This window comes from Peromyscus californicus, unplaced genomic scaffold (genome assembly GCF_007827085.1).
Source record: "Peromyscus californicus insignis strain IS unplaced genomic scaffold, ASM782708v3 Scaffold_9__1_contigs__length_137607984, whole genome shotgun sequence".
Lineage (NCBI taxonomy): Eukaryota > Metazoa > Chordata > Mammalia > Rodentia > Cricetidae > Peromyscus > Peromyscus californicus.
In genome coordinates this window covers 121,623,114-121,767,292 of record NW_026294617.1, presented here as the reverse complement: position 1 = coordinate 121,767,292, position 144,179 = coordinate 121,623,114, and positions in this window count along the sequence as shown.

Below are 144,179 nucleotides of genomic sequence, written 5' to 3'. Positions count from 1 at the left end.
AGAAAGAAAAAGGGGGCAGATATGAAGAGGAGAGGAGAGGAGAAGAGAGAAGAGGAGAGGAGAGGAGAGGAGAGGAGAGGAGAGGAGAGGAGAGGAGAGGAGAGGAGAGGAGAGGAGGAGAGGAGAGGAGGAGAGGAGAGAGATCTGCCACCTGTTTTTTGAGGGGCTAGATGCTCCCTGGTTGAAGAGCCATCTTGGTGTCATTAAAGTCTTAACAGAATTTTTATTTTTGTTTGGTTTATTTGTTTGTTTTGGTTTGTTTGAGACAGTATCTTTTTATACAGCCCTGGCTGCTCTGGAACTCACTCTGAAGACCAGGCTGGCCTCAAACTCAGAGAGATCCACCTGCCCCTGTCTCCTGAGGTCTGGGATTAAAGGTGTGTGCTTGGATTTTGCCAAAAATAAATCAAGCTCTAGTTCCAAGCATGGGTCATGAGCAGCTGTCCAAAGGATTCTAGATGCCCTTTCTTAGGAAGGTCAAGTTGGCTGTACCTATTAGGGGGGCAGAGGGCCCATCCCAGACACTTTAGAGCCAAGGATATTGTAAAGCAGGTACTCCACATTTTCAATACATGCCCCAGTGAATACGAATGATGGGCATTTCATCAGCTGCCCCAGCAGTGCAGAGTGATAACGGACTAGTTTACAAAAGGTACTTACAATAATAGAAATTCTTGACTTGGAATCTGAAGGCTTAAGGCTGAGACTTGGGTGCTTTTACTTAGCTATGTGTGTCTTCTTCACAACCCAGTGATGAAGGGCATAAGGGAAAGATCTTGACAATACTCTGAGGCTGTGAGCAGTTTAGTTTGTGATTGTTGTCTAGCAAGGTCTAGCCATGCCCTTGTCTAGATTCACGTGAATTCCATGTGAGTAACCAGAGTCTATGGCTTGGTGGGTCCATGTACAACTCACTAAGTGATGTGGATTCTTACCCAGATTACTGTTTTGAAGAGCTAAAATGTCCATGGACAGTTTCCCTGGGTGGAAATGAGCAATTCCCTCTTCTAAAAGATTGGTTATCTGTTTGATCACCTATTATGAGAAATCCAGTCTGCTTAAAGGGTAGAGGAATTTATTAGGAAGGAAGACTCACTACAGAAGAGGAGATTTATCATAGAGTCCTGGAAGGCCGAGACACAGGCCCACACTGTTCTTCCACCTGAGTCTGTCCCAGCATCCAAGCCCACGAGGGAGAGAAGAGAGAGGCTGTGTGTCTCAGGTCTTAAGGGTAGCCCCGAGGCCACACCCCAGGGGCAGGTACTTCAAGGTCAACAATAGAACAGATATCCATTACAGTAACCTAGACCCCCAACTCTTTTAATCACCTAGACACCCACCTCCTGCCTAGGGTGTTGCTGAAGGTCTTCTCCCATGGGTGCCGCATAAGCATCACTTCTCTTCAGGGGCCTTGCTAGCCTCGGTTTCCTAAGCCTGACCTCCTGATTTGCCTGCATCTGGTAGCTGAAGGCGCTGTCTCAGTCTCCCGACGACGTGGGCAGGACGTGGGCAGGATGCTTCTCATTCCTGCTTTTCAGAGTCTTTGTTCTTCCCACTTGAGGGGACTCTGCTTTGGGCCAGGTTGTTTTCTGCTGAAAATGTCTTTGAAGACATTCCAGCCAGAGGCCTGTCTATGAGCCTTAAAACTTCCTAAGTGTACTTTTGATGTCCTGGGCACTCCACTCACTGTGGCTGCTAGTCTTCCCTGTTTTACTGGATGGTCTCTTTGAAGATCCCACAATCACACATTACATTGTTCTGAGACTAAAGCTGCTTCTTTCCCTTTGGGACATGACCTCTGAGTGTTGATAGACTCAGTTGCCTCTGGATACTTGGCTATGAGCGATGCTGGATTGATTTTTCCTATGCTACCCTCTCTACTGGACCCAACAACTTCCTAGTCTAGGGGTGTGTGTGTAAGAGAGAGACAGAGACACAGAGAGACTTTGTCTTCTCAAGACAGCTCTTTCCTGTGACCGCTTGTGCCCAAGGGCCAGTCTTAAGTCTCCAGGTTCTCTAAGAAAACTCACTTTGGTCTTAGACCCAACTGTCCAAATCATCATCATCGGGTCTTCCATCTTGATGCCCTTGGTTTCTGCTGCACATTGGGGCTTATGATTCTTCATCTCAGGGCTTCAGTGGACCAGTTGCCACCTAGCTCCTGGGCTGGTCTGCTGACTGTCTCCAGTTCTCAGCCTTGGAGCTGTGAGGCAAGAGCTTCCAGACAAGATGCAGTTAGAAAGCCCCAGCTCCTCTAAGAACCATGAACCTCTTTTCTCTTTGGCTGTTCAGAATAGCACCCTTCCCCTTGCAGCTGTGTGAGAAGAAGCCAAATGCCCATTCTTAATGTGTGACGACTGAGGCTCACTGCGCTCTGCTGTTATCTCAGCAGGAGAGCAATTTGCAACCATTTAAAACGCTTTCCCTCCTCCCTTTCCCTCTGTGTGTGCTTCTACACACACCAGTCCATATCTATTAGTGCAGATGGTGACAAACTAACTCGCCATTGAAAGGGCTCAGAGCAGAGGGGGAAATGGGTTTTTGGCCTCGTTCTGGCCTTATAAACAAGAAAGCTTGAATGATTTTAGGTTCCTGATTCTTGCCTCAAAAGAGCACAGTTTGCTTCTTCCAAACACAAGAGGTTGTAAATTGGTAATTCATCTCAACCAAAGGCCACATGATGAGCAATTGTAGAAGTATTTCTTTTTCTTGTTGTGCAAAAGAAGAACCAGACATCTGAGTGTGGGTTCCAGCTGGAATTCGTCTTTCACCATTTGCAGCCCAAAGGCGCTGTCTCGGCCAACCCTGGGCTCTGTAGCTCCTCCTGCCTTTTCACCTGCAGGGCGGTCACAGGGTAAGAGGCTTCTGCATTGCCGTGAGTTCCCCTCCCACCCCAGGAAAAAAATCTGCTCTAATCAAAACACTTTACTATATTCCTTATTGTCAGCTAATCCTGCCCGAACTCATTAAATAACAGTGTGTGTGGTATTTGCTGTCAGTGAAATTATCAAAGGCATTTCTCAGTTGGGGCACGAGCCAACTAAAACAATAATGAGGGAATGTCACCATCAGTCTTGACCAGGTGACCCTGCCCATTCTAGATTACCTCTTAATTTCAGCACAAGGGTCATCCCTCGAATTCTTACAGTAAGTCACTGCTCACCACTCACATGCAAAAGATGTGACCTATTAGAAAACTCACTGTATTCATTGCAGTTAATGAGATGTGGAAAGCTCTGTAATGTGATTTGCTGGGCCATATGCTGGAAAGGGATACTGCTGATTCCATTCCTCCGTATTTAATTTAGGCAGTGTGCAATACCTTCTTCATATGGCTACTTATATAATAAAAATTAACTCTGGATATAAAAAAACACACCATTGTGGGGTTTATGACTTGGAGTGCTTCAGTTTCATGTCTTGCATGGAAACATCTGTAAGTAATGTGTGTGGGTCTAATTTTAAATCCCGCCAAATATTTTCCATTTAACATTTGGTTTAGCTGACAAACTTGTGGAGGGGACTTGCAGAGCTGTCTGTAACAGATCTGTACAGTGTTCCCAAGACCATAGACGTGTTTGTTGTGCGTGTGTGTTTTTAAACGATAACTGTAATTCAAAACTTGCTTTTTAAAACCTTTTACATATCAGTGCATACAAAATGTAGCTGTTTGGACCTCTTAATGATCCTGTTGCAATTAATCTGTCGCCCCTAAAAGTAGTCATATTCGTTTTAAGTTTTGCTTTAACTTGTGTGGTAGGAAAACATCGGAAGGCTGGAGAATTGGTTGTGGGTATGGAAGACCCTGCAGGACAAGGTGGTAGGAGCCAATGCTGGTGGACACCAGTGCAGGAACAGACAGGGGGACAGACCAAGTCCGTCCCCCCACCCTCCTCGGGGTGGTGGTGGTGGTGGTCTCCAGTAATCTACACTGCATTTCCTTACTTGAAAAAAGCAAGTTCTCACTAATTCTCAACAGGAGCCAGGCCCTCCCATCTATCCACGGATCTGAGCTATAGAACTGGCAAAAGTCAACCCCTCCTTTGTCTGCTGGTAGGGTTACCCAATGAAATAGAGAGGGCCCAAAATGTGAATTTCAGATAAACCACAAATACTTTTAGTACAAATTCATCCCAGCCAGGCAGTATTTGGGACACACTTATATTAAAACTCGAGTGTGGCAGTAATCTGGAATCCACACACCACCGGGTGTCCTGTATTCAGTTGCTAAGTGAATACAGGGCCAGCCCTTCCACACCCGGGTCAGCAGGTTTGCTGACTGCATGCTACGGATGGCCTGAACCCGCAGGAGGGTGGGCAGAAGCCGTTAATGGCTCCCTGGGGATGGGGTGGTCCCTGGGAGCTCCACTATGCAGTTAATACGGTTAATAAACACACTCCTCCTGGGGCTCCAAGGAATGCTGACTCAGCATCCGGGCAGAGGGGATACAGGACCCCAGAAACATAATTAAACTGTTTCCACGACTGACTCGAAAATAAAAGTGGGGTGGAGGGTGGGGCGAGAAATTGGAGGGGGGAAGTAAAACAACAAATGGCGAGGTGTGCGTGAAACCTCAGGGAAACTGTCGGTTTTGCTTCAAGGGAATTGAATTGTGAAACTTCCAAGTTGCGAAATTTCACTCGGCTGATGCCTGTGAGAACTGAAGTTTGTTTTAATTGTCAATTAAAGCTGGGATCTAAGGAGCCTTAGGGCGGTGCTGGCCCGAAGGGAACGCGGTGTGGGCCGGAAGGATGACAGTACCGGCCACTGGGGGTCAGGATAAGCTCGCAGAGTGGCCGGGCTGCGCGGTTGGGAGGGGAGCGGGGCTCTGCCCTGGGGAGGCAAGGCCTGGGAGCCAGCAAGGATGCGCCCTCAGCCTTCCAGGTTGCTGGAATGTCAGGTACTAAATGGCCTTTACCAGAGTGCAGTCGGCTTTGTGCAGATGACCAAGTCTGATAACAAAAGAAGTGTGGCCTTGTTGAAGATTTTATGTAATAGAAAAAGATTCGTTTGCTTTCACAAGGAGTCTTAAGACAGAAACAGCCAAGCCCTGGATTTTTGCCTTAGAACTTGTTTAAAGAGAGCTAGAGCAAGAGAGAGAGAGAGAGAGAGAGAGAGAGAGAGAGAGAGAGAGAGAGAGAGAGAGAGAGAGAGAGATTGAAGAAGGAACCATCCCCCTCCAAGCATCCCACCAAAGTTTAGATGTTTGGGAGCTGCTGTTGACTTCTTGTTAACCCGAGAATGCAGCCTCAGAGGAGATTCCCCCACCGAGGGATTAACCACACAGAACAGTTAGGGAATGTGAGGTCTTGAGAGACTTGAGATCAAGGAGTCTAAAATGTTTGTAAGAAAAAAAAATCCTCAGTGGCTTGGGAGCTTTACGAAGACACTTTAAAAAAGAATCAAAATTGCCCTTATTTAAGAGCTTTGGAGATCCAAATATAAGCCTCTTTTCTTCTGCCAAGAAGGCCACTTACTCCTTTGGTGTGCCTTTAATGCTTAAAGGAAATGCTGGGGTTCCAATTCGGTCCCCAAACAGAAGTCTTACAACCAACTTTGTAATTTTTTGCAAAGTCCACGTTTTTTCCCTTAGCGCCTCAGATTCCCGTTCTGTGTGGGGATGATATATTAAAGAGAGACCGAATGAATGACTTTCTCAGAAACTGCATGAGAAGCAGGCTTGGTGTCTTTCAAGTGGCTCCAATGCTTGGATGGCAGGGCTCCTTGGATTGAGGGTCATGTCAAAAGATTCTTTGATGACAGTCACTTGGTCTAGAGAAGATGCACCCTGAACGTTTCAATCATGTATTCAACCACCTTTACTGAGGACTCACTGCATCCTCGCAGGGTCGGTTATGGGGGCGTTCAGTGTCTGAAAACTGTCAGAGTCTAATGCGGAAGCCAAGGGTGGGAAGAGACACAGTGAGCTGCCCAGGAGCCTGACACAGTGTTCTAGAGAATGAGGAAATCATTCTTTTCTTTCTGAAAGGAGGAGAAGCCACAAGTTTATTTAATCTTTTCTAAGCAACTTATTTTTATTGCATTTTTAATTTCCTCTCTTGCATTACCATGACCCTTTTCACTGGCTTCCCACGCCTGGTGCTTAATTACTTATCATTAGCAATGTACACGGGGGCCTTGCTGCATATTATAAATGTGATCATTAGTACATGGAAAGACAAAGGCTTCTTTAAGACTGTCATTAGTTATTCTGTTTTCATGGAAATGTTCATTAGGAGAAACTACCCACCTGGTTAAATAATTATAATTAAGAATTGGTAATCTCCTTTGCATTTTTAACTTGGTCTTCCGTCTGTTTGCATGAGGCTAAACAAGCCTTATTTGGCTAGTACTCCATCGTCTTTCATTTTCTCAGGGGTTGTCAACAAATACAGACTGCATGTTTTAAACTGTAGGTGATGACTGATTTACAGCATGATGGATATAATTTTGGTAATCCAGTGGTTCATCTCTGAGCCTGTAGACCAGTCATGGAATGGTGAGTCAGAGCCCAGAGCCCAGGAGCTTCGCTTGGTTTTTTAGTCTCTGGAGTTTTGTCCAAGGCTGTATTTAACCGCCTCAGCCACAGGGGTGCTGGGCTGGGAGGCCACTGGCCATTACTCCATTGTGTGCCAAGAAAGACAAGTAGCAGTTGGATGGTGTGAATGCTTGAGTGTCAGTCTTTATGTGCTGTTGAATAGGGTGCCCACAGCAGCATGGTGGCTGTGTCCTTGCCGATGCCCAAGCAAATACAGTCTGGGCACGGCCTTCCAGTTGGTAGCAAGTGGCCAGGGGGCCATCCATGGACTAGGTGATAGAAATACAATGAAGGGAGCATGGTCACACTGTCACCCACTCCCCTCTGCCCGGACTGATCTGAACCAAACTGCTACCCTGGGCTGAGGAGAGTTGGCCAGCGATAAACCACAATTGTGGGAAATGCTGGGGCAGTGCATAAATATCATCTGTAAACAATTAGGCAGGCGCTGCTCATTCAGTGCCATTTTGAGAAGCTAAGGAAGTCTGCAATCAGTTATATCTCCAATTACCATAAAAATATATTAGCCATTCATTCATTTATTAATGATTCATCAGTTAACCACACATAATGAGCAAATAATTAGCAGTGCTGTACGGTTGCCAAAATTGAAAAAGTGTTGGCATTTTAAAGATGAAAGGTTGCATTTATGCAAAAGTCTGGTGATGATAAAGTTAATACGGAAGATCATTATAAAAGTGGCTGTCCTATATTGCAGGCTGAGGTACCACAAAACTTGCCTAATTGAAGTGAAATTAACATTCTCTCCAAGTCTGCTTGTTGCCACACACAAACTGCTGGGTCTCTCCCGGAGATCTCCCTTCCGTAAGGTGCACCATACAATACAAGTTAATAAAATGCCAGACAGCTAGACTGTGTTCTTTGTTTGCTTGGTTCAGGGCCTCGTGGAAAACAATAAATTGCATTCATGTCAGCTGAGGCCCATCCCTTTGCTAATTACTGTTTGGTGCTGAAATGACTTCTGTGAAATTGGGAGCGCGAGGAAACGGAGAGAGCCTTACAAGGGAGCTTTTCAGAGTTTTTGCAGTAAATGTGAGATAGGCCTCAGGCACACAGATGTTAAAACACTGAATTCCCCCACAGATTGCACTAATGGAAACCCTGTCAGGGTAAGTCAAATCCGGGTCTGTGGTCAAAATCTAATTAAGGTTTCTGTACTTAAAAAGAATATGAATGCCTGGGGGTGGCGATGAATGTATAAGAAACTCACTTGTTTGTAAAATTGTTCGCGTGAATAGTAAGTACCATGGGGCTGTTACCTGCGATGTAACACCTGCTTTCTCAGTTGTGTTCTGCTTTGCTGAATGCACGAGAAGGGTCGTCCCAGGGGTCAGTAAACCCTGCTCAGGCCAGAGTGGCCTCTGCCTTCGGGGTCTGGGACAAAGCATGGTTTGAGGTCACGGTGAAAATGGATCCTTAGATCCTTGCCCTGGAATCCCAAAGGATGCCTTGCCCTGCCACATGAAAACCACCCCAGATGATCCTGCCCCACTGCCTGGCGCCACTGAGGAAATAGTTCTTGGGGAGGGTGTGGGGCTGGCCCAGTCTTTCCTATTGGGCAAACAAAGGGTCGCCTGCTTGCAGCTCACCGGCCAGCCCGTTGGGCCGGCCGCCCGGAACAGCTGCAGTGTGCAGGCGAGGCCCTGCTTCTAATAGAGGAAATGAATTTATAATGCTGCCGTCTCTTCGTTTTCACCAAGCACAAATTTCCCCTTAAATACTTAAAAACAACACCCAGAGCTGGATATACCTTAAATTTCAAATAAATGAAATCTTAATCCAGTCTGTTGCTGAGGCTGAGTTGTTATTAAAGAAATAAATTTGAAACAGCAAGTGGTTTGAGAATTTTTGAATTTAATTATTTAAATCTACTTAGGGTAACTCTTGTGTGCTATTTCAGTTTCCCATGGAGAACATGAATTCTGGGAAAGGTGTCCCATGCAGGGCCTTGGAAATATTAACTTTCATGTACAACTGTGGTAGTGGCGGACGGCTCTGCCACCCTCCTGCGAGAAAAGTGAAAGGAAAAACTCTGAGACGTTTTTTTCCTTCATGACATTCAGTCAAGGAGTGTGAGTCATATTTTTCACAGAGAGAAAGCCAAGTCCTCTTTTCACCTTCCATCAGCTTCAGAGTCACTGTGTAAACGTCACTCATTTGAAGTTCTTCAGAGAGCAGGCGAACATGCAGCCAGTGAACCACGTGCGGACCAGAGAGGAAAGAGAAATTATTACTGCTACAATCCAAATGGTCAGCAACTTATTTCGTGTGTTCTCTGGCTTGGCAGGTGTCCGGGGCCTGATTTTTGACATTTGTGAAAATGGATTGATTGTCTGTTGTAAGGAGCAGGTTCAGGCCTGAGTTCCCTGGGCCTTTTTGGTGTCGTTCCAGGCCTGGGGCTAGCCTTATCTGGTGCTTGACCTTAGTTCTGACAGACAGCAGAGGAGACCTTCCATGTGTGATCAACCTAGCTTTCTATCGCTGCCTACATTGGGGTGTGTTTGGGGAGCACAGAGGAGACTACAGTATCAGGGCCCAGACTTGTGACAGACAATCTTCCTTCCAGCTCCCTGGGACTTTGCCATGGGGCCTGATAGGTTTCAGGATCTTGTCTAAGAGGGTTGCTTGGTCATCCACCTGCACTCTCCCTGGAGTGTAGTCTCACCCACACAACGAGATCCTGAGGCCTGAGTCAGAGAAATGATGAACATCTAATTTGTTTCTCTTTCATGCTGGCTATTTGATATTATAGCAGTCAGGACCTTGGAACTGCCAAACAGAACTTTCCCACACCCAACCCAGACTAGCAGGAGGATATTGACTTGGAGTGATTTCTAGATCCTGAATTCTATTGTTATTATTTTTTCTGCTCAATATAAAAATCGTCACGGAAGCCAAAAGTCTTTAAGGAAAAAGCAGGTCTTAGTGTGGGGCCCAACCTCAGCCTCAATCTTGTTTCTAATAAATGCAAAGCTCTTCAGAAATTGTGTAATTCTCAGTGTTCAGAGGATGAGTGAATGCTTTATCTTTCAGAAGAGCAGACATGAAGTTAGATTAGGGGTTTCCCCAGGAAGTGAGGCCCTTAGCCAGTGATGGCTCAGAGGTAACATCTGTAATAACGGCAGCATGGACTTGTAGCTGATTTGGAGGGTTTAATTCTTTTAAAAGTCTACATACATTTAGAAAACAGCTCCTCTTGCAGATGCCCTAGGACTCTGGGGAGGAAAAGTTGTGGTTACTGCTTTTGGGGGGTTCTTAGATTAGCTGAGGGAGTGGGCTCCCCAAAAGTATGAATCAAGCTTCATGTAGCCAAATTCTATGTAATTTCAATGCCTGGCATGTAGGAACCAATAACTGTTTGCTGAATGAGTGGATCTGTTGAAAAGGGAGTGCCATGCCTCCTGTCTATTGGGGTTGTTGTGAGTGATAGACACGAACATTTCTAACTTAGTTGGTGCCCCATGTGCTACACAAGCACACATTATTAGGTATCATGGGAACCAACAAGGGTCCCAGGCAGCTGGTTACACTGCTTTCCCTTTTTTTTAAAATTTTTTGATTTTTTATGAAGTTAGTGACATTTAGATTCTTTTGTTGGGCAGATGGTAGAATATCACACCTGTTGGAAAAGTAGGCATTTTGGGAAGGGACATTAGTTTGGGACTATTTATAATAAAGAAAACACACTGGCCTCTTAGTAATTATACACATGTTGTTTCGCCAAGAAGTAACCCAGCTGAGCACTCAACTCTTTGAAACAGAGCTTCAGAAATGAAAAGACCACCATCTCTTAATGTCCTGCTTTCTCTGTTCCTGTGCTCTCTGGACTGGCTTTAAATATATATTTTACATTTAAGTGTGTGTGTGTGTGTGTGTGTGTGTGTGTGTGTGTGTGTGTGTGATAGCTCACGTGTGGAACTGAGAGGACAAATGGCTGGAGGTGATCCTTTTCTTCTACCCTGTGGGTTCTGGGGATTGAATTTAGGCTGCTAAGCTTGGCTGCAAACAACCTCACCCACTAAACCCTGTCACGGACCCTGTCTTGGTTTGCTTTTGGCTTTGAGACAGGGTCTCACCAAGTTACCCTGTCTAGTCTGAAACTTGATATTTAGACCAAGCTGGCTTAGAATTTGCAGTGGATTGCTTTGCTTCTGCCTCCCTGGAGTTGGGAGTATTGGCATAAGCCACAGTGCCTGGTTTTCTAGATGGGCTTTTAATCTCCAACTTGTTCTCAGTCTTTTGTCTCGTCTCGTTTCTCTCTACTCTGTCCTTCTCATCTCCTTCTTCTCCCATCGCTCACTATCCTCCTCTTTCTTCTTCCCTGTCAAATTTCCATTTCTCAGGAAGCTCCTCCAACTACTTCAGGGCTTAACTCAGCCGTGTCTGCTGCGGTCTGGTCTCCCGAGGGGCTCCTGTACGGATCCCCAAACTTCCAGTTCTAGATCAGATGCCCTGCGGCCGTCAGGCTGACAGGCTCATGACCCTGCTAAGGCCATGTTGTTCCTGGGCCCTTTGCTCTTGTTAATCTCTCATGTAGAAGACTTCTTCCGCTGCACCTTTCTGAACTCTTTGTGTTTATTGATCATCCCCTCTTTGAAACCCATCTTTGCTTCCTTGATTTTCACTACATCTAAGCTCCTAATGCCCACAATTTAGGAACTCTTTCATTGTACTCTATAATTTAGTCTTAGCTTCCCATATAAGCCCTAAGCTTCTTACAGCTAAAAGAGGCTACAGTGCTTATTATGTACAGTGCTCTGTATTAAGGTGCATTGCATCATTATTCCACTTAATCTCCGTGACAACCCTAGGAGGTGGGCCTTTTTTTTTTTTTTTTTTTCCATTTCCATTCTACAGATAAGGAAGCTCAGGCCCTGAGAGCATGTCTGATTCACCCAAGGTCATTCAGCAACCGAAAGCCAATGCTGGCTTCGTCAGTACTTCCTGCTTTGAGCCACCCTAATCCCACTTTGGGAATGAAGGGCTTGCTCCTCCAGCTGCTGGCTGTGCTGTTGGCTGGCAGCTCATCCGTCAGTCCTCTCTGCTAATTGTCTTCTGCTGACCAAGGCCTCTTCACTTGATGCCATGCCTCCTTTGCTGGGACAGCTTGTCTCCACAAACTGGTGTTGCAGGGGTATGAGGATCTGTCCCCCTGACCCAGGCTCGGGGAAACTTCTCAGTCCAAACCAGGTTCAGAGCTCTTGGTGAGGATAGCTGAGGCCTTTACTCTGATTTCATCAGAGCTCAAGTTTCTCCCTCAGCCCCACCTGGATTCCTTCTTGTTTTCCTTTCTACAAGGAGCAGTCCCTCAGAGAACGCACTAATAACTTTCTTTTTCTTTCTTTCTTTCTTTCTTTTTTTTTTTTTTTTGGTTTTTCGAGACAGGGTTTCTCTGTGTAGCTTTGGAGCCTGTCCTGGATCTCGCTCTGTAGACCAGGTTGGCCTCGAACTCACAGAGATCCGCCTGGCTCTGCCTCCCGAGTGCTGGGATTAAAGGCGTGCGCCACCACCACCCGACCATAACTTTCTTGTACACAAATATCTGATTCAAAGTCTGCTGCTTCTCAGGGAAGCCAACCTAAAGAGTTGGAACAGGGGTAGTCTGAGAAAGGTGATATGAAGATGGAATCTGGAGGGGTCGTATCTGCTGGCCGAGAGTTATGAGGACCACACCTCTGGAGCGACATGGGACAGAGACAGATCAATGCCAAGCTGAAATGGTATGCTGGTTGGTGAATATATCCAGCATCTGGGAATAGGACAATAGTACTGATGGCTGTCACTAGGGGGGGGAGGGCATAAATGCTTTAGAAAAAGAGGTAATTAATTTAGCAACTAGTATGGAAACCAGAAGGCCTTATTGATTAAATAGAAAGCAAGTCTGACTTTTTATAATTCGGAGGCAGAAAAGTTAGACATTAGGAGAGTAGAGCCAGAGACATCTTCAGATTGACAGTGTTCCAGAGGAATTTGAGTGCTCAACCTAGGTGAGTGTACTGTTTTTGCCCATCCAGGTTCTGAGGGAGAAAGACCAGGACCTTGAGATATATTAGATGGAGGTATCTGAGTAAGTCTGGGGTCCCCACTGTCTTTGGACCTGCACAAGTTGGCCAGTCTTCTCGGCTAACTGCTAACATTATGCTATTTTTGCCTAAAGACAATGCAGAGGCCTCTGTCCCACAATGCAAAGGTGTCTCATATGTTTCTTCTCTAGGCAGCCAGACCAAAACCCACTTCTTGTTTTATCAGACTTAGAGGTCTTGGGTCCCAAAGGGAGAAAGCTTTTAGCAAGGGATGAAACAGAGTCCCGCTGGACTTGAAGCTATGGCAACTGGGAGGGCCCTTCGGATCCAAGGGCCAAGGGATCATTATCTTAGCAGCCATATTTGACCCCAACCAAGAAGAAATAGGGCTGCTTTTACCCACTCAGCAGGGCAGTCAGGCCTGTGTTCACCACCCATGTGAACACTTGGATATCTCTAGATAGTCTGTTTACCCAGGTTTGATGGTACATGGACAAGCACAGGAACCTTGTCTGAGAAGAGTTTCAGAAGCTCATCCTCTCAAAGATGAGGGCATTGGGTAAGAACAGGTCTACCAGGCAGGCCACCCAGACTAGAAGAGATTCTGGTTAAGGATGAAATTGTCATCAGAAGAGGAAATAGTGATCTCAATGGCAACCTTGAAACCAGGTGCAAATGTAGCTGACCCCAGCAGCAGTTAGGGGCTGTGTCTACAGGGCTTGAGTCAGTCAGACAGAGGTTGCTAGTTTTGGTGGCTTGTTGCCATTGTTTTCCAGGCTATCTGGCTATTTGGGAGCAAATAGCATTCCCATTCCTAGTCTACCAGGTAGGCTGTTGAGTGGCATTATCAATCAATGATCTCCCCACAACCTTTTCACATTGCTTGAGGAATATTATCCACTGCACATACCTTAAGCAGCTACTACATGGTACATTTTTTGTCTTTGGTATGGGAAATATGAAAACGATTAAGAGAAATAAGATGTTTCTCCTTGCTTTTAGGAGGGTCACAATTTGGTGGTGGAAAAAAAAAAAAGAAATTTAGCCAGACTGTTACTAAACGCAATGGTAGAAGTGGTGATAGAGAGGTCATAAAAGATGAGGTGATTGGGGAAGAAAGACAGGAGAGGACAGCTTTGGGGAATCAATGGCTGCTCAGTACCTCTGGTGATGCACAGGAGGTCTGGATGGAGGGGTATTCCAAGCAGAGCAAAGGTTTGGGTGACGAATCTCACAGGTGAGTGTTGCTGTAGCAGAGGTCAAGGCAAGGACAGGGTCACCAGTTTTATTCCATGGATGACATAGGACCATTGGCAGGGATGAGGTTGTCTGGTGTTCTCTACTTGTCTGCTTGCAGTGACAATTCCTCTTTCTCATGAAAGTTGAGCATCCTCTTACAACAGATGATACTTACAAAAAGCCACACCTGAAGGCTGATGTGATGGGCAGATGATGCATTTATACCAACCTAACACCTTAGTTGTGGCAGACACCAAGAAAAACTTGGGGCTGAAAAGATATGATTGAGGTTACTACTCCCTGTCCATAGATTCTTCTACACGGCCGATAATGCCTAGTTGGCTTTTTATGTATTGTTGAAAATTGACCATTTCCCCCAAATTACTTATGATAGTAATACCCAAAGTATTGATAGGGGAAACTGACAACTTCTCATATACCCAGAGCTCCAGAATACCAGCAGTTTGAGACAGTAATCCAGAAGGCCCTGTGTACTCATGATGCATGGAAAGGTCTCATTGGCTGGGATCACTTCACTGTATTCATTAAATTCTTGAATGATAAATCTGAAGATAGATAACCACACAAGACCATCCCATAATCAGAGCACAAAAATCAAGACGAAAGAAAGCATTGAATTCTAAGGTCATCATGCCTTGGGAGACAAGAAGAATGGTGAACTACTTTGCAACACTCTGGGAATAGAGCTTAAACTAAATTTCATGTACAATTCAACATTTGATGTAGATGAACTCAAATAAGAGATAGAGGCCACATTTGCCTTGTTGACTTTTTCCCCATTAACAACCATAGACAATGCACAATTGTGAGTTGCAATAGTTTATAATGGCTCCTACTATGATGGGAACCATAGTTGTTTATAGAAATGTGTTATTACTGAACCTTTCTGGTGGCAGCTGGATCATAGTTTAGTACTTGGTCTTCCATCATGTCCCATCTGGCCCTCATGGATGTTGCTTTAACTTAGTCCAAGATACCAACCTGTCCACTGCGTCAAGGGACTCTGGAGTGATGCTCTGCACCTGGAAGCTGACTTTGAAACTATTCATCCTAATTGAGAGATGTGGGCTATCCTTTAAAAGTCAGAGAAACACTGTGTGAGACAGCCAGGAAGGGGAGTGCTGCAAGCAAACATTTGGAACCATCTTTCTGTAAGAGGCTTTGGTGAGCAGAGCACCTGGGGTGAACTGGATGTGGGAAAAGCTTTAAAAGGTGTTTGCTTTAATCTGTAAAAACCACTGTGAAATTTAGTTCAGATGTTATACGGATCTGGGTGAAAACGGTCAGATTTCCACATAGATGGGCCAACTGAGAACGGATAATCCTCTAGAGATTGCCAGCTTTCCAACCATGCCTCCTCCTCATCCATCCAGCTGCTTCTCTCTTTCCTTCCCTCTCCTGAAAACCCCCTTTAATCTCTAAGAAGGTAGACTCTTTAAGTGCAGAAGACTTCCATTAAAGTTCAGGGGTTCTTGAGGGATTGTTCCGCACAGTAGAGGTCAAAGCACGGATGTCGACCGATGAGGTTTGTGAGCTGGACTGAAAAGGGATGGGAGTGACATCTGGTCCCCAAAGACACCAAGCACACCCTCTCAGTAGACGTGGTGACTACTCAAGAGAAGTGCTGGACTCAGGTGGACTTCTTGGCTCCAAATCTTGTAACGCCGGTTTCATCAGCTTTTTGAGTCATAGAAAAGAGGTAGAAATGTGAGGCTTGTGGACCCAGCTCCGTCACTCACTTTAGGATGTGGTTTTCCTTGTGGAAGCCTGGGGAATGAGGCAGTGATCTCTGAATTTCCTTTCAACTTCAAAATTTCATGAAGGAGAATCACACACGGCCACCTTGGATGGTTATATTGCTACTGTATGTTTTCTTTAAACAGAGTCTCAAATCCATTCAATATGAAGCAGATTAGTAATGAGAACCAGAAACTTGAGAGAGGCCACCCTCAGATTCTGGGAATTTACTGCCTTTCCCTGGGTGTTTGTGTTTACGTCTTCTGACTCCTAGGTGGGGGTCCCATTCTAGGGAAGTAACATTTATATGAATCCAAGTAGAGGAGAAATTTTATCCTTCATCTCCCCTTCCCAAACAATCTAGCTTAGTTCATCATCTTGTGTTGACATTACTTATGAATGCTAATTAACTCATAAATGCTAATTAATAACTCCATGTGCTTCTATTTACTGGCAAATATAGGCATCCAGGTGCAGTGTAGACCTGGTCTCAAGCTCAGTGTTTCTCTATCTCTGAGCTAAGAGAGTGGGTGAGTGACTCTGCTGTGCTATCAAAGTCACATTTAAAAAAATATGCATGGGAGTTACAACTAAATTCTCACAAAAGCATCATCTGCTGACTTTCCACTGAGAAAATAAACCAGGGCCAAATCCAGCCATATTAGTCGTTGTTTTCCAGAGAAGCTATGTCCATAAGTGGAGATGTATAGAAAGAGATATTGGCTCATGGGATTATTGCAAGTTCCGAAGCTGGTGTCTGTGAGGCAGAGCACAGGAAGACTGGGAGGTATTTCTGTTCTACACATCAAGGCCTGAGAACCAAGGGAGCTGGAGGTATTAGTTCCAGTCAGAGTGTGAAGAAGGTGTGTGGTAACTCAGTGCAGGAGAAGGTAAATACACCAGTTCAACTGTACAAAGGGAACTCACTCTTCCTCTATCCCTTCTGTCTAGTCAGGTTCTTGGGTGGATTGGATGTGCCCACCAGTTTGGCAAGGGTGATCTTAGTCTATCCATCCAAATACTGATCTTCTTTCGGAAAGAGCTTCACAGGGACCCAGAGAACAAATGTCTTCCCATTGCCATCCCTTAGGCAAGCTGATGCATAAAATTGATCATCGCATGAGCCAATAGCAAGATCAGATTGCATTTCAAATCTGTGGGACAAGGTTAAAATACAGAGGTGGGCGGAGAATCTGCTTCAACCTGACCTTGGTGTACACCAAGGTGTTTTCTCCTTGTCACAGAGTGGTACAGGAACCTCAAAAGTGTACCAAGGAGAGCCTGGTCAGGCTGGACCCGAAGAAAGCCAGTGGGGCCCTGAGGCACAGAAGACGCCAATACCTTGGCTGTCTTACAGGCAGAGCGGTGCTGACTGCCTCCTCCGGTAGACGGTCACCTGTATAAAGGCTGGAGGGCATCCTCGGCGAAGCCAGACCCTCCCTGGGATGGTGTTGACTTAAACTTGTGGTCTTTCTTGGGAAGCCCTGTGGGAGCTTTCATGTGGCTCCCGTGATTATGGAGGCTCGGATGCTTTCAGCAAATGAGATGCATCTTGGCCTTGAGTCTAATGATCACATTACTTGGGATTTGTCACACCAGGCTTTAGTGTGGAATTCTCCCACAGCAGGGTTATTTCTGTGTTATTGCCTATGACTGCTCTCTGTTGGAGGGTTTTGTAAACTGAGGGAGGAGTTCTATAGCTCAGGCAAGCTCACAGAGCTGGGAAGTGGTGGTGATGCTGGACTGGATCTCTGCCTCAGGTGCAGCTGTAGGCTGTGGACCAGTTCTGACCCTGGTGATCCTGCAGGCAGCGTTGCTCTAGGCCCGATCCCTGCCTTCCAGAGCTTCCTTCTCCAGCTTCAAGAGCTGGGTCCAGGGTCTTGATTCCTCTGCCAGCTGCAATTTGCTTCTGGGCCTTACCCTAACCTCCCTCCCCATCAGGCCTTTTGGAAGGGAAGCCCCCTCCCCCCAACAGGATTCTCCAGCCTTCTTCCTTCTCTCCTCTCAGGACCATTTCCACCCCTTACAAGTACTGTCCCTGGTTGTTTTTAAAGTCCCTGTTAAATAAACCCTGAGCAGAGTCCCTCAGGGAGAGAGCTGTGAGGAGAGCGTGCAGAGCCGAAGAAGGCGAATATTCATATCCTTGTATAAGATCCTGTCTGGGGAGCGGTGCAGACTATTGCTTTTGGGTGAGCCTTCTAGGTGTGGGGAGCTTTCCTTTGTAAAGAAAGAGAATCTTTATAAACCTTATTCTCTTTTCAAAGAGGCTTTATGGGTGGTGAGGATAAAGCTAGAGGCAGAAGAAAGAGTTGCTAACTGTATGTCAATCCACCTGCTTTTAAAGGTGGGCGTGGGAGGGGGAGATTTCCTCTGTGTCTCTCCCCAGGGATGCAAGGAACACATGGTTGCTTATGCCTCTGACACTGTTCTCTGGGACAGTCAGGCCCTGTTTTCCCTCCCTGGGTGGTGTCAGACAGAGACAGGGCCAGTGGCTGCGTCTGCCAGCCCCAAATACCGACAGCTGTGTAGTCCTGGGATAATTGCTCATATCTGTTTCTTCTCCCTTCCAGGTCTCGGAAAGTGTGCCAGGAATGGACGCTGTACAGTATGATGACCTGCAAATGCAGCCCTTCCATTTACATTTCAGAATTCAAGTCAGCCATGTCAGAGTTTGAACCAGGGCTGCAGAGGATAATGGGTCAGATGCAATTAACAGCCGGAGAGCTGCACGCTGCAATCTGACTTATTTATTTATTTATTTTTGCCCATCAGATTCCAAGAATGCTAGTGCTTAAAAGCAACCAAACAATCGCTCTATTGTACTGAAATAAAGCCCAGTTCATTCAAAAATCAATTGCACCACCAGGTGGAGCAGACTCTGGCCCCAGACAGATGGGCTTGACCCACCTCCTCCCCCAATGAAATCTTGTTAAATTAAAAACTTGATCCAGAAGTGGCACAAATAGGGAGCATGAATGGAATGGAGTCAGTTCCTCTCAGGCGGATTCTTCTCCCACTCTTTCCCTTCTTTAGAAAAGCATTCCCCATTCCGATTTCATCAGCATTGGCATCTCTGCAGACGCGCAACCTTCCACCCTTTAGTTCGGTGTGTCACTTCAATGCGACTGAAAGCTAAAGGGCGATGGTGGGCCAGTGCAGATGGTTTTGAAAAGCGTGGGCATCCACGCAGCCCTTTCCTTTAATTACTAGTCTTGCAAACTATGTGGTGCACTTGAAGTCCGTTGAGAAGCACAGCCACTCCATGTCAAATATCCACTTAATATTAAACAGGATGTGAGGGACACACTAGAGCATACAGGCCCTTCTCAAGTTTCACTGTCTGAAAATTTCAAAGCTGACCCAAGTCAACCCCCAAAATGTTTAACACCCTGGGCCCGAACACAAGAAACCCTGTGATGAGCAGACATTCAATTACACTTTTTATTTTTTAAAGTGAGAAACATTTTTGTAAAATAGAAGCTCTGGAAATGAATTGGCAGCTGCAGAAGCAGTGAGTAAGGGCCAAATTTTGTGAGGGAACTTTTACCCGAGTAACAGAACTCAGAAGAAAATGTGAACAGCAGATACCTTTGTTTCCCAGTCAAATGAACTGATTAAGAAATAAAACATCTTAACGTGTTTTTAAATGGAGAATTAATTATTTATATGATAAAAATTAAAGCAGGGCTATGTGAGTTCTGTTCTTGTGTGGGAGTTGTATGGAGGCAGAAAGAGTGATCCCATGGGTCCACGTCTTAAGTCACCAAACAAAACTGAAGATTAAGAATTCCAGTCATGGAGGCAGGGACTGCATTCAGGTTCTAGGTCATGTTGGCTGGTTTGATTCTCAAAGTTCACATGGTTATGATACAGCCTCGGGACAAAAGAAAACCACACTGGGTAGACTGGATGGTGACTGGGCAGCAGAAGAAACAGCTATTTTAATCCTGGCTCTTGGGAGGCAGAGGCAGGGGGATCTCTGTGAGTTTGAGGCCAGCCAAGACTACAAAGTGAGAGCTTGTTGAGGAGAGAGAGAGAGAGAGAGAGAGAGAGAGAGAGAGAGAGAGAGAGACAGACAGACAGACAGACAGACATAGAGCTGACCAGGAAAGATCTGCAGCAAGAAGTGAAGAAGCCATGCTGTTCTTTATCTTACTAACAGATGCGTTTGGATACAGGGAAACAAGGCAATCTCAGTTATTCCTTAGATCCAGAGGAAAAGAAGTGGGCATGTAACCTTTGACATCTCTGGCTCCAGCATCTCAATTTCAGCCCTTTGGCCCTGACCTCTTCACATTCCAACATCCTGAAGCCAGACTCTCCCAAGCTTATGCTGCAAATTATCTTGGTGTTGTGGCTAGACACTCTCCGGTTCAGGTGCGGTCTAGAGACCAGCCCCACCACTCATCCTCGACAAACCTCGGAAACTATGGGCTTCTGGGCCCCGTATTTACTAAGTTGGGTGGAGTGGAGCCAGGGTTCTGTCAGGATACTACTATTGAGAATCACTGCTCCAGGCTCTCCTTAGAGGCCACTGGACTAATTCTTTAACAGCTTCCCTTGGTGACAGTCATTTACTCAAATGTGGAAGTCTGAACACAAACCCCTCATTGAACAAAAAGTCCCTCAGCCACGTTAATTCATGTCTTCTAAACAGAGGGAAGGTTCTGTCCTTTAAGCCCAGTAGTACTTGAAATGTCATTTGGCAAGAGATGAGGGATGAAACAAAAGGGGGAGATTAATGGTGAGAGGGATCTGAGTCTTTGATAAAATAAAAATGGATTCATATCCAATGTCTCCTGAAGCATATGACATGTGGCAGCTCATGTGGGGGGTGTGCCTTATATAGAGAGAGGCCCTACTGCAGAGATGTGTGATGCTGGGGGACAGACTTCCCAGCCCAACCCAGAATCACGTGCTCTCGGGAGGGGTACCCCCTTTCTGTGTAGAGGCAGGCTTTCCAGAGACATGTGAGCAGACTATGTTGCCTGAGGGATTCATGTTTCTGAGTCCAGAGGTTGGCTTTGCAGGCTTAGACTTTGGGTTTTTTTTTTTCTTTAGCTTGGCCCGACAACCCATCATTTTCTGTGACTGTTTTGGGGCCCAGAGTTGATGGAGTGAAAAGTCACAATTCTCACTCAGTTTTAAGAGCCTCGAGGAAGACAGTGCTAGCCAGGAGAAATTGGGGTTGTGAGTTTCAGCTACAAGTTAGGAGTGTAGCATTCTTCTGAATCCTCTTTGAGTGTTTTAATTTCCATCAGGAAGATGCTAAGGCATACCTGTGGAGGAGGGAGAAGGAATGGAGGCAGATCATTGGCACTTGTGGTCTGTTACACTCAAACTTTAAAGTAACAGGTGCCCAGTAGAGTTCTGCATTCGATTCCTAGAATTCATTCAAAACTATAGCACTGGGAGATGACTTGGTTGATAAAATGCTTGCTGAGTAAGTAGTAAGACCTAAGTTCAAGTCCCCAGAACCCATATAAAAAAGTTTGGCTTTCTGGGATAGCTGGCCCTGCCCCTCGCTGGACTCTATGGCAAGACAGCTGGCCTGGACCCTCACTGGAGAGATGCGCCTTCCCCCCTTCGCTCCCCTACCCCAACATGGAAAGGACTGGGGTGGGGCGGCCCAGGTGGCCTCTATTGACCAGCTCAACTACCACCCAGGCCCACAGCCCGGCCTGGGGTCAGCCCACCCTAACATCTACCCATCTAGGACCTGCTGGAGCTAAGGAAGGGACTGGTCCTGTGGAACGATAGCCGCAGGACCACCATGACTGATATCCCAGAGGAGTTCTGGTAAGGATCCAGTGATGATGGTGTACAAGAAACCAGAGGCCTTGAACCAGAGCAGTGACTCACCGCAGTAACATTTACACGGAAAGCTGATGGGACAAAAGGGTGTCACTGTGTGACACACCAGGGCTCCCAACGCCACCAGGACGAATGAAGAGGTGTTGGGGAGGCGGGAAGGATGGAGGAGTGAAGGATTTTCGTTGTCATTGTTTTGTTTTTCTTCTTTTATTTTTCTTTTTGTTTGCTTACTTTGTTTTGATTTTTTAAAAATTTTTATTGGAGGGCCTCTGTAGGGGGGAGGGAAGATATGGAGGGGTTGGGAGGTGAGCAGATTGGGGTGCATAATGTGAAATTCCCAAAGATTCAATAAAGAAATTGTGTGAAATTAAAAGAAAAAGCTAGACTTTGTGGTGTACATCAGTTACCCCAGTGCTGGGGAAGCCAAGGCAGATGGATCCCTGGGTTTGCCTGGCCCTGGCAGGCTGCAGCCCAATGAGAGATCCTGTTTGGAAAAAGGTAAAGGATGCCTGAATAAAAACACCTGGTGTTGTCCTCTAGTATCTGTGTGCATCCTTGTACCCACATGAACACACACACACACACACACACACACACACACACACACACACACACACACACAGACACACACACACACACACACACACACACACACACACACAGAGACAGAAGACATTTATAAATGTGGCTTTTATTATGCTTACAGTAGCAACCCTTGCCTATGGAAAATGCTCCTTAATAAGAACTTTCCCAAACTCATGTCCTCTTTGAGATAAAAATTTCCACACTAAATTTCATCACCCTACTAGAATTTCCTCTGGAATGTTTGTGCTAAATTCCTCTCTCCCTAATGGAAGTGTACAACATGAAATCCAGCCCCGAGACTTTAGAACAAACACATGGGAATGCAGACACACACAGACTTGGAAGGGGCACTGGGCTGAGGAAGGCAGAGAAAACGAAAGGGAGAAAAGAGTTAAGATCCCAATAATTAAGAACTAAATTTACTTGGCTCCTTTGGTATTTGGAAGACTTGAGCAGCAGGACAGTGTATGACTTCATTATATGCCACGGGCAATCCCAGCAACTCGGGTTTGCTGAAGGAAGTTGTTGGGTTTTTTCTTTTGGTATTTCCTGACTTCATGTGCACAGTTGTGAACTTAATTAGCACACTCATGGTTCTGCACCCTTAGGGGAAAGGGGTAAATTTTGTAAAATGTAGATACAGAAAAAAAGCTTCTTTGCTTACTGTTCACAGCAGTCTCTCTCTCTCTCTCTCTCTCTCTCTCTCTCTCTCTCTCTCTCTCTCTCTCTCTCTCTCTCTCTCTGTCTCTCTCTCTCTGTCTCTCTGTGTCTCTCTCTCTCTCTTCCTCTCTTTAAGATTTATTTATTTTATATGTATGAATGTTTTGTTCACATGTCTGTGCACCATGTGCATGCCTGGTGCTCAAAGAGGCCAGAAGGGGGCACTAGATCTCCTGGAACTGGAGTTACGATGTGAGCTGCCATGTGGGTGCTGGGAACTGAACCCGGGTCCTCTGGAAGAACAGCAGATGCTCCTACCTGCTGAGCTATCTCCCCAGCTGCTCTCTTCTCTGTGTTGTTTTAGACTTCAGGGAAAACGAAAGCTACAAGCAGTTTTGCAGAGCCCAACCTTTAGGACCACTAAGGCACAATACCCAGGGATGCCTTTAAATCTCTGTTTTACCTTGTAGACCTTCTGACCTGCTTCTGTGTGAGCAAGGATGGCAGCAAATGGTAGCCCATTGATAGCATTGCATCTTACATGTTTTTTAAAACATTATATTGTTCTCATTTAGAAGTGGCTGGAATAATTCCTTTTGAATTAAACTCTGTAAAATTGATCAATATCATTTTCATGAAGCAAGTTTAAACCTATGAAGTTTCTTCTTTGTTCTTTTTATCTCCTACCCATCCTCTTGAAAAAAAAAATAGAGCCACAACTTTGGCGTGTAGCTTGAGTGTGAAGCTGTGATATGGAAAAGATGACATTTATAGATGGGTACATTTATATTTAATTCCGTGTGTGTGGTGTGTGTGTGTATGTGTGTGTGTATTTCTACTTCTGCTCATCAAAGATACAACATCATAATTAAGAGCATTTTCCTTTATCCAATGACGAGTGTTTTCAGTTCTCTTTAGTTGGAAATTTAATTACAGAGCTAATTAGGAACATAGTGGGTGTTGGGATGACAATGACTGTCTTTAACTGGAAAGTCTTACTACTTACAAAGCACGGAAGTTTTTAAATTATGGAACACTTAAATAATGGATTAATAAGTCTGTAAGTACAAGTGTATGAAGGAAGCAGTCACATACCCCTCAGTTGGCAAAGCCCTTAATGGGAGTTTCATCTCTTCAACTAAAGAATTACCCTTCTGCCTTTCCAGTGTGCTGGGGTAGCGGGGAGCATACTGAGGCCCCAGGGGATTCATGTGCTGAGCTCTAGGCCTTGAATTGCTGGGCTAGAGCTGGGGGCAGCAGGTGGGACAGCTGGACACTGTTTGGGAGGGATGCCATCCAAAGCTTGCCTTGATGCCTGGAGGAACTTCGCTGCTCACCTCTGGTACACCAAGTTGAAAAGCCCAGCCAGAGCTGCCTCTTCAGCCTCTGCTGTTCTCCACTGTGCCCTCTGCAGGGCACAACGGAACAGAGCAGCACTCAGAGGTAGCTCTTGCATATATTGGGTAGCCCTTTGGGTGAGCCCACCAGCCAGTGGTGGGCCTGGAGCAGAGTGAATTATCTCTCCCTTTTCTGTCTGGCCTGGGACATGAGGACTCAGGTGGCGCAGGAACTAGTAGCCAAATGCAGAACGGCCCCTGTGTTTTGAGATGATTCCTGATTTCTGTTTGATCTATTTAGTGGAACAATCATTTGTTCTTCCATCGAGTATCTGTATTCATGGGAGGGGCTACTGTATGCAAGATGCTCGTACAAAAGACAGGAATACCAAACACAACACACTAACACTTTGAATATAAATTATAGGAATTTGCTGGAGGATTGATTTTTGCAAATGCCTTAGAGAAATCCTAGGTTAGAATCTCATCTCCCTGGCTCCTTTCTTGGAAGGACCCATCTGGAAAGGGAAGGTCCCAGAAATGTAAGCTATTTTTTCTGGAAACTGCTCAAGGCAGGCCAAATCTGAAGGATACCTCTGAGGAAGTATTTCTCAGTTTTCCATGGTGACTTCAGGAGAAAGTCAGAGAGATAGCTGGGCTTCTGAAATTCACAGCGGGCAACTCCAAAACTCGATTTCAGTCACTTGCCTCCCTCAAAACCACTCTCCCCTCGGCCCCAAACCTGAACGCTTACTTGAAGTGTTGGTGTCCTGCTGCCCACAACATGGTCAAGGAAGACTTAAGGCCAGACAAAAAAGAAATGCAAGGGCAAAACCCGGGGTTCTGGCCAGACCCTAAACTGGGTGCTGGACCTCTCTCCCCACACCGTGCTCCCAACCAAAGCAAGCTGAAAACAGAAAGCAGTCAGCCTCCCCTTAAAGCAGAGTGACTCACTGAGGCGTTGGTGTCAGGCCCACCTCCTCGTTTGAGACAGGCTCTCACTGTGTAACCCTGGGTGATCTGGAACTTACTCTGTAGACCAGTCTGGCCTCAGAATCAGAGACCTGTCTGTCTCTGCTTCCCAAGTGCTGGCATTAAAGACACGCACCATCATGCCTGAAAGATTTTTTTAATTTAAATGATATCTATCTATCTATCTATCTATCTATCTATCTATCTATCTATCTATCATGTGTGTGTGTGTGTGTGTGTGTGTGTGTGTGTGTGTGTGTGTGTACGAGCACATCTATGGCGGTCAGAGGATACCTTGTAGAGTCTGTTCTCTCCTATGTGTGAGTTCCCAGGGTTGACTTCGAATTGTCAGACTTGCTGGCCTGTGCTTTTGGCCTCTGAGCCATCCAGAAGGCCCATACTCCAGAAGGTACTTTATAAAGAGTCTGGACCAACAGAAGGAAATGAATCAGACAAGTTTCACTCTTGAAAGTTACTTTCTCACCAAACTATCTAATCCAAGTTTCCTCCAAGCTTTTTCTTTGTTGTTTACAAAGCCCACAAATAGGGCTGGAACCAATGCTCAGAGGTGAGAGGTCAGGCATGGAGGTCAGGCATGGAGGTCAGGCTCCGAGCTTAGGCTCAGCGGTGGAGAGAACTTGCTGCTCTCGTAGAGGACACAGACTCGGTTCCCAGCACCCACAACTGCCTGCACTGCAGTTCCAAGACAGTCACTGCTCCCTTCTAACCCCTTCAGTACCTGCACACATGGAGTGCTTACAAGGACAAGCAAGCGTGTGCGCGTACACACACGCGCGCGCGCACACACACACACACACACACAATAATAAATAAATAATTTAAAAGCCCACACATATTGATAAAGGGCTTATGGTAGATGGGCAGGGGTGGCATGATTTTAGCTCAGGCCTTGCCCTCTATGAGATTCTAGCTCATGGGAGACATGGCATGTACACAAATTATTGTGTTATAATGACTGAGGATAGCATGTTCCATGTATGAGCCACTGATAACACAAGGCCTTTGCAAAACCAGTAGAGAGAAAGCTTGCTTTCTTCTGGGCTTCTTGGGAAAGGGCTTCATGAGATGGGAAAATGGGGCCATGCTGGGGCTCAGGTAAGGGAAGGACGGGCAGACAGAGCGAGGAAAGGACATTGGAGACAGGGTGCTGCGTTTACATTTGTGGGGTTATGACTTTTTGCCAAGAACTGTGCTAAGCACCTTGTAAATATCTACTGCATTTTTCACCAGGACCCATTGACAGAGGAACAATTATTTCTCCCAAGAAACGAAGCTTGGCAACCACTTACCTTATGCAGCACCGAGGGGGCATGAGTCACTATTCTGAGTGCTTTACATGCATGGGGTCTCTTAGTTGTCAATATGGAGAAGATACCACCACTATTATTCCCATAATAATTCCCATAGAGAGACACACAACCTGTCCCATGTACCCAGCCAGTGAGGGGCAGAGCTGGGGTTAGGACTTAGCACTGACCCTCAGGAGCCCTTCTTTTTTAAAATACACTTTTACTTGACATAGAATTTCACATGTGTATTGATCAAATCAGGGCACTAGCATGTCCCTCCCCTTTGTTCTGGGAGGCTTTGAGTTCTCGCCTGGTTCTTTATAAGATTTATAATCAACTGTTGTAAATTGCAGTTTCCCTACTGTGATGAAGAACACGGAGATCTATTTATATGTGTGTGCATGTGTTGTGTGTGTGTTTGTTGTGCACACAATTGCACATGAAGGCTGGAAGACAGTCTGTGGTGCTGTTTCCTGGTTGCCTCCCACCATGTCTTCTTTTCTTTCTTTTTTTTTTTTTTATTTTATGACAGGGTTTCTCTGTGTAGCCCACTCTCCACGGAAGGAGTGGCTCCTGTCCCGCCTGCCTTCCCCACCATGATGGACTGGAACCTCTCAGAAACCCTGAACCCAAACAAACCCTTCCCCTCCCATTTGTCTGTCAGGGATTTTGGTCACAACAATACAAAATGAAAAGGATGCCGTCAGAGATGATGGAATTCGGGCAAATCACCTCGGGAAATCTGTTGTGCGGAAGGGCTAGAAGTGGGTGTGTGGGCGAGTCTCCGGGCCTCTTCAGTGAGGAGCAATGCTATCTGTAGCATTTTGGTGGCTTCTAGACACTGAGCCACACTAAGAAGACGTGGCCAGACCAGGGGATGAGAGACCGTCAAGTCCTGATCACTTTCCCATCCTGTCAGAATGATTTTCTTGAGTCACTTTGTCTCAGAATCAATTGGATGGTGAAATATTCCAGTAGGAAACGTAAGAGTGGTGAGAGATGTCTTTAAATCTCGGGAAAGAAACCCACAGTTTCCACAGCAGTTTCCCATGTATTCCGTCACTGGATCCCACAGGTTCAGGTGGAAGAACAGGACATCTCTAAGGCACAGGATGGTGGGAGTACAGGCCCTGGCGCCTACTCTTGCTTTCCAGAGGCTCTGTCCTTATTTTGAAAGAGTTACTACCTTTGTGTGTGTGTGTGTGTGTGTGTGTGTGTGTGTGTGTGTGTGTGTGTGTTTGCCTTCATGTATGTCTGTGTATAAGGGCGGGCAGAAGGGAAAGCTGAATTCTCTGGAACCGGAGTCAGATGGTTGTGAATCTGTGTGGGTGTTGGGAGTCGAACCCGGGTCCTCTGTTGTCAGCTAGTGCCCTTAATCATTGGACATCTCTCCAGCCCAGCATGTCCTTACTTTTGACCAGAAGGACCTGGGTAATCATGGACTAGGAAAGGCAGAGCTCACACTCGCTAACAGGTGAGTCTTCCCAGGAGCAGGATGGCCAGCCTCCACCATGGGAAGCCAGAGAAGAGCAGAACAAGCAGGGGTTCAGAGCAGAAAGGCAGAATTGTGTTTATTTTAGCTATGAATGGCTGCTGGGTCCAGCTTTCTCCTGTGTTCACCCAAAGGTGGTGGTGGTGGGAACAGAAAGGAGAGACTAGCCTTGGGCTCTGGGCAAAAGGCAAAGAGACCATTACACAGTGCTCAGTAACTAGGAGAGGCTGAGCCAGCTCTTTGGGGACAAGCAGAGGCTGAGAAGAGAGTTAACTGGATGGGGTGAGATGGGCTGGGGCATTAAGCAAACGGATGGTGGTTTCTACATATTTCCTTTGAGAGAAACAGAAATGACCCCAAAGGTCATTCAGTCCATCCTCCTGCCTCTATATAAAACCTCTTAAAACATGGCTAAAAGAGAGCTGTTGTCCAGGTGTATGAAGAGCAGAAAAGCATTCAGAGGCTCAGTGACCTGCATGGACGAGAGACCACCACTTGTGGCCTAGCTGATATGCAAGGAGGAGGCTCTGCTAGGCTGTCTCTTGTGTCCTCAGGCCACCACCACCACCCCACAAGAAGTGCCTGGCTGAGTGGGGGTGGGCAGAGAAACTGAGACCAGATGCCTTGTCACCTGAGCCAAGGGCACCCTGGGGATTAACTCCAAAGTAGTTTCCTCCCCTTGGATAATTATTTTGTTGGAAATGAAACCTTTGGTGTTCCTTGGCCTCATTTTGACACCCGCCATCCCTCCTTTCCCTCGTAGGAGTCCTATAGTAACGTCATTAAAAGCCCTGGAAAATGTCAGCTGAAACCAAGGTTTCTGTTGGTTATAACCTATGAAAAATGTATTGGATTTAATATGTTTGGTTTGGGAAATCAGTTTTTGTCCACTATAACCAATTGTCTATAATAACCATGTCTGTTGTAAGTGGTGTGCCCTGTAATAACCCTCATATAAAGGGTAAAATGAAAGACAACCGTTTCAGATAGTAGCCGGAGCCATATCAATATAGATCACTGCCTACGTACATCAAATGATTGATGGCTATTTTTAAGGCTTTTTCAATTCAATGCCAGTGCCATCTAACGGCAGTAAAGCACAGAGTATTTGCTGATACCCTTCCTGATAAACCGTCTGGTCGCAAGAAAGAACAGTGTAAGAATTGAAAAGACACCAGGAGCCATTTCTTGAATTGAAATGATCCATTCCCAGTGTCCAGGCAGGAGGACAGGCCTCAGCGCTGAAGGTGGGGACTTGCTGGCTTACGGGGAAGGGGCTCTGGAAGGACACGCCCTCCTGGCCAGGGAAAGGCTGTTTTCTGCTGGGGAGGAGAATCAGGAGGTGCAACTTGGAAAGGAGAGGACACTCCTGCTGCCATCAGAAGCAGAGAGAGGGAATTTGACCTTTATGTGGTCGCAGACGCTCGCACAGTTGTGAGCCCTTAGCACTGGTTAATTCACTCACTCCTCAGATTAACCCCACAGAGGTGGCCACGCTCGTCAGTCCCCCGCCTTGTACAGAAGCCGAGGAACTTACCCACGACACACAGTGACAAGGCAGAGACTAAAACACACACTCTCAATCCGGACTGTCATCTTCGTGCTTATCCACTCTGGGGACCCAGACGTAGTCACGTAAGCGTGCCTTCTCGGCGTATGTATGGACAGTTGACAAGGCCTTTTGTAGCTGACATCTGCACCCACAAGCACCCCCTGGAAGCTTCTTCCTAGTCCCCCTTCACTCCTGTGGTTCTAGCTGCCCGCCCTTCCTTTCTCCAGGAATGTGTCCTCAAATATGTTCAACCAGGCTGTTCTTCTTTTCTCCCCGCCCCTCCCCCCAGCAGCCCACTTCTCTCAGCTTACTTGGTATTTGCTTTAAACATTTACTTCCATAATTATCATTTTTTTTGGTATTAATCCCTCAGTGTTGACAACAAACTTCTGGAGGCAGAGAACATTTGTCACGGCTACCCCCTCAGTGGCAGCCTAGGAATGGGCCAAGTGTACAGTAAGCTTCAAGGGTTGTTGAAGGACAAGGAGAATGGGGGAAAAAAAGCTGGCATGTTCTGTCCTTCTGGCCCTTTATCAGAGATGAGAAACATAATACATCCTTTCCTTAAAATATCCGTGTTTTGGTTAAGGAAACAAAATTCCGCCAGAGCCAGGACCCTCCATATGCAGCCCCTGACACTTGGAGAAGTCTTGCTTCTGATGCATGGGTACTCCCCGCTCGCACCCCATTAAACCTGCCAAGTGTTCTCCTGTCCTCTGCTTCCTCCCGAGGAGCAAGCATCAAAGGGGCTATCCCACTGTCTCTTCCGGATCCTCCTGATGCCTCCTTGCCTTGGGAACACATGCAGACGCTCACAGTTCAGCCCATGGGCCCCGTCTTTTCAGACGTCTTTTAATCTTTGGTAAATTGAACCAAGCGTGGAGAACTTGCAGGGGACAACAAGCTTCCCAGAGACTGCGGGGATGAAAACCATGTCCGCACAGTCCCTAGAAGTCCTCCAATGCGCTGCGAGCGGAGAAAGAGAACCCTTGATCCCGGCTATCAAAGGGTGCAGAAGGATCAAGAAGAATTAAAACTGATGGTGTGCCAGACACCACCTGCAACAGAAGGTCATTACTTCCCCTCGTTAAAACGGCCTCAGTTCTGGGGCCTGATCTGAAGCTTAATTGAAATGTTTCAAACAGTGGATTATAACGAAGATGAGACGTCTCCTGCCCATTTCGTGACCTCTGCTCAGAAAGGCAGATTGGTAATAAGGTAAAAAGAAAGAAAGAAAGAAAAAAAATATCTAAGCGATTGCCTGAAGACAGTCAAGGCCTCGTAAAGACAGAAGCTCCGCAGCTCTTGGTAAGGAGGGCTCTCCAGAGAGCAAATGGAACGGGGCGATCAGTGCGAAGGCTGGAGACCATGGCCTCGGAGTTCCAGCCACTCTCCTGGAATCCGCCTCTCTGCCGCCATTCTGTGACCTCTCTCTTTCCAGGCAGGAACAGAGGGGCACCAGGCATGGCATTTCCCCCCGGGGATCAGAATTGTTGGTTGTTCTAAACGACATTCTTGTGGTGCAGAGGGCTCATCGCCCCGGCATGCTTCTTTTGCAATCTTTCTATCTAACTTGAGTAACCATGTGTGACCCGCTTGATAGACGAGGCTGAGGAGGGCCTTCTGTAGCGGGTAGAGACTGCTCGAGGAGAGGAGTCTGGCAGGAGATAGCTCAACCCTGATGCTATCAATTTTTCTATATCCTGGAAAAAAAAAATCACAATGCTGCTACCATTATGCTTTTCACACGATAATAAATCGCAAGTCATATTCCCCCAGAGGTTTGAACGCCTTTGGGCTCTCTTCCCCTTTCTGGTACGATTATCTGCTCTGGCAATGAAGCCCATGGCTGAAGTCTTGTGATTATCTCAACCTCCAGCTGGTTCGTTGTGAAAATCTCCATTTGGGGGATGCTGTTGTAGCAGGTGATCTGAAAGCTTGGCAGAATTTTCCGCGTGGTACAGCCATTCCGGCTTTGGACGAACCTGTCCTAACCAGGTGCATGTTTGAGTCTCTTAAACGATTGTTCATTGTTGAGAACTTTCCACGGCCTTGCTGTGTAAAGTCTGTATAGCCCTGGAATCACAGGGGGACTTGGTCGAGAGGCAAAGTCTTGGGCAGTGGTGGGATGGCTCAGTGGGTGAAGCACTTGATGTAGGAGCATGAAGGTAAGAGTTCGGGTCCCTAGCATCCATCTCAAAGCTGACTGTGGTGGCAAGTGTAATAATCTCTGTAGTGGGGCTGGGGAGAGGCTGAGACAGGTGGACCCCTGCCGTTCATTGGCTAGCTAGTCTAGCCGGATTGCTATGATTCTACCAGAGACCCTGTCTTAAAAGGCAAGGTAGAAAGCAGCAGAGAAAGACATTGATATTGACCTCTGGCCTACACAGGCACACGCACATGCGCATATGCTCACATGTACCCTTCCCTCCAGCCTGTAGTTTAACAAGGCCCCCAAGTGATTTGTATGCACACTGAAGTTTCAGAAGGACTTTGGAGTCCTTGAGAAAGCCGCCCTGACTGGTGGGTTTGGAGAGTCATGTTAAGTCGCCCAACCACACAGCACCTTTTTAGGATTGGAGTCTACCCATGGCCTTATGAAGCAGGTCCAGAGGTATCCTTGCTTTTCTTGCATCTTTCGAATAAGAAAGGGTTAATAAGCCCTTCAACAGCTAGAGCTGTTTTGTAACCAAGGGTCAACATAAAAAGACAGCAGGCCCCACCCAGTGCCAGCCCCACCAGACCCTTTACCCCAGCCTATGGAGGGGCCTAGTAGTTTCTCCTGACTTTATTAAGTCTGTGTGGTGGCAAAGTTTGGTTGAACCTCACTTAATTTTCCAAATGAAACACTAGCTTGAATCACCTGTGTGTGACCGGCATGACTGTGATGGCACGTGATGGCATGATTGGATTCAGAATCTGCAATGATCAATTATTGTTTTAGGGCAGCACAGAGGGACAACCCCACTCCACCTGCTGGGCTTCCCACCTTATGATACCTTTGCACTAATCCTGGACTGGAAGGCTTGCCTGGGAGAGTCAATTCTCACTTCTGCATCTCGCTTTGACTGATTGCATTTTCTTCAAAGATTGCTCACCCTGCACTTTGCTTTCATTGTTGGCTGTTGCTGGAGTTTTTCTGCCTGGCCCACAGTCAGGACAAATCTCTCTCACCCACCAGTCCCACAGCCGTCAGACCTGACCAAGTAAACACAGAGACTTATATTGGTTACAAACTGTATGGCCGTGGCAGGCTTCTTGCTAACTGTTCTTACAGCTTAAATTAATCCATTTCTATTAATCTATACCTTGCCACGTGGCTTGTGGCTTACCGGTACTTTACATCTTCCTTGTCCTGATGGCGGCTGGCAGCGTCTCTCTCACTCAGCCTTCCACTTCCCCGCTCTATTCTCCTCCTTGTCCCGCCTACACTTCCTGCCTGGCCACTGCCAATCAGTGATTTATTCATTGACCAATCAGCAACACATTTGACATACAGACCATCCCACAGCAGTTGGCTACATTTCTCTAATCCACAGTTGTTCTTTTCCAACTTTCTCTCTCTGTTTTAGCCCATGCTACTTGGGGTTTTCCTCAACATGTTTAATCTTCTTTCCAAAATAATTTCATTGTCTTACTTTCCCATTCGTTTCATAACATAGGTATAACAACAACAACAACAACGACAACAACAACAACAGCAAAGACCTTTATTAAAAGGTCTACCAAGGCACTTGAGATGTGTCCTGACATGATTTTGTTCACTTCTGGAGAAATCCAATTTTCTTGACTCCCAAGACTCCAGAACTCATGGTTAGTGTTTGAGGGCATGTCCTCTCCTGAATCTTGCTGGGACCTTTACCAAGAGTTCATGATGTCCATTGGTCTTAGGTCTTGAATCAAAAGTCCTTACACGACCTCAGAAACAACTTTCATGAATCTACCAAGTGGCTCATTTTGCCTCCTGAAAGAAGGAGTGAAGACCACTTCTATAAATGTATGAAAATGGCAGAGTTTGCGTGTATGGGGAAGTGAGCCATCAAAACCTTGCTGCTATATCCCCATTGAGTTGAGAGCCCAAAGCCTATTACTGATCATGTTAATGCCACACTGCCCATCTTGACTCCTCTCCTGTCACACCTTCTGGTATCCTCAGTAGCCAGGTGCCTGCACATGGAGCTCTTTATAGTTGCCCCAGAACACCAGGCTGCTTCCTCCTCCTGTGGAAAAGCTCTCACCCTTTCCTGTACTACACAGCTTTCAAGATTCCCTGCCATGCTCACCTTTGAGTCACCTTCTCTGGTTTCTCAGGTGATGTTCTCCATCCTCACTCTGTATCTACTGGTCAATTACATCCTGTTGCTACAATTCCTTCCCAAGGGAAGACATAAGCAATATGTACCCCTTCTCCTAAGGTCCCAGGGACAACGTGAGGCGCAATTCCCTGAAGTTCACTCTGGGGGAACCAATGAGTTTATGTGGTTCTCATACAGAGCACAGTGAGGGGTTACTTCCAGCAGTGAGGGTGCTTCTTCAGCCAACAGAGCACATTTGGATAATCTTTATCAAGGAGGGTCGAGGCCTTCCCCTTAGCTGCATGTCTTCCAGGTCTCCATACTCTAGCACTTCCGCAAGACCACACGCAAATAAGGCTACAATAAACAACAAACAGGTAGAAGATGGCAGGTGGATACTCAGGCGGGGGTTTCATGGTCCTCCTTGCCTCTCCATGAGGGGGTATAAACAGTCAACAAGCTCAGCTGGCATGACTGTTTTGCAAGAAGGGGCAGCTGAAGTCCCCAAGACGGTGGCTGCTTGGCTTGGAGGACAGTTAGTCAAATCCTCTCATCCCTTTTTGCAGCCTTCGAGATATCTTTACGTGTGGTATGTATACCTGCCTTGTACACCTTTGAAATTTTATTTCTCCCTCTTATCAGCTAAACATGAGGTTTTGATATCAAATATGGTGACTAACTCAGATCAGTGTCTCCAGTGTCTGCCTCCCACAAATGCTTGCGGGACATCGAGTGCATGGCCTTCTACCCTAGAAGGGGGTTGGACTTTGTTCTTTGAAAGAATGCTTTGGGTAGCAACTTCTTGGTAGCAAGCAACAGAAGTGAACTTGGTTATGCAACAGGGAGAGAGTTGGTTGTAAGGGTTCCAGGGTGTCCCGGGAGGCACAGGGTAGGGAGGCAAGTAGGATCTAGGGCAGGAATAAAACTAAAAACCAAAAAAGGATCAAGAGCCATTGGAACCCGTTTCTGCTCCTATGCATCCGCCTGCCTCTCCCTTTATTCTTAATATCCGCCCCCTCCCTGCTTTCCCTTCTCCCTTTTTCCAGGGATTTCTTGCTTTTCCTTTCAGGTCACCTGAAGAAATCCTGTGTGGACAGGCACACTTAGAATCTGACACACATTTGAGGAGAGAATGTGGTTGGCCCATCTAGGGTCAAGTGTCAGCCTGTGGATTAATTTGTATCCAGAAAGAACAACAGAAATTTCCAGATAATGAAGCTAGTATAGACCCTCCCAAATGTGGGCACCATGATGACAAGACTGGAGAATAATTTAAATGCCAAACTGGAGAGGAATTTAAGTGGTTAAATTCTACACAATAAACTGTGACACTTCAACATAGAACAATGGATTTTATTAAAGGCTATTCATTTAAAATTAATTTCGATAGGCGTTTGGGGGTCTTTATGACTTTAATGTGGGTCCTTTGTGGGAGTCCTTAGGTCCTTGATAATTACCTCTTAATAGTTTTCTAGAGAAGTATGAAGTAATATGTCACATAAGACCTATATTGCTCAGTTATTTTATATGAAGTATGGCAACTGGGTGTCTGGTTTTCCAGGTTTTCTCCATGCTGCTTTCAGTGAATGACGCATAGTAAAGCCTCAGTCTAGTCAGATCGCTGGAGAGACTGGCTGTGATAGAAGAAAAAGCAGAGGCTAGATTGACTCCTTGAATTTCAATACATTCACAAAGAAAAAATGTGTGGCTATCAACAAATTACATTTTAATTTTCTTTCCAAATCTGTCTCTCTAAGGACTACCACAAAGTATACTCTGTTAAAAGGTGGCTTTTTCACTCAGTTTCTGGTCTCTGGGGGTTAGGGACTGAGGGCATGATAGCAGTGGCAGATGGGATTTCAGAAGAATGTGGCACAGATCTGAAAGTCCTTGGAGCCATGTTGGACAATCTCCCAACTATCGAAAATGTTGTTTTACACGTAGAGGGACGGTGAATAAAGTTAGCTGCAGCTGTCTATTGAGATGTACCCCTTAGAAGTCAGCTTCTCTATAGCTTGCCAGACGATGAATATGGATTTATGTATCTTCAATGTCTGTTATTTTAGATTTTTCTCAGTGGATGTTGGTACAGGCATTCAAATCCTATAGGTGTCTTATCACCATCACTTTAGTTTAACACGTATTTCTAGAATTATCTAATCAATGTCTGCCTCTCCTACTGGACTGTAAACTCCATGAAGAAAGGACTTGGTGGATCTAGGTTGCCATTGTGTTCTCAACACCCAGTTGAGAGCCAGGAGCTCAATGAGTATTTGTTGGATAAACAGATGAAAGCTTGAGTGAGGAGCTGGTCCATGATGGTGCACTGGGAATGGGCAGGGATGGTGGGCAGGAGCTGAGCACTGAGCACTGGAAATGATGTGGATTTTTTTGAGCCAGAAACCAGGCTTTGAGTCCTGCCTTTTCTACCAATTGACAACATATTTCTGATCATTTCACTACCTATTTTCAGTTCCCTTTCCTAACTTTTAAAAGGGAAAGAATACTTATTCCAAGAAGTAGTGAAGAATGAATGAGAGAAGATAAATAATAACTCATTTATACAAAATGCAAACTATTGAGCATGGTGACACACACCTGTAATCCTAGCACAGGGGAGTCTGAGATGGGAGGACTTGAGTCCCAGGTCAGCCTGAACTACTTAGCAAAACTCCATCTCAAATATCCTCCTTCCTTCCCTTTTCCCTTCTTACCCTCCCCCGTCGTGTGTGTGTGTGTGTGTGTGTGTGTGTGTGTGTGTGTGTGTGTGTGTGTGTGTGTGTGTGGTTGTTTCCTTCCCATTGGACATATCCACTGCTGTCTTGAGTCAAAGCAGCTATGGCCTGCATGGGATGCCCATGAGATTGAGCCTATTAACGTTCCGTCCGTCACTGAAGGACTGAGGAGGAGGGGAGGCTTAGGCCCCTCCTTTCTCTGAGAGCATTTGAGAGGTAAACAATGGACCCGGATTGGGACTCTGTAGCAGTTCCAAGTTCCACCAGGGAACTTCAGTTTGTACTTTCTCATGAGTCATCCATGCTGTGCTTAAGACTCTTCCTTGGCCCAGATGCCCATAAGTTTCCCAGGGGGTGTGGGGGTGATGCCACTGCCTTTGAGTCATCACGCTCCCAAAGTAACCTCAGTAAACTCTGGTTCACCAAGCTGGATCGAGACGGGATCCTTTCTTTCATCTGTGTCTTCTCTATGTGAGTCGAGTAGTGAACTCAGGGAAAACCATGTAACGTAGATCTATTCTATATGCTATATATTTATATGTGTTATGTACATATATGCCTAAAATGCACATAGAACACATGTCATGTAGGGCCGACATATCGTGTTTTTTGATGCATATATGTACTCTTTTTACAAATGTATCAGTTTTATAACCAGAAATTAGTTTAGAGAGAGAGTCTTCCAATGAGTCTTGTCTTATGGATGAGGCAGAAGAGATGAAGAAAGTTAGATTTCCTTTTTGTCAGAAATTACCCCTCTGTGTAGGAAAGATATGAATTATGATATAATTTTGACAATAATATTTTGAGTACTTAATATACAACTACTTCACTAATATATCCCACATTTGCCTAATCTTCATATGACCCATGCAGCAGGTTATGTAAAAATAACACAGTTTCATAATTGAGGAAACCAGTCGAAGAGAGATGTTGGCGGCCTGGCTTCTCGTTGGGAGATGAGTGTGGAACATCTTCCTGGAGGGAGACGGGAGAGCCAGACAGGACTCAAGCTTCAGACTTGACTCTACCACCTGGAGCTGTATGAGGATGGAGTTGAGAGGAACATGTCATGCTTTTGTGAAGACAAAACTGTGGTATTTTAATAAGGCCAATTTTGGGTGAAATTATTGTAGTCTCCAGAGAGAGAAACCAAACGCTTAAGGGTTTTATAACTGGCCTTTCTAGTTCTTGCGTGGATTTTACTTCCACTTACAGAAAAGAAGTGTTTATTATTGTATAGTTCCTATCTCAAGACATTTTAAAATTTGGAATTCAGAATTTCATCACCATGTTTAGTGCAGGATAGGCCTGGACCATAAGGTAAGCAGTGGAGAGTTGGTTTTGAGTAGCAGCCTTCACCACTGGTGACTGCTGCCACTAGGCTCCCTAAGACAGAAAGGCACATTCCCGCACCCCTGTTTCGTCCCCATCCTTTCTCCCCCCCATTTCCTTTTCCTGCATTTTAGTCACTAAATATGTGTAGAGCTGGTGCATGCCTGCCCCTTAGGCTGTCCCCCAAGGGGGCAGTGTCTTAGTCATAGTAAGAGGTGCTCTCAGCAATAATACTCCTGCTTGCTTAGTCATCCAATGGCTGGACCTAGAATCCACTTGTTCTGAGCAGCTGGTGATAAGGCGGGATGGGGGTGGGGAGCAAAGGGCTTGGAAGACGGGGGGGGGGGTGGGGGGGGGATGAGAACGGACAAAGGATGAAATGAAAAAGACGTCCCATTTTACTTAGTTGTTTTTATCTTTAAGATAGTCTGTTAGCACACATCAATTACGCATAGCAGGTTTTATTGTGACATTTTCATACATGTGCATAGTGTGTTTTGATCCTATGCACTTCCTGTCACCCTCTCTTGTCTCTCCCCTATTCCTGTGATCCTGTTTCTTCCCAACTAGTCCCCTTCTGCTTCCCTCCATGTCCGGGAGCATCCATGACTTGCCAGTGGCCATGTCACTGAATGAGATGTCTCTCCCTCACCCATCAACTATTAGTCACAGTAACTGCATTGTGGATCCTTTTCCATTACTTTGTATCACATGAACATACAAGGAAAACTGAGTGAGGCACAGAGAGATTTGGAGATTTCTCCAAGGCAGCCCAGGTAACAAGTGTTTGGGGGTGGGGGAGATTTGAGGCAGGAAATCTGACTTCAAAACCCGAGCTTGGAATCCTACTGTGTGCATGTATGGGGCACCATATCCCTGAGCACAGAGAATGCGCTGACTCCTTTTCAAAGAGAGTCCAAGGAAGCAGGAAACACTAGGAAAGCAAACCCTTGGAACACAACCGCTGGCTGGCCTGGCCGAGTCTCGGAATTGACAGTTCTTAGCCCTCTGCTCCCATGCTGGAGCTGATGTGTCGCAATTCACCTGTCCCTCCATCCTGGAAACAGACAGATTCATTACCCACCCAGCCTCTGATTTGGGAGAGTAATGTGCAGAGGTGGATTTGGGTGGCTTCTTCCTGCCTGGTTCTCTGGCTGTATTTGTAGTCATGTTTGTGCATTAATATTTTATACTTAGCTAAATTGTGCACATTGCATTTAAGTCCAGGTTTGCCTTGTTTAAAAAACATCCAAATTAGGATTAAGTATTCAAGCGGTAATCTCCTTGCAGGGCGTCTGTCTATTAGATTTGCAGGATATAAAGAGGGTTATTGAAATACTGTAACTTTAATATTTTTATCCTTTAGATTGAAATGACTTTTAAATGAATTTAAAAACTGGGAAGGACATTGGACAGATACCAAACCCCAGAGCAGCCGGCATTATTTTCAGGCCAGTTCTGGTGGAGCCTACATCTGTGCCAGCTTCCACGATTCCTCTTTTCATGTGCCACTAAGGTCTGTGCTCTGCACGGGATGGGAAGTTCCCTTGGGGTTCTGATCTCCCCCTTCTTCCGGTTCACAGTAGTGTTCCATGCTGACACAGTTTCCCTTTCTCTGTCCCTTTGGGCTGCCAGAGGATTTGATGCCAAATCCTGACTGTTCCCAGGGATGGGGTAAGTAGGGTGGAGGTTGGGGTGTGTGATGGCCCCTACACATTTGTATTTAATTGAAGGGAGTGCAGCTCTAGTTAGTATTCTGTAAATATTGAACATGAATAATCAGATAAGACACATAGTAGTATAAAGAAACCAATAAATTTTATTTTGTGAGACATTAAAATAAAATTTAGATAAAAATTTAAAATCATAGCATATTCCATATAACCATTTGATAGCTACATATAAATCTATTTTAGAGATATGCAAGCACAAATTATGAAATGCCAGGGCAAGTTGATTTAGGCTGCTTTTTCTCTAATATAAATAATGCAGAGTGCCGCAAATATTCAAGTACACTTAACTGAACATAATTAAAATATTGGAATATATTTTAAAAATAAATAATTAAGCAGTTAGAAGTATCTGCAGTACTAATTCAAAGCGATAGTTACATGGTGATTATATTCCGCAGTTTACCCTGCACTTTTGCTTTAGAATGCAATAATAAAATTTGCATTTAATAAAAATTATAATTCTGTAATATTTGGGGATATGGGCAGATTCTATGTCAAATACCAAACACTATCCTTGTGTCTCTGATCCATCAACAGATGGGTGGAGAACAGACATTTGCAGCTGAGCTAAGCAGCTTGCCTTCTGAGACACTTACACCCATAATCATGCTTGTTAACACCATGTCCAGGTATTTGTTTTCTTTTGCCTTTCTGGATGGTGCCCTCCTTGAGGACAGAGGCCTGGATGTCTTTGTATGCTCAGGACTGAGGACAATGCTGGGGAGTAGTAGTGGAGTCTGTTAAATATTGGTCAGCTAATGAAGAAAAGGATGGGTGTCTACCCTGGCTTCCTGTACTGAGCCTCTTAGGTGTATTCTAGCTCGGGCTTTGCTCCCCAGCCGCCAAGCCCCTCCCCCAGCACTCTCTTAGATCCAGCCTGGGCTTGCTTACTTACCTCCCTAGTCTTTGTTCCAATGTCACCTCTTCTAGGACATGCCTCCTCTGCTATTCTAAATAAAGTTACACCCATCTCAAGTCACATTCACTCCATTCAAAGCATCACAGGAAAATATATGCAATTGTCCTTTATTTACCTTTTTTTTAAAAAAAAAAAAAAAACTTAAGTCTTCTATTTTGCTCACTAGAAAAAAAGAAGAGCAATAAAATATTTTTAAAAAGGCAAGCTCCCCGAAGGTAAAGATTTTGTTTTTCTCACTGCTGTGTCTCCAATCAGAATAGAGTTCAACCCATAGCAGAGGCTCAATGAAAAATTGATGCATGAATGGATAAATGAACAAATGAAGTGGGGAAAAGGTTCTTAGGAGTGGAAGGGAAGGGATGTAACTGTAGGGTAGGTTCGGTGTTTTCGGGTCCACAGGATGAAGTTAGCCACACATGTTATCTTCCTCCATCATTTGCCATCAGTGGCTCCTGAGTGGAGCTGGAAACTGGACATTCTCATTTCCTTTAAATGCATGTGCAATGTGCTACAGGCTCTGATCTCATTTGGAAATCTGAGTCTGCTCAGAAGTCATGACCCAGATGAACAACATTTAATTCATCTATGCGTTAAAGGATTTGGATGGAATTTTTGCCTTCCTGGAGACTTATGTCCCTCATCTCTCCTCTCAGTTGTCCATTGTCTTTGCTCTTACATGGTGCCCTTCTCCACAACCATGACTCTACAAAGCCCTGAGCCTCACCATGGTGTTACTCATGGCCCAACTTCACAGAGCCAGGAACACCAAAGCCTGTAGAAAGATCCAGGTCTGTGGCTTGTGGGACTTTGGGCAATAGGGTAGACTAAAGATTATAGTGGGTAGCCATTCCAGCTTTGATCTGGAAGTTCCAACCCCCATTGAGGTTTCGGTAACTGTCATGCCTACAAGGCGGGGCCAAGGGAGGACACTGATGACCGGAGATCGGGATGCGCGGGCTCTCTTGGTTCCTGGACCCTGGATGCTGGAGGTAGACTGAGCAGAGTTCTCCAGAGAACACCGCCAGACTGCGCCAGGCCTTTCCCAGACCCTGCAACCTACCTATCCCTTTATTTGTAAGTTATGCCACTAAATAAACCTCCCGTTTTACTATGTGGAGTGGCCTTAATAATTTCACCAATAAAAGATCACTGCAAATTCTGGTCAGTCTCTTTTTTGAGAGGTGTTGCCACATTTAGGCTGGTTTCATAATCAGCTGTTGTGGAATATTATTTTAAGTTGTGGAATATTATTTTAAGATGTGTTACATTTGTTCTTGTTGTGGAACATTTGTTTAATGATGCAAAGATGTGTTTCATTCTTTCATATTGCATTTGTTTTACTCTGTGAAGCTGTGTTCTTCTGCCTGTCTAAAACACCTGATTAGTCTATTAAAGAGCTGAATGGCCAATAGCAAGGCAGGAGAAAGGATAGGCAGGGCTGGCAGGCAGAGAGAATAAAGAGGAGGAGACATCTGGGAGAAAAAGATCAAGATTGAGGAGTGAGAAAAAATGGGGCCAGCCACCCAGCTATAAAGCAGCCATGGTAGTAAGAAGTAAAGAAAGGTATACAGAAATAGAGAAAGATAAAAGCCCAGGAGCAAAAGATAGATGGGATAATTTAAGTTAAGAAAAGCTGGCTAGAAACAAGCCAAACTAAGGCTGGGCATTTATAAATAATAATAAATCTCTGTGTGATTTATTTGGGAGCTGGATGGTGAGCCCCCAAAGAGCAGAGAATAAAACAACAACAACAACAACCATCCTTGGTTAATAGAACAAGTTTGTAATCCCAGCCTGAGGTCTAATCTCTCCGAGAACTGAGGTGTCTGTGCCTGCTTCTTTGAATGCTTGAGCTTCCATATGAGAAGTATGTCAGTCATGCTAGAACAGTCCTGTAAGTTGAAAGGGAGAGGAAGAGGGGGAGGGAGAGGGAGAGAGATAAAGACAGACAGACACACACACAGAAAGAGAGAGAGAGAGAAAGAAAGAGACAGAGACAGAGAGACAGACAGACCCAGCCTCCTAGCAGTATCTAGCCTTGTAATTATCTCCAGCAGTGAATGGGACCATCAGAAGAACTGTGTAGCTGAGCCCTGGTCAACTCACATTATCATGAAAAACACTGGATTATTTTTCTTAGACAAAGTCTCACATAGCCCAGACTGCCCTCCAACTCATAACTCTCGATCCTGCACCTCCCTCTCCTGAGTCCTAAAAATATGGCCTGCCCCACTCCCATCGCATGTGGTTTATGCAATCCTGGGGATGGAACCCTAGGCTTCATTATACTAGGCAGATACCAACTGACCTACATTCCAATCCTGCACTATTGTTTTAAACCGTTAAATTTGAATGGTGACTTCTTTTGTCCCCCTTCCTTATTTAGTTTTTATTCATAGTCATAAACTTATTTCTGCAATCCATAAACTAAATTCTGCAATTGGAGGGGAATGAGGAAACTATGGAACCCAAAGAACTTCAGTTAGAGCAGATGTTATAAGGTATCGTGAGCAGGAGGGGTGGGGGTGCTCTCCTGAGATATACCGAAGAATGGTCTGATGGGTAAGATGCCCACAAGTCAGAAGAATTAGAGTTGTCCACAGTTGGCAATGGTGAGCTTCTTGCTGGTCTTGCTGTTCCTGGACCCAAAACACTCCATGCCTTCCACAATGCTCATGCCTTCCATGATGCCCATGCCTTCCTTGATGCCCATGCCTTCCATGATGCCCATGCCTTCCTTGATGCTCATGCCTTCCTTGATGCCCATGCCTTCCACGATGCCCATGCCTTCCATGATGCTCATGTCTTCCACGATGCCCATGCCTTCCATGATGCTCATGCCTTCCATGATGCCCATGCCTTCCATGATGCCCATGCCTTCCACAATGCCCATGCCTTCCATGATGCTCATGCCTTCCACGATGCTCATGCCTTCTTTCACCTTCCCAAGACTACATGTTGGCCATATAGCCACTCAGTCTTGGCAGTGTGGATGAAAAACTTGGAATCATTTGTGTTTGATCCAGGGTTCGCCATGGGCAAGATGCCAGAACCTGTATGCTTCAGTATGAAGTTCTCATCCTCAACTTTTCTCCCTGCAGATGGACCTGCCGCCAGTGCCATGATGGTGTGTAAAGTCACCACCCTGGTATATGACTCCTGGAATCATCCTGTGAAAGGAGGAACCCTTATATCTAAAACCTTTTTCTCCAGTGCTCAGAGCAGAAGGTTTCCTGCTATCTTTGGAACTTTGTCTGCAAACAGCTGGAAGGAGATACAGCCCAAGGGCTCACCACCAGCCTAGGTGTTGACCTTGGCTGCAGTGAGCTGCGACAGGGGATAGTGGTGTCTTGGTGGACAACAGAAATAGGGAAGTGACAGAGTCTCTTTTGGGGGGACCAAACCTAGGACTTGGTGCACAGTAGACCAATGCTGCATCACACCCCAGATCTATAGTACATCTTTGAGCCTCTGTTTTCTCATGTGGAAGACGGAAGACTAACCTGAGTTTCGTGCAGCTGCTCTGAAGCTGTGTAAAGTAGCAGAGACGGTGCTTGGGAGACACAGTTACTCAGGAGACATTTTTCCTTCCCTTGCCTTTCCCTGGGCAGGGCTGTAAACTCCAGGCTTAACCTGCCAATCTCACCATTCATCAACGCCTTCCTTCCCCCTGCCCAGCGCATTCCCAGGGACGGTTTATTTGGGGAAGATAACTGGAAGAACTTGTTTCAGCAGCTGTGGGCAGCAGCGTCATTCATCAGTGCTTCAAGCCCAAATCTTTCTCCCAAGGATGGAAATTGAACTGCTGTTGCTCATTCGCCTCAGCAACAGGGAGGCCAAGATGGTGCCAGGCTGCAGGAGGGGACTTCCTCCGGAAGTGGGAGTGTCCCCTACCCAAGGAGAGTTTGGGGAGGAAGTGCTCCCTTCCTGTGCTCTTCACACCCTTGGGAATCCCTTAGCCTTGGGAGGACAGGGTCCAGCTCAGTTCTGCCCTTCTCTCAAGTAGAGGGAGCTGGTTCCTACTTTGCTCGCTAAGCAACTCAGATTCTCAGTCTTGGACCTGTGCACCAAACCTCCTCTCCTGCTCAGCTTTGCAAAGACAGAAGAAGGTGAAAACTATTTTGCCCTTTCTCACAAGTCCAAAGGTGTGAACCCACAATTTCCTCCTTGGAGAAAAGAAGGTAGAGATGAAACTTGAACTCAGAAATGACCCACCAGTCCAAGCTGATCATTCTGTTTTTCCCAGACAGATCTTTTGTGACTCAAAACTGGGACTGAAGGGACTCTGGACAGCTCGTCCTCATTTGTCGGTCCCAAGCATGGCTCCAGCAGGCCTTGCCTTCTCCTCATGCCCTCTTCCTTGCTAATATCCCTCAGACTACATTCCTAAAGTTAGCCACCATGGTCGATTCCCTTATTTGGCCACTTCCTCCTCTGGAGGCTGGCCACTAAGGTCCAGCTATCAAAGTGTTGAAGTCCAGCAATCAAAAGCCTGTTTGGTTCACCTAATTAACATGATCAATTAAAATAAAACACCTCATCCTAACAGAGGGTTGCCCACTTTACCTTTATAAACTGCCATTTTCCTGTGGCCATGTCTGTCTCCTCTCTATACAGAGGCAAATTATTTGCCCCGTGTAGGACAAATACCCCTTCCCCCTTTCCCTTGTTCCCTTCCCCTTCTTCCTCATCCTCAGTTTCCTGTGTATGTCTCTTATTCCCTGCCGTCTGTCCCTCTGGGGCAAATAAATCTCCTCCTTTGTGCTGAGAACTTGGTCTTGGGGATCCTGAGCTGATACTTTTCCTTTTAGGGGTGTTCTTTGGCCAAGAACATGGCCCTATCTGCTCATTAACATGAACTTTTTCATTGTTTGAGGACATTCTTTCTGCCTTAGAGAAGGCAAATGATATTTTTCAATTTGTTAGTTTGAATCGTGATTTGACAGCACCTAGAACTGCCTGGAAAGAGAGTCTCAGTGAAGGGTTATCTGTGTTGGGTTGGCCTGTGGGTACATCTGTTGGAGACTGTGTTAAGTTACTCACTGAGAGGATGCATCCCAGTGTGGGTTGGCACTGGTCCTCAGGAAGGGCTTCTTAAACTGAAGCCGGAGAAGTCAGGCTGAGCACAGACAAGCCAGTGTGCACGCATGCACTCATTTCTCTCTGTTCTTGGATGTGACGGGACTGGTTGCTTCAAGTTCCTGCCACCTTGACCCCTCAGAAATAATGCACTGTGATCTAGACTTGTAAGCTAACGCAAACACCCCCCCACAATTGCTTAGGGTATTTGATCACATGAGCAGAAATGAAACAAGGCCACACCTTCAGTCTTACTATGCAACTGAATGGCAATATTAAAGAAAACTCTGTCATATCTCCAGCAGAATGAAACAACTCCTGGATAAAGATCAGGATTTATTTTCAACCAAGTCAATGTTACTTAAATCTGACATGATCACAGACACAGAATATTTCCAACACCGATTCCTTCCTTTCTCTGTAGTGACAGGGGAATAGGAAGTACGAAGAGGGGGAAATCACCATAAAATATCTTGAGTTTAGTGAAAAATATCAAGTTTTTTTCAGTTAAAAAACTTATTTTTTTTTAGGCTCAAACTCACCGCCTTGTGCATGGCAGGTAAGTGTTGTGCCACTGAACTGCATTTTCAGATAAAACTTTTAACAAGACAAACAATAATGATGACTGAGGAAAACAGGAATGGTGAGGGGACAGAAAACAAAAGAAAAAGAAAAGAAAAAAGAAAAACCTTAAGCAAGAGAACTAATCACAAAAGGTCTGGATAATGAATAATTATGAACTGGATACTTTAAAGCATATTTGACGTGTGTGCGTATGACAGCGTAATGCCCCCGTTTAAGATGACTTCAGATTCTAGAAGAGCACTTTGGCTTTGGAGTCTTAGCTGAGATTTGAGCTGCCAGGCTAACAATGGGAGCTCCATTGTTTGCTTCCAAACATTGATGAATTGACTTGGTAATGGCTTGGTGATAGTGACTGATGAAAGCATATGGCTTTCTCATCAATGTTGCGTCATTAGACCCCAACATTTTCATTTCCTTGCCTGGAGGATGGTGGGGAAACTTTTCTCCTACCTGAGAGGTAATAGGAATGTGCTGGAATCAGCCTACTTGGGTTGACATCCTAGGACGTGCTACTCAATTCCTTCGAAACTCATTTGAGCATCTGTAATGTGCAGTGACATGTCTGTATGACAGTGAGGTGATGCTTGCGCTGGAGCGAAAGGCATTCACGAGGGGGGTCTGACTGGGGAGCCATCCTCTGGCTGATGATGGGAGAACACTGGGTGGAGGTGGATGGACAGAATGACCTGGTCTTCTGAGAACTCTCCTACCCAGTACCAGGTCAGTGAAGGAAAGGATCTTGTTAGAGATACAGTGAACAATTCCCATTCAGAGGAGTGACCAGTATTTATAGGAAGCAGAGGTTTCCAAAGAGTTGACTCTTTTAGTCTCTGTGATTACAAGGGCAGAGGTTTTAAACAATTTACTTTAAGTTAGAAAAGCAATACAAATATAAAAGAATAGTTTTAAAAGGCACATTGTAAAGTGGCAAAGTCAACTCTAGACAATCCCTGTGACTTTTCTGTCTTTGGGTCTCATCACTCTTACCTTTACACTTTCACAGCTATCCTACTGACTTGCCAACTTCGCACCCCTTGCTATGAAGCATGAAATATTTAGTATGACTGTAGTAGTATTCATGTCCCATCTTCCACTCCATTCTCAGGTTTTTATCCATTCTTTCAGTTACACACACACACACACACACACACACACACACACACACACACACACACACACAGGTCTTTAATGAGATCCCCATTGTCTTCTTTTATCACCTCTCCCTTCTACTCTCTTCCTTCTTCCCAAGTCCCCTCTTACTTTTCTTTTCTTTTCTTTTTCTTTTTTTGGTGACCCACTGCATTTAATTAAGGTTGCCTTCATGATCACGGATAGTGGGTTATTTGCTTGAGTTGGAACAATGTGCCACTTGGGAATGTGACTTCCTCTCCCACCAAGCCTTTAATACTTTATAGCTCTTCTGCCAGGGGTGAAGCCTTCTAAGCACCCCTCATCCATCCATGATAGAGTGTTGGTGGGCCTGATACATCAACAGCTGGGCAGTGAGTTTGTGGTGTAATAGCCGTGTTGCAAACAGAAGTCTGCATTCTCCAGCACTCTTTCCCACCCTCTAGCTTTTACATTCTCTCCACTCCATCTTCCGTGATGTTCCTCAAACCTTAGAGGGATGATAGAGATTTAGGGTTGAGTGCTTAACAGCACATTGACAAGTTCTGTGGTTCTGTATGAACTGTCACCCACCATAAACAGAAACCTTTAACCAGAGCTGAGAGAAGTACTGATTTGTGAGTAGAAATATAAATATTTAGAGAGCACTTTGATACCATGTCTATTTAGAAAAACAACAGTAGTAGGTTCTCCCCTACAGCCTATGATCTCTCTAGTTATGCACTTCAAGTAGATTTATAGTGCTTATAGAACAAGGTATGAATCCCCCGCCAAGGAGTAGACCTAAAATCCTACCATGAAGCCCTTGGTTACCCCTATAATGGCCATGCCATGATTGCATCAGTGAATATTGCTTACCAGGCAGTTTGATATTATAGTTTTCAGGTTTTAGAGTTGGGTAAGACCATTGATAAGTTTTTCCTCCTAGCAGACTGCATATATTGCACTTCAACAATAGTTTTATCACCTAGTTCTAGTGGACATCAAAGAAGAATGGCAAGAACTTGTCTTGTTTTGGGGACCTTGTTTTGGGGCCTCCCTGACTGTCTTAATCAGGGTTTCTATTGCTGTGAAGAGACACTAGGACCACAGCAACTCTTATAAAGGAAAGCATTTAATTGGGGTGGCTCATTTACAGTTCAGAAGTTCAGTCCACTATTTACATTGTGGGACATGGCAGCATGCAGGAAGACATGGTGCTGGAGAAGGAGCTGAGAGTCCTACATCCTGCAGGCAGCAGGAAGTGGTCCTCTGTAGCTAGAGTTTTCCTGCCTTGCCCACAGTCAGGACAAATCTCTCTCACCCGCCAGGCCCACTGCCGCTCAGACCCAACCAAGTAAACACAGAGACTTATATTGCTTACAAACTGTATGGCCGTGGCAGGCTTCTTGCTAACTGTTCTTATAGCTTAAATTAATCCATTTCCATAAATCTACACCTTGCCACATGGCTCGTGGCTTACCGGCTCTTCACATGCTTCTTGTAATGGTGGCGGCTGGCAGTGTCTCCCTTTCCCTTCCTATTCCCTTAATTCTCCTCTCTATTAGTCCCACCTATACTTCCTGCCTGGCCACTGGCCAATCAGTGTTTTATTTATTGACCAATCAGAGCAACAGATTTGACATACAGACCATCCCACAGCAGTCCTCCAACACTGGGAGGTATCTTGAGCATATATGAGACCTCAAAGCCCAACTCCACAGTGACACACTTCCTCCAACAAGACCACACCCACTCCAACAAGGCCACACCTCCTAATAGTGCCACTCCCTTTGGGGGCCATTTTCTTTCAAACTACCACATTGACCAGTTGCTGATAAAGAGGTATCTCATAACTGGTACTGAGATTTTGTTGTTGTTAGTAATATTGCTTCTAGAAACCTCACTATGTAGCCACACAGGAAATTTTCCTTTAAACTGTTCTCTTTTTTTTGAGACAGGGTTTCCCTGTATAATTTTAATGCCTGTCCTGGATCTCACTCTGTAAACCAGGCTGGCCTCAAACTCACAGAGATCCACCTGGCTCTGCCTCCCGAGTGCTAGGATTAAAGGTGTGTGCCACCACCGCCCAGCCTCCCTTCAAACTATTCTTTTAAATTATTTTTAAAAGTATTTATTTATTTATTTATTTATTTATTTATTTATTTATTTATTTATTTATTTATTTATTTAGTGTGTGTGTGTGTGTGTGTGTGTGTGTGTGTGTGTGTGTGTGTGTCCCCTAAGTCATGCACAAGAATATGAAGGTCAGAGGACAATTTATGAGACTAGTTCTCTTCTGCTATCAGATCAGTTCTGGGCATTGAGTTCAGGTTGCCAGGCAGCAGACACCCTTACCTACTGAGCTGTCTCAATGACCTTGACATATTTTTAGTTGTCGTACAAAACAAGTTCCCATTTTTTTTATATACCTTTTGTTTTGATTAGCCCTCCACCCCACCCTCTCATTCCTCGCCCCCATCATCCCACCTCAATCTATACTTAAACCCTCCCAGCCCCAGTAATTCCCCTCTCCTGCCATTACTATATATATTCTACTATCCTTCCTTGCTTAAAAAAACCACACCTCCCAGGGCCCCTTTGTAACTTCTTGGCCTCTGTAAGTATTCTAACTTAAATCTAAAAGTTTGAAGCTAGGATCTACATACAAGAGAGAACATGCAGTGTTTGTCTTTCTGGGCCTGAGTTACTCCACCCATTACAATATTTTCCAGTTCATCATTTACATGTAAATTTCATAATTTCATTTCTCTTTACAGCTGAATAAAATTCTGTTGTGCATGTATATCACCTCATTCTTAAGTTTTATGAGTCCTATATGGTTGTTCCATGGAATATATATTATGACTTGGCTCTTAGATGTCTCCCAGAGGCTCCTGTATTGAGGCTTGAGCTCCAGAGGATGGTGCTATGGAAAGCTGGTAGACCCTTCAGAAGCAAGTTAGGCATTGGAGGTGTTCCCTGAAGAGGATATTGGGACCCTAGCTCCTGCATTTGTTTTTTAACTTCTTCGTCATCATGAAGTAGGCAGTTTTGTTCAACCACAAGTTCCCTACAAGGAGGATATGCCTCCATAGACCCCAAAACAAGAGTGCTTACCCCCTGTGGAATAGTGCATCTGAACCTGTGAGCTCAAACAGTCTTTCATTTCAATTTGCTAATCTCAGGTATTTTGTCATAATAATAAGAACTAACACAATATATTCATAACTTTAATGCATATACATTCAAATTTCTTCCTGACTTACTGAAATTAGACTTGCATTGACTTGCTCCTATGAAAAGTTAATTCACTTTTACTTTTTTGTAGCTCTTCTTGTTTTCTTCCAAATTTGATTAATTACATAATTTTTATGCTATGAAAGTTTGTATTTACATTTTCTTTTGTAATTTTATGTTCTGTGTACTCAGGCCTTCAAAATTTAAAAGTAGTCCTATGCTTATGCAAATAATAATTACCTCACCATTGTGCTGGCTAGTTTATGTCGACTTGACAAAAGCTAGAATCACTGAAGAGGAAGGAGGCTCAATTGAGAAAATGTCTCTACATGATTGGGCTGTAGGGATGTCTGTAGGGCCATTTCTTAGTGATTGGGGGAGGGCCCAGCCCATGGCAGGTGGGGCCACTCCTGGGCAGGTGGTCTAGGTTCTATAAGAAAGTGGGCTGAGCAAGCCATGGCGAGCAAGCCAGTAAACAGTCAGGTTCCTGCTCTGTTTGTATTACTGTTCTGACTTCTTTCAGCGAGTAACAGTAACAGGTAGATATAAGCCAAATAAACCCTTTTCCCTCGAAGTTGCTTTGGTCATGGTGTTTCCACCAGAGCAACAGTAACCCTAAGACAGTTGGTACCAGGATAGTGGGGTCTTGCTGTGACAGACCTGACCATGTTGTTTTGGGGAGGCCCATGGAAGGACTTTGGAATTTGGTCTAGAAAAGTCATTGTGTATTAAGAACGCAGTGTGCTGTTCTGTAGGAGCTTGGGGGATAAGAACGTTGAGAGCAGGGCAGACGATGGAGGCCTGACTTGTGAGGTTTCAGAGGGGAGCAAGACTCTACCAAGCCATTTGTGTGAAGAATCTGTGGGTGTCTGGTAGGCTGGAGCTAAAGAATCAGGTGTGATTAACAAGAGACCAGAACCACTAAAATAAAACCTTTGCTTTACTGGAATAATGGATGCTGGAGCTAAGAAATCAGTGATGATTAAGAAGAGACCAGCATCACTGAAGTGAAATCTGCTGGCAAGTGTTTCTTCGGAGTCAGTACACAGAAGCTGTGCTCCAGAGGTGGCCAAGGTTGTACTTTGCACTTGCATCTGAACTTGGCATTGTAAGAGTTACCCAGGTGGTCTGGTTTTGAAGGCATGAAGGGGTTGTGCAGAGCAGCTCAGGCTCCACACTGTGGAAAGGGTTGGAGTCACCGAAGAGACCAGGAGAGGCTATTGGTGAAAGTACATCTCAATTGCACAAGAGACCCCAGCATTTTGGAGATGCCAGTACCATTGGATGACCACCAAGAACGGCAGCAGCTGTACAGTGGAGCCAGCTGTAGCCTAGAAGACAAGCTATGTGTGCTGTAGAGGGCAGAGCCGGAGAAGCGACCCAAGTCCATCAGAGGAGCCCAGAAGATGGTGAGTGAATCCCAGGTAAATCAACATTGAGTTATTTATACTTTTGGAGTTTTGTTTTCTTTGTTCAGATTTTGAATGTACCTTGGTTCTTCCCTTTTGAAATAAGAAAGTATATAATTTACTTTTTATTTTACAGGAGCCCACAGTTGAGAGACTTTTAAACTTTTAAAGAAATTTTGGAGCTTTATGAAGACTTTGGATTTTTAAAAGAAAGTCTGGATATTTTAAAGAGACTTTGAACTTTAAAAAAATATTTATTTATTTGTCTGTATATCTATCTGTCTATCTATCTATCTATCTATCTATCTATCTATCTATCTATCTATCTATCTATTATATGTGCATTGGTTTTTTCCTTGTATGTATATCAGTGTGAGAGTGTTGGTTCCCCTGGAACAGGAGTTACAGATAGTTGTGAGCTGCCATGTGGGTTCTAGGATTTGAACTTGGTTCCTCTGGAAGAGCAATCATTGCTCTTAAGTGATGAACCATCTCTCCAGGTCCCAACTTTGAACTTTTAAGTGTTTGAACTTTTAAAGATTGTGGGACCTTTAAAAATCTGGAATATTTTATATTGTGATGCTTATATTAATGTGAGATATTGGGGGATGAATAAAAAAGAGAAGGTTGTGGCTTAATAGTGATGTGTTTATGTGTCAAGTTGACAAGAGATCAGTTGTGCTGACTAGTTTATGTCAACTTGACACAAGTTAGAGTCTTTGGCAAAGAAGGAGGCTCAACTGAGAAAATGTCTCCACATGATTGGGCTGTTGGGAAGTCTGTAGGGCAATTTCTTAGTGATTGATGGGGGAAGGGCCAGCCCATTGTGGTTGGGGCCATCCCTGGGCAGGTGGTCTTGGATTCTATAAGAAAGCAGGCTGAACAAACTATGAAGAACAAACCAGTAAGCAGGACTCCTCTATGGTTTGTGCATCAGCTCCTGCCTCAAGGTTCTTGCCCTGTTTGAGTTCTTGTCCTGATTTCCTTCAATGATGAACACTGATATAGAAATGTAAGCCAAATATCTTAGTTAGGGTTTCTGTTGTTGTGAAGAGACACCATGACCACAGTAACTCTTTTTTGTTTGTTTGTTTTTGTTTTTCAAGAAGGTGTTTCTCTGTGTAACAGCCCTGGCTATCCTAAAACTTGCTCTGTAGTCCAAGCTGGCCTCAAACTCACAGAGATCCACCTGTCTCTGCCTCCCTAGTGCTGGGATTAGAGGTGTACACCACCACTGCTCCAGTAACTCTTATAATGGAAACCTTTTAATGGGCTGGCTTACAGTTTCAGAGGTTTAGTCCATTATCATCATGTCAGGTCATGCTGGTGTGTAGGCAGACATGGTGCTGGAGAAGGAGCTGAGATTTCTATATCTTGATCTGCAGGCAACAGGAAGTGAATTGTGTACAGCACTGGGTGTAGCTTAAGCACATATGAGACCTCAAAGCCCTCCTCCACAGTGACACACTTCCTCCAACACTTTCTCCAACAAGGCCACACCTACTCCAACAAAGCCACACCTCCTAATAGTGCCACTCCCTATAGGCCAACCATTCAAACAATTGAGTCCATGGGGGCCCATACCTACTCAAACCACCACACCAAATAAACCCTTTCATCCCCAAGTTGCTTTGGTCATGGTGTTTCATTACAGCAACAGTAACACTACCTAAGACAACCTTCAAGGAGTGTGTGTTTGGACCTAAGACTGAGAAACCGAGCTTGGCTGATCAGCCTATTCTCCTTATATGAGGACTCTTCTGAGCATTAAGGTCAAAGAATTATTTTAATAATGTGTTTAAGTAGGATGCTTACAGGTCAACCATATTCATTCTTAGTCTATCTCTGATGCCTTTGTTTCCTTTCCAAAATATTTTTTGAATAATTATTTTTCATGTGTAAATCACAGTAACAAATTATCCATTCTTTGCATCTCTGCAAATACATTTATTTTGCATGTGTGTGAACTTATACCTGAGCATGCACAGAGACACAAGAACCCTGTCCTGTCCTGCTCTCTCCCTCTGCCTGTGATCTCCAGAGAAGGGCCAAGCAGAATCTAAACAGGCTCACCAGGTTCTAAACTTATCATTGCTAGATCAGGTCCCTTTGGCACAACCATGTCTCTTTGCAGCCTCTTTCACCAAATGGTATAGAAAATCTGGTCTCCCTAGACCTTTGCATCTTTGTTTCTCAAGCCTCCTATGGCATATATGAGACTCTGTTAAATGTATTTGTTTCTCTTGTAAGGTGTCTGTCATGATCCTCTGGATGCATAAGGAAGAGGTATCACCTCTTTCCCCTTCCAGTGAAATGCAGATTTATAAGGACTTCTAAATTTGCAGGCATTGCTGGCTGTGGTGGTACATGCCTATTACCCTAGCAGTTTGCAGGTAGAGGCAGGAGAGTCTCTGGGTTGAGGTCAGCCTGGGCTGTATAGGGAGATTAAGATAAAGACAGCAAGAAACACTTTAAGGTACTGTTCTGTTTACCTTTGAAATATCAAATGTTGATGAAAATTCCTTCAGTCCACCATTACTATTTTATGGATAGCCCATTCCCATTCTCCCCTGCCCCCCCCCCCCCAGCTATGTTTCCTTTTGATCCTTGGGTCTTTGAAATTTCATCAGATCACATCAGGAAATGGTTCTTTTTTTATTCCTTCTTTCCTTCCTTCCTTCATTCATGCTATTTTGTCAGTTAGTAGGTCTTGTAAGTCTGAAGACTCACGTCCTTCCTCAGGACAGAGGAAGACTCACGCCCTTCCTCAGGTCAGAGGAAGACTCACACCCTTCCTCAGGACAGAGGAAGACTCGTCTTCTTCCTCAGGTCAGAGGAAGACTCGTGCCCTTCCTTCAGGACAGAGGAAGACTCGCCCTTCCTTCAGGTCAGAGGAAGACTCATGTTCTTCCTCAGGACAGAGGAAGACTCACACCCTTCCTTCAGGACAGAGGAAGACTCATGTTCTTCCTCAGGACAGAGGAAGACTCACGCCCTTCCTTCAGGACAGAAGAAGTTCCTCGTAGCACATCTGTGGTTATTCCTTCCCTTCTTAGTCTCCATCTCATGGTTCTAAAGTCCCCACTAGTCAGCTTTTGACCTTATATGAATTTGAGTCTCACATTTGTTAGCTTGTCTTGTACCATATTCCACAGGCTTCTTTGCGAGTGGATGGATGTAGACACAAGTCCTGGCTCTATTTTCTTGGGCTGTGATTTGATAGCTTTCCAAGTTTTTTTTTTTTTGATCGCTTTGTTTTGTTCATAATACATTCAGTTATTCAGATTTTTCCATTGAGTTTTTAAATTTAAATATTATGCTTTTCTGTTTCCAAGAATTAGTTTTTTTGTTCTCTGAGAACCATAAGAAAAACAGCATTTTGTTTTTGGTTATTGGATAATTGGATAATTGTCCTCATGAATCTTTACTGAAACTAATTGAAATTTAAGCAAAATTATCCTGTGCTTTCTGACGAATCTCTTTTCTCTCTGAGGTAAATTACTCCCTTTACTTTTTGTTTTTGTAATTTCACAGAATATTTAATAATTTTTTGAATGTGTCCCCATATATATATATATTCTTAGGAGTTCTTGAGCTTTTAAGAGAAATTAAAAAAACGGTTTTCATTTTAGTGACAATCTTTTGAAATATTGCTTCCGGGTTCCAGAACATCTTGTGTAGCAAACGATGTCAGAATCCATGTTTGCCTCTGTATTTATTGTGCCATTTGGGCCTTGTGCTCACTAAATTACATCAGATGCTAGTGCAGGATGATAACTTCTACAAACGGCACCTGATCCATGATTAAAAAACATGTCTGAGTCTGGTTTACTCATAGGTGAGTGAATATATGATATAATATTGAAATTATAATCATTTTGAGAAATGAAAACCATTAAACCATCAATAAGTGTTTGGGGATTATAATATAAACTGGAACTCTTGGGGTGACCCAAAATCGCTGGCCACCCTATTCAAGGCTGAGCAGCTTTTTAAAATTTTTAACTTAAATTATTTATTATTTGTTTGATTTGGGGCGGGGAGAGGGCTTCATGTTTCTTAGGATGGCTCCAAAGTAGCTATGTAGTCAAGGATGACCTTGAACTCCTGCTCCTTCTGCCTACACCTCCTAAGTGCTGGGACCATGCCACTATGCCAAACTGGTGTCCCTGGGAATTGAACCTGGGATTTTGTACATGCTAGGCGAGAAGTCTTCCAACTAAGGCCGACCTCCAGCCTAGAGAGAAGCCAGACTTGACACTTTCCTCCATGGGCAGTTGTGTTGTCCCATCCCCTCTCCGCTTCAATTTGAATGCCCACTTCTGATACAAGACCCCCTGTAGGCAGATCCCTCCTCTCTCCAGGGAGTAATTCTCCAGCTTTAACCAGAAGGCAAACTGTTAGGTGATCTGCAGGCATGGGTGGGCGGGTGGGGGCGGGAGCTTCATTGGTTCAGCTGCTCCAAAGGCAATTCTTGTAATTAATTGCTCTCCTGGTTTCTCACTCCCCTCCCTGCCACCTCTCCTACCCGGAGCTGTGCATGTGTTGACTCTGAGCTTGGAGCTGGGCCAGGATTCTTCTGCAGCAGTCTCATTTCACTCTCGCTTGGGTCTCCTGTGCTGTCTGCACTGCAGTAATGCCTCCATTTCTTGTCCACTTAGGTTGTACTCTACTGTTCTTGAATTATTTTATTTCACTGGTGTGTCTATTTGTGAGGTACTGGGAACTCACACGTGATAGCCATGAACCATGCCTCGGAGTTAGTTACACCCTCAGTCCTGGTCTCATATTTCAAAACTTACCTTTGCTATTCTTTATTCAGATCCTTTGGAAGAGAGCAAGGCAGGTATCTGCTTTCAGAACATCACTATAAAGCAGAGCTCCCTGCTCGAAGACTTTGAATTTGTATCTGAAGACAGATGTGACTGCTCTCCTGTGCTCACCTTACTATAATAAACAGCTCGGTTACACGGAGAAAGACCCCTTTAGGAGACTGCCAACTTTTTTGCTCCCTCCTGTATATCCCTAAATAAACTCCCAACCCTTCATTCTCAGAAGAGAACTGAATGAAAACTCCACTCAGTCTTTAATTTACTGTCTTCTCAGTTCTTATCCAGATTGAATTAAAGATTCTCAAGTCTTTTAAGTAGAAGAGTTTTCTCCTAACACCTTTTTGAGTCCTTTGTTCTGCCTCCTAGCAAGCCACTCTGGACTGCAATATATACTCTGGCTTCTGGATTCCGTTGGTAGAGAACAGGCCGAGAAGATGGCGGGACAAAGGCAGAGAAGAGAGACACGTTCAAAGTTTGTGTGGTTGGTGGAAAAGGTTGAGTGCAGAGTATCCATGCTGTAATAGTGCAGGAAGGGAAAGCCTTTGGAAAGTTCTAGAATTTCATGGAGGTGTTTGAACTGTAGCCTTGCACAATAATAACTTGAGGAAGAATACACATCTTCCTCAAGGGTGATGTGTAAGCATGTGCTTATGAATCCAAGTTGTGAAGGATGAAGAGAGAATAACCAGTATAGACCAGATAGAATGATGGCTAGTTAATCATGCCACTGGTATTTGTAGAGGAGTTACCATATTTGGTTAAAATGTTAGCATAAGACTGCTGGGAGTAAGGCAAATAACAACACAAGCCCACCCCCCATTCTCGCATAACAGATAATAAAGGTCACCTGGAATGGAGGGGTGTGATGGATACATAGAAGAAAGGGAAGGAAAGACCTAGACGAACTGGCTTACATCTGATCCTGCCATGACCATCACAGATACACAAGCCAGGCCAGTCAGTTATAGCTTTCCCTTAACTTGAATTGGCTCCCATTACATGCAGTCCAGAGATCTTAGCCAGAGTCACAACTGTTGAGTGGAATCAACCCAACAGATGGGAGAACCAAACCTCTTTTGGTCTTGTGAAGTGATGGTGAACCCTCTGGGGGCCAAGGAGCTTTCCAGTAAGAGTAGAGCTAGGAGAAGGTTGGGCTGGTGGTGACAACAGTGGTGGTGGTGGGGAAATGCTAGGAGTGCTATGTGGAAGGCACATCTTGTGAGAATACCTGGAGTCAAGAGCCACGGGGCACGTTGGGGAATCTCCTGACTCCGCTGTGCCTGTGCTGGATTGTGCAAAGCTGCCTTCTAAGAGACAGTAGAAGGGTCACTAAAATGCTACTTGCTCTGTGTTCTCATGGGACAAATATACAAGAGGATGTCATTGCCTTCAAAGAGACTAACATTCCCCAGGGAGGGAGGCTGAATACAAATATCCTTGAAATTAAATCATGAGGCACATATGTGAGATGAGGACCCAAGTCACCAACTGTCTGTCATGTGTCCAGGTGTGAGTGCAAAGTGGGCCAAGATGACTGTGACTTCCGGCCTTGGTGAGCGTTAGACTTACTCTTGAATAAAGGACAGAGTGTGTACAAATTGGGGTCCAGGGCTGGGCACAGTTCTTTTGGGAACCACTGAGGACACTGGCTGGATGTTTCAGGAAGCTGAAATGGAGGGTAATGGAAAACAAACTCAGAATGGTAGGTTAGAGCCAGCATGGAGGAAGGCTTGAATGTCTGCTGTTTATAGACTTTACTTCAGAGTTAGTGTAGAGCTTGAAGATGAGGAGGGCTGGGACACATAATAAATTAAGGCCTGACTCAGTGGGGGCATGAAGTCAGAAGGCCAGGGCACTTGATTAAGGCTGAGCTGGGGCAGTAGCAGGGAAAACGGCAAAATAGATGTGCTTGATTTCCTCAACATGAGGAATAATAAAAACAAAGAAGAAGAGAAAACAAAACAGGAAAGCAAGAGTAGGTCTGTCAGTCTGTCAGACAGAATGGACCTGTTATCCCAAGGAGGACGCCTCTGTCACCACAGTCCTTGCGCACACTCATTCTCTGGGGAAATATGCAGCGGCTGCTGCAGCAGCCTTGGTGGAGAAGGACAGGGACGGATGACAGAAGTGATTATGCAGTGATGCATGACAATTGAATCACTGTAAGTTACACCTCCCGTGTCAATATGCAGAACTGGTTTGACTGAATTCAGTGAAAGAACACCTGAATCCAGGAAGACAACACTTTTTTTTATTCGTCAGCATGATACCCAAGACCTTGTTTAAATGCTTCTCTCTCTCTCTCTCTCTCTCTCTCTCTCTCTCTCTCTCTCTCCCTCTCTCTCAACATTCTATTGTTACCTAAGAAAGTGAGATCATTACCTGGGCCGCAAGGCTAATGAAGACATTGTACTGTAGTTAGACTACGTTGGTCACTTAGCCCCCACAGACTTCCTTCAGAGATACTACTCAGCAGGTGTGTGTCAAATGCCTACAAATGTCTGAGTACGTGCTAGTGTTGGGAACACCAGAATGGTGATATAAACCCAGCCTCCAATGCCAGTGGGTGGGGAAAGTGTGACCTAGGGGTAGGGCACAGGAAGTCTTTCTTCCTTACTTCCTGCCATTCTGTTCTGAGAATGGCAGGGTTTCATGCGCCCAGGGTGGCCTCAAATTCACTGGGTAGGGGAAGTGAACTTCTGATTGTCTTGCTGCTACCTCCAAGTGCTGGGATTATAGGTGTGCATGACCACAATTCCAGCTCTGCCAGTGGCTAGCTGTAGTACTTCTTTCTGTCTCGTGGATCATCAATTCCTCAGCTGTAGACTGGAGAACACAGTACTTGGGTGACGAGACATATTTATATGATGTGCTTAGCACAAAAGTTGGCATGTAGATGGTCCGTGAATGATGCTTCAGTGTGGCAGGGTGTGGGGGAATGCAGCTTGTGAGGTATATAGTCTATACAGTGGAAGCGTGTTTGTGTGTGTGTGTGTGTGTGTGTGTGTGTGTGTGTGTGTGTGTGTATGTGTGTGGTTGGTTGGTTGGTTGGTTGTTGCTGGTATTTAGCCCAGTTTAGAGGAATTCAAAGAAGGCTGACTATGAGAATGACAAGTGACATGAAGTTAACGGTGGTAGATGAGTCGGGTGAAGAGACAGAGCTCTAGGCAGAGCACCCTAAGTACCTCCCAGCCAGACCAGGTTGTCAAAGCAGGCTTAGGGGAGAGCTGTGGCTAGCTCAGGGAATCTTCAACCAGTCCAGAAGGGTAGCTCCATATCTGTGCCTGCCTGGGGGTGAGGCTAAGTTTCACAGGCTTCTAGAGCCCACGGAGTGCCAGCTGGTGACCCAGCTCTATGCAAGATCCCATTGTGGGGGGCCCTAAAACAGCTTGACCACACAGCTGCCATGACAGGCTTAGAGGCCCAGACACAGCTTCTGACATGCAACACCTGGACCCAGGAAGAGCCATAAGCTGACCCCACCCAGTGGGGCTTGCATCTAAGAGGAAATATCTGACATTCCAAACATACCCTATACTCCTAGACAAATGTCAGCCAATCAGGGTCCTGAACCCTGGAAATCCCCTCACCCCAACCTCTGCTATGATAAAAACCCCTCCCTTCCTGGGCTCTGGGCTCTCTGCTCTCACCAGACTGACAGAGAGACCAAGCCCCACAGCGTGAAGGTAATAAAGGCTCTTTGCTTTTACACACGGGGTTCGGTCTCCGTGATGGTCTTTCGGGGGTCCTCGTGATCTGGTCATAACACCCATTCCACCTAGACTGCCCAGCTCCTGCTTGCCTCCCTCCAGGGTGCAGCGTCCTTCGTGCCTCTGGGCAAAGGAAGCAGGGAAAATGGTCTTAAAGGTCCTCAGCTAGCCAATGCAGGTTTAGGAAGCACGACCTCTTGGAGTCCATAGGGTATCCCTGGCTGTAGGTGCTTAACGCACTTCCTTCATTCACATACTGCCTCTTGGTGTCCTGTGGATCGATTCTCCTGTCATTCCTAAGTGCCAGGCGCTGAGGTACTGTTTTAGGTGCCTCTTGACTCTGCAAAGAGGATTACAGCGCCTGCTTGTCTTTTTCAATATGCCCCTACCCCGGGAACTCTTTCCCCTCTTACCAGGGCTGGAACAGGGCTGTGATCGCGCCCAGAGCCCCTCTTTGGGCCCTGTCTGCAGGGGTAGGGGCGCCCCTGTGGATGAAAGGCTCAACAGAACTCTAAGTCATTATCGTGATCAAGGACGAAGGGAACCTTTTCTGTGTGTAAATGCAGATGCTCTCTCGGCTTCTGTGATAGATGTGTTCCCAGAGCCAATACAGCAGTGTTGAATTCTTTTTTAAAAATCTGAAAGACCTGCAGGCTCTTCGCTGCTTTTCTTAAATCCATTTCCCCGTTGAGATGAAAAATGTAATACTTTTCAGCTTACTTTAGACTTTCTTCAAAAGTATTTCTGGAAAAGGATCCTTCATGTGGAGCATATGAACACTGTCAGAGCATGGGAGAGAGAGAGAGGTTTGAAAAACACGCTAATGGACCACCATTACGCCGTGGGGAGGTCCCCCAAGAGCAGAGAAACAAGCTGGGAAGGCGGGGGGGGGGGGGGGGGGGGGGGGGCGTGCACAGAACTATGAATTAAGAGAGGCACCCGGTCCAGTACTAAAAAATGTGAGCAAAGCGAGATGAGAAATAATAACAGCCAAGTTTTACCTTGCAACATGCTTAAAATGGTTAATTTTAGAATCTGATGGATGGCATTCAAGTGTTGACTCTTCCACATGCCACTTTAAGATTTCAGGTGACTCAGTGTCCTTGCCTATAAAATGACTGCAAAGTAACTTTCTCATTGGGCCTTTGTCCTAATTGAGAGATTATACATGTAGAATATGTATAACTTATTCTCTGTATACAGTGAGTGGTCAATAAATGCTAGCTTTATAGTACTAGTTGAGTGGTTTTCTCTAACAAGAACTGGATAGCATCATGGGCTGCTTTAGAGGGAGAGGCCAGTGAGATTTCCCAGCTGAGGGTGTGTGTGTGCTTGATGAAGCATACAGATGTCTTTGCGTTGCCCCAGGGCCCCTTAATCCCACCACCAAGACATCTTGTGTATCTCGAGTTTCTCTGCGAAGGTCTAAGGCCTGGAGGTGGAGTGCACACATGGGTTGTGTAACAACATGAGATCCAGGAAGCTGTGACTTGCTGTCATCTTTACCCTTAGGTCAGGGCTGGGAGGCAGTGAGCTGGAGGAGGCTTGAGCTGGGATCAGATCTGAACCATGGGAGTGTTACATGAAGGAAAATTAGTAGTTTAAAAATACCCTGTAGGAAAGAAATGGTCAGCCTCATGGTTTCTGTCGAATGTCCCCTAATTAGCCTCTAGAGAAGGTGCCACAAGCCTCTGCAGGGTTAGGACAAAGACAAGCCTGTTATGGACGTCCCGTAACTCCGGGAGCAAACCTTGCTTCCCCCCCTAAATAACTCCAGAACATTACATGGCATTAACAAGTTTCCCAGGACAGGGACTTCGAGTTTATTACTTGTTCACATTGTCATCAGAAATTAATTTTGTCCCTGAAAGACAAATTGGCTGGTAGCTTATGAAGTTAAATGGGAAGAACAAGTGTGCATCTGTTTCTCCTGCATTTTGTCTCCTTGGTGTCTTACATATAAATGAATCAGAGTGTTCAAACTTAAATTAAGATCTTTGGCTAGATAAACAGTTAAAACTGGTTCCCATAGCTACCTCTCACACATAGCTGTGATTGCATTATAATCCTCTAGTAATCAGCTCTAAATGAAAGAAAGATGATAAGGGCGCTCTTTTCAGTTTCCAGTACTGATTTTTATTAGCTCTCAATCAGTCCGGGGCTGCGCTGTCTTTCATCACATTGTGGAAGTGTTTGTAGAATCATTAGAGTAATAAAGTGTAAATCTTACCGAAGTGCATTTTTCTTGAGGTGTTTTATATAACGAAAACTCTGAAGATTACACTGGCTGGTACAAGAAAGATTTGTTTCTGCGACGAAAGTAGGAATGTAATGGATGCTAGATTCATTTCATCTCGACCGGAGCTGAAGCCTAATGAATTATCCAGGCTAGGTAAAACAGCCACTACTCATACAAAAGGGAAGCGGTCTCGGACTTCAGTAGTCACATGTGGCCATGACACAGATTTGCATGGAGTTAGCCCTTTTGCCCCAACGGTCCTTCAATGGAGAGCCCTCACATCTACAAACCCATTACCGATGAAACTGGGGACCTTCGCCATTCACAGTGGGATTTCCTTAGTAAACTGGTGTAACCCAGTAAACCAAGGTGTTGTGTCGACATTGAAACATTGGGAAATAAATTCCAGTTTAATAATGTGCGTTCATCCTGTTCCTTGTTGGATAGCACAATGGCCAGTCTTCTCAGCCCCATTTGGGCTGGAGGCTGTTTGGTGGGGACACGTCAAATCAGGAATTTACAGCATTAGTTCTGGATTTTTCTACGTGTGTCCAAGAGGCGATTGCATACAAAAGCCCTTGTGTTTCCTTCCCCACGTGTGGTAGGGTTGTCACAGAGTTTTTAGCTGTACATGTGCAATTTGCAAAATTCTTAATCTAGACATGTCTCTCCTTTCTTATAGGCTTTATGATAAATATTTGACAACATATTTTACCCGCAAAAATGCTTGCAAATTTTGGGTTTTATGTTTATGTTAGACCAAGAATGTCCCTATATTTTAGTGATAGACATTCAATCTCATCCACAGGGTACAAAACAATCATTTAATGGAGCATCATGGAGTCTCCATAAGAGCTGATAGAGATGTGGTAGTTTTATATTTAATTTCAAGTTACACATTAAAAAAAAAGGCTTTGCCTGAGATAATTATCACCGTTCCCCTGTTCATGTGGCGCTAATATGAAGCTTCGCAGCACACAGAGTGTCTGTAGGATTCAGGTAGCCAATCAGGGGTGCCGTCATGAAGACATCCCCAGGTACCTTCTTGGTTTGCATCGTCCAGACGAATGTAGGAGAAGAATTTGAGCTCAGATAGAATTCTTTAGAGAACAAGAAGAAATCACTTGATTAAGGTGGGTCAAGATGATTAAGGAAAATCTTGGGTTTTTTTTTTTCAGCCCTTAGGTAGTCTTAAGAAAGACATCGAGGGGAGTATACCACTTATATTTAAAAATATGAGAGCCTGAATCTGTGCTTTGGTTCTCTTTTCTTTCTTTAAAGAAAGCAAATACAATATTTTGCTGATGATGGCGCTTTCTGTATATGTTTGCATGTTGGTACTTAAATGCAATATGTCTGGAAGATGTTGCTATTTCACACTCCACGCACAAGAAAGAGTAAATTGTAGGTCCTGATTATCAACAGATAACAAGACATACTGTATATAAATAAATGCTCAGCATCAAAACCCATTATTGGATTAGCTATATAATCATGTCTCAGGCTGTAAGCCTGTGCTGACAAATGAACACTTTTCATTTGGCTCAAGGTCCTCATCAGCAACGGAACTAATTTTACATTCTCACCCATTAAGTGAATAAGATGTGGAAAAAGCTGTCTGCTTTTTGAAGTGTAAATTTGCTGCTACAGGCTGTGCAGACCAAAGCGCTTTTGAAGCAGGCAAATGAGATCATCTCTAGGGACATGCAAACCTCACAAAGTTTGGGTCATTTCTGCTGAAGGGATGAGGTGTGTGTGTGTGTGTGTGTGTGTGTGTGTGTGTGTGTGTGTGTGTGTGTGCTCACCAGGCTCGTGTGACTGAGGTGTCTGTGGACCTTGGGCTTTGTGGGTTCTCTTGGTCATAGAGGATGAATACTTTGTGAGCCTGGGATAGGCTTGTGAGGTCGGTCTCCCTCTTCTGGAGAAACCAAGGCCCTGTGGAGGTGGTGGAGAGTCTGAGATGAAGCACCCAGGGCTCAGCAGCGTTGTAGGGTAAAATGTTCTACCTTATGAGAAAAGGAGTTATCCTTGAGAAGGAGCAAGTTGTCTGCACTCATCTGTTCTGAGTTATCCTAAATATGTGGTGTATCAGAGACTCCACAGTTCTGTCTCCAGCACAGACCTCTCCTTGGAAATCTAAAATTCCACAGACACGATGAACTTGTCATATCTGTGTGGATGGCTCACGTGTATCTCAAATTTATCACATTCAAGTAAAACCACAGTGTGCCACTACAAGAATGTTTTACCTTTTAAATCATAAATTGTCTCATTGTCTTCCTTGCTCAATCCAGAAATTCTTTATTATTAATTTCTAAATTAGTGTTTACTAATTGTGCAAAATTATGTCTCGGCATTTTCTTGCGTGTATAAAACATACTTTGATAATTTTTACCCTTCATTGCCTCCTATTGACAGTTCTCCTACTGGTCCTCTTTCCCTTCTCAAATATTCTCTGTTACAGTTTTATGTCCTTCAAAAATCAAAATTCTGTGGATGAGAGAAAACGTGGCATTTATCTTTTGGAGTCTGGTTCATTTTGCTTAGCACAGTGGTCTTCAGTTTCACTGTTTCCTGTAAACACCAGGGTTTGATTCCTCTTTATGGTTGAATAATACTCCATTGTATACACATACCACTTCTGCTTCGGTTTTTGATTCTTTGATACAGGATCTCTGCACACAGCCCAGGCAGACCTTGAATTTACCATTCTTCTGCCTTAGCCTGCCAACTGCTGGGATTATAGGTGTGTGCCACCACTCTCGGCTTGCTGTACCACATTTTATACATTCATCCCTTGATGGGCACCTAGGTGGTTTCTCTAATTTACCACGCTAGGACATCAGAAGCCGTTTTTTATGCTTTTTTCGATATTTTTATTACATTCTGTTTCTGTCTCTCTGTGTGTGCATGTGCAGAGCTAAGAGGACAGCTTACTGGAATTGGTTCTCGCCTTCTACTGTGGGAGTCCTGGGGATCAAACTTAGGTCACCAGGCTTGGCAGCAGGTGCCTTTATTTACCGAGCTGTCTCTCCTACTCCTGGAAGTCATTCTTGCTTCCTGCCTTCCCCCGTGAATTAGATACAGTCTTTCAATATTCAAACTGATTTATAAAAAACAAAATGCCTGTGGATCCTGAAGTGCCATCTCTCATATTTGCCATGGTAACATCACAGTCTGCTACCTCACTCATATCACACCCACCTCACTCTAACCCATTCTTCCGGTGCATGTAGAATCAGTGTTCCAAAACTCTGTGTGTGTGCCATGGGCGCGGGGATCAAGGTCTTGCTCAATTGGGTCCTAAATCACACTGAAATCTTCTAAATGGATTCATATTTGGAAATAGAGCCACAGCAGATGTAACTGGTTATGATGACGTCATACTGTAGGAGAGTGGACCCCTCTGCAATACGGCTTTTGTCTTCTAAAAAGACTGCCCTGCAGTGGGTAGTGGGTAAACAGTCATGTTCAGAGGAAGACGATGTGCTATCTCAGGTGGACATTTTCAGAAACCACCAGAACCTGTGAGAGGTCTGAGGTTGAGTTTTCCCTCGAAGCCCTCAGAAGGACCACCTGCCAACAGCTGATCTTGAACTACTAGCCTCTAGAATGTCCTGTGTGGCATTCCTGTTTATTCTAGCAGCTGAATGCAGCACAGAGTCATGCCCCTCTCTAGTTCTGATCCCAAGATCCCATATTATAACGTCATGATCTGGCCCCAATGTATGTCTCCAATTTTATCTTCCATCACTGCTGGCCTTGTTGTCTCTGGTCCTATCAGCTGCTTCTCTGTTACTTAGTGATGCCAAATTGTCTCTTGTCATGACATTTGTCTACTGTGTCCTTTGCCTAGGCTGCCTGCCTGTCTCCTCTTCCACTTTCCACATGCCTAATACCCTATTCTTAAAGTCTTATCTTCCAGGCCACCCTTCTCCATGCCCATGGCTACTCTCTGCCTCAGCCCATATTTCTATTAAAATTACTTAGTGCATTCAATTTATATTCCTAGATATTTACATTCCTTTTGGAGTCCGGTCTATGAGGATCGAGAGAGTCTTGTCACTGAAGTTCACCAGTGTCTCTCTGGTACTTGACACACTGTCTGGCTTGTCCCAGGAGCTTAGCCTGCTGCACTTTAGTGGGTGCGTGAATAGAAGTTGTTTAGAAGGGCACTCCTTCCCAAGTCCTGCAGCTAGGGAATCACATCTAGTATAACCTTTTATTCTTTTGTTACTATTTGGAAAAGGATGTTTCTTACATCTAAAGCATCCTTCGGCTTTCTTGTATGATAAGACTGTCTAGCTCAGGAGATCTGTCGAGAATTGCAAGACCTGACCAAGAATGTAGGTTGGTGTGATACCACAGGGAAGATGGGCAGAGGGTCAGGTTTTTCTCTATTAATTTCACCAAGATTTCTGTGAAGCCTGTCTCAGTAAAGATTTGTCCTTTTGGCAGGCAGAGTGAACTGCTGTATAGAAATACTCCGCGACGTCAGCCTTTGCCAAGTAAAAAAATAGGAAGTTACGTGGGTGATTGTGGAGGAGGTCGCTAGCTGTGTCCACCAAAATCTGTTCCTTTCTCCTGGACACAAACTTTAATTACATTTCCCAGCCTCCTTTTCAGTGAGGGGTGGTCGTATAACGGTTCTGTCCAGCGGTATGTGGGCGGAAGTGGTGGTGTCTGTTCTAGGCCTAGCTCACTAAAAACCTCTCTCACTTGCTGTTCATCATCTTCTGTTGCAGTTAATTGGGTTTTCAATGTCCACAGCAACCCTGGAAATGATAGTTGAGGACAGGAATACCTCACCCTGGGTCTCTGATGACCAGATGGGAAATGATGAACTGATCAGGTAATCCTGGTGAGCCCTTTGTATGGAAGCTCTGAGATTTCAGGGTCCTTTTGTCCTGACCATACTGTGACCCCCTTCTCTAAGAAGCAGATACCTCTGAGAAGCGAGACCAGCAGAAGAGTTGCTGACAGTGTCCATTGAGGGAGGAGAGCTCAAGGAGGCAGGTGAATGGACTTGGGCAGGAAACCCTGCTCTCTCATGAGCCATTCAAAAGGAGATCTGAGAAGAAAGACCATGACAACTCATTGTTCTAACCCTCTGGCACAGGAGGGAGACAGGATGTCTGGGAGGTGTCTCTCCATCTTGTGTGGTACTTCTCACTTCAGTCCACGGTCCTCTGTGGCCTAGACCCCTCTCAAGGGCATCACAGGGGCTTTGAAACCAACAACAAGAAGCCAAAATTTGTGAGGTGGGAACTCCAGGCCTTGAAGGAGGAGAAAAGGGCAGGTGAGCTACGAAACATGTTGAGCTGCCAACTGTCTTCTCAGCGGCTCTGTCTTTAAGGAGGGTGGCATCGGTGCCTTCCATCTGACCCCTGGACGACCTATCCCAGCCCAGTCATGATCCATCTATGTTTTGTGACTGTTTCAGAAATGAAGAACTATTCTATCTCACTTTAACATCACAAAAACCTCGGGAGGAGACAAGACTTCATTGTAGACAGTGTTGTTTGCCCACTGAGACCAGAGCAACTGATTTTTCTATGTCTCCTGGTCTGTGGGAGGACATGCACACCCAGATGGGACTACCGACTTCTTGTGGCTGAAGAAGCGTGAGCGCAGGTGACGGTAGGAAAGGTTTCTCCTGTCTCCATGACTCCGAGGTCGTGTATGGGTGGAGCCTTTGCCAGTCTGGCCCTGACTGAGTCCTCCTCTAATCTGCACTGTGTGTGGAGTGCACAGACAGCCTGTGGCGTCTTACAGCTTACTCCTAGTCAGAACATGGTCCAAGAATGGAGTGGTGTGAGAATTCTGAGTGCTGGTGAGAAGACTCCAAGAAAACAAGTCTTGGGACCTCGACTTCTTCAAAACACAGAATCGTTCTTGGAATGCACGTCCCTGCTCCTCCCAGGTGTCGCAGATAGGAGTGAGTTTACTTCAGCTGTTTTTACTCATATGCCTCTGTGGAAAAACATGTTTTTGTCACATGCGGCTTGTCCTTGTGATTGCACACTTCACTCAGGTGACTCTTCATAACACTCAGAATATAAACGGTCTGACGCTCTCAGTGAGGTTGGCTATTTCATGAGACTTTAATCCACTTCATTTTTAGGTCTGCTCTTCCTGGGTCACGCCGCCAACTAGAGTGGTAAACAACTCCTCACTTTGAGTGCACAGAACCTCAAGTTTTGTCAGTGCGTCTCTCTGGGTGGCCGCTTACTTCACAGCATGCCAGGCCTCTCCCAGCCTCAGGGGTAAAACGAGGGTGGATTCAGTCAGCCATGGTCATCCCAGTTCCTTCAGCTGAGGATTACCTGAGGAGTAAGCATGTCAACCAGGTCTGGCCAATGAGATGCCTGGGGAACTCTGCTAGGGGAATTTTGAGGAAAATTTTCCTCATGTCTAGACCAAGACACAAGAATACTTCCTTTTCATCCCCTGTGGCATTAATGTAGAACTCCGTGAGACTTGGAGCCGTTACAAGCATCTTGTGGCCATAAGGGGAAATGCCAACATTCAGAAGATGGCAATGTGGAAAGAAGAGGAATCCTTTTGAGGCAGAAAAGTGTAGGGAAACCTTAGCAACCTGGACTCTGCTTGACCTGAGCTGGTCATCCTCATCTCTTTCCCCAACACAGCACGTCACTACCGGGCTGCACATACACCTTACTCCGGACGATGCAATAGGCCACTCATCCCTAGCAACCCCTCTTTGTGGTCAAACACATTCTGGAACACATCCAGTAGCTAGGGGCACTGGTCTGATCTAGTCTGGTTTTGGGTACATGTGCAGCAAGGCAAACTGTGTCCTCAAAATGAGTAATTTTTTTTTTTTCGGGGAGAAAATCCTCTCTTTACCATCTTATGCCTAGGCATGGTTGGGTGTGCATTTGATTAATACCAGCTGTATCAAGCAAAAGGACATGTGGAGTGAACTAAACATAATCTAAACCTGTCAATCAAAACAGAAAATTCCCCCCCCCCCCCCCAATTTAGCAACTAACTCCTCCTCCTCCCTTGGATTCACAAAAGGAAACCCTGGCAGTCCCCCGGGGCTGTTGAGCACTCTAGCTCACATAATCCATTGCTCCTTTGCAATGTATCTATCCGGTACGTTCATTTTATCTTTGAATAAAATCGTTTGCTGTGTTATTTGGGTGTACTTCTTCAGTTTTTTTGAACAAGATGCCAAGAACTCCGTCCCGGTCCACAGCAGAGCCCAGCCACACATTTTAGGCTATTTCAGTCAGCACAGATTCTGTTAGCAAAGACGAAAACAGAGTTGGAGGAGCCTGAATGACTTGCCCCATATCTTGGCCTATCAGGTAGAGGTTTGGGCTCCTCACTCCTAGTCTTCCCTCACACTGCTCTGGGGAGAGCAGGCAGGCTTCTCTTTTACCTCCAAACAATTAATGGAGGTGGGTGGCTACTTGGAGAATTGTGTTAGGAAACTTCTAAAACCACATCCAACATTAAAGAGGGTTTTAAACGACAGAGTTTCGTGTGCAACCCATAAGGAAGTGCTACACCTTCCCTATCAAGGTCCTTCTTCAGGTCCTTCTGGATTAGTAATATTATGACAAGGGTGGTGTATCAGCGTTCTGCTCCTAAGTAATAAATTATTCCAAGATTCAACAGTTTAAAAGAGCAAGCATTTACTATCTTCTAGTGTCTGTGGTGAATGGGAATATGAGTGGTGATCAGCTAAGTGTGTCTGTCTCAAAATCCACCCCAGTGCCTGTGGGTGTGTGGCTGCAAAGTAATCTGCAGTGGAGATTAGGGTAGGGTGTGGACGGGTTTCCTCCCGAGCCTACCTCTGGTTATTGGTAGGACTTGACTCATCATAGGCCATACATTAGGGCTTCTATTTCCTACTGGCTGTCCCTTGGGTTCTGGCCTCCTGGGCTCTATTCCAGGGCATCTTACTGCACTGCAGCTGTCCAGCCTGAGGGGCCTCCAGGATCGAAGCTGCCGTGTTTCTGTAGGCCAGGCATGGAGGGGTGGCCATGATGATGCGGTGCTGTGCTCACTAGAGTAGTATCAGGAAGCTTAGCCTCACCCTCAGGAGAGAAGCTGGTCCAAAGATGACCCTCAGGAGTTAGGGATCAGGTGGCCTGCCTATCCCAAGGACAAATGAAAAAGCACATAAAAGCACTTGCTATGATATCAATTCTGTAATTGTTTTGGTTCGTTATTTTGCCTCAAAAATTGTGATATCTCTTTTCCAAGCTCTGGTTTCTGTCTTTGTGGGCTTAGGCAATAACCACAGGGCACAAGAGGTCTGCCTTCTCCATCGAAAGATTAGGCATATGCCACTACTGTTATTACTAATCATAATTAATTTTAACTCATAACAATAACATTAGAAAAGATTCCCATAGTTCAGGGACTGCTACTAATACTGGCTTTCCCCTTCTTGCCTTACTTCTTCCCCTAAATCCTGGTCACACAATGCGTGTGTATGTGTGTATGAGTGCGTGCGTGCATGTCTGTGTGTGCATGTGTGTGTTCTGTGACACTCAACACCAGCCCTGCTACCTTGCTGCCTTGGTCTCCTTTTCATGCTGAACTCAGTTCAGAGCTAGGCTGAAATTTCCTCTGGACATTGGCTTGTTCAAGGAAACACGGGAAAGGAGGAGGAGGAGGAGGAGGAGGGCAAGGCAGTTTCCAGGGCTTGGTGCTCCCTTAGACACAGATGCAGCCGTGGTGCAGAAGAAAAGGAAACTCTTCTGAGACATGGGCTGGAGACAAGAACAAAGTGGAAGGAACTGATGTGACTCAAAGGAGCTGACTAGTTGTGAGGGTGCTACTAGCCTGCCAGAGTGGCTAAGACACAGGAAGAAAACTGGACTTTTCATAAAGGGAGGCAGATTAAATTAATCATGACAGGAAAATGAGCAAGAAATGCTTTCACATTGTTATTTAATAAGAAAAATGTGTAATTAACTGATAAAAATAGTTTTTGCAAGAAGCAGGCAGTTAAATGGTTTATGGAGCCAGCCAGGCCCGATGCTGAGTGTCCCTGACTGTTAGCAATCAGAATGCTTTTTATATGGTGTCTTTCTTTGGAAACGCACAAACCATCTCACCACAGACATTACCTCATTTGCTTCGCAGCCTAATGAGTGCTTTACGGCTGAGAAATGGTGGCAGAATTGAATGACTCTGGAGAGATGGGGAGACTGAGGCTCAGGATAGACAACTTACCATGGCCTGATGAGCCACCCACGGGGAAGAGTCCTTCATCTCCCTTCCTCCTGCCCCTCTGTCTTATTGCCTGTGTTAGCCAATGGGTTTGAATGAAACAATTGCTCCTCTCTTCCAAAAGCCGCATGGAGGAACCTGGGCTGTGTATTCTGGCCGATATGATCCCAGTCTTCTGAGCGGGAGGTGGGGGTGGGAAGAGATCCTGGCATTTGCCATCTGCTAAGCCTGTCTTTAATCCTCAGCAAAGTAATGGAATGGAGATGAAGAAAAAAATGTGCAGGAATCAGGAGCATAATGCCACCATGAGCAAGCAGCTGTCTGGATTTTTAAAGAGCAAATTCCATGAGACAAATTTAATTGCATTTTTTAATAGAATTAAAAAAAAAAAACCTTCTACCACATTAGTGGGTGAAGGCAATGAAATGGATGCATCCAGAAATCTCACTTGAAAGATGAATTCAACCGAGCCGGTTCTGAGCTCTGCCTCTCAGAAACCTGGCTGGAAGGCCACGTGAGCAGCCGGTGGGCGGCTGTGCACTGGCTGGGAGATGGTGGCCGGTGGAGTGCTTCTGGCAGGCTCTGAGATGGGTCTGTATCTACGGCGCATCCTTATTAATGACTTGCAGGAGGTGATGAGCAGAACATTAATTAAATGTGCACATGTGGCCAAGTGGGAAATTGGCGGCAAAAACACCATAGGCAGGCACATAATATCCAGGTACTGTTTTTCAGCGTCTGTGATTTGGCCTGTGAGCAGTGGCTTGACTTTGTGTCCCCCTGCTCTCTCCTTGCTGTTTTGGGCTCCAACCAGATTTTCACTCAGTGCAACAGGGGCTGTATCTTCAGAGCAGGCTCATAAATCCCCTTGCCAAACACCAGGGTGTGTACATGTTGCCACTTCTAGCCTGATGTGCTGAAAAAGGAAGCCTGCAAAAATTAATATTGATCTTGGAGAATAATGAAACAGCTGTGAAGCTGGTTCACAAACACCTTGCTCCACTTCATGGCCTGTTTATACCAGCAAAGGGGAGAGCGAACAGAAGATGCAGAGGTTGGGAGGTGGGGAACCATTGTATCCAGCTGCTGTCCTCTGAGAGAGTCCTCGGTCATTTGACCTCTAAATCCACGTAGGCATTTATCAGTTAGGTAGTGTCCCTAAGTCCTAAAGAAAGCCCTGTGGCTCAGTGAAGTCCAGTTGTGAGACCATTTGTGCATTCCATCCGTGTTTCTCTCTCTCCTTAAAAGATCATTCTGGATGACACCAGTAGGTTGGCTGGTAGATTTGTCCCGGCTGGGTCGTGGCACTGTCCTTATTAGAACTAATATTTATTTGACAATGACTCTGTTGCCAGGAAAGAAAGAATGGATCCAGGAGAATGCAAGCAAGTGCTGTGTGTTCCGAGACGCTAGATTGTCTTTGGTGTTTTATGTGATTTGGGAACCATTAGGCAAACTCCGGGTAGACAGGGAGAGCTTGGTAATGGGGAAAGTGACGCGGGTTAGAACTATGGCAGCCTGAAATTTTACTGTTAAAGTGTTTAGGAAGAGGAGCTCATGCCCCTGCCCTCACAACTCCAAATAATAACACTTTAATCTCTAGCATTCGCTGATGGTGTAAATAAGTGATTGAATTCATGTACACTATTTTAAAGGTAAGAATTATTAATGTATGCCTTACTTTACAAGTCAAAAAAGTGGTCGAGACTGCTCCGCAGTCTTCCTGAGTACAGAGTAAACTTTGAAAACAAGGGCTGCAGAAGGCCAGACCGCCCTGACACAATGCTCTAGCCTGCCATCATTACCCAACCTTGACCCAAGGTCACTTTTGGAATGGATGCCTGAGCTAGAACTCAAGGGCAGACATAAAAATGAGCTCTCTAGTTACCGTTTCCTATTCTTCGGTAGGGGCTGAGCTTGGCATGAGGGCTGGGCTGAGGTGAGCCCCGGGGGAAGCTCGAAGCATGTTTCCCAATCTCACAAGCGACTTGACTTTGGCTCCAGACATGTGTAATTCACCGAGGAAGCCTGGGTCACGGCTTGGCTAGGGGCACCTCTGACAGGGCACTTCAGTGACCTTCTTTCTTCCGTGGATCTCATTCCTTCTTCTGGCAGCTTGCTGACTCATTTGTTCCATTCTACCTAAGATGTCTTTTGATGAATTCAGTTTTTTTGAAAAACAGTTCCATGTCCAGGAATGTTTTTTAAGGTTCAAGTGTTATTCCAGCACCATTTACAGACTGATGCTCCAAGTTGCTATCCTCCTGGCCCTGTGGAAGTCATCCATTTACCTCCTTGACTGGGATGGAAGGAGTCAGCTGTTCTAGGACTGGACTGACAGAACACAGTTTAGTGACATCCCTAAAAAGTGCCCCACACCGTGTGTGTGTGTGTGTGTGTGTGTGTGTGTGTGTGTGTGTGTGTGTGTGTGTAATGGTGAAGGGGATAGTGATCACCATCATGACAATGTAAAACTGTGCTATTTCTGTTAAGGTGGCCACACATGTTGGAGAGAAGGGTAATCACTCCAAACACACACATTAGGAAGATCTAATCTTAGTTGACTTCATGGTTTGCTCTTAGGAGGATACAGTGAAAGAACACTATGTGACTTCTAAGATTAGGCCAGGAGAGGTCATGAAGCTTCCCATGGATTCTCTAGTGTTAATTTGTCCTGGGGGAGATCAGTTACTTATGTTGTCCAGCTCCCCTGAGATACCTGCAGGAGGTGAGGGTGTTGGTGCTCTGGTCAGTAGAACCAACAGAGACCAGCCCTCTTGCCAGTCTTAACATGGTTCTAGACACAGGAGTGAATCTGTCTTGAAACCAAATATCAGCCAACTACAGGGCACTACTGTGGAAGCTCAGTGGATTTCACACTGAGTGGACGAACCGCGCAGCTGAGCCCTGCCTGAATTCTTGACTTGCAGGATTCACACAATGGAATAAATGATGGCTGTTTTTGAACTTGATTTAAATTCTAGGGTGTTTTGTTAGACTAGAGAATGGGACATTTAATTCCACTCCAGTGCTGTACACCACTGAGAAGACAAAAATGAAAAATCAAAGACATTTGACCCTGTATTAAGGAGCAAGCTGACGAGACAGGCCTCATCGTTGTCTCCTTATCAACATGTCCCCCTAGGAAACAAGATCAGCCCATATATGGTTCCTAGCTTGCTTTCTAGCCAGTGTCAATACACAGCATGAATAGCTTTGCCTGAGCCATGGCAACATTTGATGGAGATTTCTTATGCCCCACAATATCATCCACACAAATTAATCAGATGTAAAACACATTGTGGTCAAAATTGCCAGCCTCAGAGTCATGAAGGTCCAATTGCTGGGGAACAGTTGGGTCATTTTCTTTGTTCAGGACTATGTCACCAAATTTGGAAGGACAGTGGGCTTTGGAACAGGTTGCCAGCTCCGAGGGCAGCCATATGGAAATGTCTATGCATGTGGGGCCTTCTATTGGAAATAGTCTTATGAGAGGATCATTGTCAGTTTTTTTTAAGTGCGATTTCTGTAGGAGGTGGCCACCTTCTGTCTCAGAAAACCCTTTGTTATTTTTACAAAGAACAGTATTAAACAAATAAGAAAGAACAAACTCTTCAGTTTGATTGACTGGCTAGTGAGTCCCTGGAATCTGCCTGCCTCTGTCTTCCCCTCCTCACCCTGTGCCGGGCTTACAGACTCACACTGCTCTACCCAGCTTTTGCATGGGTTCTGGGGAGCTGAACTTAGATGTCTCTGCTTGCACAGTAAGCACTCTACCCACTGAGCAATCTCTCCATCCCCTACAAATGCTTCCTTTAGTCAGGATTATTTCCACTGGAGAAGGCTGCGTGTTACACTATCATAGGTGCCTAAGGAAAGATGCGGAGGATGAAAATGGAGCTCCTCGTCTACACAGTAAGTGCACAATCAACATTTGATGAATAGGGCTAGGGAGATGGCTCTGTGGGTGGACTGTTTACCATGTATGCATTCGTGAGCACCTGAGTTTGGATTTCCAGCACCCACATAAAAAGTTGAGCATGGCAGGACACTCTTATAAGCCCAGCACTGGGGAGGGGGTAGCAAGAGGATCCCGGAGCTTGCTGGCTAGGCAGTCTAACCAATTAGTGAGTACCAGGTTCAGTAATAGATTCTCTCTCTCTCTCTCTCTCTCTCTCTCTCTCTCTCTCTCTCTCTCTCACACACACACACACACACACACACACGCACACACACGTTCACCATGCATCCCCATACATGAACACATAAATCTACACATATACACAAAAAACCAAATGAGCAAATATGTGATTATTATTAAATTTCTATTTACATATTTTGGGCATACCCAATGTTTTATGTTCTGTGAATTCTCAAACGCACCTTCTATTGTGTATACGGGTGTGTGTGTGCGTGCACGTATACACAGTGGGATGGGAGTGTGGCAGGTAAAGCATAAAAGGCCACCCTCCAGGTGGACAAATCACAGTACTGTTCTCCACCTCAGTTTGCTTCTTACAAAGCACTAGTTGGAATGGGGTGGCCTTCTGGTCCTCTCCAATTCTGTACATAATCATGATGATTCGTATGTGGGGGACTGTTATATTTTCATTAAATGGTGAATCTTGGAAACTAGTAGCATGAATGCTAAGCACAATCATACAGTAGGGATTTTTAATCCAAACATTATTTATCCAGCACTAATCAAAAATACAATGAAAGGATTTAAAAAAAATAAAAAGCAAACTGAGAATCCGCCAGACATAAAACAAATGCTTTCCTCTCCAGCTCTCGCGGACTCACTCAAACATCTGGGGGATTTACAGGTGTTAAAATTGCCCCTTGAAAGAAACCTTTTTATTTCCTGGGGTGATGAAAATATATTGATAATTACAAGAGGAAATGAGTTTTTTAAAATAAAACAATTAAAAGGGCTTAGCATTTAAATGAAAGAGAATGTAATTTTCCTTTATTTTATCTGTCATTAAATTGATGTTACAAGCTATTAGAAGAGTTTAGTCAAGGCCGATTTTCAAATATAATCTGTACTGAAGTGGGAGGTTGGGGGAGAGGGCGGGCGCAGCTTGGTACCCAGGCACCGCCACACACATGTGCAAACACACGTACACAGGCATGTGCCTCAAAGGGCAGTTCTTTAAAAGTCACAAACACGGAGACAATGAACAGGAGTGATAGAATGTGGACTCATGAGCGAGAAGAAAGAAGGGGTAACAACCCTGGCGCCTCGTAAGAGGCTATTCTTGACGTAGTCGGAATAAATTCCTTTTTTTCTTGCATATGTGTACATATGTATGCATGTTTGCATATGTGTAGGTGTTCATGCGCGCGTGTGGTGTGTGTGTGTGTGTGTGTGTGTGTGTGTGTGTGTAGGTCAGAAGCTAACCTTTGGTGTGTTCCACAGTAGTCATTCACCCTGTCTTGTGAGGCAGGGTCTTGCTGACTTGGAACTCACAAAGTAAGCTAGCCTGGCCTGTCAGAGCGCTCCAGGGATCCAGCTGTCTCTGCCTCCCCAACACTGGACTGCAGGTGAGACCCGCCAGAGCTGCCTTTCTCCCATGGGTTGTGGGGACCAGACTCAGGTCTTTGTGTTTATATAACAAGATTTCGGATGGAGCTACCGCCCTAGCCCTCTTTACTCCTCTTTGACAATGAATGCATGAGCATGAAGAGGGAGAATCTGTAACAGGAATCTCTAAAGGTCTTATTAATAAAATCAAACCTGGAGCCAGGTATTAGGGTGAATGCTGGAAGATCAGAGAAACAGAACAAGCTGCAGCCACCTCACCTCGCCAATTCCTCAGCTGATCCTGTTTCCTCAGACTGGAAGCCTCTGTGTCCTCATCCAGAATGAATCTCAGCTGAACTGCTGCTAAAAGTCTAAAAGCTTAACCAGCTCTAGTTCTTGGTCTTCACGCCTTAAATACCTTTTTGCTTCCTGCCATCACTTTCTGGGATTAAAGGCGTGAGTCACCATGCCTGGCTGTTTCCAGTGTGGCCTTGAACCCACAGAGATCCAGGCAGATCTCTGCCTCTGGAATGCTAGGATTAAAGGCATGTGTGCCACCATTTTCTGGCCTCTATATCTAGTGGCTGTTCTGTCTCTGACCCCAGATAAGTTTATTAGGGTGCACAATATTTTGGGGAACATAATATCACCACAAGCATCAGTATTTGATATCTGAGCAGATATGGGAACAGACCTGAGACTACTGTCAGAGGGGACCTGAAGTCACTCATACAACTCTAGATGTCTTTGTTCTCTTCCTGAGTCTGCTCAGTGGCATTATGTAAGTACTCCAAAATTAGTCAGGGCCAGGGGAATATTGACACTCTGAAGAAAAATAAATGCTATAAATCAGTGCCTCACACATCTGGTGGCAATTTAACAATAACCAGTACTGTATATTTATCATTGTATACCACTAATCATAGTTAAAAACTTGTAACAACATTAATAGGGCGTATTGCATTTGTTATTGTTTGCAGTGATAATTAAATAGAAGTGACACATACATGTTCGTATGCAGAGTAGCTGCCTTTTATCTGGGTTCCCAGTGTGTTCTGGGCTCTGAGACCAGCACACACTTTGTGAGGAACCTGCAAGGCATGAGCTGTTGTCCCTGTGTGCTAGGTTATGAAAGGGAAGTTCACAACATGGCCTGTGATCACGCGGCTAGGAAGCCGTGCAGGCAGTGCTAGGGCACACTCTTCGTGCCACAGATGAACATGGTTCCGCTGAGATTAGCCCATGCAGTGGGTCTTGGGGGGGGGAGATGGCTAAGAGTGCCTGAGTGTGTCTGTAACCCAGCACTGGTGAGCAGAGACAGACAGGTGAACCCTAACAGGGCACTGGCCAGCCAGTTTAACCACACATATGCTTCCTGTTCAGTAGAGAGCCTGTCTCAGGGCTGAGGTGCAGAGCCAGGTCTGATCCCTCGTGACTGGTGAGAAGGATGCTGACAGCAGAGCCCACGCTCACTTAGGGTTTGTTGTGGCCTCCAGCTTCACACCTCTGTCACTGGCCTCTTCCTGTAGGTCCCCATAGCTGTTGTCCTTCTGGGTTGTCTCTCTTTTCCTTCTCCGTTCTGTATCTACCTGGTCCACCCTCTCCTGCCTTTTCCCTCTCCTTCGTCTTCACTCCCCACAGATCTCAGTAGAACACAGCTTCTTCCCATCTCTGGGACACTTCATGTTTTCTCAGGAGAACAGAGAAAATCTCATGATTCTGTAATTGCTAAACTAAATTCTTCACGGAAGAAATGACTTGGCTGTTAGGGGACAGATTTGGGTGGTGGAAGGAGACAGGGCACATGTGCCTGGGGGATGTAGATAAAATATGTGATATAGGGAAGGAGCTGGGTAAAGGATTTTCCATTTTGGCTGTGGACACACATGGGATTTGATGTGTGGGACAGAGGGAGTCAGCTAGCCTAGAAGGCAGAGCTGAAAAGCTTGAGAAAGAGTCCCTGGAACTGGCAGGACTTTGGAGGAATGCTTTGGCCTTTGAAGGGCTACAGAATGTGTGGGCTGTGGGCTCTGGCTGGTTTTCTTTATAGCCACAAAGAGCTGGGGGGGTCCTGCAGGCCTCTTGAGTTACTCCCTTTCCATTAGCTGCAAACTGACCCAGCTGCTCTATCACGGACGGCACCAGGAAGTTTGTCCCAGTCTCATTTTCTTCTTGGAGCAAGTGCAGGCTTGGAATAGTCAGATGGTCTCAAGGACACTGAGGTAACTGGGGCAGGGAGTTAAGAAAGATGGAACGCCGAGAGGTAAAGAGAAGCAGGGCCAAGTGCTTGGAAAGAATAACCAAAAATGGTCTATTTCATAGGCCTCCTTCTGCAGAACGAAATAAAGCAAACCGAAGGCTCCCCAAGCCTAAACTGACGCAGATGTCACTCTTGTTCCAGAACACATCACCACAGGAAAACCCCACTGTCTAGTAGGTGAAGTGGGAACGGTCAAGCCCAGCAAGGCCCAGAGCATCTAGTTGCACAGGGCTCAGTACTCACCAAAGGCTGAGTGTTGGGCCAGGACAGCAGAAGGTGGCCATGGAGATACTTCCTGTCTTACTCTGTTATTCACACAGACATGCCAGTAAGAACCAGTATCTTAAATTCTACTCCTGAGTGTGAATTGCAAGTGGGAAGCCCACTAACATGGGTGCTTTGTGGGACCCACGAAATGGTGAGAAAGTGGTGGGGAGCCACCCAGGGCTGTCGTCATGAAAAACTAGAACAAAACTCGAGTTTAAAGCCTTGGATTTTGAACCAGATAGCTGTTTTTGAACATGGATATATGCAAGGTGTGGTGGCAGACAAATATAAACCCAGCACTTTGAGAGGCTGAGGCAGGAAGACGGTAAGTTTGAGGCCAGCCTGTACCACATAGTGAGAGTTTGTCTCAAAATAACCCAAAACAAGAAGGAACATTGTTATGTGCCTGGAAGGCACAAAATACCTCACGTTCTTCAGCCAGTCCATGTGTGTATGTGGGGGAACTGGGGAGAGGGGAATCTTTTAGTGATTTGCTTTAGTTTCTGAAGGTGATATCTTGCATATAGAAAATTGTTAAGAACTGTCAAACTGTGGGCGTCTTAGCCCTTAGTTAGTAAAATAACTCCAGAGAGACAGGAAACATGTAAACCTCTACCAGAAGGGGAAGGAACTATTTCAGCTAAATGACTCAGACTTGGAAAACAGGCTACTTTACACTTCACTTTTGTGCAGCAATAGAAATTTAAAAAAATGAGAATTTTCAAGCTGAATGGAAAGATGGGAATTCAGGCAGCCTACTCCTGGAAGCATGTTTATGATGAGATGCAAGAAAGTGCTTCTTGTCACACCCTGGTGGCACTATACTGCCTGGTATCTCTGCTTGCCAAATGTATACAACAAAAGCTAAGTCCATGGAAACATATCCCCTGTCTTTACCAGTCTGAGCCAGGAAGGTGAGTATTGATGCAGATCAAGAATTCATTCCAGAGAAACGCCAAGAGATGTCATTGCACTTGCATCTACTAGTTATGAAATTGAGATTGCAACAACCCCCCTCTCATTGGGTTGTTGGGAGAATGGGAAATGATCACTCTTTGTAATATTCTAGTCTGGAACTGGGCATTCTAAAATGCCTAGTGCATACTCAGAACTTCTCTTCAAGGGAGGTAGGAAGTTTCCACAGCACGGGAGTTGAAAACTGAATAGAACAAACCCTCCCTTTAAGAACCTAGAAGAAGATAATTATGATACATGGCCCGTAGTAAATATGGCATATAATAAACAGTGTGACCACGTATTGGGCCCTATTTCGGAATAAGCTTCAGTGCTCCAGGAGGGGGAATTTTCATTATTTCATTAAGGATGAAAGGGCCATCTACTTGTATTAAGCTTCTGCATGTGAAGGAGGAGGTCTTGGCCAGGCCACGGTTGTCATTCTGCTGTCCTCATGATGGATGGGGATTCATGAACAATTGAACTGAGCCTCTGCCATTACGATCGATTGTTGGGACAGACGTCTCGATGGGAGCCAGGGGCCACAGTGTGGGTCGGTGGTCACACTGACATGACGTTTATGGCCTTTCCTAGGCTTCCCATGAGTCTTGCCATACACCCATCTGCCTGGGACCCAGGCAGGATCAAGCTGGCGGTAAAGGACAAGGAAATGAGGGTTGAATGAAGTCACTGCAGATCTAAGCCAGATGTGTCTGGCTCCTTTTCACACCCTCATTTCCAAAGCTTTAGAGGTCGTTGTGGTGAAATGAGATGGACAGGAGAGTTTCAAATGTAGCTCTTATCGCTTTGCTTTTAGAGTCTGAGGAAAAGCCTCACTCCAAACCTTGTCTACAACACAAGGAAAATGAAACCTACCTCATTAGGAATCTTAGCTTTGTTTTTAATAATATATAATTTCTATTCCATTAAGCTTGCCATTTTGAAATGATTTCAATGATTCTTAGTGCATTTCCAGAGTTGCACAACCATGATCTCTATCTGATTCTAGATTATTTCCATCACCTCCAAGTGAAACCATAGCCATCAGTGGTCACTCCTCCATCCTCCATCCTCCAAGGCTCCAGCAACTTCAGATCCACGTTCAGTCTATGTGGACTTATCTGTCCCAGACATTTCACATAAATGACTCACGCAATGTGTGTTGTTTTGTGCCTGGATTCCCCCTCCCCCTGCCTCTCTCTTTCTCTCCTTCCCTTTTCTTCCTTCCTTCCTTCCTTCCTTCCTTTCTTTCTTTCTTTCTTTCTTTCTTTCTTTCTTTCTTTCTTTTTTTTGAGATAGGGTCTTATGTAGCCCATGCTTGCCTCAAACTCAAGGCTGAGGATGCTTGTGCACTCTTGATCTTGCAACCACCTCCCGAGTGTTGGTGTGCCACACCATGCCTGGATATGGGCTTCTTTTCCTTGGCAGAATGTCTTCAATATTGATCCTTTCCCAGTGGACTTCATGCTTCATTCCTTCCTATTTCTGAGTAATACTTACTATGTGATGGTGCCGTGTTCGTCCGCTCGCACAACCGATAAAGAAAACTCTCACGACATGATCATTTGAAAGACATGTGACACAACCAAAATTTCATAGAATCTTCTGCACAGCGAAAAATACCAGCAAGAGCGTTTGAAGATGCATTTCTCCAAAAAATTTACAGATGGCCATGGCCATGGGCTCATTGACTACAGATATAAGTACCTTATCATATATCCTATTTGAAAATATCTCTATAATGTTAGCTCTTTTCATGTTCATAATGGTGTCCTTTTGTAAATAAATTTAAACTTTTACTATAGTCCAATTATGCATTTCCTTTTGTGTCTTATATTTTTGATGTTGGATGTAAGAAATCATTATTTAGATCAACATTATAAAGATTTACCTTCCTCCTTTCATGGTTCTCATCCGTCAACTTTCTTATGCATAGTCTTCTACTTCACATTGAACTTTTTTTAATCTTTTTTTCTTTTTTCTTTTTATTCTTTTTAAAAAAAATCTCTTGAACTTTTGTGTACGGTCTGAAGTAAGGGTACACTGTGTGTGCATGTGTGTGTGTGTGTGTGTGTGTGTGTGTGTGTGTGTGTACATGTTGTTGTGTGTACGTGTGTGTGTGTGTGTATGTGTGTGTGTGGTGTCTTTGCACAGATGCTATCTACTTTATTTTTTCTTTTGATACAGGGTCTTTAATAGGCTGGCCAGCCAGTGAGCTCGAGATCTGCCTGTCTCTCCTTCCCCAGTTCTGGATTACAAAGACACATTCTCATGCCTTGTCTCCTCACCCCTCTATGGATTCTGGTGACTGAACTCAGGTCCTCAGGCTCACAAGGTTAGTTCACCTACTGCTTATCCTTCCAGGCTCACTACCTCAAAATTCTTAGTGATTTTCAAAGAAGAGGCATTTATCTTTGATATCAGGATCTATAAATATGTAGCTACTCATGTATAGGGCCCAGGTTTGGCTGAAAAAATGTCCTCTCAGTAATTGTTGAAGACTGTTCATGCAGAGTGTCTCCAGTAAAACACCACACACACACACACACACACACACACACACACACACACACACACACACACACACTCTTTAGAAACTCCTTGGCTAGTACAAGTTTCAATGAACTCACCACGGAAGATAGCATTGTTCAGTTAAATTACCACAACACTGAAGCCAGTGCATGCCCACTTGATACTCCTGATGTATGACCTAAAAGCAAGCAGAGTGCTCCGTGGGCCCCAAATTTGGCCTCTGTTATTGGACTGAAAACCTTCATTGACTTGGGTTGGCAGTCTGTACTACTAATTGAGGACAGAGCTTGGCCCCGTGGGTTTTATATAGAACATTTTCTTTATTTCTTGTTTTCATGGGTGTGTGTTGTGGGCTGGGGATTATTTTTATGTTTTTCCACTTCCTGATTAGTTTTAGGACTTGTTTATTTGGAGACTGCTTTAATAAATTTGCACAGCAGGGTGAGGTAGTCACAGGGTTGGGATTTTTAACCAGGAACTGCCTTCTTCTCAGTTTGGTTTTTGGTGTTTAACTTCAGGGCAGTCACTCCATTTCAGTGTCAAATCCCTGCCAAAGATCACCTATCCTAGACACTCCCTGGTGGCCTAACCAGAGGGCAGGGCTCTGTTCCCAAATAACCCTGTACGATGGCTACCATGACACAGCATCACTGAGCTTTGAAAGTGTAGCTGAGTGCTAAGGGTAGTTTTCTGGAGGCAGAGACCTGGTCACTCCCTGGCAGGTTCTAACGTGTGGTGTGGCTTCATTCACAAAAATTCCTGAGCTTGTATATGCTAAATGGAATAGATGTGACCATGACCAAGGTAAGCAAGTCCTGTGCACACTGAGATTCACTATGGTATGTTTCTACAGGGGAAACAGTTATGGGCAAATAAAGGGTTATAACACGGATTGTAGAGTTAGATTGCTTGAAAAATAAAATTGAGGTGTTCGAGAGACTGAGTGGTTAACAGGACATCTTGCCCTTCCAGATGACCTGAGTTTGGATACCAGCAAACATGTGGAGTAGCAACCCCCTATGATTCCAACTCCAGAGGATCCAAAGCCCTCTCTAGTCTCTGTGGACACACACACACACACACACACACACACACACACACACACACACACAGAGTCAGAGAGACAGACAGAGACAAGGAGACAGAGACAGAGATAGAGGGAGAGGGAGAGAGACATACAGAGAGAGACACAGAGACAGAGGAAAAGAAAAAAATGTAAAATTGGAGTGATGTGTGTGTGTGTGTGTGTGTGTGTGTGTGTGTGTCTGTGTGTGTCTGTTTGTCTCTCTCTCTCTCTCTGTGTCTGTCTCTTGTCTGTCTGTCTGTCTGTCTGTCTGTCTGTCTGTCTCTCTCTCTCTCTCTCTCTCTCTGTGCGTGTGGTTGTCAGAGGTGGCTCCAAGAAGAACTGACTTTCAAGTTGAGACCCAATAATGAACCAGCCACAGGGAGATTACCTCTGTCTACTGAAGGAAGAGCTGATGCAAAGGTCCCAAACTAGAAGCATCTTTGGCTTTGAGTTACAAGGGGAAGCAGGGAGACAGGAATTTGAGGACAGCAGAAAAAGATGAGCTTGGCCAGATCAGTTTATCCCAGAGAGTGCTGGCCCTGTCAAGGTGTTAGATTTATTTTAAGAGCAAAGGGAGCCTCATGGAGAGAACCCATTTTCAGTGCTTCTGTTTTGTGGAGAAATTGTTGGCAGGATGGGCAAGTATCAGTCAGCCAGACCAGTTAGGAGGCTTTTATATAAACATAAACTTACAGAACTGCCTTATTCCAGGAAAATACGTACTGCCTTTTCATGTTTTGGTGTGTGTCCCTGTGTCTACTCACGTGCCTGCATGTATGATGTGCCTGAATGCTAGGGGTCAACCTCTGGTAATATTCATCAGGATACTGCCTACTTTGGTTTTTGAGACAGGGTCTTTCATGGTCTGGATTCTCCCACTAGACTAGGCTAGCTGGCTAGTGGGCTCCATGGATCTGCCTATGTCATGGTTGCTGTTTTTGTCACCTTCACACAGCTAGAGTTATTTGAGAAGAGGGAACCTCAATTGAGAAAATGTCCCTGTAAGATTGGCCCGTATGCAAGCTGGTGGGGCATTTTCTTGATTGATAATTGATATGGGAGGACCCAGACCCCTGTGGGTGGTGCTGCCCCTGGCCTGGTGGTCCTGAGACATAAGAAAGCAAACTGAGCAAGTCAGGAGGAGCAAGTCAATAAGCAACATTCCTCCATGCCCTCTGCTTCAGACCCTGCTCTAACTTCTCTCCATGACTGACTGTAAGCTATAAGGTGAGATAAACCCTTTCCTCCCCACACTGATTTTGTGGGTTTTTTTTTCACAGAACGGAAAGCAGTTTGAAACAGAGTGTGCTTCCAGAACTATTGCCCTGCTTTTCCATGTGGATTCTGGGGGCAAAACTCAGGTCCTTGTGCTTGCAAGGCAAGTGTCCTATGGGACCGAGTCCTCTTCTCAGCAACCTGGGGTGCTGCGTTGGTTGAGGCTGGCAGGGAGAGAAGAAAACAAATCAAGAGTTTGACACCCTTTGCTGAGAGAGCCAGGGTGATGTTCTTCTTCACTGAGTCCCTGCATCTGCACTTAAAATGAACCCAGTAGCCCAGTCTTGGCCCAGTGAAGCTGGCTGACACTGGATTTTATTTTTCATTGTGTGTCTGTATGTGTGTGTGTGCGCGCAGGTGCGTGCATTCTATGGCAAACTTGTGCAGGTCAGAAAACGACTTCCGTAGTCTACCATCTCCTTCTTCATACAGGACCTGGAGAACAAACTCAGGTTTATAGGTTTGGCAGAAAGCATCTTTACCCACTGAGCCATCTCGTCTACCCAGAGACGGAATGTTTAAGGAGTGAAGAGAGAACTAGACAGGAATGGAGAGGGAGGAGTCGCACATACAGGGAATAACTTTACAAAGGCAGAAAGTGGAGAGACCGTGGGGCATAGAGCTAGGGGCCGACAGCACGCGGTGAGAGCTTGTTTAATTGAGGACGCACTGCGCTATCAGCCATGTAGCGCCAGCCTGCCAGAGCTGCGCACTGGAACTTATTTAAAGAGGCTATTGTAAAAGTCTCTGAGCCAGTTAATTACCAGTTTTTGTTATGTCAGGAAGTCCTCGAGTTTAAGCAGAAAGAAACCATTCATGAGTATGTTCCGGGTCTGTAGTTTAATGGGACAAGTAAAAAAAAAAAATTAAAAATTGATAAAATGATTTAGTTCATGGGAGGATTGAAAATCCTCACAAGAAAAGCTGAAATTACATATTGTGCTCTGTTCCCTCCTAGAGAAGTCACTGAAGGAGCCGAAGACTTAATTGGACTAATGACCCATTGCTGTTATGCATAAAACTCCGGTGCCCAGAGAGAAGTGATGAGGCTGTGGAAATGGCCTGTAAATACGGACCCAGTGAGCATGATGACCCACACTAGTTTTCTGTGGCGCATGACCAAATGTACAAAGGACAAAGATGGCTGCTGCATGTGCACACTGCGAGGAGCCTCCTGTGACCAGGTTCCGGTCTGGGTAGTGATCCCAGAGCTGAACATATGGAAGATACAGGAAAAGAGATCAGTGGTTTTGACCAAAGCTCCATTCTGGAAGATTTGGGAGGTGCTGGTAACAGGGAGTGCAGAGCCAGGGGACAATTTATAAAAGGCATAAGACATAGATGCATTCGGTAGCGAATGTAATTGTATGAACTGAAGTTACTTGAGATAACAGGAAACGAGCTATGAACATTTATTTTGTGTCTGGAGTTCCCTTCCTGCTCCCCTGTTTTGTATTCCCTCACGTCTCTGCTGGGCCTCTATCAAACCCCTGGCGCTGATCTCTAGACTGGTGGTCAGCACACATACCACACTCTGAGGAGCCTGGTGCCGGCGCTCTGACCATCTTCTCGTCTACAGGTGGAGCTAATATCCCCTCCCCGGGAACGTGCCTGGCACAGGCAATATGGGTCTGCAAGGAGGAGGCTGGTGGGCAGGCTACCCATTGGAGAAGCCTTCTGGGACTGGTGCAAAGGTGGCCTTGGACTTTGGAGTTGGGATCGCAGAGATCTGCCTGCTGCTGCCTCCCCAGTGCTGAGATCAAAGGCGAGAGCCACCGCGCTGGGCCATATTTTAATATTGATGACTATGACAGGGTAACTGATGGGGCCACCAAGGAAAAGTGGATTTTACGTTGATGTCCCCAAAGAGTTGGATTTCTGTCTTGCCTTTTCCCTTCACTTGCTTTTTCTTTGTTAGGTATGACGTAGTACAATAGGGCCATTTTGTGGCCCAAGAAAGGTCTTTGCAATTTGCAGCAAAAAGGTAACAATGCCACTGATGGCTAGATTTTCTGAGGAGGAAATGACATTTATACAGACTGTGGATGATCCCAGATGAGAGTAAACACAGAAGCGCTGTAGCAGGTCGGGTGATAAGAAACAGGAGCAGAAGAACACAGGGGCTGGAGAGATAGTTAAGCTGCTTTTGCAGAGGACTGGAGTTTGATTTCCAGCACCATTATCTGGCAGCTCACAATAGCCTGTAACTCCAACAACAGAGAATCTGTGCCCTCTTTTGGCCTACTCAGACACACACACACACACACACACACACACACACACACACACACACACCCAACAAAACAAAACCAAAGTCTTAAAAAATGTAATAAAAAATAATAATAAAGCACAGTGGACCACAAATAGTGAAAGACAAAAAGGAAAGGTGATGTGGACGAAGGGTTCTGAAGGCTCAGGTGTGGGATGTGGGAAGCAAGGTGTAGCACATGGACAAATCCAAGGGTGATGGCCAGTTCTCTAAGACTCACCTCATCCACGTGATTAGACTTCCTTGACCAGGGTCCTACCTAAAAAAGTACAAGGGTCCCCTTAGCAAGTCAGGGATGACAGAATTCCAAAGAAAGTAAGAATTGGGGGCAGTGCAGTCCCTGGGAAGGCAGAACTCTTCTGCATTTGTATGTGTGTAGCTTGAGAACAGTCCCTGAAGACACCCTCGGATCCCTGGAACCTGTGTCTGTTGCCTGCATAATGAAAAGTGGGCTTTGCAGACATAATTAAGTTAAGGATCTTGAGATCTGGGTTATTCTGAACTGTCAATCTTACATGTAATCACATGTGTCATTGGATGGAGGCAGGGAGTGACTATTATAGAGGAGAAGGCAGTACATGACAGATGTAGGAAAACAAAGATGTGTCAAGACCCAGAGCCATAGGCCAAGGCCAGGGGACTTGGACTTTCCCTTAGATCTTCTAGAAAGAGCCAGTCCTGCTGACATCAAGATTTCATCACGATGAGATTGACTCTGGACTTCCTAGTCCCACACCTCTGTGAGAGTAGATTTCTGTTGCTTCAAGTCACCAAGTCTGTGGTAATTTGTTGTGGCGGTTGTAGGAGACTGATACAGTGGGAGAGTTTGGCTAGGGTTGTCCTAGAGAAACCTCAGTTTCTTCAGCTGTATAATGGAGGTGTTAGGTCTCATGGCTGCCCTTCATATCATGGGTTGGCTGGGAGGCTCAAATGGAGCAACTTATGGGAGTGCTTGTCATTAATTATAATGGCCTCTGTATACATGTGAGTTCACAGTGTTCTCAAAGGACACTTGTCATGATTGTATTTTAACCATGTTCATCCTGGACACAGAGGGACCTGATTAAGGTCAAAGATTCTCCTGAGTATGTGTAAGCTGGTAATGGCAGTCGATGGAGAAGAGGAGAAGGGAAGAGAAGGTGGACCCTTGGACCAAGGTGTAATCTTGTTACAGAGCACCTGAGACTTAGCCTGGCTGAGGAGAAGTCTCCCCAAATTTAACCTGCATCAGTAGATGGGGCTAGGCTATGCGTCAAGTGTCCCCCGAAGAGTAAAACAGCCCTGAGATCATTGTTGCATGGAAGGAAGAGAGAAAAGGAACCAGCAGTTAGGGACATATTTCTTATTTGGGAATAGGGCTAGGCAAAACTTCTTTGATGAAACTGGGCATTGTGGGCCAGAGATGTAACTCAATCATAGAATGCTTTGCCCAGCATGTGCAAGGCTCGGGACTCAATCATCCAGCAGTGTAAACAAGCCGAGTGTGGTAGTATACACTTGCAGTCCTAGTGTTTGGGAAGTCAAAGCGGGAGGACTGAGGTTGAAGGTCAGCCTGGGCTATATATGGAAAGTCTGTCTAAAAACCAATCCAGACACCCAGACGTGGTGGCACATGCCCGTAATCCCAGCACTTCGGTGAAGGCAGGAGGAGCAGGAGTTTAAGGGCATCCTTAGCTGTATAGTAAATTCAAAGTCAGACTGGATTATCTGAGACTGTCTCAAAATTAGCAAATGGGTTGGAGAGATGAGTCAGATGGTAAGAGAAGTTGCTACATAATCATGACGACAAGAGTTAAAATCCCTGCACCCACATGAAAAGCCGAGAATCCGGCAAATGCTGTAACTATACCTCTGAGGGGTGCTGTCTTCTGCCCTTGTGAATACACAGACTCAGGGAGCTAGCATACACGTGCGCGCGCGCACACACACACACACACACACACACACACACACACACACACACAAAATAAAACAAATCTTGAAAACGATCAAATACAAACCCATGAATCTACAAACAAAAAACAAAATAAAAAACCTGGGAATTGCATCTTATACCTCTGGCCTCCAGGATTGTCAGATAATAGCTTCTTCTTTTGTTTACCATTAATTAAACAGAAATATGTGTGTGTGTGTGGGGGGGGGTGGATAAAAGCACTGTCACTAGAGGACATTTAAAACCATCGAGGAACAGATCTCAGATACTAAAATCAATTTTTACCTCTTAAATTTCTCAGGGTTCTTTGTTGACCTTGAACTTAATTCTAATTAATTCTTAATTAATTGCTGATGGTGTCTATTGTATTAAACAATTTGTAGAAACCATCATTTCCTAAATGCCTTGTCAGGAGGTGAAGTGTCCTGTTTTGCTTATCGATAGCTTAATAGTAGCCAGTGCCCCAGGATGTTCAATGACCACTAGAATAAGTAAAACACTGCTGTTGAGTCTTTGATTTCCTTTGAGATATTTTGTAGTAACTAACCTTATATTCACCAGAAATCCTGGGAAGTGTGTGGCTTACTCCTCACTCCTGTTTTCTCAAGTAATGGACCTTTAAAGAATGTTTGTTATAAAAATAGCTAACTTCTTCAGGCCATCTGTGGCCCAGGTAAGGATGTGACTAAGCGCTCTGACACACAGGGTTACTATCATCCTTACACTTTATGGACTATGTTAGGTCCCCTTGGAGGAGATCCCCTCCTCAGACAGGCAGCAATCCAATCCACAAATGATACTGGCTCCCCCATGTCTGAAACAAACAGCTTCTCATCTAAATTAAGGTTATCTTGCAGCCACAGAGAGAAAAAGGCAGGTGCCCACAGGCACAGAGCAAGGTGACAGATGAATGAAGTGAAGGATGGGTTCGGAGGCTTTGTCAGTTGTCTTGACAACAGTGGGTTACAGAGGTGTGCATACTGATCTGCATGGTTTAAAGTAATGAAGTCATTTTTCCATTTCCCCCTTCATGTTGCATTTCCAGGAAGGTCTGTCAGTAGGCTCAGCCTAAAGCCATGGGGACTGGCTCTACTTACCCCACAATGTCTCCAAAGAGATGAGGGCCACACTAGCTCCCTCTGTTTCTTGACACACGCATACATTCCTCACAGCACCTACCCAATTCATTAATGATGTGCTTATTGCTGAACCTGATGGGCTGCGTTTATGTCTGATGTTGTCTGACCTTTCTGAGGACTCTGACCCTGCTGTCACATCCCCTTCTTTAGATCAACTCATGCTGTAGGTTACTAAGACATGGTTGCTCACCTCCAGCTTCTCCTCCACACTCAGCCTCTCCCTGGCCAGTCCCACTTAGCCCAGAGCTTTGGGCTCAGCCCTGTTCTCTCCTTACCCTGTGTTCTTACTCACCATGTGTCTTCAGATACTACAGGATTATCTGTCCCTTTCTTCCACTGTTCTTACACTATGGTCATAAACCATGACAGCTCTTGTGTAGTCTCAAATTAATATCCCCACTCTTGGGCCCCACATACTATCTTTCTAGCTCATTCTCTTTAGTACCCAGCCTGAGTGATTTGTAGCCAGCAGGACCATGTTTTAATGTTTCTTTTACCTTTTCAGTGCCCCTCCCCACTTTAATACCCTTATTCTTCTTTTGGGCTTAAATTAAACCCTAGTCCTAATTATCATATTATCTTGACCCTCCTGTAGATGTCACGGTCTTATTAAATAAGAAACACAGAGCCAAATGCAGAGTTAAAAGCCCAAGAGGTCAGAGCAGTAGCTAAGAGCTGAGACTAAAAGCGCCTTCTTATCCCTGACTGCTGCTGTCGTCCTTCCCCTGAGAAAGAGACCTACTTCCTTTGTGTCTGTCTTTTTACTGACTTTCTGTTCTGCCTTCTCATTGGTTGTAAACCCAACCACATGACCTCCTCGTCACTGCCTGTCTATACAGACCTCCAGGTCTCTATGGTTGGTATTGAGATTAAAGGCATGTGTCTCCATGCTGGCTGTGTCCTTGAATACACAGACTCTGCCTGCCATGTAATCGGATTAAAGGCATGTGCTACCACTGCCAGCTTCTGCTATGGCTTGCTATTAGCTCTGACCCCCAGGCAACTTTATTTATTAACATACAAATAAAATCACATTTCAGCACAAATAAAATATCACCATACCCTCCCACCCCTTTCAGATTTCATTAAATAACTTCTCTTATTTCTCTCCTAGTTTCTCTCTTTCTCTCTCTCTCTCTCTCTCTCTCTCTCTCTCTCTCTCTCTCTCTCTCTCTCTCTCTCTGGTGGACATGGCATCATATGCATGTGGTAGTGGGAAGACAGCCTTGAGTATTGATCTTGCCTTCCACCTTGTTCAAGGCATGCTCTCTTGTTTGCTGCTGTGTTCTTTGGGCTCTCTGAGCTGTGAGCTGCAGAGAATTTTGTTTCTGTCTTTCGTTTTACTGTCGGAATGCTAAGATTACAGACATGTGCCATTGCAGTTGGCTTTACATGTGCTGAGGATCCAAACTCAGTTCTTCTTGCTTGCGTGGCAAGTGTTTACCTGGTGAGCCATTTCTCCGGCCTCATTGCATTTATTTGGTGAAAATAGCATCTTTATTAGTTCCTGGTCCTTTCAACCTCCAGCTTCCCTAACTTCCTCACCAACACTTGCTCTCAGCTGATGATCTTGCTTCCTACTTTACTAAGGAAACCAAAGTGATCAGAAGAGGAAGTCAACGGGTTCTAACCCCGCCCCCACGACACTTACTGTGTCTTCACCAGACTCCTCTCAGCAGCCTGTTCCAACAGATGGACTTGGTTTTGAGACTTGCCATTGCTTTATTATATAATTTATTTTATGTACTGCTACCTGCATGCATCTATATTAGAATAATATTCAGTGTCAAGTCCCCTTGCTTAGGTCCATCCTGACATCCTGAGCAGTAACTGTCACCGAGAAGCTGCTCCAGAAAATGTTGGCAAATGAATGAATACCTGAGTGTTCTTCTTATGTGGATACTCTCAGTTCTCCAGTCTCGTCTGTCTTTATCCTCCTTATTTCCCACTCACGTGTTTCCTGTAACAGAAAGTCTGCCATTCCCCACACATTCCTCCATCCTTCCCTCCACCACTCTATGGACTTCATTTTTGTTCTAGACTTAAAGACTCTCTGGCCGTCTTCTGAATGTGCCACATTCCAATGCGACTCCACCATTCTCCTCTGTTGTTTCTGAGGACTCTAATTCTTCATCCAAATGAGGATTCTGCTCAAGAGTCAGCCTGGGTAGCCTGTCTTGCAAAGCCTTCTGGGAATTTCAGACTCTCCCTTGTGCTCTAGAGGCCTTGCTGATAACTATTAGAGAGGAGGAGGTGACATTTGTCCTCTCTGTGGTCCCAGGGCCTCCTCAGTGTATGTAAAACAGATCGATTATAGAGGTAACAAGGCTTTGTAGTTCTAACCAAGTATCATAAGCACCCACTCCAACTGGTGATGTTTTCAAATTGCTAGTTTATGGTTGGGGAGGTGCCTCAGCCAGTAAAGTACTTGTCTTAGAAACACGACCAAAGTTGCGTGCCCAGATCCCATTTAAAAAAGCCATAATAGAATATGCTTATAATCCCAGCACTAGTGAGCAGAGATAAGGGGATGCACAGAGTTTTCTGGCACTGGCCTAGCCTCATGGGTGAGCTCCAGGTCAATGAGAGACTCTTATCTCAAAAAACAAGGTGGAGAGTTCCTAAAGAATGACACTCAAGGCTGTTCTCTGACCTCCATATGTATGTACACACACATATATGGGCAACCCCAAACATGTACACACACGAACACACACACACACACACACACACACACACACACACACGAACACACACACACATACATACACGAACACACACGCACACGAACACACACACATACACATACGAACACACACACACGCACACGAACACACACACACACACACATCCCACACCATTAGTTTGATGTGGATAGTGGAGAAACACTCGTTTTTTCCTTTGTTTTAGTTTATATACCTTGATTGTTGATGAGTTTCCCCTTTTTTCTTTGTTTTTAGCATTTATTAGTCATTTGTGTTTCTTCTGTGAAATGTTTACTCATAGTCCTTGCCCGTGGTTTGGTGTATTTGCCTTTTCCAGTTTAGGTAACTCTTCAGTGATAGAACACTAGCCTGAGATATAGAACTTCTGGATTCTGTGGTTTTCCTTATCTGTAAAATGGGGATAACAATGGGTGGATCTATAATCCATCTTGGAAGGTAGAAATGATGGCACATTAGCTGTTTCAGACAGGCAAGCCCATGACACTTGCCTTGCCGCTCTAACAGGGAGCTTAAGGGGCTTAAATGAGTTGAATGCTTTATAGGCAGCGCATATAGATCAGAGGAAGGAATTTACTAGTCTTTCCTTAGAAATCGTCAAGACCTTCCTGGAACTATCTCCTATTTTCTACCACAGTCCTACTAAGGAGAGAAATAAAGCTGGGCCAGCTGAAATCATCCACACTCACTGGGAGCAGAGGTGGATGTCAGCCTGTGGTCTTCCTCTGCATAATCCTGCAAGTCCTTCAAAGGCAGATTAACATCCTCCTGGGCATAATGTATATCAGTAGCCTGCTAAGTGAGGAACATTAGGCAAAGCTATACAGACACATCCTGGTCTCATTAACAGCATTATTGTGCAACAATTATTTTCTTCAGAATGACTGTGTGGCAGAGACATGCAATTTTAGAGCTTATGTGAATACACTTGGTTTAGAGGGCTAAAGGCTATAATGATTAAAATCATGGTCATCTTTGGTAACTGCTTAGGTCAGTCTTGTTTACAGTGGCCTGTGTAACAATGAGTCAGATTTACAACCCCTGTAATGCAGCTGGGAGAATAATATTTTCAGTATTCTAAAATTTCCAAAGAGGTGTCATTTGCTTCATAATCCCCAAGCTCTCCATTCTGGGCATGTGAAAAATAAACAGAATTTGAAAGAATGATATTTCTAGAGATGTGAGAAAATTTTAATTTATTTCATTTTATCTCCAGATGTTTTCCAGAAGGCAGGAAAATCTCCGTAGAATGCAAGTTTCCTAATCAAATAAGTTTCCAAAGAATGGTCCTTTGCACAGAGCTCACTGCATTGCATACCACTAGCTATTGAGTAGGTGACGCTTTGTAGTTCCAATAGTTGATTCAAAGTATTTTGTAGGGATAAGGAAACACATTTATAGTCTATCAACAATGTTTTTTTCTTGGTCATCTCATGGGCTTAGATTTTATGCAGAGGATTCTAGTAGTTAAAACAGCAAGTAGAATTTATGAATAAGCCTGGCCCAGGCCATATGGTGATTGTGTGGATTGAATAAGACTGGCCCTTGATAGACTCATATATTTGCATGCTTGGTCATGAGGTCATGGAACCATTTGAAAAGATTGCAAGGATTCAGAGATGTGGTCTTGTTGGAGTAGGTGAGGTCTTATTGGAGGAAGTGTGTCACTGGGTGTGGGCTTTGAGGTTTCTAAAGCTCATGCCAGACCCAATTTGCTCTCCCTGTTGCCTGTGGACCAGGATGTGAAGCTCTCAGCTGCTGCTCCAGCACCTGCTTGCATGCTGCCATGCTCCCCACCAAGTTGATAATGGACTAAGCCTCTGGAACTGTAAGCGAGTGCCCGATTAAATCCTTTTCTTATAAGAGTTGCCTTGGTCATGGTATCTCTTCATAGCAATAGAATAGAATAGAACAGAACAGAACAAAACAGATCAGAACAGAACAGAATAGAATAACTAAGGCAAGGATGCTAAAATTAAAGTGTCAGTCATTGTGATGTTAACGTTGATTGACAGCTTGATTGGCTTGAGCGATGCCTGGGAAATGAGTAGAGCGAACCTCTAGGTAGATTGTAGGATGGTTCTAGAGATGAATAGGCCAGGATGGCTCTGCTCTGTTCTGGAGTTGAGTCCATTGATGGATCTGAAGTTGGAAAAGACTGCTGGGAAGTAGTAGAGGGGAAGACATGGATGAAGGGCTGCCTGCAGCATGCCTTTGAAGGATGTCTTGTGTTAGTCTCCTTCTGCCCATCCTCCCCACTTCCTGGCTGCTAGCGCTGAGAACCTCTGTCCTTCCATGCCTTTCTATTTTATTGCTCTGCCTCACCACAGGCACAGAAACAATGGATCCGACCAGCAATGGACGGAGACCTCTGAAACTGAGCTAAAATAAACCTCTCAGGTACTTGTCACAGTGACAAAAAGCCGACTAATACCATGATCAATCTGTGTGGCTTGAAACTTAGGAAAAAGGTTTACTCTAAGAAAATAGAATTTGCAATAAAAGCTAGCAGATGAGTAATTCCGCAAAAGAGTAAAAAGCAATATTCTGAAGGAGGATGAGATGAGATAGTTTCGGGTGATAGGGCAGACTCCTTGGAGGAAACAGCCACAGAACAGGAAGAAATAGGGCAGGCTGGAGTTGGGCAGAAGGCTCCAGGAAGAGAAGAACAGAGGCGAAGTCACCTGGGACAATAATGTGGGGCAGAGAAACGAGAAAGGGATGGGATGCAGTTAGGCGGGTACCTGGAGGGCAAAGTAGGAGATCGGGCTGGGCCGGGGCTCCCTGGGGGAGAGGTGCTGCCATCTATCGTACTCTTCATCACACCCCAAGTCCTTGGCACAATGCCCTTCCCTAGGAAGCAAAGGAGAGCGAAACCTTCAAGTTATGGCGTATTCTCTTGTCTAATTCACTCTCTAGCTAAGTTAGTAAAACTCGTCTCCTGGTGTAGTAAAAGCCTCATTTTCAGACTAGTCATTGATAACCTGAAAACACAAAACAAAACAGAACAGAACAGGCCAAGTAAATAGGAGAATCAGATAATTTCCTTTTTGACTTCAGGTTTTTTTAAATTTTTTTTTTAACATCAATAAATCTCACTCATTGGCTCTGTGAATTTTTTATCGTTTAGGGTTTAGGCTTCCTTGAGTAACAGCACACAGAGTTCCTTGATCATTTGCATAAACCACACCTAGACCAGTACCTACCATTTCCAGCTTTACTTATAAAGCAGTCTTAGAGACACCCCAAGACAATCAGAATGCAGAAACATTTCAGAGCTTCAAAATTTTGCTCAGTCCTTTATAGTGATCTTACCAACATCCGCTAACCTACAATTAACTCTTTTTTTAGCAACTGCCTTTAGTACTTCTTTCCAAACCATTCCACTTAGTTTTCATAGGAACAGTTGTTTTTTTTGTTGTTGTTCTGAATACCATTTCTACTAGGTTGTTTAACACTGTTTGTAAGTATGTGATTGTAATAAGGAGGACGTTTGGAAAAAGAACTCAGAATTGACGTAGTGGATTCATTTTTGGTGTGTGTAACAGGGTCTTATAGTGCAGCCCAGGCCGCCTTGAACTTGAGATCCTCCTGCCTCAGCCTCTCAAGAGCCAGGATTACAGGTGGGCACTATCATGCCTGGTTTGGATTTGTTTTTTTATAATAGTTCATTAATTTTGTCCATTTAAAATTATGTTTGAATATATGTATGATATTAACTGAACTTAATCTAAGAGATCAACTTTCATTTTTTTCCATCTCAATCCTGGTCTTTTAGGAGGGAGATAATATAATTGTAGTCTCAGATAGGTTTCTATCATTGTTAGAAACACCATGACCAAAAGTAACTTGGGGAGGAAAGTGTCTATTTCAGCTTACACTTCCACATCACTGTCCATCATGGGGGGAGGTCAGGGCAGGAACTTGGAGGCAGGAACTGAAGCAGTCACCATGGAAGAACACTGCTTAGCGGCTTGCTCTCCATGACTTGGTCAGTCTACATTCTTTTGTTGTTATTGTTGTTGTTTTTGGAGACAGGGTTTCTTTGTGTAGTCCTGGCTGTCCTGGAATTCACTCTGTAGACCAGACTGGCCTCAACCTCAGGGATCAGCCTGCCTCTGCATTCTGAGTGCTAGAATTAAAGGCATGCACCACTATCGCCCAGTCAGCCTATATTCTTATACAACCCAGGACCACCAGCTCAGGGGTGGCACTACCCACAACGGGCTGGACCCTGTCATATCAACCATTAATCAAGAAAATTACCCATAGGCCGACCTGGTAGGGGCAGTTTCTCAACTGAGGTTTTATATTTACTCCCAAATAATTCTAGCTGGTATCAAGTTGATCACACACACACACACACACACACACACACACACACACACACACACACACACCCCCACACATCAATATAACTATAGTCTCAGGGTTTTTACACACAACTCAGTTTTGATATACAGTCTGAACCTTGGTCCACTTCACTGACGGGAATCTCACTCACTGCTAACACGGCCTCCTTCTGGCGTTTTTTCTGCCGTATCCTTTAGCATGATTATCTGTGTTTGCATGAATAGAGTTGAGTATCAATCCTCATGCTGACTCCAAGGAGGATTACATAACTGGTTACTATAGTGATGAGGAGGTAGACAGGTAAAGCAACTGCCCAACACGTAGTCAAACTCGGAACTTAAGAACTAAGCTGTAAACGGTTCTTTCTGACCATGACAACAGTGAGTTTTCTATCTCCGTGGCTGTAGACATGCTCACACTTATGCACTCCTACCCCTGCTCAGATTGGTATAATAACAATTTCTGACCGTGGAAGCAGAAACATGGGCTACCTAGAATGGCCTCAAGACTGTTGGAGTAAGGGCCGCAGCCTTGTGTACTCCAGGGAGACCATAGAGCATTCTGAATGGGAGATGAACTCCAGTTAACCTTGGAGTTCCGAGAACGCGCAGGGCTGTGCCAGCCCCTCTTCCTGTGGTATGTAGAAGCCTCCATCAATCCTGACCCATTGCTTATAAACAGACTCAAAGCTAGTTTGCCTTGGAGTCGGCCTGGGATGCCTCCCATTAAAGAACCACAAAAATACTGTTCAAACACTTTCAGTCCTCACAGGGCCCCTCAGGGTGCCCCTTTGCTGGCTCCAGGAGTGAAGCTCCAGGGTGTATAATTGTTTTTAGCATAAATCAGCCAAAGTGAAGAGGGAGGCTCTAGGGGACCATGGAACAGTGTCTGGCATGCTGCTGATACGCCTCAAATAGCTCCCAATAAAAATGGACATGGTTTTCTGGTACACTAGGCAGATTGCTCGACTCTTGGGGAGTTGAATACTTGGAAGCAGAAAAAAAAAAAGATGAAGGTTTTTGAGACTCTGGCTGGTTTCCTAGTAATATTCATTTTCCCTCATCAAAAAGATGAGTTTCCTCCAGGAGGGAAGGGAAGGCATGCCCACCTGAGCATCCCAGGCCAGTGCTCAGAACTGTGAGACACAGAGCAAGCAGAGTGATCTGGAGGCAGGAAAGGATCCAGGCAGCTGCCAAGGACTAACTGTTCTATCCTTTCCTGTGAATATCTAGCCATCACCTAAAGCAAATTATTGGATCCCCAAAGGCCTCCATTTTTCTTTCCCTAGCAAAATGAGGGTAAACTGAAAGCATTATAAAAGTGGAAAGCCACCACTCACACACGATCGTGCTAAGACAGGGCGGCACGAGTCACCTGACTCGTTCAGGACCAGAGCTATGAATCCATCCATCTCTTCACCCTCTCTTCACCCTTGAGGGTGGAGGATGATCGGACTGATGCTTATCAACCCATTGATCTACTCATTAGGATTATCTAGTGTCATTGTCCTTAAAAATGGTACCATTCTGCAAGATTAGCTTTTGGACACAGAGCCCTTTGCCTACAGGAATATACTGAGGGAGTTGAAATACTGAGGTTATTATGAAGCATGTGTGTGTGTGTGTGTGTGTGTGTGTGTGTGTGTGTGTGTGTGTGTGTGTGCATGCTTGTGTGGCGGCCAGAAGTTTATAGCTAGTGTCTTCCTCAGCGCACTCCACCATATATTTTGAGACAGGGTCCCTCGCGGAACTTGGAGCTCACCATTTTATCTAGCCTGGCTGGCAAGGGAGTCCAGGGATTTGCCCGTCTCCCAGCCCGGACCAGCCCTATGTTGGGGATTATAGACACACTGCTAAGTGTGGCCTTTTCTGGGGGCTGAGGGTTGAGACTCAGGTCCTCATGCTTGCACCGAAAGTGCTTTTCTCAGTACGCCATCCCCCAGCCTCCTATCATGGGATTTTAAGGTCTTTCTACTAAACCGCTCTGGTTCTTATACGAATGTCACCTACCGCAGTCTTCCCCGAGCTCCCTGGACTGAGCAGACCGTTAGTACCCCCCACCGCGGAGCAAATCTGGCCTTTCTGTGGCTGCTGCAAATCTGTCAGGTCAGGAACTCAGGTGGCAGAGCAGGCAAGTCAGGCACCCAGTCCACGTGGGCATGGCTGTCTCCGGGAACCACGGGCTTTGTGACCCCCGTGGAAGCTTCCTGCACTAGCCTGTTGTGCTAATGATAGGGTCATCGGGAGGTGTCCCCTTGCACACTGCAAAAGGGAAAGGGAAGTGCAGGCATATGAAGAAATGATTTCTTTCAGATGAGAGGGTGGTGTGTGACCTGGTGGGTAACAAGTGGACCTGCATCGCCTCCATAGTTTGTAGTGGCTCAGGTGCAGCAAGAGATTCAGAAGTTGTTTCTGGAAGTTGTATAAAGGAAGGCTTTCTTTGGTGCCACCTTTGAGAGCCGGTGAGGGCGTGTAGGAACTGGAGACCAGTGCCAGAGGATGGAGCTACAAGGCTGGCAGAGTGAGGGCCCAAAGCAGCAGGACCTGGCTGCTTTGCCATCTGGCTTCGGTCTTGTGGGCTTTGGAAAGTGAGTTGGTGTTCTGAAGGCCAGGCAAGAGGGACCCCAGTGCCAAGCAACAGGGTAAATGGGAACTCGTCTCTAAGCCACAGATTCTGGAATTTCCCATAATTAACATTCCAGTGGAACACTCAAAAGACCTGGGCCTTCAGTAAGCCTGGAAATTAAAACAGGATAAAGTATGTAGGTTCCAGTTAGAAGGACAAGGCTCTGAGGAACCTTGTGACTATTTGTGAAATGTGACTCGGTTGTTGTATCTGTGAAGGGGCGGGAGGCTCAGTTCATTTGAAAGTGTTAGTTCTGACAGGTTCACAGGGGGGTTCTGGTTTAGAGATTAGTGTCCTGAAGCCAGAGAGACAAGCTTGTTACTCTAGTGACATGGATGTTAACAAGACTGGTGACTATACTGAGTGTAGATTCATTTGATCCTCATGATTCCCTGGAAACATTTGTTACTATTATCCCTATTTTCCAGAAGAAAAAAACCAAGACTTGGGGAGGGCAGGCAGCTGGACCATCATCACAACAGCTGGTAATAGCATAATTGGGAATTTAGGCTAAGTGTGGTCAGTTCTAGGTTCTGAAGTCTCAGAGAAGAAACTCATAGCATAGAAAATAACACTGTCCGTCTATCCCCCTGTCTGTCTACTATCTGTCTGTCTGTCTCTCTCTCTGTCTATCTATCTATCTATCTATCTATCTATCTATCTATCTATCTATCTATCTATCTTCTATTTATGCATCATCTATCATTATCTGTCATCTATCTGTTTTCATCATCATCTATTTCTCTCATCTATCTTGTAACTTGACTATCATCTCTATATCTATCTATCTATCTATCTATCTATCTATCTATCATTCTCTATCATCTGATTATTCCCATTTTTTCTGTTTTTCTATTAAGAGTCTAAAATCAGTGTTAAGAGTGTAATAGCATTTCTTTAAAAAAAAACGCACTCCATTGTCTAGCAAGGATAGTGGTGGTAATGATGGTGATGATGATGATGGTGTCGATGACATGATGGTTATGATGATGATGGTGATGATGATGATGATGATGATGATGATGATAAGAACAACAACAAAATAATGAGAGTTGACTATATGTCAGATGCTACACTAAATTCTACAGGTCAATCATTTGTTCTTGGCTCAACATGGTAGCACACTACTCTGACTCTATTAAACTATTTAGGCAGACTTTATTCATGGGAAGTGGCAACAGGCACAAGGACCACTGGAAGGGGTCTGACAGAGGGTTGGGACTTCAACAGGGGCAAGTGGAGATTTATATATGATACAGGATGGTCATTAGGAAATGATTTAGGCAGGAGTATCAGAAAAATCGAATTTGTGGCTAAACCAGCTTGATGAGTTGGCCAGCCCTAGGTACTCAGATACTGAGGTGGGGATTTTGTTAGTCACTTAGGATTCTTGCTCAAATGGGATTCTGCAAGGTCAGAGAAGGAAGCTATAGGTTAGACTCCGCCAAACCAAGGATTCACAGGGGAGCTGACTAAAATTTTGTACATAGAAAAAAGTCATTGCCAAACGGTGTGAGATGAGAGACATTATTCCCAAGTCACAGGTTTGCCAGGCACAGAACAGATTTAAGGTCTTATGTAAGAAACGATGATTGGAGCTCACCTCCTTACATGTACATGTGACACACCTGTTACTGACGTGTCCTTCTCTACAGATGCTGTATAATGCCAACTCACATTTGTCCTTTTACTTTTTCTGTCCCTTTGATAAAACACCCTGACAGAAGCAAACAAGAAAAGGAAAGACTCGATCGGGCTCACATTTTGAGACTCTAGTCCCATTGTGGCAGGGAAGACAGGTTGAAAGAGCTTGAGGCAGCTGGTCACATTGTATCCACAGTCAGGAAGCAGAGAGCAGCGAACGCTGGTGCTCAGCTCACCTTCTCCTTTTTGCGCCGCCTGGGACCTATGTCCAGGGAATGGCATTACCCACCTCAGTTAGCCTAATAAGACACTCCCTTGCAGGCATGGCCAGAGGCTAGCTTAGTCTAGCTAATCCCTCACAGTGGTGCCCAGACGCTCAGCTCCTAGCTGATTCTAGGTCCTATCAAGGTGACAGTATTAACCATTGCAACAGCTGATGTAACAATCACAAATGGCAGATTGACATGGAATCCCAGCATCTCTGTCAAGAGTCATTCTGCTGTGTTTCAGTGTTTGGGGGTAGATAGTGCATCTAAGATCTGATAGCACTTTTTAGACTTAGTATCTAAATTCTTGCCCTTTCACCCGCAAGGAGTGTTTATTTAGGTCTCAGAGCCTGACTTGGCTGCAAACTTGTCTTTGCTCTACCACTTCCTGTTCTGAGTTAGAAGGGAATGTTGCTGCCACACGAAGCCCTGCTTTCTCTCTTTGACAGGTCGTTTTGGAAATTGTGTTGCAGATCAGACAAACATCGTGTTTCATGAAATCCATTGGTGTTGAAAGACACAGAATGAAATGACTTCAAGTGAGAACTCTTTTCCAAATGGTTTCATGTCTAAGATTTAAATTATTTATTCAAGAAATTAATCAGTTTGGATTTTAAAAGTTACAGTAAGGTGATCCTTTTTTTTTCTGCCTCTGATGGATAATTTGAGGGAATTGGCTTTTAGATTATTAAAATAAAACATGAGATTGCAAAGATGCTGTCTGAACTTAATGCTTGGGGGCCTGCCTAGGAAAAAGAGTCTCTGATGATTATTGGATCCCTAGGTGTTGGAGACAGGAGATGCCTGCAGCCTGCTCTCTTTATCTTTTATTTAATGCAAAGCCTTGCACACCTGGGTACCACATACTTGCTTGTTAAATGATACATGGAAACCTGCTTGAAAAACTGAAGGCCTACTAGAGAGGTAGCCTACTTCTTGGTTTCTCAGCTTTCTTTGTTTTATCTTACTCTTTTTTTTAAGATGGTGGAGGTAGGGTACAGGGGTGCAGATGGAAGTCAGAGGACAACTCACTTGGGAGTCAGTTCTTTCCTGCCTCAGGATCCCAGGATTGAACTCAGATTATCACGACTGAGCATGAACACCTCTACCCACTGAGTTACCTCACCAGACTCATTCTCTACTGACTTCATGTCTGTGGCTGCTCAAATCCCTCCCAGAGCGGATGGCCACCCTCACCGGAGGGTGTGGCTTTGTCCAGTAGACATAGTGACTCAGACCATCACTGGCTGCTGGGTCCCTTGCACACTCTCTGGGCACCTGTCTGAAGACAGTACCTACCCTACTTTGAGAAGAGGATTCACTGAGTCACTCCAGGCTGCTGTGTCTTTCCTCCTGGCTGCTGCCGCCCTACATCTGAGAAGAGAATTGGCCTCAAGCCTGTGAACCATGCGTGCACTCGGTCTCCTTCCCAATGTAACTTTTCTACTTAATATCACTTTACCAAATGCAGCCTCTTCCTCTTTTCTTCTCTCTCTTTTGTTGCTTTTCTCAGACTTTGTGTTAAAGTTACCACAGCTCTTTAGAGGGCCACTATGTGGCCAGACTCATGTTTGAGACTTCATCGTTAGTTTTAACAGTTGGACTCACTGTCCTTCTACTGTATGAGGCAAGCACATGCTAAATGCTTTGTGGATATTGGTTTGGTCCTTACAACAGGCTTATGAGGTGAGTAGTGTTACAAAACCCATTTTATACAGGAAATACTGAAGGTGGTGTGCCCAGGATGAGTCAGCTTGCAAGAGGCAGAACCTTGAAACAGTCCCTTTCCATCCTGATTGTTTAATTGCTGTAATGTATTGTCACCTCTTTAAATCTGTGCCCTGCCACACTCTTTAGAGCTACAAGATCAGGAGCCTATTGTGCCAACTAACAAGATTCATATTTTGACCTCAGGTCTGTCTGCTTCCAATGCTCATGCTTTTTGCACTCTTCAAATCGCCTTTGAGGATGATAGACTGAGTTTGTCACTGTCATCTGCCCGACAGTTTCTTCCTCAGGTCGCAGAGATGGGCAGAGATGTATTAATATGGTACCTAAGCAAATGCACTGGTTTCTATCACTGGCTCATTCATTTCTAGCACCATTTTCCCCCCACATTTTATGTGCTCAGTCAGTCTGTATGGGAGATCAAGACAGAGCTACTGTGGTTGAATTAAGGGGCAGGTACCACTTTCCTTCCTGTGCCCTTTGCTTTATTTCTCATAAGCCATGGTCCTTAAAGCCACCCTCCCATTAAACCTTGAAGGATACTAGAAAGCACAGATAGTTCATGATCTAGTCTATCCCAAGTCAGGGACACATGACTTTCCTTTGTGTGAAACCAAACTAGACCATAGGCAACTAGTAGCAAACTGCAGAGCACCTTGAAGCCAAACCTAGGCTTTTCTGGCTATATACATTATCTTCACTATTTCATTATCAGACTAGATTAAAAAATAATTTTGACCTTCATATTTAAAGGAAAATTTGACTTCTCAACAGAAGGAGATGGAAACATATGTCCTTAGGCTATGTGTGCATGGAGCTGGGGTAAACAGTACTTAGGTCTTTCATATTCCATTCCTGTGTCTTTTAGGCACCTTTGCAGGTAGGTGGCAGTTTGCCACTGAGGTTTGGTCAGTAGATATTGGCAGGAGTGGGCATGCACCATCTCCAAGCCTGAACCATAGGATATCCTCCTCGGTCTTTCCTCCTGTGTATTTTGGCTAACTGTTGAGGAGTTTGAGCCAGAGGTTGGGAGGAGTGCTGGATTCCAAATGGTACTCTCAAGCAGAGTTCCTCCAACCTTTTTACCCTGGCTATGAAAAAAGTAATAATCAGTGAGCCGTATGCCAGAGACTTGAGAAATGCTTGTTATAGCAGCAAGACCTCTCTAACACATAGGCACAGTGACCAGGGCTGCATATCACAGCCAGACAATTCTGGACTCTAAACAAAGTTTTTGACTTAGCAGCTGTGTGACCTTGCACAAATTACTTAACCTCTCAGAGTTTCAACTTCATTTGTAAAATGGGAATATAATAGCACTTACCTCATAGGACTGGGGGAGAATTCTAGGAAAACATATGTATATAGTGTCTGTTACATTGCAGGTGTAGCAAGATTACAGATTTACTCACACAATCCAATTGCGTGAAGAAAATGTAGTTCCTTTATTTCTCTATAACTGATTGAATTTTCTTCAAGATTCTACAGCCCTGGGGTAGCAAGGAAGCGAATGTGAACTTTCAATGAGCCAATTAGCAATATGTCAGTCTCCTTGTACTTTAAAACCGTCCTTTTCAGGTAACTGCTCAGGTTTCCAGACTTCTCCCCCTAAAAATGATGGATGGGTGAGTTTGCTGTGTCGCCCTGGCTGTGGGGAATAGCCCCGAAGGTCTCGAGGCGGGCCGCATGGGGTCCTTACTGGCTTTCTGGATCATTTCCTTTTCTTGTTCTGCTCATGCTTGCCCAGCGGGCCTCTGTTGCTGGAAATGTGAGACCTTGTCTTTCCCAGATTGCCAAGGGCATGGTGAGTCTCTCCCTAGCCCAGCACGTTCCATGTCACCTTCTAAGTTCTGCCTGTGACTGCCATGTGCTTTCTGGCCGTGGCTGCTTTTGGCCCCCGGCCAGAATGTGATGATTCCTGTAGCATTCTGATGTCCACAAGTCAGTTACCTTCTAGTTCCTTCCACATAGCAATCCTAAGAGTTTCCTTACAACAGTGGAGACTCTAACAAATCCCTGGAGGCCCTTAAGCCTGTCTGTGACTGGCTCCGATATGGCTACCATACAGAGGCCTTCTGGTTGGCACTGTCCCCTATAAGGCAGTCTCTCCTCAGAGACTGAGACAAGGAGCAGGAATTCTTTGCTTTCTGTTGGTGGCAGATAGAGTTTAAGGTGATGCTTATGATACCAGCCTTCTCAGGCTTATGTCCTTGGGTAATCCCTCAACTACGGATGGGACCAGTAGTTGAGGCTAGCCGGAAGATGACGAGCATATGTAATGTTACTCCATCATTCTTGTGATTGTGTTATACAAGGTTCTATAGTGTATTGGACTTGTTCTAAAGACTCCTTTGCTTTCTTGATGAAGTGGCATTGTTGGGATATCTAGTGTGTAAAGGGACTGTGAGTGACCTCCAGTAAAGTTGGGGGACCAATAGGATTTGAGGGCAGACAACAGAGTCAGCCACTGGGAGTCAGGACCTTCAACAACCACAACTGAATGAAACTGCCAACAACCTGAGCAGTTGGGAAGTGGATGCTTCTCCAGTCAGCCCTCCAGCTGATAAGGCAGATTAGTCCTTCCACCCCCTCAGTTAAGGTCTTTGTGAGACCCTCAGCAGAGGATCCCATGTATCCTGTTCTGTGTGGTAATAAATATATGGCACCGTGAGATTGTGGTAAATTGTTAGGTAGCAATGAACTTTGACTAACAGAGAGATAAAACATGCATGCTATTATCATCCTACATCCACTGGGAACTAGAAGGGAACACATCTTAATGTTTCTTAAGTCATTCACCACACACAACTGCCTGAAGAATGGTTATTCCCTGTATTTATTTTGGGTTCAAGATGTGGAGTTGCTGCTTTAAAGCATAATTAAAGGAATAACTAAGTATTAGTAGTATAATGATATAATTCTCATTATAAAATTCATTATATTTATTTTTCCCTTTGGATTTAGTTGGTCTAAGTCTCATTATACCCCCAAATAGGAAAGTTATGGGAAGCATTTTAGCTCTACTTTTCTCTGTGGTCTAGTTCTGACTATGGATTTTTCTGACGCAAGGAAGGACATCAAGGTTGGGTAGCTCATCTTCTTCAAGACATAAATACAACTGGATACAAATGACAGAGTGACTGGTTTCCCACAGGAAGACATTTGCCAGATGATGACCAAGAGAAGTGACTATTCAGTTAGAGTCCATGGAATACAATCACAGCTAATCAGAGCTGGGAGCTAAGCTGGGAGCCCAAATATTATCATTTGAAACAAAAGGAAACTAAGGCCCGGGAAAGTGAAATGACTTCCCAAAGTCATCCTGTTGACAATGCCCAAGTGGGAAATAAAATTTGCATGTTTCAGTTACCATCCATGTAGGGTTTCCTAAAAATATCTTGTTTGCTGATCCTCATGCAGCAGAAAATCCTTTATTGACCAAGTTTTTAATAAAAGAAGAATCTCCCTGGGTAAAGTCAAAGGATGGCTACTCTGACCCGCTAAATGGCACTAACCCTGGAGAAGGATGCCCACCACTCTCTAGGGAGCAGGCTGTGGGGTTTGCACACTGTGGGCTCCACTTGGCCTGTCTGGTTTGGATTAAAGCCTCTGACCTTGGCCAGAGACAGTTTTAGACTACACCTTCCCTTCCCTTCCCTTCCCTTCCCTTCCCTTCCCTTCCCTTCCCTTCCCTTCCCTTCCCTTCCCTTCCCTTCCCTTCCCTTCCCCTTCCCTCCCCTCCCCTCCCCTCCCCTCCCCTCCCTTCCCTTTCCTCCCTTCTTTCAGTCTTTCTTTCTTTCTTTCTTTCTCCCTTCTTTTCCTTTCTCTTCCCTTTCTCTTTATAAAGTGGAAACCCAATTCTCACTCCTTTGTAATCTTGGATTTCACATGAAACACTGGAAATATATGACATATTTGTAAGTTTAAAAATGTTCACTATTTTTATTATTATGTGTGTTTGCCTGTGTTTGTGTGTGTGTATGTTTGTGTGTATGTCTGTGTCTGTATGTGTGCATGCACATGTACTTGTGCCCATGTGCATAGATGCCTATGGTGTATGTGCATGTGAGCTGGGGTGCTTAGACAAGGCACAAAATCCAGAGGAAGCCATCGAGTGTCCTGATCTATCACTCGTGTGTCATTCCCTTGAGACAGGATCTCTCACTGAACATAGAGCTAGGCTGGTGGTCATTACGCCCCAGTGATCCTCCTGCCTCTGCTTCCCATAGTGCTAGGGTTACAGATGTAGCAACAACCAGTTTTGTACCTGGGTGATGGTCTCAGAACTGATGTCCTTGTATTTGCTCAGCAAATGCCCTTAGCCCCTGAGCCATCTCTTCAAGCCCCATTGCTCATCCTTTTCACTTCTTGAGTTAGAGAATGGTTTGGGGCCTAGAAAACAACTTTGCTGTCGTGTTTTCCAATTTTGCCAGAAGTCAGCTCACCCAGCAAGCGTGGAGGTGCCACATTTCAATGTGGTAGGAGACGACATAGTGTGACTGATTATGGAGTTGCAGACATGAGTTCAGCTCTCTGCGATTTAGGTGGGTCATTAGCAGATCACACACGTTGTCTGCAATGTCCTGTCCATGACATGCACCCAGACTTGCCTCTACAGAGGCATCAGCTGCTTCCCGGCTTCCTTGAGGGGGTTTACTTACTTTAAGTTTAAGAATTTAGAAAGACATTCCTCTACAATCTGGCATCAACTAGAGCTTATGAAAGACTCTCTACACCCTGAAGATTAAAAAAATGAATCTGAAGAGCTAGAGAGGGCAAGGGTTAAAATATTCTGATTAGAAAAAAATAGTTTCTTATAACAGTTCTCAAAATTCAAAACCCAAAGTGAACCCTCAAGAGTTCAATAATTTCCAAGGAAACTGAGGCTTTTAATGTCCCTGTTCCATTATAGATAATTTCCCTTCGTAGGAAGTCTCTAATAGTGCTTGAGATAGAATCAAAAATAGTCAGAAGAGAGAAAGTGGGAGAAATAAAAATGGAATATCATGTGAAGATAAGATAGATCCCAAAGAGGCTGAGCATCTGGTAAACAGGCACTCTCTGAGTGATTGGCTTTTGTTTAGGGCTTTGCATCTCTAGGACCAACCTACGCAGACCTTGGACAGCTGAGGTGCTTAGCTAGCATTCTGTGGGTGAATGGGTGACTGTGAGAGGCAGTGCTGGGGAAGGGGAAGGGGAAGAAGAAGAGTAGAGGAAGCTAGCTAGGGGCGGGGTGTTCATTGCCCGTGCCCAGGAACAGAATGGGGAAAACAAATGCTTAGAAGGAAGGGGTGGGGCACTGGAAGCTAGAGCGAGAAGCCTTGAAGCCTTTCCCACGTTCACTGATATCTCCTGCTTTCGTTCAGGATAGAGACAGAGGAGAGATGTCAAGAGTGGAGAATTCTATCAGGAATTGCAGTCAAATGAGAGGACTGATAATCCCATGTTCCTCCTTTCTTTTTGAGATGGTTCAACCACCAGTCTGATTCTTCCATTGCTTCTTTTTGTTTCTATTTGTCTCTCCCACAACACCATAACCAACCTGGGGAGGAAAATCGATTTCATTTCTTTTTTAATCCACCTTGGGCCTCACTGGGTGCTATTTATGTGATGCCTAATGAGACTAGGCATTAGAACTGGTAATAGCAGTTGATAACTGTTAGTGGTTGCATCCATATAGAGAACCTCTACCTCTTTGAGATAATGGGACCCCAGAATCATTTTTCTCTCTTCCTCTTTACACATATGACCAGGAGTAGGAAACTGAAAATAACATGAAAAGAGAGAACTTTTGTACTTTTGCACATGACGTTTCTTGAATTTAATAAAAAACAATATACTACTAAAGCAGGTGTGGTGGCACACGCCTGTACTTTAGCATTTGGTGGGCTGAGGTAGGAGCATCAATGCAAGTTGAAGGCCACTCTGAGTTATACAGTTGAGCCCCTGTCCCTCCCCACCAAAATCCAACCATCCAACAAATATCCATGTCTACTGTCTACTTAACAATGCTTTCCCATGGTTTCTGAGAGAAAGCACACCTCTAAACATGACAAAGGGTACTTGGAACCATGGACCAGCATAGAATCTGTTGTCATCTCAAAGGAGGTTATAAGGTTAACAATTTCTCTTAGCTGCAAAATCCTATCTGTTATTGATCCTTCAATGTTAGAAATAGGTAATATTATGCCCAAAGATATGGCTTGAACACTAAAAATTAGTCGTCTACATATATGAGCTTCAGTGGGAAATTCTGGTGAAGGAAAGAAAAGGACAAGAAGTGGCCTGGAGAAAAGGGATTAGTGTTGCCCTTTCATTTGATGTGGTGGCTATCAGGATGCCACTTATTTACACAGCGATCAGAAGATGTGGCGTAAGACAATAAATGTTGACAGTTGAATTGGAAAAACGTTGGTGTAGTATATCCTATAGTTCTACAGAGGGAACATTTCTCACCTCTCTGAGTTCTTTTCAATAATCTTATGAAAACTAATGGATCTCCTTCCTCAGAAAGATTCACAAATACCCCAACATTTGGTGCACAATTTCAGGGGTTCACAAGATGCCTAGTCCTTTCCATGTACTCTGTGCCAGATTCCTTCTGCTAGGTAAATTCCCAAATCCCTTACATCTTGTCCTGGAATTATTCCAAAGCAGATGAAAAAATGTCCCTGTCTGTGGGTACAGGTAATGTGGTGTCTCTGTTGTTGTTGCAAACAGTTGGCCTATCAGAAAATTGGAACTACCATTAACAGCAAATGGCTGTGGGAGATGGAAACAGTTTCATCAAAGGTTCTGTGGATGGGAGGAGTGAAAGAAGTAAACGAAACACAAATGGTTGCCTTGAGTATTTGAAGGGGTTTGTGGGAGTTAGTAGTAAAGGGAGATGATGAGGTGGACCTGTGTCAATGTTGAAGCCTAAGAGCCAGAATGTGGCAGTGTCACTGTGTCATGGCACATCTTTTCTTAAGCTGTGATGTGCTTCTACCTAGAGCAAGTTAGTTGAGGAAGAGACAAGGAATTGCAAGCAGAACTCTCCTTCCTTTCAGCTTGGGTAGATTGTGTGTAAGCATGTTATTCGGATGCCCCTGTAGGGTCATCCCTTCAACTGCTCACTCCTCTGGGTAGCTGCATCCCCTGGAATCTTGGCTCTCTCTGCCTTGCTTTACTCAGCAGAATGGGGCAGAAATGAGACTGTCCTGCCTGGAGCCTTATGTGATAACTTAGCAGTGTTTGCCCTTTGCCTTTTTGAACCATGAGCTGTGATTTAAAACATCTGACCTGACCCATAGGCCACATAGAGAGACTTTGGAGAGAGAGAGAGAGAGAGAGAGAGAGAGAGAGAGAGAGAGAGAGAGAGAGAAAGAGAGACAGAGACAGAGACAGAGATTGATTGATTGATTCGGGGGCTCCACAAAGGAGAACTGTAGACTCCACCCATCATTGTGAACTGAGATGCTGCACATAGGACTCCCCAGATGAATCATTCCACTTTGCCGCCCACCACTCTGAGCCATCCTCGCTGAAGCATCAGGCATAGAAGTGAGGAGGCCATTTTGAATGTTTTTGTCCCCCAGAAGACATTAGAAACCTTAGAAACATCATTGAGCCTTTCTACTATATTTTAGCTAATTTGAGATCTACCACACTGAAAGAAACAAACAAACAAAAATCACTTAAGTTACCTTTCTATGTAGCAATAGATTGTTAAAATTGTAACTGAATTTTTATTTAAGCAGACCCAGCTATAACCTAGACATAAGGTTGTGTCCTTGCTTTGGGACTAGGCAATGCATGGAGTCCAAGAAGGGCTTTGAGAAGGTTATTCATAGAAGCTAGAAAAGGCAGAAAGTTGTGATTCAGAATATAAATACATTTAAATACTTGCTCTTGATTAGGGTTGACATTTTCCATGTTGCTGAGTTTGGATTGATTCATTTCTGAAGATCTGTTCATCATAGTTCTGAAGAATATAGGATAATTCAGGTCAATCGGGACGTCAAGGGTGATGATCAGGGTTCACAAGTCCCTTTGCCCATCTCCGAGAAGCTCATTTAGTGTGGAAAACAGAAAATGCAGTAGATCTGGACAGAACACAGAGGTAGAACAATACACCTAGAGCAGATGTGCCTATCATAGTAGAGAGCATTTGTTGTGTGCCTTATCGTGCACCGAGAATCTCATTTCATCTTAGAATAAGAATGATAACTCTTAGCTATTTTATAAAACCCTCATTGAGATATAATTCAAATTCAAATAATATCAAAAGTTCACCTCTTTAATGTAATCCATGGCTTTTCATATACGTATAGGATTCAATAGCCATTTCACTAGGAAATTCCAGAGGATCATCATCATCCACACATACAAACACCTGTAGGTGCCTACCCATCTGTAGGCATTTCCCATTTATTTTCCTCATCCCACTAGCCACTAACAACCACCAGTCTTCTTTACTTATGGATTTGCTTATTCAGAATATTTTATATAAGTTATTCAATATATATGTGGCTAACTTGCACTATTTAGTGTGCTTTCAAGGTTCATCCATGCTGTAATATATATTCTACTTTATTTATTTTTATTGATAAATAATATTTCATTGTCTGGATATTGTACATTTTGTCTCTTTGCCTCCTTGATGGGCATTTGGGCTGTCTCAGTACTTGCCTACTATGAGTAATTCAAACATGGCAAGACTTTGAGTGAATGTATGTTTTAGATTCTCATGGGGATTTACCTAGGATTAGACTTGCTAGATCATATGGTGACTTTATGCTTAACTTTCTTTTCAGCAACTGCTGAACTATTATTGTCTGCTTTCTTGATTTTAGCTACCCTAGTTGGTATGATGTGGTACCTTGTGATTTTGAGTTGCATTTCCCTAACACTGCTGGTGCTAAGCATCTCTTCATGTGCAGTTGACCATCTATGTATTCTTTGAGAAATGTCTCTTCAAGTCCTTGCCTGCTTTCCGAATGAGTTGTCTGTTATTGTCTTTCTCTCACGAGCTGTAAGTGTTGCTCATCTGCTCGGAATACAAACCTCTTATGAGATATGTGATTTACAAATTTGTCTCCAGTTCTGTGGTTGCCTTTCTATTTGGACAATGCCCTTTAAAACATAAAATCTCCTTAATTTTTATGAAGTCCAGTCTCTTTTACCATGTGCTTTTGATGTCATGTCTAAGAAATGGCTTAATCCAAGGTCATCAAAATTTATTTCTATGTTTTCTTCTAATATCTTTATTATTTAGTTCTTATAATTAAGACTATGATCAATTTTGAATTAATTTGTGTGTATGATGTGAGGTAAGGGTACAGTTTCATACTTTTAAAGCTTGATATCAATTCATTTATCTCAGCACTACTTGGTGAAAGATAATTCTTCCCCGGTTACATCATCTTGAAACCCTGTAGAAAGTCAATTGGCCATGAAGATGAGGTCTTATTCTGTTGACTCTCTGTTTATCCTAAAGCCCTCCATTTAGTCTCCATAAGAACTGTATGAGGAAGAGTTGCTTAAAGGCTCAGGAAGCTTGGGAATATTCTTTAAGTTTGTAAAATTAATATGCAGTAAAACTAAGACTAGAAATTTGGGCGTTCTCATACCAAAGGCTCAGCTAGAAAGTTAATATTCCCCTGTCACAGGAGGAATTACTGTGGCATGGGCTTATAATTAGGCAGAAATGCCAGGATGGAATAAATTTGAATTCAGGGGGGGAATACCACCAGTAGGGATGTAAGAGTATATAAAGCAAAGCCAAGACTCAGGAGGTAATGCGAGTGGAAAGAAGCCAAGATACCACAATTAATTAGAGCATTTGGAAGCGCAGAGGGAGCTGAGTAACTAGCCTGTGTGGGTCCGGGAAGACTTTTAAGAACTCCTATTTACCAATGTCAGGAATGTTCTATAGAGGTTTGGCAGGTGTGTTGGATAGGATATCAGTCTAGGTAGAGAAGGAACAGAACATTTAAAGGTACTAAGAACACAGCATAGCCAAATATTGACAAGAAGTAAGCTGAAAACCAGAGAACATTCCAGAGCTGGTTGGATAAAAGACTAGAACGTTTAGGGTAGATTATGAAAGGCCTTGAATATATTGCCAGGGATTTTGGTTTTTCTTTTGGCAGCAACTAGGAATTATTGTAAATTTCACATGTGGGAGCTGGGTCTTAGAGAACTGGGGATGTAGAAGGATGCAGACTAGGGAAGAAGGAATGGAAGGCAGGGAAAGTTGACTGGGAAGTGTTACAGGTGAATTGGTGATGGAAGTAGGGATGGGAAGAAGAGGAAAGTGTCTTAGGTGCATGACTGATGGCACTTGAGGGCTAGTTTGTTGTGGCAGAAGGAAGAGGCTGGAAGTGGGAGAGAAAGGGGGGAAGAATAGGAACAGGAGGAAGAGGGAGGGAGGAAGGGGAGGAGGGAGAAGAAAAGAGAGAAGGGAAGGAGATGGGAAAAGAAAGGAGAAAATAAATGAGGATTAGGAAAGGGATGGGGAGGGCAGATAAAGGAAGGAGGGACGGAAGATAAAATGAATGGGAAGGAACATATCTTGAAAGTTTAGTATCTGTTACCTCTGGTAATGTAGTTCTGTTTTCAGGTTGGAAACTGTACCATGGTTAAGAAACAACCCAAAGCTATACAGTGACTAACCAACGGTTGATGGATGAAAGTTTGGGGTCCAGTCCTGTTCTAGCCCGAAGTTCCTGCTCAGTCTTCCCCACCGTGTCGCCCAGATCCTTGGTATAGAGTGTAGAATGACACCACCTGCCATCAAAGTGGGTGGTTTAGCAGGCTAGGGCACAGCGGTACACATGGGGTACATGGCAATGAAGGGCATGCCGGGACACCTGCTTTTCAGGAGAGGCCTCAGGATTGGAGCGGCCCTGCCAGAGTATCTCTCTTACCCGTGAACTACCAAAAGTAGCAGGGGAAGCAGATGAGAATGTCCAGGAACAACACAGTGTGTAGAGAGAAAAACAAAAAAGGAACTCATCGAGTGGATGAGAAACAGGAAGGCCAAGACATCTTCTCTGGTGGCACCTGTACAAGCACATCCTGGTTTACACTGCGGGAACGTCGCTTCCAGCTCTCAGCCGGGCTTGAGGAAGAGAGGTAAGAACCTTTCCTTCTGGCTGGAGATACTCGGGAGTCAGTCACAGTTATCATCACTGTGGCAAATACACCATGCATGGAACCAAAGCCAGCAACCGCAGTTTGAAAGTGCAGCCTTCTCCAAAGCGCGTAGGATAATGGCATTAAATAATCTGGTGGTCCCTTCCAGTCCCATGGCTCCATCACTCTCCGCCTTTTAATATGGGACTAGTAAATAAGAACTATCTTGAAATTTTGATTTCTAGCCCAGAGTCGATCATTATACTTCCAAATTTTATTGAGAAAATATTTGAAGCCAAACAGAGACTTTCATTTTGTTGACTTTAAAGAAAGCTTCATTCATATTCATTCGACAAATATTCATTTATCACTTGCTCACATAAATAGTCCTACGCTGGGTGCTGTGGAAAAGCTTTGGGATGTACAAAATCTCTGTTTCTGGGTTGTTTTCAGGGTAGCTGAGGGAGGGGCAGGGAGATGAGCATACCTCTTATCTGTAGAGATAAGTATCAGTGGTAATTAACAAAAGTCAGCGCTTCCGAGAGTTACTTTAAAGCAACCTAAGATGTAGTCTCGAACATTATCTATCATAAAAGGCTGGAGGTAACAGAGACAGAAATACAGACAGAGAGACAGACACACGGGGATGGAAGGACAGGAAGGTGGTGGGGGCAAGAGGAGAATGAGATTAAAGCTAGCTCTGAGTTGAAGTCTGACTCGGACAGTCAGGGATGAGGCATCCATGACGAGGAGAGAGGAAAGGTCTGAGTAAAAGAGGAAGTAACATTAGCTAGTGTGATGTAAGAGTAGGAGTCAGCCTGCAGATGACAGGATCAGGTGCATCCTTGGGATCTCAGGTAGAAAGGAGAAGGAGAACTATAGGTCACAAGGCCCCTGAATGCCTGTGTTTTCACACAGTTACTAGGAACCAGGCCCATGCTAGATTTCACATGGACCTGGTGGGAGTCGCCGTGGTCTCTTCTATATGAAGACACATAGTTCCCATTTCCTCCCATCCCTTGGAAACCCCCTCTCTACCAAGGATGCACATCACCTGTGCAGTTCTGCACATTATCCAGAGCTCTGGACCATTGCTGAAATGTTTCCTCACCGCTCCGTTTTGCACAGCCTGTTGTGGTTACTATACACGGTGGAACTTGAGGACAGCATGGCTGAGAAGCTGTCCTATGTCTCTCTATACCCTGATGGAGTCTAATCCTGTCTCTGTGATCTGTGTGTTTGCCATTTACATTTATTTGGGATGTAATCTCCCATTGTGGAGCCTGGGGTGCGCTCCATACTCTTTGTAGCGCCTGGGTGGCCAGATATGAGGCCTTGGGAAAGGTTTCTTAGATACCAAATAACACGTCAATGATTTATACATAAATGAGTCAGAAATATGGAGATTAAGTTTTCGCTGAGATGCACACGAATTAAGGAGAAAAGTGTTTGAGGCGATTTAAAAAGGAATGCCTTGAAACCTGAAGCATATGGAAAAGAATAGGAGATGTTGGTGAAATCTCTAAATGGATGGGGTTTGGTCTAAAGAGTCCGTGCAGCCCCTTACCACTTCACAAAAATCTCATTTGAAGAAATTAACCTGGCTTAGAGACTGACTAAAAAGGGTCCATCTCCCCAGGGTTGACAGACTCATCCCCAGTCTAATTGTTCAGATTTTAATTTTTTTTTACCTTGTTCTGCAGTTCATGTCTAAATACTCAAAGATGTTTATATTGCATACATTCAGCTTTAATTGGCCCTTAAAAGAAGGTGTTGATTAGAATCTGCTCAACATCAACAGCTAGCTCACACAACATTCTGTAATTACTGTTTATTAATTTAGTTCAAGTGGCATAGTTGAAAGCCCTGTTCAGATGGGAGAAGTAAATTGTCACTGGTATTGAATATGTAAATTATGTGCATTGTAAATTTCCATGAAGAAATGTTTAAAGTTAAATGCTGTGCACATAAACCCTTCTGGTTTTATCTAACCTGGCCCTGGGAGTGGAACCAGGTTTTTGCTCAGGAAGCGCATGGCAAGTCAGTAGGGCAAAGCCTCCCCAGGACGGTGCGTCTTACGGAGAGCTTGTAAAATGAGATTTTTGTAATCAAGTTTTGTTGCATGTGTTCCCTTCTTCATGAAACAAGGCAACGCTAATGTGCCCTCTTTATCCTCCTTCACAAAGCCCTTCCATGGAGTTCCCCCACCAGATTTTTCTCTGCCTGTTTGGCAATCCTGTAAATTCCCTGGCTGCCTTGAGGAAGCTTCTAGAATGATGCTTTTGGGTGGTATGCTGAAAACAATGGGGATTGAAGACAGCATTTCTTCAGCATAATGCCAAAATAACTTACTTTGAGGGTTTTTTTCCCCCCTTCCCCAGGAATGGCAATGATAGCAGAAACCGGAACAAGTGCGGGCAGGCGTGCTCAGGACCCGCACTCTCTGATCTCCTGAAGGTGTATTAAGGGCTCTGGGTAGCCTTCCCACAAGGGTGTGGCTTAATATAGCGGCAATCACCTTATTCCATTAACAATTATCTTGGATTTCTCCCGTATTAAGGTGGTATTAAGTGAAGTTTTTCTTCAAACATCAACCAAAACACTCTTTTTTTTTTCTTGTAGTAATGGGGCTTTCAGTAAATTACTTAATCCGTGCATTCCTTGGAGTTTTTACCTGTAAAGTGGAGAAAATAACAGTACCTCCTTCAGGATTGGATGCAGAGATGAGATGAGATAATGTTGGCAAAGCATTTAGCAGAGTCTGCTAATAATACACAGGCAGTGGTGTTATTAGCAGATGTCTCAAAAAAAATGAGGTGAATGGTGTTAACTTTTTTTTTTTGGGTCACTGTAAATGTTTGCACAAAAGGGCTGGGGATGTATCTCAGTGGTAGAGAACTTATGTAGCATATATAAGGCTCCAGGTCTGCTAGAAAGCACCCCAAAAATGTTTACAAAGCTACTGCTACAGTATTGAGTTTTCTGTTATTTATTTGTGTGCGCACGCACGCAAGCATGCACGTGCACTTTTGTGGTGTATGCATGCTTGTGCATGTGCATGTAGAGGCCAACCTCAGGTGTCCTTCCTCAGGAGACAACTGCTTTGTTTTTAAGGGCACGGCAGACCAGTTGGCCAGTGGGCCCTAGGGACCTGCTGGTCTCTACCTACCCAGTACTGGGGTATAAATGCATACCACTGCACCAACTTTTTGTGTAGTTCCTAAGAAGCTGAACTCAGGTCCCCATGCTTAAGTAGGCTTTACTGACTGAGACATCTGCTCAGCCCCCTTGTCTATCTTGTTGAGATAGTGTCTTGCTGTACAATGTAGTGGGTAGCCATTCCAACCTTGATCTGGAAGTTCCAACCCCCATTGAGGCTTCGGTAACTGTCACACCTACAAGGCGGGGCCAAGAGAGGACCCTGAAGACCCGAGATCCAGATTTATGGGCTCTCTTGGTGCCTGGACCCTGGACGCTGGAGGTAGACTGAGCAGAGTGCTCCAGAGAACACTGCTGGACTTCGATATACCTTTCCCAGACCCTGCAACCCACCTATCCCTTCACTTGTAAGTTACACCACTAAATAAACCTCCCTTTTAACTACGTGGAGTGGCCTTAATAATTTCACCAATAGTACAAACCAAACTGGCCTCAGAGTATAAATCCATAACTGTTCTCAAACTTAACAGTCATCCTCCTGCCTCAGTTTCCCCGAGTGTCAGGATTAGAGGTTAGACATGCGCCACACTTAGTTCTTTTATTATTAAGAAATTTATTTTCTACACATTTCTGACTGTCTGTGAAAATCTTAAGTTTATAAATAATCAGACAAGATATTTTAAAAATTTAGAAATGAAACCCAAAACCTTAGGTTTTTGGTAAGCATGAAAACTCAGTTGAATTTTTCCTCCAAAGGTTGAAAAGAGTAGTTGAGGTAAAAGACACATCTGGCTCCCATGCCACTGAAGCCCACCCATGCCCGTTTGGGCCTTTCTGTCTTTGTATGAGTTTTTCAGGCCAGATGTTGGATGTTTTCAATTTTGCAGAATCTGACTATAAATGAACTGGGGGGAAAAAAAGGCCCAACTGTTACTGGGACTAATTATGATGGTTCCAAGGAGAATGTGCGTGCTTTCGCTTTTCCTTTATGAAGTGCTCCTGAAGAAAGCCTTGTGATTGAAATAACCCTTTTGGATGATAGCTGGCATTTTCAGAAGTAATAGTAATACTGCTGCCGCCGCCGCCGCCGCCGCCGCCGACACTTAGGGTGGAAGTCATGGAAATGCAAAGTGCCGCACAAACGCTGCCTAGTTCGTTGTATTACCCTCCTGGGTGACAGGTGCCAGGAGCTATTCTTCCTGTTTTGCAGATACATAAACTGAGGCATGGGGAATAAATAACAACATGAAACATAAAGTCTTGGAAAAGGTTATTCAGCGATGGAACCAGAAAGCATAGAGCCTGCGACTCTCAGTGATCAGGCGTCCACCCTCAAGCATAGGGCTACTGTTGAGAGCTCCATTCACTCAGGTGGAACTGCAGTGTGTGTGTGTGTGTGTGTGTGTGTGTGTGTGTGTGTGTGTGTGTGTGTGTAGGACAGAGGTCATTCTCAAGTGTCATTCCTCAAGACACTATATACTTCATTTTTTTGGAGACATGGCCAGCGACTGGCCAATTAGGCTATTCTTGCTGGCTAGCAAGTTTTGGAGAATCCACCTGTCTCTACCTTCCAAGTGCCAAGATTGTCAGCATGCACCACCTGGCTTTTTCACATGGGTTTTGAAAGTGAACTCAGGTCCTTGAGTTCGCTCCACAAGCACTTTACCAACAGAGCTCTCGCTAGCCCCAGAAATCACGTTTATAAACCAGGCAAGTTTTAGCAGAGATGTTTGTGTACTGTGTCAAGTCAATCCCATTTTCCTGATGATCTCTATTGAAATAACAGAGGCCCAGGCCCCCAAATCCCTCGCAGAGAGGGAGCTGAGCTGTCCTGTTCAAATTGCTGCATGTGTTGCGTGGTCTCAAGCTCTCATAATCTCCCCAATGCCCACCTCCGCTGCCCTTCACAGGGTCTTCAGAAGCTGGGAAGGAAAATGACTCCTTCTAGAGCTTTCCTTCCCTCAGCCAGTCCAGAGCTCTGCGCAGGCAAAGCCTCTCTGGGGAGATTCTTCAGAACTCTGAGTTCTGATTATTCATCCCCCTTTTCAATGCTAAGCCATATTCTTGCAGATTCCAGATAAATGACTCCATATTACAGGAAGTCTAATTTCTTAAAATATTTTGTTTGTTTATTAGTCTAATTGCCTATTAATGTCTTCACTGCATGTTGGACACAGACAGTGCCTGAGAGGTGGGAAGAGGTGGGTGGGGAGCTGAACAGGGAGTTTGCCTTCAAGGAGGTAGAAACTCTCTAGGGGGGCAGAAGTAAGCCAACATCAACCATGCAGGGGGCTGCTGGAGGAGGCAACGGCATAGCAGGGCCGCCTTCCGAATTCTACTCTGTGGGGAATCCCAAGGGAAGCATTAAGGATGAGTAGAAATTAGGCAGATGAAAGGTGGGTGGGATGTTGCTCTACAGCATATGCAAAAGCATGAAAGTTTGAGAGCTTGGATCCCTGGTGCAGAGATGGGAGCAGTGAGCAGCAGACTATGGCTCTTGTGTATCACGCACACTGGAGGTACCTGCATGTAGAGGTGGAAGAGGGTTGGAGGCAAGCTCAAAAGGCTCTTTCGTGCAAAGGAAAGTTTGAAGGTTTCTTCGAGGCTGTAAGACATCAACGAATGTTGCTGTGATGAGGATTTAAGCACATACCAGAGGAAGGCTTTTGGTTTTGAAGAGCCTTCTAGTTCCCTTGCTCAACCCTGGAACAAATCTCCAGTATTTATCAGAATATTAACTGAGGCACTCCAGAGGAACAAAAACAGAGGTGTCTGACTGATTTTAAGGACTTACGAGTTTAGCTAATGAGACTATAGAGACTGGAAAGTCCAGAATCTTCAGGCTGGCTCCAGACTGAGGAGCCAATATTACAATTCAAGCCCAGAGACCATCTGCGGTAGGAACCCCCTCTTGCTGGGGGTGGGGTAGAGTAGGGTGGAAACATTGTGTTGTTTTCTGTTCTAGTCAAGCCTTTCACTGAATAAAGACCACCCACATTATTGAGACAAACCTGGTTCACCCAAAGCCTACCAGTTTGGTAATCTCATCTGAAAATATTCATAGAAATATTCACAGTAATTTTTATCACAAATTCCAGCAGCACAGGCCAGCACATTTCATGCATGAACCTACCTGTCACAAAAGGAAACACACACAGCTTCTCTCTGCCTCATTAGGTATAGTATTTCAGCACTTTTGCCTGCTTACCATAGGACTCTGTTCACTTACATTCTTTAAAAATCACTGAGTGCCTACTATGTGCTAAGTCGTTAGGTAAGCAAGACAAACAGTGTTCTAAAGGAACATGTAGACCTCATGGAAGTTTCTGCTGGAGCAGCAGTTGGCAGAACATGGTCAAGTCTGCTTCACAGCCTAATTTTATCAGTGAAGAGTTACTGAAACATTAATGTGTCCATTTATTTATGTGTTGTATATGATTCTTACCTGCTACAGTAGTAAAGTCAAGCACTTACAATGGTGACCACATGGCCCGAAAATCCTGAAATATTTACTCTCAGTTTACAGATGCCAGAATTGGGGAAAAATAATAATAAGGAAAAGAATAAATAGACATCAAGTGATGTCAGGTAGTCGGCAAGTTCTTTGAGTTCCTTGAAGAATTTTAGCCAGACACACAGATAATGGAGGTGCCATTTTTGACATCATGATCAGGTAGGGCTCTGTTAAAGTGATATTTGAGCAGGAGCATTGATAATCAGAGAGGCATCCATGAGAAGCTCCAGGAGTGAGTCCCAGGCACAGGGCACAGCAAGCTCTTGAGGACCCGGAGAACCAAAAGCCTGACTCACTCAGCTCATCATTGCTCAACAATGCAAGTTGTTCTTTTGTTGGATGGTCACTAAAGATGAGAGGTTGGCCTTTTGTTAAATGTGGTCTGACAGTGTTGGTTCGGAACATTAGGACCCCCAAACTCCATAATTTTCCTACAAGTCTTCTAACGTGCTGATGTGACCAAGGTCTTTGTGATGGTTAACCTCGATGGTGAACTTACTTGGATTGCACAAGGGCAATGAGACTGGGTGTGCCTATGAGGACACATGTTTCTAGACCTGATCAGATTATAAGGGTTCAGACCTAAAAGATGGTTCTAGGTGAGTCCAAGTCACAGCCTGTAGGCTGAATGCCTCCCATCTTGCTGCAATAGTGCTGAGCTGACAGAATGTGCTCCAATGCCCAGTTTTCTGTGGGTCTGTGAGAGCTGAACTCAGGCCCTGATGCCTGTATATCCTCAAGGAGAGCAGCCAACACTATGCTGCGATGTCAAAAGTTTGAATAGACTGTTGAGAAGTAGAAGAACTCTGGAAGCTGGAGTGTAGTTAGAGGAAGTGGGTTATTGGGATAGGCCTGTGGAAGGTCTATCTCTGCCCTGGCCCCTGCAGGAAGGCGGGCAGCCTGTCACCACCAGGATATTCTACCTGAGGCCCAAAGCAATGGATCTAGCCAAACTTGCACTGAAACCCGGGACAAAACCAAATCTTACCTCCTTTGAAATGATTTCTCTCAGGTGTTTGCCACAGTTACATGACATAGACTTCACATTACTCTTTCTCTTCCACAAATCTCTATTGTTAAGGAGTCCAAAAATGTAAATGCCTTAGTCTGCTAACCTGAACCCTTGGTGGCCATGCCAACACTATGGCCTTTCTACAAGGGGACTTGAGTGAATTTGCCCCACTCTCCCCTGTGTTCTCTCCATATGACATTTGTATTCCTCCTTTCTTCACCTCTAGTTATCTTGCTTCTCAGTGGGAGCCTCGGGTCACACTTTCCCCCTCCTGCAATGTCCTTGTTCCATCCCTCTTAAGCTTTCCTTCCCTTTCTCCTTTTCTTCAGGTCCTTCCTCATCCGTTACATAGTCTTTGAATTTCCGGTACAGCACCCACTATAGTTTGGTTAATCTTGGTGGATGCGTCTGTGTATTTCTTCAGTTGCTTATAAGCCTGGAAAGGAAGGATGAGGCAGAAGCAACATAGTCTCTCCTTGAAGAAGAGGCTGAGGTCATTAAAACAACCTAGAGACGTGTTTGCACCAGGCACTATGGGAGGCCCTGGGAGACAGCCATGAAACATATGATTTTGACCTTTAGGGAACTTACAGTATAGTGAGACAGAGAAAGTCCCCGACAAAACCTCACCCAAACAAGTCACCGTGGTATGATATTGATCTTTATAGAATGTATTTTAGAAACAGAGTGTGTAGGGAGCTTTTCCTGGATGACTCATGGTGAACTTCATTGAAGAGGTGACTGTTTAGTAAGGCAGAGAAAAGCAGAGGGATTCTATGCCGACAAGAACGCATGTGGCAAGGCAGATGACTGAAAGGAGCTGTGTGTTGGGACTGATGTTCTGTATAGTGAAGACCAGAGAGAGCCCTGAGAATGGTAGGATTGGCAAGTAGTCAAAGACGTCCTGATGTAGGCAAGCAAGCATAATGCAAACTGGATTTTCAGCTTTGTATCCACTCACCTCATCTTTGACAAGGTTGAAAATACTTAATGGTTTCTTTTTTAATCAAAAAATTTAAATTAAAATATAATCACATCACTTCCCCTTTCCTTGTTCTCCTTCAACTCCCCCTTTGTCCCCTGCCTCCAACTCCTCCCCCAATCCTTCTCAAATTGAAGGCCTCTTTTTGATTATTATTGTTACACACACACACAATTATATAAATATAACCTTCTGAGTATGTTTGGTGTGGCTTAAGAGCATATGATTTCAGGGCTGACCACTCGGTATTTAGACAACAAATTAGGGGAGTCATCCCTGAGGAAGGTTAATTTTTGCTCTCTCAGCAATCACTAGTTGCCTGTATTTCTTTGTCTAGGAGTGGCCTCCATGAGCATGATGGTTTTGTGGAGAGATCCAGCCAACCTTGCCATAGAACCTCTGAAACCTTGACTAAGCAAGACATGAATTTCACTATATCTTGAGATTCATTCAAACATGTTATTCAAGTAATTTTAATGTGAGACCATTTATAGTGGATAGCTATTTTGATTATGACCTTGAAGCACCGCCCCTAGAGAAGTAGCAGGTAACTGCTACACCTACCTATGACCTTGAAGTACATGCCACTAGGGTGTGGCCCCTCAGGACCCTTAAGACCTGGGATGCACATACATGGTGCTCTCTTTGCCCCCTCATGATGTGGATGCTGCAATGGACCAAGCAGATCTTGGACTAGGAAGAAGATCAGTATGGACCATAGCTCGGTTTTTCAGGCTGTAGTGAGTTTTATCTTCTAATATATTCCTTTGCCTGTTATACAGACTCTGTGGATTTCTAGCAATAACTATTAACTGTAATGACTGGGTCAAATATATTATTAAATACTATTGTGGTTTAAATGTTGTGTACCCCTCCAATTCTATTTGAATCTTAATCTCCAATTAGTCTTATTAGGAGCCGGGGCCTTTAGGAGGCAGCCAGATCATGAGGGTAGAACCCTGACAAAGAGGATGAAGACTTTAGAAAGAGGTTTGAGGGAGTGTCCTTCCCCCTTCACCATGTGAAAACATGTAGAATGTGTCCTATGCAGGGGAATGGGCCCTCCCTGCATACTGACTCTGATATCTTGATCTTTGATACTTCATATTCCAGAACTATGAGTGATAAGTTTCTGTTTCTATAAATCAACTAGTCTAAAGCAGTTTGTCATACCACCCAGGAGAGACTAAGGCATACACAAGTAGTCTCTCATTTTCAACTTACAATATGTCAACTGGAAAATGATGCAAAAGTGATATTGTGTAGTAGAAATCTTATTACAGATTTTGATCTTTTTTCCAGGCTGGTAAGGCTCAGTGTAATGCTGTTGTGATACAATGGACAGTGGCAGTGAACTGCTGCTCCAAATCAGCAACATGACCAGAAAGGCAAAGGACCAACACTCTCCAGGACACTGTGGCTAAGCCATGATGTTCAGTAGGTCAGGCATAGAGATGGGTTTCTTAGAATGTGACTCCACTGTAAGTTGAGGGGCATCTGTACATTACAATGTAGCGTGTATCACATGACATCATTGCTTACGTTGGGGACAGGTGCCTGGATCCCCTGAGCCTGGCTGTAGTTTCCTCTCCAGGAATAAAATGTTCATTGTGCATAAAAACTTATCTTACAATGAAGTAAGAATTAGGTCTCATGCTTAAGAATGAGATATACAGGAGCCAGCAGACTTACCTGACATTACTTTCATAGGCCATTCCATAACATTAGGACAAGTAATGAGGACAAGATTTTCTTCAGGAGGGACTGAAGAAATAGTGACTTCTGACCATTCAGTGTCAATATTTAATTACTAAATGAGGTGAATGTCATCTGATAGCAATTAGGTTTCCTAACCAAATAGCCTAAGAATGACCATGTGTTCTTGGCAGAAAGATTGCATCATCTTAGAGATGAACTTGTTCTCTATTAGGTCAATGAGGAGTGAACTAAATATTTTCTACTCGGGTCTTCAAATGATAAGAGCTTAACAGCTTTGAAGGAGCTATTACAGGCAAATGCCTAAAAGAAGTAACCATTTGAAAAGCCTGTAATTATGTACTTCTAAAATAGTGTGTAAAGGGATCGTGGTTCCTATCAAGGGTTATTGAGTAAATAGCAAGTTCTTAAGTCAGTAACCACTTATTTACATGATGGCCAGTTACGGCAACTGAGAAACCATTGCAGGCTGCTGAGCAGATCTTACTCATCTACACAGTGGGTGCACAAGGTCTGTTCTCCATGCAGATACGAAAAGCATTGTGGGCATTGGAGTGAAGGGGAAGGTAGGTGCTATTCTTGTGCTGTTGAAATAAGGGACGCTACTGAGTTCCAACAGTTTCTGCTACTGATTTAGGTTCAAAGTAAGGGTGCCTCTGTCCTCTTTTCTTTCAGTAAAAAGGTCTTTTCCTTTGGGATCTGCCCTTCTCACATTCCTTGAGACCCTAGTAGGGATGTCAATCAAATACTGAGGCCCCTCAGTCAGCAAATGACCCAGGAAGATCTGAAGAGTCCTTTTGAGGAATTGACATGCTCTCTGGGAACCACAGGGGTATCTGTTTTTCGAGGGTTCCTTGGTAAGGTCTGTGTCAGTTTGGAGCTGCTGGGGACTTGCTGTACCGCATGGGAGGAGAATCTTGCCTCAAGCTAAAACCAATACAGAATAAAGCAGAGGTGAGAAGAAGCAGGTCATAGCATTGGAGTACCTAGGCGACCCATTCCTGCAGCAACATTACACCTCCACTGTCCCAACTGCAGGGGGGTGGGTTGAGGGTTTGAACTGGGAAGGCTATTCTACCTGTCCTGCCTCTCCTCTGGCTGTGGAGGAAGTTCTAAGTGTGTCTATGAGAAAAACACTAATTTGTGTTTTGGGATGGATGACCAAAGCTTGTTGGCATCTGCTGTGAGTAGTCTTGGTAACAAATGGTAGGATTTTGGAAGAAGGTGAAATGAGAGGTTTGGCTTTATTTGCTCGATGCCTCCTCCGTTAGCAGGAATCAGCCAGAATTACCCATCTGCACCCGAGGGACAATCCCAGAAGAGAAACATTCCTGCCCACATTTCTCCCTTTCATCCTTACTTTTTATCTTTGCCAAATGCACTAGACTTCTACCTTCTTAACTTTAAAACAGATGGTTAATATAAGGATAGTCTCTGTTATAGAACATTTTGCTTCAATATTTAATATGTTTAACACTTGGACAAAAAAGAGGAGGCAAGGCTGGGTGTAGTGGAGTGTGCCTGGAATCCTAGCACTTGGGAAGCAGAAAGAGGAGGAGGATGAATTCAAGGCCAACCTAGAATATACAGTGAGACCCTGTCTCAACAAAGTCTAACCAACACATGAATAAATGAACAAAAGGAAGGCGTGGAGGAAGAGGGAGAAAGGAAGGGAGGCAGGGAGACAGAAGGAAGGAAGAAAAGGAGGAAGGAAAAGACAGGAAGTAGTCTTGATCGCTGGACATGGTGGCTCAAGCCTTCAATATTAGCATTTGAGAGACGAGGCAGAAAGATCAGGTGTTCAAGGCCAGCCTCATCTACATAGAAAGTTTGACATCAGCCTAAGCTACATGAGATTCCACCCTTCCTTCTGCACTCAAAGAGAATGAAAAAGAAAACATTCCAGGAGTGATGTGGTCTTGAAGCGGCGTCTGGCTGAAGAACCACTCGCCATTCAGGATGGAGCTACTTAGCCCATCCTCTCTACAAAGACGGAAGCTTTCAGGGAGATGACAGAATGTCACTTTAATCAGTATAATTCTCTATAGCTAAAAATGTAGCCTTCATGATGGAGTGAATGAAAATCTTGGCAAAGCCCCAAGGAAGTGTTTAAAAGAACAAGATATTGCAAGGTCGCAGGGAAATGAGATTGCCTCACATTTGGCCTGATTTTTCTGTAGCCAAAGGAATACAGTTAAGAATTTGAGAACTCAGCTGGAGTCTCTTTAGAAATGTCATTGCTCTGGGTGTCCCTGGCATCTTGGACTAGAATTCAAGGATCAGAGATTAGGTAACATTCTTCCCAAATGCTGACTCGGGGCTTCGTTTAGAATACCACCCTATCCCTTTGCTTGGCCTTTCTTCCAGGGTTGTTTGTTTTAGCAACCATTATTTCTGCAGTGGTGGGATGAATCAGCAATGGATACCCATCTCCTAGACTTGCTTCAGACTGTGAAAAATCTTAATTTATGTGATGAGAAATGGAGCCAAGAGTAGGGGAGAATGGTCAGAAACATCGCTTTCAGTAGTAGTAAGATTTTAGTGTGGAATCTGAAAACTGACAGTAAAATCAAGAAGAAAGGATAGCAAATCATAAATCAACTAACTAACTAACTAAATAAGTAATTAACTAAATAACTAACCAACTAGCTTCATAGATAGAGATTCAGGTAGAGAGGAGAGCCAGCCATGGAGGCAGGACAAGTTGAAGTCTATCTATGATGCATGATGCATCCAGACATTCCATTATATCATCAGCTTCCCCTTTGATGCACCTGTCACTCATCCAAGAACTTTTGAGGGCTAGATTATGAGCTTTCATGGGAAATACCTCCATTTTTTCTTATAATAGTTTAATTGTTATAGATGTCCACTCCCAAATGTTCTTTCACTAAGACTTACATGGTCTTAGTATTCTCTTTCAATCTTTTTTTTCCCACATGTATTTGGCCAGAAAATCAGATATGTAGCATATTTGGGGTAGGGAGCAAACAATGAGTGTTTTTACACAGGGTTGGTTTTATTCTTGTTGATTTTCAAGTTCCATTGCCACCAAAATAGGATAAGAAAACTTGAGACATTTCCAATGGTTTGGAAGAGGCTCAGTGTCTGACTTGCCAGTAGATCAATTAAAACAATGTAGAGTTCTCCATCTGTGGTTTCAGTAGGAGATGGACTCTGTCTTGTCTTGGGCCTTTCTTTCAGATGACTTTATTTGCCTTGCCACACTTACTACCAGTTTCCTAAATCCTACCCATCTAATTTCTTCTCTCTTACCTCTGAAAGACCCCCGCAGGTAGTCTTCCCTCTGGAGAGACCCTCGCCCAGTGAGCACACCGAGACCACAAGTCAGATGCAAACAGCAAGAGGCTTTATTCCGGAACACGGGTACCCGGGGCGACACAGTCACTCCAGAGGCTCAAGAGGCTGGCGCGCGCACGGGCTGGAGTGGAGGGTTTTTATATGGTCGGGCAGCAGAAGGGCGGGTTTACAGGGTTCTGATTGGACGATTCATATGAGGCCATGGTTTACAGGGTTCTGATTGGACGATACATATGAGGCCATAGTTTACAGGGTTCTGATTGGACGATACATATGAGGCCAGGTTCAAGCTCAGGACAGCTCGTGGTTTTTCCCCCGAGCTCGACATGCCTGCTGACTTGGCTCTTATCTAGGGTACAAGTTGTTTTTCTGACCTTTTAGTTCCCTGTTCTGAGGCCAGGTGGCCGACCGCAGATACCCTGTTTGTTCCTGTGCCCATGTCCTCTAACTGAACTTTCCCCGTACTTTTCAGGCCTTGCTCAAAATGGCGTTAGGCTAAGCAAGTATGCTGGGGCCTTTCATTCCCCCATTTTCTTATCTCAGGGAATGGAATCCTCCATTCATGGGGAAGAATAGGGATGTGGCTCCATTTCCACCTGGTTGAGTCGTTGGTATTGTTGGGTCAATACCAAGGTCTGAACAGTAGAAACGCGTTCCCTGATAAATTGGACAAGTCTGTTTAGGATACAGGGCCCGAGCGTCAGAAGGAGCAATAAAATCAGAAGGGGTCCCATAAGGGTGGAGATGAGGGTGGTGAGCCAGGGGGGGACCTTCCGAACCATCCTTCAAACCATCCCTGCTGTTTTTCTAAGAGTTTTTGTCTTTGTTCTAATCTTTTTCTTAATCTAGCCATGCTATCTCTCACCACCCCAGTATGATCCGCATAGAAGCAACATTCTTCTTTAAGGGCGGCACATAACCCCCCCTCCTGCAGGAAGAGGAGGTCTAATCCCCTCCGGTTCTGCAGAACTACCTCAGACAGGGAAGTGAGTGACTTTTCCAAGGCACTCACGGATTCCTCCAGTACCTGGATGCATGGCAACCTGGAGTTGTCTGAACTGGTTGGTTTCCATGAGGGCAGTGGTACCTGTGCCTATTCCGGCGGCGACTCCTCCCATAGTTAGGAGGGGAGGAAGAGGAGCCGCGGGCCAACCTTATTTTTAGGGGGTTTTGTGTGCGGCGCACTGTCCATGTTGACTTTCTGGATCCTGCTGGGTCGGGTTCCCTGGCAGCCTTCACATGAGAGGCGTGGACCCATGCAGCAATCCCGTCGACCTTGAGTGCAGTGGGGGTGGTCAGCAAGACAGTGTAGGGCCCCTTCCACAGTGGTTCCAGATTCTTGGTCTGGTGTCGTCGGACCCAAACGGAGTCCCCCGATCTGGAAGGGGTGGGGCACCACCGGCTTGTCTAGCTGCTCCTGATAAGCCTTGGCCAGGGGCTTCCAGATTTCCCTCTGCACCAGTTGGAGGGCTTGAAGATGTGCCTCTAAAGTAGGGGTGGTGGCAAAAGATGAAATATCAGGATGGAGAAAGTTTACAACAGGAGGTGGGGCCCCGTACATGATCTCAAAAGGGGTTAGGCCGTGTGGGCCAGGAGTATTTCGGGCTCGGTAGAGAGCCAAGGGAAGTAGGAGCACCCAATCTCTAGTGCCAGTTGCAAGCGTTAATTTGGTTAAAGTCTCCTTGATTGTTCTATTAGCTCGTTCTACCTGTCCTGAGCTCTGGGGGTGGTATTCCAATCAACCCCCAATAGTTTGGCCACCTTCTGACTTACCTGAGAGACGAAGGCAGGCCCGTTAGGAGGTCTAGGATCTCTTTTTTGTTTTTGATTTCCTTACCCGCGGACGTCAGCAGGCCTCTCCGTCTGTAGATTTCCCCGTGGACATGCGCAGTGGCGAAGGCATATCTGCTGTCAGTATAAACTGTGAGCTTCTTACCTTCTGCCATCCGGAGAGCTTGGGTGAGCGCAATCAGTCCTGCGCGCTGGGCCGATGTCCCGGGCGGGAGTGACGATGCCCATACCACTTCCGATTCGGTGGTTATAGCTGCCCCGGCTCTGCGTTCCCCCTCCTCCAGGAAACTGCTCCCATCTGTGTACCAGACAGCGTCTGGATCCTTAAGCGGCTGATCTGTCAGATCAGGGCGGGTGCCATGTGCTTCGGCTAGAATCTGGAGGCAGTCATGCTCCTCGGAGGGGCTAGGCAGTGGCAGCAAGGTAGCAGGGTTAAGGGAAACTGTCGGCCCAAAATTTACCCGGTCTGAGTCCAGTAGTAAGGCCTGATAGTAAGTCATTCTGGCGTTAGAAAGCCATCTGTCCGGTGGTTGTCGGACCAAGGCCTCCACTGCATGGGAGGCCAGCACAGTCAACGGCTGTCCCAGAGTCAGCTTCCCGGCATCCTTGAGTAATATGGCAATGGCTGCCACCATGCGGAGGCATGATGGCCATCCTATAGCCACCGGGTCCAATTTCTTGGACAAGTACGCTACAGGTCTCCTCCAAGGTCCCAGTCTTTGCACCAGTACCCCTTTGGCAAAACCTGAGTTCTCATCCACAAACAGCTCAAAGGGCTTGGTTAGATCTGGCAGACCCAGAGCCGGGGCCTCGAGTTGGAACGCTTTCTGATGCTTCTCCTCCCATTGGAACATGGCCCCTGGTTTAGTGAGGGGGTACAATGGGGCTGCCAGTTCGGCAAAGCCAGGAATCCAAAGGCGGCAGTACCCAGCCGTACCCAGGAACTCTCGAACTTGGCGGGGGTTCCGAGGAGGGAGGATGGAGATCTCCTTCCTTGCCCTCGTTAACCATCTTTGCCCCCGCTCAGGGTGTAGCCCAGGTAGGTAACCTTGTCTCGGCATATTTGAGCCCTTTTTGGCTGAGGCTCTATAGCCCTTTTGTCCAAGTCTGGCCAGTAAGGCTCGAGTGCCCTCCAGGCACTCGGTTCGACTCCTGGCCGCCAGGAGTAGATCATCCACGTACTGGAGCAGAGTCAGGGTTGGGTGTTCGACCCGGAATCCGGCCAGATCTGCATGTCTTGGGCTTGGGCCGGCGGGGTCCTTGTGGCTTAAGCACATTGATCTTTATCAAGGGGTGGCCTCCTTCGCTCTCCCGACCTATCTCCCTCTCTCCGCTGTCCCTGAGACACAACGGCGGCCAAAACCTTTTTCATCTCCCTATGCTGTTTCTTGTCCCTTTCCTCTTGTTTCTGCCATCTCCTTTCCTCGTGCTCCTCAGGAGTTTCTCTCTTATTGAACACTTTCTCTGCTTCCTTCAATAAGTCTGGCAAACCTAGCGCCTATAAACCTTCCAGCCGCTGCAATTTGGTTCTGATATCTGAGCTAGACTGATAGATAAATGATAGGATGACACCTGGTGCTTGCCCTGGGTCTTCTGGATCATACGGAGTGTACATCCTATAAGCCTCCCTCAGCCTCTCTAAAAATGCAGCGGGTGTTTCTTCCTTTCCCTGTATCACATTCCTTACCTGAGCCAAATTGGTAGGCCTTCTGGCGGCCGCTCGGAGACCAGCTAAGAGCAACTGGCGATAGAGACGTAGATGCTCCCTACCTTCAGGTGTATTGAAGTCCCAGTCTGGGCGGGTCAAGGGAAAAGCTGCATCGATGATATTTGGGAGTTGGGTTGGCCTCCCGTCATCGCCCGGAACCTGCTTCCGGGCCTCCAGGAAAACTCTCTGCTTCTCCTCTACTGTTAAGAGGGTCTGCAGGAGCTGCTGACAGTCGTCCCAAGTCGGCCTGTGAGTCACTAGGATGGACTCAATTAGGCCGGTCAAGGCAACAGGATCCCTGGAGAAAGGGGGATTATGTTGTTTCCAATTATAGAGGTCTGAGGCTGAAAAGGGCCAGTACTGCAACTGACGATTCGGCCCCTCTCTGAGCGGGAAGGCCCTGGACTCATTAGTGGGGTCATCCCGGCGGCCGCGGAGGCGGCCGGCAATGGGGGACGGGGCTGCGTCCTCTTCTCCAGCCCCGTGGGTCCTGCGAGTCGAGGTGACTTCCGGATCTGCCACGGGCACGGCCGGGGACGCCGCCACCGGGGCGGCGGCTGGGGCCGCTTCGGCCGGCTCTCCAGGTGGTCCGGCTTGATATGGTGGTGGGTCCTCCGTCAGGAGATCTATAAGGGGGGTCTGGGGGTCTGGGGGAAGGACTGGAGGCTTAGGAGTCTCCTTGTGAGGGAGCACGGGGTAAAGGGAGGAGTCCGGGTTGGGGGGCGCAGAAGGCCCAGAGACTGGAGGGGGCTGTGGAAGGAAAGGCTTAACCCATGGAAATGGGTTCTCGACCAGTGATCTCCGGATGGCGATATATGAGACCTGGTCGGGATGCCCATAAGGGCTAGGGGCAAAAACCTTACCCTCCACCTGCGAAATAAGAGAGAGGTTAAAAGATCCCTCTCGCGGCCAGCTGACAATCATCATGACCTATTCGGCCTCGCAGAAGGTGATCCATTTCTTCTTCCTGACAATGACACCTTCATTGTTTCCTCGGGCCTTAACATCGGACCAGTGGTCCGTGGTTAGGCTCAGTGGGGTGGCGACAGCCTGTCCCATGGTGGTCTCTAAATAAAGAAGGGTTAGACACACAACGAGAAACAAACAGACAAGACAGACCACAGAATTTTTCGCTGCGCGGCTCCGGCGTAAAACCGAAAGCAAAAACCCAGATGGGGACGCGGGGTGTTTGAATTCTCCGTCCCCTGCCAGTACCACGTATCCTTCTGATACGTGGGTGGCCCCGAAAAACCGTGCCCCAGAGGGGACTTCAGATACCCGTGGAACGTCTTCCAGGGTTGCGGTGGGCGAAGTCCGAGCTCGTCAGCTCCTTCAGCCCCCACCGACTCAGACCTGACTCTTAGGACGTCCGATGAAAACGAAAGACAAGTAAACAGACTGAGACAATACAGACAGACAGTGGCCGGCCAACTTACCTCCTGACAGTGGGTCGGTGGTCCCGAGGCGGGGGTCTCCGATCCCGGACGAGCCCCCAAATGAAAGACCCCCGCAGGTAGTCTTCCCTCTGGAGAGACCCTCGCCCAGTGAGCACACCGAGACCACAAGTCAGATGCAAACAGCAAGAGGCTTTATTCCGGAACACGGGTACCCGGGGCGACACAGTCACTCCAGAAGCTCAGGAGGCTGGCGCGCGCACGGGCTGGAGTGGAGGGTTTTTATATGGTCGGGCAGCAGAAGGGCGGGTTTACAGGGTTCCGATTGGATGATTCATATGAGGCCATGGTTTACAGGGTTCTGATTGGACGATACATATGAGGCCATGGTTTACAGGGTTCTGATTGGACGATACATATGAGGCCAGGTTCAAGCTCAGGACAGCTCATGGTTTTTCCCCGAGCTCGACATGCCTGCTGACTTGGCTCTTATCTAGGGTACAAGTTGTTTTTCTGACCTTTTAGTTCCCTGTTCTGAGGCCAGGTGGCCGACCGCAGATACCCTGTTTGTTCCTGTGCCCATGTCCTCTAACTGAACTTTCCCCGTACTTTTCAGGCCTTGCTCAAAATGGCGTTAGGCTAAGCAAGTATGTTGGGGCCTTTCACCTCATTCCCTCTCTCCTCACCACTAAGTACTTCTCAGCTCTTAAATCTACCCCAAGCTCATCTTTATTTGGACCAAAGTGGCAGCAGAAACAGGCAGGGTGGGTTTCTCCTGGGATAATGGGTATCAGCCCCCAATTCCATGAATGTAATGATGCTGTTCCTTAGCATGCTTTCTGTCTTACAGCGGCTTCTCTGTGCTTCCATCCAGACCATCCCAAACAGTAAAGGCCCCACTACAATGAGGATCTGACACACTCATCTACGAAAGCGAAGGGGACTGTTGTCGCCAGAAACCATTCCTGTCATTTAGTTCTGAACAGCCAAAAATCCTTCTACAGTTTGGTGAAGAGTTTAATTCCTGTTTGATGATTTAATATATATTCTGCATAATGATCTTTGCAATTTAGTGGCCATGGAGGAGATGATGGTGTTCAGTCAATATACTTACTTTAACTATCATTTATTGATGCTAAAGTACAGAACTTGCATCCATTCAAGTCCTAATTGAGATAGTCCCATTCCTCAATAGTTGTTACCAACCATCACACAGATATCAGTCTTTAAGATTATGGGCTGTTGAGGAATTAGTCTTCAGTGTCTTCAGGTTTTGTTTTTGTTTTTCCTGTGCAAAGAAATGCCTCTTTCTAGACGTCAAACTAAAATATCTGTTGCTTCTGATGTTGCTGTCAGGGGCCAACTGGGTAGCAAAGAATCACACACAAAGGCTCCTTTGAATCCCATCACATCAGGCAGAGCATTCCTAGCCTCCAAGTTCTGGCTCTTCTTGCCTTGTGTGTGGGAAAGAACAAAAAACAAATCCCTTTGGGCTGAAGGGAGGAATCTTCCTTTTCCTCACCCTTCCTCCCAAACTCTGAACCCAACTAAGCTGTGCTAGTTCTGAGAAAACGCTTTGCCTCAGTCCCTTGGCATTGGAAGGTGAAAGGCGGGGAGACGGGAGGAATTTGACCCTGCTTCCATGATTGCCAGTGGGGATGATGGAAACAATTTCTGTGATATTCAAATGCTAATCACTTTATTAGGTTTTCTTTTCTAAAGCAAAACCATGGACACACAGTTGTTCACAACTGGCCAGGGCATGTGCATATCATGGGCTCCTTAGGAATCTGTCCCCTTAACTGAAGGTTCATGAATGCTTGCTTGAGTGGAAGAACTGTGGATAATCACTCAGCAGGTCCGTTGGTCCCAGATGAACTTGAGTATTTTGTGTGTGTAAGGAATAGTGAATTTTGTGCTAAATAAAAGCTAATGTGCTGAGGCATTGTTGTCTCCTTTGAGGACTTTCATTTTGATGTGTCTTTTTAAATGAGCTATATGGAGTCGTACAGTTCTAGGCCAGGGCAGAGGGAGAACAAGCCTGCTGTTCTCAGCCACACAGACCATAGCTAAGACACTCTCTTCCCACTTCCCACTCCCCGCCTTGCCTAGATCTCTCCTAGAACGTGATTCAAAGCAGAACATGCATAGATTCGATGAAGAAAGTGGGGCTAGGTAGCCCGTTCCGTGTTTTCCTCCTGTGGGTTTGGGTGGGGTTTGTTTGTATTTCTGCTAGCTGTCTTGGAGCAGGAGAAAAGGTGCATTTGAAAGATGGAAATTACTCTCAGGGTCTTTTTATATTACCTTTAAAATTAGATTCTCCTCAGCTATTCAGGGACAGATTACCCAGTTTGCTGACTATCTGGGTATTTTGTTTCTCTCCCTTTCTCTCTCCTGTTGCCAGTGTTTTGACAACTTCCTCTCTCTGTTGACAAGTACAAGATTGACCATAAAAGGAGAAGGGAAACATCCAATCAGTTTTGTTTGTTAATTGTCATGGTACATTTTGTTCAGAAACAAACTAAAATACAGACCCAACAGGAGTTTGCAGACTATCTGTGAGTTGCATCTACCCATACCATCTCTTAGCCTAATTCCTACATATGATCAGAAGTTGGCAGGACTTCAGAGACGTATCTCTTAAGAGAGATCAAACATTTCTCAATACCCAGCTGCTCTGAAATGGCACATTTTTTCATTCCCATGGGAAAGTCATCACTTAGAGAGAGAGAGAGGGAGAGGGGGGGGGGGAGAGAGAGAGAGAGAGAGAGAGAGAGAGAGAGAGAGAGAGAGAGAGAGAGAATATGAATGGATCCCTCTGGTCTGATCTACCTTTGATGGGACAGGCAGGCCAGGGTGCGCTCAGACATGTCCATGTACAGTGACATACGCATGCCTGTGCATGTGTATAATATTCAAATCACCTCAAAGCAGTTTGCCAAGGGAGGGACAAGGAGGGCAGTGCCCATGGTACACTGCTTTCTTTGCAGAGAACTCTCCTTAGCCTCTAGTTCCCTACTATCCACCCTTTTGGGTTCAGGGGCTGCCCTGCGAACTCTGACCACCCAGTGGTGTGAAACTAATGATTAACCCTTCGGCACCAGCGCTGAGGAGTGTTCTCCAGTAATTGGCGATGCAAAATCCATTAGAGCATGATGTGGGGGATACTCTGGGTCCATATGTCAGGAGGTTAATGAAAAATTAAGTATTGTATTTTTCTGAGGGTGGGTCAAAGTGTTTATGGGTGCCTTTTTCTCTTTTCGGCCAGCACCTGAGACAGAGCATCCGGCTGTTGGCCTGCCTAGACTGGATTGCTCTTGTAAGCCTGGTTTGGGTTTGATCTAGGAGGTGGGGAAACTTTTGCCACCAAGTCCAAAAAGCTGCACTGTCCTTCACAGTTCAGAAATGGAGACAGCTCCCAGGGGCCACAAAAACCTACATTTAATTGCTTAATAATTGCAGGCATTATGCCTTCAAATGCATTTATTAACTGAAAAAATGTACTGGCACAGTGTTTGGGGGTCATATTTAGACTCCTAGAGATGGGTAAGTGAGGAGTTTATTGGAGACCTCTCTTTGGACTCAAGGACCCATTTGTGCAAGTGTATTCTTTATTAATGGGTCTTTGTTCTCGCAGTAACCCTCAGACAGGGATTTTGAGAGGCATACTCATTTTGTTCTAAGGCCTATCAGCATAGTAATCACTCTTGGCTGAAAACCAGCTGCCATTTGCATGTTTAATAAAAAATATAACAGTAACACCACATTCAAAACTATTTTTCCTTTTAGCCTAAGACTTCAAATTGACCTAGTTCTGTATATCTACCATAAATGCTATTTGCCTCAGGTTGAAGTCTTTAAAAGAGGGAGATAATGCTAAAACAATCTGATTACTCTTCCCTTCCCCTATCAGTCACAAACCATCTCTCTTAATTATGGTGTGAGGACATTTACATAACCGAGGAGAGGGTCCTTTAACTACATTTCTATTATGCGTGGCACTTCGATGAAAGGATATTATATTCATGTGCATTAGTGATTGCTTAGAAAAGATCAAGACAATAATAGCCGATTCGGTGATAAAGGTCTCTTTTCTCCTCACAGACAGGCTGTCTCTGACAGAAGAATACAGTTCATCAAAAGTGTCTGCAGGTTGTCAAACTCGGGGAGGTTTGGGGACCCTGTGCGGCTGTCATGGTCAACAAGGAGATTTTCTGTCGGGTTTCTCCATCACTCACCCCGAGGAAATAATCACTCATTGCATTCTGCATGTTCTCATGATCCGGCTCTCCATTTGAGAGAAAAGAGCTATTTCATCAGAGGACAATATAGCCCTTCTCTGGGTCCACGTAGCTTCCATTATCAGACCATAATAAATCATATTTATGCTCTCAGTTAATAAGACTGATTACAACGCAAGTTCCAGACACGGGAAAAGCGAGGCAGGTGAAAAGATGTTTTAATGAAAATATGATAAGAAAGCAGCTTCTCGCGAACATTTTGTGCTATTATTTGTCATGATTACGGACAATTTTTGATGCATCTTCTTTAGCAATGGTTTAAGCTGAATAAATTGGCTCAGTGGAAGATAAGTAAAAATGATAAGAAAAAAATCATAAAATTTTCTTATGTTGTCTAGAATCATTATGTCCATAACAAGTCCAAAATAGGTTTAATGTATGTGCTGTGGATAGAGGAGAAACAGAATTTGCAGGAAACCATGGTTGGGGTATTATTCAAAATGCTTTCAACATTTTCTCCTCATCTTGCTTTTCAAAGGTGGATGCTCCCTGGAATTTGGACATCCTAGTCGCTAATTTAATCTTTGTAAATGAACCTAAAGCCCTCCCTCTTTTATTCACCCACAGTTGTTCCCTTTCCCCCCTCTTCTTCCTCCCCACACATACCTTGGAGCTCAGTACAAAGAGACAAAGATTTTACACACACACACACACACACACACACACACACACACACACACACATATACAAAGAGACAAAGATTTTATATACACACACACACACACACACACATATACAAAGAGACAAAGATTTTATACACACACACACACACACACACACACACACATACACAAAGAGACAAAGATTTTATACACACACACACACACACATACACACACATATATATATACAGTTCATTAAAAGTGTCTGCAGATATATATATATATATATATATATATATATATATATATATATATATACATATTTCTTTTTTTTTTCCTTGATGTTTAGTGCTAATGGGAGTTAAGTGCCTGCTTGGGAGAAAAACAGACCCCAAAGTTTAATACTGAAAGCTACCTTATTAAAAAGGTCTGGACATTTTTAGCTTCACTGAGTTCAATTACATTAAAGCACCAACTTTCTAAATTAGTACAAAAAAGAAAAAAAAATCAGATAAAATATTGAAGTAGCCAGAGTCATTAGCTGTCTAATCCAGAGCGTCTGAAGGCCTAGGACTCAGGATGCACAGTACAACTTGTTCTCTCATAGTAAGTCCTAATTGATGGTGTAACAAATCGTAATTTCAGGTTAGAGGTCACCACGCAGAGTACTTCCTCCACTGTCTGTCTGTGGCTGTGTAGAGACTTTGTTATGCCTGGGCTTTATTTCCTCCAAGGCACCAGAGCTTCTTGCATTCAGCATTGCTTGGATGGCTATGTTCTGAACTTTTGGCCTGGCCCAGGGCGGATCCCACAAGTGTCTGGGATACCTTATTTGGGGGACAGATAGAGGGACAAGTTGGCCACTTTCTCATGTGTATGTTTAGGCCTCCCATGTGCACATATGAGGGGTTCTGGAAGGCTCTGCTTGAGGAATAGCCACATGATAAATGGAGGAGAGTTTTTTCCACAACAGAGCGGTCATGCTGACTGCTGAAGCGCAACATAGACAGCCGAGCAAACTCTTTCCACTAAGAGAAAACAACTCTCACTGTCCCAGAGACTCTCTTAGAGACTTGGGAGTTGGTTCAGAGATGCATGGACTCTGTTACTTCTGAGCTGGTCTCTGACAGCTTCGGGGACTGTTGATAAAGTCAGTAAGGCCCAAAAGATGAACTGTGTAAGTCAACTGAAACACTCAGGAGGAAACTTCATGAGCTGAACTGGTAAGGGAGGGCATGTTCATGTGGCGTGGGTATTCGTGTGCACATGCAGAGACCCATGCTTTTCAGCAATATTATCCTCTTTCCTGAAATTAAAAGGCCGTTGAGATCCAGTCCCCTCCCCCTAGACCTTAGCTGTCTTTGTTGGCAACCTCTCTTTGTCCTATTTTAACATGAATGGAAGAGCAGTTGGCGTCCATGTCATTCGCATTGTCTGAATTCCACACAAAAAAATAACTGCCCAGACTTCTGCTCCGTTTTCTTTTGATTTTAGCCTTATCCCATTTTTCTTTTTGTAGGCTGGCTGAAGACCATTGCCTGGGAGGAAATTCCATAATGCCACCATATATATCTGCTATCTACTAGGCGTTTTGTTTTAACGTTACTGGACTTGACCACAAAAGACTTTGACACTGATAAAGAATCTGTCGAGTCTGCCCTGATCAGTGCTCTGAAATCACTCATGGCAGGGAAGACACCCCCCCACACACACACACACACAACAGTGGTAGATTAGGGGAAAATGATTAGAGCTTTGTCGTTGTGGAACCATTTCATGTTGGACCCTCTACTGAGCCAAATGTGTTTTGCTTGTCACACTCCATTAGCATGTGTGAAACAGTTGGGAAAATGGCCATATGATTAGACAGAAGGAAACCTGGATTCTTCACATTGGGACTTGTTACCACTGAATAATGTCTTTGCAAGAGGGATCAGTTTAGATTTTGTTAATTTCTTGTGTGATAGAAAATAAGTGGCATTTGTGGAGTCTACAGAGGTTGATCATAAATAGTGCCTTTAAATTTGTTCCATTTTAAACGTTTGAAAGAAGACTTGGAGTTAGGCCTGGTAGTGTAGGTCTATAATACCAGTTATTTATGAGACCAAGGCAGGAGGTCACATGGTCGAAGCCAGCTGAGGCAACTTAGTAAAACCCTGCCTCATAGTAAAAAGTAGATAAAAGGAATATCAAAGAATTCGGTGGTAGAGCACTTGCCTAACATATACAGGGTGCTAGCCTCAACACCTCCCAACCCTAGCACTGCAAAATAATATAGTAATAAACATATCATGGTTAAATAAAATAAATAAGAAGGGATCTTGTGAGCCTGATGTGATACCATACGCTTGTAATCTCAGAACTGGGGAGGCTGTAAGTTTGAAGCCAGCCTGGCCTACACAGCAAGACCCTGTCTCAAAAACCAACCACTCAGCCACCTCCTCAAACAAAATATTACAATCAGTGGACAAAGAGGAAATCCACACATTTGCCAGAAGAAGCTTCCATTGATTGTTTCTTCAAATGTCTGCCTTGGCCCCCACAGGAACCAATAAGCTTCATTTTCCAGGTCAGACACCATCCTTTTACAGCTAAGTCAAAGCCTGAGGATTGGTTTCAGACAGAAGCTTACTTCTGAAGGCGTTCTTACCTGACTAGGTTCCAAATTCATGCAGCTGTTTTACTTTGGAGATATATATATATATATATATAGCTTTTGCTGCTGTTTGTTTTTGTGGAGAAAAACCAGAGCAAAGATGACTTGAAGGATGGGAAGATAAGAAAAGCTTGGATACAGGACATTCCAGTGATACTTCAATACCGCGACCTCTGGACTACTAGGCAAGGGCAGAGTAGGCGTTATTTTCTCTTGGGGCAACTGTTGAAACCCACATTGAATGAAAGACAATCTATTATGGAGAAGAAAGAGAGCTTTCCTGACCACTGCCTGCATAATTACGTATGTATGAGCATGGCAGTGCCCTCAGTGTGAGAGCTTGTCCCACATATGATCGGGGAATTATTAAATGTTGACTATTAAATATTTTAGCTAGTTTCACACTGTGTTTATCTTTCCAGAATGATGAATATGCAGATTTAGAATGGGATTTCTTCATTTCCAGGCAAATTGTGCAGTCAAGTCCTTGGCAAGGTCTAGCTTTTACAGATGGGATGACTCACCATGGCGGGCAGCTTCTGTGTCAAGAAAGCTCACACCATCTCGAGACTCCGAGAAGGGGGACATTTGGATGGGGAACTGTGTAACTCTGGTGACAGTCTCTGGGCACTTGTGCAAAACTGTGACCTGATTTAGTGATTTTGGATAACAGTTCCCCAGCATAGACCCAAGCAGGGACAGTGAACATACACCATCGCTAAGGGCAGGAAAGGGCAGGGACTAACCAGAGGACAAGGGAAGGAGGTCTAGGCCCCTGGTCCAGTGGCCCTGCAGGCAGTGGTTACTACCGAACACACACCTCTGTCTCCAGCCTGCTCAGCTTGGTTGGCTTCACGGCTCTAAGGCTTGGTCCAGGAACGCTGTGCCGTTCTTCCCGTGACTGCACAGAATGTGTTTGCCTTGTTGAAGGCCAGCCCGGGAACTAATTTTGAAAAGTGAATCTGGGAAACCGCTTAATTTCATTTCCCTGGAGATTTTTCTGGGACCAAGTTAGAAGGGACGGTAAGGTAAGCAAAGGAGAAGTCAAAGGTGGGGGCTGCAGACTGTTTTCTCCCTGGTTCCTGGACTATGAATGGAGTTTAATGGGTTTTCAGTAGGCAGTGGCGATTTTTAAGACTGCACTGCTGAGTTTTACAGCCCATGAGATACTGCTATAAACTCAGCAATCTTTAACTCACATGTGTTCTTGAACATCCTGGAGAAAGGCACAAGGGACTGTGTCCAAGTGACTCACACTTGGTGCTCCCGCTGGTGTTTGCTGAGCACCTACTACCAGGGGCTGTGGCTCCTCCTGCTCTCTTCCTACTTATGTCCTCTTATTTGGGAGAATAAGAAAACCCAAGTAAACACCTGCCCAGGGCTGGGGGCAGGGCTCAGCTTGTAGAGTGCTTGTCTAATATGCATGAGGCCCTGGGTTTGAGCCTTAGAGGATGTCTGTGATTCCACCACTCAGGAGGAAGAGGCAGGAGGACCGGAAACTCAAAGTCATCCTTAGCTAGTCTGAGCCATGTGAGACTCTATCTAAAATCCAGAAAAAGAAAGAAAGAAAAGTCAATGTTTTTGAGTAGTCTGATTTTCCTCAGGGATCAGTGGAGGGTAGTATACACTGAAGGAACAGGGGCTTTGGGTTAGTATGCTCCGAATCAACTCCTGGCTTCCTTGCTTTCCAATCACCTTGCTGTGGAGCAGGTCACTCTATTCCACAACTTTCTGAGGTATGCTGGCTATCAATCCTGCCTTCACCTTCTCTACCTTCTACCTGGGATACTAGTGAACAATCTAAGAGAGTGAGCCATCCTCTCTGACGGGCCACACCAGCCATCTTGGTGACTCTATCTGGCTATTGGATGCAGTGGAGTAAGGGTTGGTGGAGGACAGCAGCCTGGGAGTCAGGAGGAGCAGGGAGGGACTGCCTACCTTACCAGCTAGATCTTGAGAGCTGTGAGGCTTGCATACTTGTGCTGGGCTGATCTCCTGGGCCTTGGATGGAATCCTCAACAGCAAAGCAAGGGAGCTAGCATGTATTGGCAGTGAACACACGCCCTTCACTATTTTTTGTTTTGTTTTCCAAACACTGTTTTATGTAACATGCCTGTGAGCAGAACAAATTTGTCAAGTGATATTCCAGAAGGAGAGCAGGAGCTCAGACCCTGGCCCATCCTCTCCACCAACCTATCCTCTGGATGTGGCCTTCCAGGAATTTGTTAGGACTAGATGATCTCCAGGATCCATCTATATCCAAAATGACCCCGCAGAGACGAAGCTTCCCAAGGGCAGGCATTTAACCTTTTCCCCAAATGCCTACTTCATGCCTTTCCTTCAGTGCCTAGCAAAAGGCTAGATGTATGGAAGCAGTTCATGTTTAGTAGTCCATTTAATTCTTTGGAGACTAGAAAACCACTACTGAATCTGTGTAGTTACACAGTTTTATCTAATCCCAGCCAGTACTTTAGAGCTTGTTTAGAAAGATAGGAACTGGCATGCAACTCCATTCCTAGGTGTTCAGGGTGGCTCTTGGGTCACAATGCCCCCTTTTCCAGGATTGGCACCAACTCAGGTGCTCCTGAGTTTTCCTGGGCAACATGAG